General features: G+C 42.7%; 4 protein-coding genes across 16 annotated transcripts; 3 read left to right on the top strand and 1 right to left on the bottom strand.

The window, feature by feature from the left end:
• The first annotated feature begins 10723 nt into the window (after positions 1–10723).
• Positions 10724–68485, top strand: COL23A1 (collagen type XXIII alpha 1 chain). Its single transcript, XM_084829808.1, has 35 exons — positions 10724–10792; positions 14286–14402; positions 15303–15338; positions 18484–18510; positions 23280–23324; positions 24512–24583; positions 24675–24737; positions 24829–24891; positions 24983–25045; positions 25511–25576; positions 25667–25729; positions 25821–25883; positions 25942–26037; positions 26129–26191; positions 26285–26347; positions 26439–26501; positions 26593–26655; positions 29590–29634; positions 32614–32691; positions 35941–35964; positions 38931–38984; positions 40342–40386; positions 42349–42438; positions 43695–43784; positions 45698–45748; positions 47689–47745; positions 49128–49154; positions 51641–51667; positions 54649–54720; positions 54831–54884; positions 56429–56455; positions 57757–57810; positions 62144–62230; positions 65200–65262; positions 68438–68485. Exons 1-35 carry the CDS (start codon positions 10724–10726, stop codon positions 68483–68485), a joined length of 2088 nt encoding a protein of 695 aa, XP_084685934.1.
• Positions 68486–82433: 13948 nt separating this feature from the next.
• On the top strand, positions 82434–98933 carry PHYKPL (5-phosphohydroxy-L-lysine phospho-lyase). Of its 6 annotated transcripts, none has more exons than XM_084839041.1 (13): positions 82434–82512; positions 85727–85845; positions 86670–86829; positions 87450–87524; positions 88145–88232; positions 88324–88440; positions 89160–89242; positions 90045–90270; positions 92130–92284; positions 92489–92578; positions 93791–93921; positions 94758–94819; positions 94998–96800. In XM_084839041.1, exons 1-12 carry the CDS (start codon positions 82454–82456, stop codon positions 94778–94780), a joined length of 1326 nt encoding a protein of 441 aa, XP_084695167.1. In that variant the 5' UTR covers positions 82434–82453; the 3' UTR covers positions 94781–94819; positions 94998–96800. The 6 variants fall into 6 exon arrangements, with proteins under 6 accessions (XP_084695167.1, XP_084695168.1, XP_084695165.1 ...); XM_084839044.1 differs by having other exon boundaries at positions 82445–82992; XM_084839042.1 differs by having other exon boundaries at positions 94758–98933.
• On the bottom strand, positions 90127–106072 carry HNRNPAB (heterogeneous nuclear ribonucleoprotein A/B). Of its 3 annotated transcripts, none has more exons than XM_084839048.1 (8): positions 105892–106072; positions 105394–105722; positions 103485–103653; positions 103238–103396; positions 102583–102714; positions 99554–99641; positions 99148–99229; positions 90127–90717 (listed from the first exon to the last, which is right to left on the bottom strand). In XM_084839048.1, the coding sequence occupies exons 2-7, from the start codon at positions 105684–105686 to the stop codon at positions 99162–99164; spliced, it is 909 nt and encodes a 302-aa protein (XP_084695174.1). In that variant the 5' UTR covers positions 105687–105722; positions 105892–106072; the 3' UTR covers positions 90127–90717; positions 99148–99161. The 3 variants fall into 3 exon arrangements, with proteins under 3 accessions (XP_084695174.1, XP_084695175.1, XP_084695173.1); XM_084839049.1 differs by lacking the exon at positions 90127–90717 and adding an exon at positions 99308–99460 and having other exon boundaries at positions 97023–99229; XM_084839047.1 differs by lacking the exon at positions 90127–90717 and having other exon boundaries at positions 97023–99229.
• Positions 106073–121398: 15326 nt separating this feature from the next.
• NME5 (NME/NM23 family member 5) lies at positions 121399–131777 on the top strand. 6 transcript variants are annotated; one of them, XM_084832417.1, is made up of 7 exons: positions 121399–121678; positions 122853–123014; positions 124892–125097; positions 126294–126394; positions 129699–129817; positions 130049–130119; positions 130346–131699. In XM_084832417.1, the coding sequence occupies exons 2-7, from the start codon at positions 122886–122888 to the stop codon at positions 130365–130367; spliced, it is 648 nt and encodes a 215-aa protein (XP_084688543.1). In that variant the 5' UTR covers positions 121399–121678; positions 122853–122885; the 3' UTR covers positions 130368–131699. The 6 variants fall into 6 exon arrangements, with proteins under 6 accessions (XP_084688543.1, XP_084688547.1, XP_084688546.1 ...); XM_084832420.1 differs by having other exon boundaries at positions 121403–121474; positions 130346–131733; XM_084832419.1 differs by having other exon boundaries at positions 121495–121641.
• Positions 131778–144179: the final 12402 nt, after the last annotated feature.

The raw sequence follows: 144179 nt of genomic DNA, 5'->3' as shown, positions 1-144179 counted from the left end.
CCCCTCGCTGCTGAGCAACAGCCACCTCCCCTTTCTCCACATATTTATCAAGGATCAAGGCTTACTGAGTAATGGCATATCTCTTCCACCAGGGGCAGGCAACCTTTTGGGTCATGGGCACATTTGGCAATTTGAGAAACTGTAGTGGGCACTACCACAAAATGGCTGCCATGGGAGGTATGGCAAAGGACAAGTAACTTACCCAAAAGAATGAGTTCAAGGCAGAGATGAGGTCTGAGTCCCAACACACTAAAGAACTCCCTTGAACCCACAGTTTTCAGCACCAACAAAAATCTATTTCACAGCAATCCCAGTTTCCACTAAGAAAGGGCCTGTTCAGACATCATACTAAGCCATGGTGGTTAGCATTTTTGAGCTAACCATGATGGCTTCGCATGATGTCTGAATGGTGTTTTTCCCAACCATGGTGGTTTATTAACCATGGAATAACCATGCTCACTAATCACTTGCTGCAAGATGGTTAGTGGTTTCTACTATTGCTTAGCATGACGTCTAAACAACCTCTGTGGTTAATTGACAATTGCCATAGAGCTCCACAACAAGAGCGGCCAAAGAAGGATCAGCCGCTCATGTCTAAGCGGCAGCTCTCTATGGACAAGATCTGCCTAGCAGCAAATGATGCACCTGCCGCAAGCCTGCTAATATACCGCCCCCACTGCATGCCTGCAGAGAAGCAAGCATAGAGCTGTGGCTCGCGGCTGCTTGTGCCTGGTGCACTGCTTTGGGCACGGCCAGGCGCCACCATGTGTGATGGCGCCTGTTGCAATGCAACTGCAGAGGCAGATGGACTCCAGCACTGCACCTGCAGTGGCATGAACGGTTGGCGGGAGCAACAGAAGCTGATTCCTGATGGCCGCCCATGTTCGTTTGCACTGCAGGGGACACTTGAATGCACTGTGCATCAGGGGGGCGGGTGGATTACAGTGGTGAGAAGTGATTATAGGCCTCCAGAACGGGAAAGATGGATCTCGGACCATGTGAGTCCATGCTGCGGGATGTGCCCAGGGGACAGCAGGCTACTGAACCGCTGAACACCAAAATGGCCAGCAATGCTGAGCACCAAAATGGCTGACAGCGCAAAGACCACTGGGATGCATGGCCACCCATCCGGAGAGCTGCAGGTTTCTGTGGGAGGGAGGGTGGTTAGAGAATGGTTAGTCTAACCATGTTGTGGAACATGGTTACCTACATCTGTAGCAGCACTCGCAGTGGTTAGCGGTAACCACCATGCACCACGGTTAGCCTAACCGCTCTTCCCCAGTGTGTGTCTGAACAGGGCCAGTATGTGATACTATTTTTTTTTTTAAGTGGGAGGGATAGGGGACTTTGGTAGGTACCAAGAAAGGTGTCCACAGGCGCACTGATACGCACGGGCACCATGATGTACACACACTAAAGCCTCAATACCTCTCTTTAGGAATTAAAACATCTGTCACAAGTAAACTACAATTAGAGTACACATACATTCTTTTCCCCTCCACACAACAATCCGTTGTATTTCCTCCTCCTTGCAGCAGCTCTTCAGCAAAACAGATTATTCCCCCCTGCTGACCCATAAAACTCCTCCTGCTTTCTTGTTAAAAGCAAGTTCTACTTTCCTGATCTCCCCACACTTAATTTGTACCACCCCCTCTGCAGGGGTCAGCCCAAGTATTATTAATGCCAGGGCTAAGTCCTAGAATTAAAGTACCTCTGAGCATGTAAAAAGTGCATTTTCCTCACTACTGAATAACTGCAGTCTCCTGCCTCCTCACACATTTAGAATTCAGGAGAATGTTGCCTCTGAGCACATGCTTAAGCAGAATTTCAGCCATGTGTTCAAATTGCTGGGGACCAAGTAGATTACCTAGGATCTGGCAGGTTCCTGGATTTCTCAGCCATATGACAACCCTCCCAGTAGGTGAAACTGAAGGAACTGGACTCAGATTACTTATGATTAACAGAAAAGGACTATTACATAGCACTGCTGTGATTGGATTCCAGAACCTTCTGGTTTTATTATTCAAAACGTTATAGAGGCCCTTTATTAAAGGAATTATGCCCTCTCTATGGTCTCTTTAAATTAATATAACTTTAAGGAAAATGAGGAACTAATTTTCCAAATTACACAATAATTTCACTATGAAACAATCTACTGTGAAATATATTCTGTAAGGAAAATGTTTCCTCTGCCTTATCAGAAGAGTAGGACAGCTCACTTTCTGTAATGCTGCTGCTCCGTTTCACTGTCCAAATTATATCTGGAAGCACCTCATAAAAGAGGATTAAGAGGCTTTCATCAGATTTGCATTATACTCCACAAGCTTCCCCCATAGAAACCTTGCTCTAACTTACAAAAAAAACCCCACATATCAATATAAGATCACAAGACAAAATCATACCTGGAAGAATCATAGCAAAAAGGTGTTTTGTGAGTGATGGTGCCTGATTGGTTCCCAAAGGAGCATTGTCATCATGCATTAAACATAAATCATAAAATGGAGATTATTCAGAAAGTGTATTTATGTTCTTAAAAAGGGAAGGAATTCATCACAACCAGTTCCCAGATGTTATCAGTTACATACAAAAGCAATCTGCATTTAGAAGTGTTCATGTTATGAAATATGTTCTTGCCCCAGTTTCTCAAATGTGTTGTACCTCTTGGGAAAACCGAGCCCTATTCTCAGCAGGACTGTTAAGTAATAAGATTAAGGTGCTAACAGTTTGTGAGTCTCTCCCCCCCCTCCCCCTCTCTGTCTCTCTCTCTCACATACACACACACACACACAATTAAATGCTTCTGGGTTTTTAAGACATTTATTTGGCTCCTCAGTCCTCCTCTCTTCTAATCCCAGGACATTCTTTCCTGTGACACCATCTTGCCTGTATTATTTTTACTTCCTTAAATTGGGAGGTATCTTTTCTTTAGCATCAGCAGTGGACTTTATTTCCTAAAATTGTTTCCTGGTTTACATGGAAGAATGCATTATTTCAGATTACATGCTCTGTGGTTGACAGTAAAGAAACAGCCATTAGCAGCTGCTAATGCCTCTGAAAGAACCAGTATTCTAATGAACTCGTTTTTCAAAGAGGGGTAATAATTTAATTAAAATAGAAATTGCATAATCTTCTCTGAACACATTGTGATCTGAAAAACTATACTAACTTGGGCAGAACTTAGTACTAGACTGGTAGATCTGTTCTGTTTGACCAAACATTTGTCGTGGGAAAACATTGTGCCAATAATTTTTTTCTCTCCTGTTCAATATTTCAGGTGTAAATTTTCCAGTTCAAACTTTCCTAAGCTTTCATTCTTTTAATTTAAAACTGAAGCAACTGTGTTTGCATCAGGTTCGTCACCGTGCAGTTTGGGTGACCTGCTTACATGTAATTCCCCAAGCATAATAATTGCTCTTAAATAAACCAAAAATATTTTCCTTTATTTCCAAGAGGACCATGGTGAAGTATGTTTTAACCAAGGACTGAGAATGTTCATCAAGGGCCCATGTAATCCAGCATCCTGATTCCCACAGTGACCAGCCAGACAGTTCCTGGAAGCCCACAAGCAGAATGCAAGGGCAACAACTTTCTCCTCTGTTCATATCTCCGTAACTGGTATGCAGAGGAATATGGCCTCAGAACAGGAAACTCAAAGTTTTCTGCTGACATTGGATCGGGCTTTCTCTAGGACACAGTTCTGGTTAAAACTGTCAGCATTTGCATCAAAAGGGATTATTTTCTGGAGAAAAGTGTTACCGTTACTTACCTGCCAGACTGCATCTCGCTGCAGACTGTAGGAAAATAGGAAAATAGAAATAGGATGTGGAAAGATACCAGGTTCTGTGCATTAAGTCATCCAACTTCATTACTTAAGACCATGACTGTTTATTTTCTAAGTGGGTTGTGGATTGTTCTGACTAAGCCCTGAGCATATGGGTTGTTTTCTACTTTCTCTCTCTCTCTCTCCCCCTCTCTCTCTCTCTCTCTCTATATATATATATATATACACACACACACACACAGACATATATACACATACATACACTGGAGAGCCAGTGTAGTGTAGTGGTGAGAGTGACGGACTGGGAGCTGGGAGATCTGGGTTCTAGTCCCCACTTGGCCATGGAAGCTCACTGGGTGACTTTGGGCCAGTCACAGACTCTCAGCCCAACCTACCTCACAGGGTTGTTGTTGTGAGGATACAACGGTGAGGAGGAGGATAATGTAAGCCCCCTTGAGTTCCTTGCGAGAGGGAGAAAGGCGGGGTATAAATGCAATAAATAAATAAATAAAAATACACAGTACTGTGCAAAAGTCTTAGGCCACCATTAGATTTGTTGTTTTAGCAATGGTATAATGACCATATATAATTATTTCTCAGTCTCTTCATTAGAATACAACCAGAAAACACAGGAAATTTGTATGCAGTATTCAACAACAGAAAAAAAGAAAAGAAAAAACAGCTCCCATAGGCTAAAGTGGCAAGAATTTAGTGTGACCTCCCCTTACACTAGAGTAACAGCAGGTGCCTGGCCAGAAATGGTCTTCATGGAAGGGTGGCAGCCAAGAAACCACTTTTGCGGAAGGGGAACAGGGTGAAAAGGCTAAGATATGCTAAAGCTCACAAAGATTGGAATGAGGATCAGTGGAAAAGAGTATTATGGAGTGATAAATCCAAGTTTGAAATTTTGGGGTCCAATCATTGACAACATGTGAGAAGAAGAGTTGGAGAGAGATGGACGAATGAGTGCTTGCAGCCTTCAGTGAAACATGGTGGAGGGTCTGTCCTGGTTTGGGGCTACATTTCTGCCAGTGGTGTTGGCGATCTTGTCCGTATTGATGGGATCATGAATGCTGAAAAGTACAGACAGATTTTAATTCATCATGCCATTCCTTCTGGAAAGCACCTGATTGGGAATGGCTTCATTTTTCACCATGATAACGATCCCAAGCACACTGCTAATGAAGTGAAATCATATTTAGCGAGGAAAACAGCAGATAAAACACTGACAGTCATGGAGTGGCCTCCACAGAGTCCAGACCTGAATATTACAGAGGCAGTATGGGATCACCTGGACAGAGAAAGAAATAAAAGACAACCTACATCTAAAGAAGAACTCTGGGAAGTGCTGAAAGAAGCCTGGTATAATATACCAGAAGATTACTTCAGAAAACTTCAGGACAGTCTCCCCAAAAGAGTTCAAGATGTGCTTAGAGCCAAGGGAGGTCACACTAAATACTGACTTTTGCCTGTACATATTTCCTGTATTTTCTGTTTGTATCTTAATACAGAGACCAAAAAATAATTATGGATGGTCATTAAAACTTTGCTAAAACAACAAAGCTGGTGGTGGCCTAAGACTTTTGCACAGTACTGTGTGTGTATGTATGTATGTGTATGTATATGTATATGTATATGTATATATGTATGTGTGTATGTATGTATATGTGTGTGTGTGTGTGTGTATATATATCTCCATCCATCCATCCATCCATCCATCCATCGAATGTGGTGCTGCTGCTTCGGTGTTGCTAGCAGGTATACCAACACAAATCTGTGGGATTGAGATATGAATCTGTCCATCAGCTAAGATTTGAATCATTTATGCATTCAGCTAACCAATGAAGCTCACTTCAGAATAGCATTTAGAGGATGAGGCTGTAAAAATACATCATCTGTGTTGCAGCTGCTACATGCAACTTGTGACTTGACAGATATCATTCACCAAATCCGTGGTAGCAACTGGCAGTTTTTCCATGGCAGTAGACAAAATTATTCCATCCTTGTATCAAAGCAGGATAGCAGCGCTTCTGATACTAAGTGCTGTGCTTCTGTCCACATTCTACATCCATCTTGCTCAGTGTGCTAAATTATTTGACTCCAAGCAGTGCAATCCTATACATGTCTACTCAGAAGTAAATCACATTGAGTTAAATGGGACTTACCCCCAGGTAATTTGGTATAGGTTTGCACCCAGGTTGTGCATGTAGTTTGAAGAAACCCTTAATGTTCGATGCATATAACAATGCAATATGAATTAAATAGTTTTTCATCCCATTCATTTTTACTTTCATTTTATGAGGAAGATGAGCTTTCTGGGAAACACCCATGACCATATACAGAAATTATTTCCTTTCCAATATGTCAGGCAGATGAATTAGGTTCACTTGGCTGTCAGATGTTAGCCTTATCCGAAAGGGTAGACTGGCAAAGAAATCAAGCTCATGTTTGCTATATTTAAACCACTTATAAGTAAGTACAGTAACTCAGGTTACACTTTATTTTAGGGCTTAACGTAGTTGGATATAAATGAGATTTATTGTGGTTGACAGGCTGGCATGCAGCCCCGAGAATGGTTTTACAATTTAGTTCACATCTCCAATACTAAGGTCATGCAGTGTAATTCTGTGCGTGTTTACTCCCAAGTGAGTCCCACTGTATTCAGCTTCCTAGCAAGTGTGTTTAGGGCTGTAGTTTCAGGTAGTTAAACATTTAAATTGGGCCAGACTCACAGGTCACTTTCAAAATCCTAATATGAGATTTGTGTTGAACCTAAATTGAATTTCTTGTAGATTATCTTTTGTAGGTTTGTTTTATATTTGTGTTGTTGTTTATTCGTTCAGTCGCTTCCGACTCTTCGTGACTTCATGGACCAGCCCACGCCAGAGCTTCCTGTCAGCCGTCGCCATCCCCACCTCCCCCAAGGTCGAGTCCATCACCTCCAGAATATCATCCATCCATCTGGCCCTTGGTCGGCCCCTCTTCCTTCCACTTAGCCTAGCATTAGCATCTTCTCCAGGGTATCCTGTCTTCTCATTATGTGGCCAAAGTACTTCAGTTTTGCCTTTAAGAACATTCCCTCAAGTGAGCAGTCTGGCTTTATTTCCTGGAGTATGGACTGGTTTGATCTTCTTGCAGTCCAAGGCACTCTCAGAATTTTCCTCCAGCACCACAGTTCAAAAGTATCTATCTTCCTTCGCTCAGCCTTCCTTATGGTCCAGCTCTCGCAGCCATAGGTTACTACAGGGAATACCATTGCTTTAACTATGCGGACCTTTGTTGTCAGTGTGATGTCTCTGCTCCTCACTATTTTATCAAGATTTGTCATTGCTCTCCTCCCAAGAAGTAAACGTCTTCTGATTTCCTGGCTGCAGTCAGTGTCTGCAGTAATCTTTGCGCCTAGAAAGACAAAGTCTGTCACTGCCTCCACGTTTTCTCCCTCTATTTGCCAGTTATCAATCAAGCTGGTTGCCATAATCTTAGTTTTTTTGAGGTTTAACTGCAACCCAGCTTTTGCACTTTCTTCTTTCACCTTCGTCATGAGGTTCCTCAGCTCCTCCTCGCTTTCAGCCATCAAAGTGGTATCATCTGCATATCGGAGATTGTTTATGTTTCTTCCAGCAATTTTAACTCCAGCCTTGGCTTCATCAAGCCCAGCACGTCGCATGATGTGTTCTGCGTACAGGTTGAATAGGTAGGGTGAGAGTATACAACCCTGCCGTACTCCTTTCCCAATCTTAAACCAGTCCGTTGTTCCGTGGTCTGTTCTTACCGTTGCTACTTGGTCGTTATACAGATTCCTCAGGAGGCAGACAAGATGACTTGGTATCCCAATACCCACAAGAACTTGCTACAATTTGTGATGATCCACACAGTCAAAGGCTTTAGAATAGCCTGAAACTCCCTGGCTTTCTCCATTATCCAGCGGATATTGGCAATTTGGTCTCTAGTTCCTCTGCCTTTTCTAAACCCAGCTTGTACATCTGGCAGTTCTCATTCCATGAATTGCTGGAATCTACCTTGCAAGATTTATTTTTATTTATTTTTTTATTTTATTGCATTTATACCCCGCCTTTTTTCCTCTTGCAAGGAACCCAAGGCGGCTTACATCATCCACCTCCTCTCCATTTTATCCTCACAACACGATACCATCATCTCCTGCTGCCTTGTTATTAGCAATGCTTCTTAAGGCCCATTCAACCTCACTCTTCAGGATGTCTGGCTCTAGCTCACTGACCACACCATCAACTCTATCCCCGATATTATTATCCTTCCTATACAGATCTTCCATATATTCTTGCCACCTTTTCTTGATCTCTTCTGCTTCTGTTAGGTCCTTGCCATCTTTGTTTTTGATCATACCCATTTTTGCCTGGAATTTACTTCCCATGTTTCTAATTTTCTGGAAGAGGTCTCTTGTCCTTCCTATTCTATTATCTTCTTCCGCTTCCGCGCATTGCTGGTTTAAAAATAATTCCTTATCTCTTCTGGCTAACCTCTGGAATTTTGCATTTAATTGGGCATATCTCCCCCTAGCACTGTTGCCTTTTGCTTTCCTTCTTTCTTGAGCTGCTTCTAGTGTCTCAGCAGACAGCCATCTTGCCTTCTTGGTTTTCTTTTTCTTTGGGATGTTTTTTGTTGCCGCCTCCTGAACAATGTTGCGAACTTCTGTCCATAGTTCTTCCAGAACCCTATCTACTAAATCTAGTCCCTTAAATCTATTCTTCACCTCCACTGCATATTCATGAGGAATATTAGTGAGTTCATATCTAACTGATCTGTGGGTCTTCCCTATTCTCTTTAGTCTGATTCTAAATTGTGCAATAAGAAGTTTGTGATCTGAACTACAATCAGCTCCAGGTCTTGTTTTCACCAACTGCATAGATGTCCGCCACCTTTGGCTACAAAGGATGTAGTCAGTCTGATTTCAGTGTCGACCGTCTGGTGAAGTCCATGTATAGAGTCGTCTCTTAGGTTGTTGGAAGAGAGTGTTTGTTATGCACAGTGAGTTGTCTTGGCAAAATTCTATCAGCCTATGTCCTGCTTCATTTTGTTCTCCCAGACCATGCTTGCCTGTAATTCCAGGTGTCGTTTGACTACCCACCTTAGCATTCCAGTCTCCTGTAATGAAAATAACATCTTTTTTTGGTGTACTATCCAGTAGGTGGTGCAGATCCTCATAGAACTGATCTACTTCTGCTTTTTCAGCATCTGTGGTTAGGGCGTATATTTGGATCACTGTGATGTTAAATGGCTTACCCTGAATTCGAATTGAGATAATTCTGTCATTTTTTGGATTGTATCCAAGCACTGCTTGGATACCACTTTATTATTAATTATGAAGGCTACTTCATTAATAGCCACTTTATTATTAATTATGAAGGCTACTCCATTTCTCCTGTGGTCCTCTTGTCCACAGCAGTAGATCTAGTGGTCATTTGATGTGAAGTGGCCCATTCCAGTCCATTTCAGTTCACTGACACCCAAAATGTCTATATTTAATCTTGACATCTCCCCAATAACCACATCCAATTTGCCCTGGCTCGTAGATCTTACATTCCAGGTTCCTATGGTGTCTTGATCTTTAGAACATCGGATTCGTCATTCACCACCAGCACCGTCAGCCGCTAGCCGCCCTTTCGGCTTTGAGCTAGCTGCATCCTCATATCTGGGGCTAGTTGAACTTATCCGCTGTTCCTCCCCAGTAGCATTTTGACCATCTTCCCACCTGGGAGTCCCATCTTCCGATGGTATACCGACATATCTCTGGTTGTATTGATCCATTTAGTTTTCATGGCAAGAATACTGGGGTTGGCTGCCGCTTCCTTCCCCGGGGGTCGTATTTAGTCTGACCTCTCTGCCATGACCTTCCCGTCTTGGGTGTCCCTTCACGGTTTAGCTCATGACGTCATTGAGGTGCTCAAGCTCCAGCACCACGACAAGGTAACGATCTCCTTTGCTGAAGTTTATATTTGTGTGTAGATCATATATCATAACATACAAAGCTGCCTTATACGGAGTCAGACCATTGGTCCATCTAGCTCAGTATTGTCTACACATTGACTGGCAGCAACCCCCCGGGGTTTCAGACAAGGGTCTTTCTTAGCCCTACTTGGAGGTGCCAGGGATTGAACCTGGGACATTCTGCATGCAAAACATGTGTTCTCCCTACTGAGTGATGGCCCTTCCCCATATGATACACATACAAATACATCTAAAAGTGTTTGGGGTTTGCTTGTTCACATGAATAATCAACTCTTAGGTACTTCCACATGACTTAGAAAGCTAATATTTTATATATATACATAGCCCAAGTCATGGTGATTACAAGAAATCTAGTAATTGTACTTACCCAAGCCCAAGACAGTGTGATTGCTAGAATGCTAATATTTGATACTAGATTTACTAAACTTGCTAGAAAAGTTTGAAAATGGAACATTTTAACATCTCTACCCAAAATGGAGAATTTGAAATGTACCCCCAAATGGTTAAGGTATTCCAACATTAGAAAGCTGAAATTTGGTTGGATTGCCCCTCATTGGAGGTATACCAGTTGCCAAGGAACAAATAATTATTTTCACATCACAATTGCTGAAGTAATATGTGTGTTGTCCCTTAAGAAATGTTGTAATATATCTTAAGCTATGACCTATGAAGATGTGGCATCAGTAAGATGCCCTCATTTTATTTTTGTAGTGTTGAAGTCTCGGCTGTGTTGAACGAATGGAAAACTGTTCATTCTGATGCCACCCATGAGTCTATTGAATAAGGGTCCTGAAAGCTATTGTTGCTATTTCTTGATTATTTCGTCTTGTAATACCAATTGTTTGTTCCATGCTGGAGTTCCTCTCTTATATAATGCTGAATGAACCTTTACCATTTTTCTCTGTCTTTATAACATTTGTCTTGACCTCTTTGTCTTTCCTGCCACACATTGACTAGATGGCTTTTCCTCGCCTCAGTCATGGATTTCTCTCTGACCAGCATATTTTTAGCCGACGTATCCTTAAGGTAGAATCGCTTGTAATCTTCTGGCTTGCTGTGTTTTCTTGTGAGGTTGCTTTAAAAAAAATCTAATTTAAGATCTGATAATGCTTCCTTCACTTCTACTCTTTTATTCTTCTGTTCTGTTCTTTTACTTTCTATGAATGCCTCTTACTGTTTCACATCATAAACAAAATGGATCAAATGTCATTACAGCCAGAATCACAGTAACAGTACCAAAATAATAATAAAAACATTCACAGGTAATCATTAATCAACAGAACAGTTTTAAACATTCAGTTAACATATCACTTTGCCTCATCATATTGACAAAATACAGCATTTGCTTTAATGAAAGCAAATCTAACATTCATTTCCATATGCACAAAGTCATGGTGAATGCCACAAACAGTACATTTTCCCACAGATAAAATGTTAAGTGTAATTTCCCACTGGCTAGAATGCACTCTGTCAGTAACAATAGTGAGCCATTCTGCCTGGTACAAAGGATGTGTTAATAGAAAATGGTTCAGTGTTTCTACTGTCTTTGAATTGCAAGAACATAACACTAATTCTTACAAACAGCAGATGGGATGATAAACTGTACTATTTCAGACTGCAAGTGGTGATTCCCTGGACATGGAAAACTGGCATATCAGGGTCAAGACTAGGCCAGACACCTTCTCCCTGACATCTATTTTTTTGTGGGCAAAGAATTTTTGTACAGAGTCAGAGGATCATTCTATCATACATGTCACCACTTGCAGTCTGCAGCAGGACCGTCCTGACAAGCTTGCCACTTCAACTGCTGTCTGTGAGAACTAGGCCCTAGCTTTTCCTCCTACATATCCTGGGGTAGCTCTCCTCTAGAACTGCTATACACATTGTCTCAGTCATTTTAAGCGTTGCAAATAACAGCTCCAAAATATATTTTTACAATCCATATTTGTAATGAAATGCAAATACTTTTGAAATTTTGAGCTAAGACTGATTACATTTTTTACAACCTGAATCCTGTTTCTAATCTGTGATTCTGGCATTATTGGAGCATAGTTGTTCCACATAAACCTCAGAAAAATCATTAGTTTAATGTTCCAGTCATATTTTCCAATCACATAGAGCTATTTACATTCACAGCTGTTATATGGCATATACTGAATGCCATGCACAGTACAGAATGTTGACACAGTCCCTACACAAAAGATTTTCAGCCTACAAATTATCCATAAGCCTTTGTGACATTTTTGTCTGAGCATTAGAAGCATGACAAATTTGTCAGGGGCCATGCTTTCTGGTTCACCGGGTGAGCAGGGGCTGAAGATTGACACTGATTTTGAAACATTCTATTTCCAAGACTAGTATACCTGCCGCTTTCAAGAATAACATGGGTGGGATACACATAACATAATAAATTAAGAAAAATATGCTGCGGAATTTAATAGAGCTGGATCCATTTATTTTTATCTTGCACTCATATTATTATTCAGTAAGGAAATTTTCTGAACTTTGAAAAGATGTCATATGGCTTTCACACTTAGGTTTCAGATTTATAGCAGGATGACATTAAGTACAAGTCTGTCACTGGGGGCATCCTGCCCAGATGTTTTAACGAGTTTTATAATCGACCCTTTTCAGGGGGAGTTTCAGTGCCATTTCCACATGTTGAAGCAGACTAACCCTAGATGGGTTCTTGTTGTTTCCACAGTAGATCATAATTCAGGTGACAATAATGGTAGCTGACAGCCATGGTCATCCAAATAATAGAACTCTTGGAGACCTGGTTTCAGTTCTCTGCTTAGCCAGGAACTCACTGAAGCAAGCCATCTTTTAAACGTCCTAAACTGTAAAATAGAAATAATAGTGTACCGCATTAGAGAGAGCCTGTGAGTATAATTGCAATAAAACCATTACAACAAACTTAAATACAGAATTCATTTTCAGAGATGGAGTGTTTGCTTATGCTATCTTGCAAACTGTTTTGGAAACTAGCTTAAATTTCAAAAGCAGCTTGCCATTTAAGGATACAAGGCTGCTACCTGAAGAAAGAAAATAAAAAGTTCCGCCGGGTACACCCAGCTAGTTGCATAGTTGTGGCCACATTACCAGTGCGCTTATTACATTATCAGTGCATTTTTATAATTATACCTGTTTTCAGTCTTCTTTTGTGTTCACTTACTTGGGCTCACAGTAAACCAACATGCCCCTTGAGCATGATGTGTGATGTATGCTGGCATTATAGTTCTGTGTGTATTCTTGCTGTGACATCCAACCCTTTTCCCTCTAAAGGCAATGTTTTATGTTTTCTACAAAGATTGCATTATTTTTTGGTAAATGTTTTAGCAGGTCACTAGATGTTGTTTCCAAGATAGCCATAAAACAGGTACAGTCTAAAGCAGGGATGGGGAATATGAGGCCCTTCAGAGACTCCAACTCCCAGCTGGTCCTCCCATTGGCTGTGTTGCTAGGGCTGATGGGAGATGCAGTCTAACAGTAAATATCTGGAGGACCACACATTCCCCAACCCTGATCTAAAGGCAACTTTGCTGAAGCTAAGGAGGCCTGGATTGGGTCAGTGCCTGGATGGGAACCCTGAGTACATAACATTGATGTCCATGAAAGAAAGGCAGGATATGAATGTAATAGATACATATCTGGATCTTCCAGATGCTAGAACTTATTGAAATATGGATGTAAAAATGAACAAGGGTGCTATTTGAGGCCTAGCATTTTTGGATATTTGTGATTCAAAAGTTGGTAGCCAGTGTGGCGTAGTGGCTAGGGTGTTGGACTGGGAGCCCAGAGATCCGGGTTCTAGTCCCCACTCAGCCATGGAAGCTCACTGGGTGACTTTGGGCCAGTCACAGACTCTCAGCCCAACCTACCTCACAGGGTTGTTGTTGTGAGGATAAAAGGGAGAGGAGGATCATGTAAGCTGCCTTGGGTTCCTTGCAAGAGGAAAAAAGGTGGGATATAAATGCAACAAATAAATAAATATTGGTCCTACGAACATAATTTGGGCAGTAGTTTTGTTCCATGCTTTCTCATAATAGTGCTGCAGAATTCTAAAGAATCGGAGTCCATTCTGCAGTGGTTTAAGCTGTTTCTCATTAAAAGAGGCAAGACTTTCCACTAATCTATGGTCACTTCACAATACTAGGTATTACCAGAGTCCAGCATTTGCAGACAGAAACAGCAGAATACACCACTTCCAAACATGTTGTATCATGCATACACACATGTGGGTTAAAAATGCCAGTCCCTAATATTTGTTGTTAAGATAAAATAAGTCTGGAATAATTAAAAAAATACTTGTTTCTTTAGTTTCAGTAAGATTTCATTCCATGGAAAGGTTGGTCGGTGTGTAGCCTAACATTTTACTGTGGAACTCAAAACATAACCAGTTCCGTTACCATGTCTCCTGTTGTCTTTCTCATTTTGCTGTACAGTTCATTTGCAGATGCAATCGATCCATTGGGGGATTATTTTTCACATTGTGACGTTTTGTCTAAACTTCTTATAGGGAGATCCAGGTAAAGATGGCACTGCTGGACCACCAGGTCCTCCTGGACAGCCAGGTTCAAGAGGGCCCCCTGGAGACACAGGAAAAGATGGCCCAAGGGGACCGCAAGGCTTCACTGTAAGGCGTAGTTAATAGCAAAGATACGTTTATAAACTGAAATGCATGGGGAGGTTGTGGGGGGGGGGACATCCTCTTCAAGATGCATTTAAGCTAGAAGATCCTCAGCCTAGATCTCAAATTTGATATCTAATATATGAAAGAGCTAGTGGGAACCAAGGGTAAGAGTGAAGGGACATCACTCTTCAATATCTTGAAACTAGAACTCACCATCAGATCAAACTGGATGGATTTTAAATAAAGTATTCAGTCAACTACCACTTTATGGTAGCCTGTCCTAAAATGGTATCTTGCATTTTGCAGTGAGCGAGCCTTAACTCTGACTTTGTCAGTGCTTTCCACTTGCAGATTCTAGAAATATACCAGGCATCAGGGTTCATCAAGACTTGAGTTTCCCTTGCTACAGCAGCAATCACCAGGGCCAACCTAAAAGCTATTTCCATGGGACTGTTCTGAATGGCAAGTGGTAGTTGTGTTAGAAAAATTATTTTCACAATGGCTTTTTAATTAACTAACCATTCCTATTCTGCCCTTTGGAACTACGTATTAGTGCCATATTGTTGAATTCAAAGAATGGCAGTAATTATCTTCCAGAGATAATTGAGGTGAGGTTTTAGTACTCATTATTACGTCCAATTATCCATGATATATAGATCCATACTATTTCTTTATGTATCTTTGGTGAATTAGTGAATAACACTACTCCAAATTCACAACATTTTTATGCTTCCCAAGTCAATAGAATAACTGAAAACATGTGAAAAAATATTATATGGTTTAAACATGTATCAAGCATCTCTTCTTCACTCTTGTGCTTTTAAGGAGACTTTTGGAAAATGGATTTTAGAAAGACATTCATTGTTTGTCTCATTTTAATAATTTAAATCTGTGTTTCTTTAGGGTGAGAAAGGAGAACTTGGAGAAGCTGGTATCATGGTTAGTATACAATCTATAGTATTAAAATAATCCCTAATGAATTGATTTTCACTTATTAAGCATGAAATGCTTGCCTAGTCTAGCTCAGATGTGTGCCATTTCTTCTTCCTCTCTGTGTCCTGCTCTCCTGCTTGCCTATAATAACCTTAAGCAGTTGCTTTCTTTGACTCTAATTTTGCTTCCTAATCACTATCACAAAACACATTACCACTGTATATATGAAGTTGAGTGTAGGACAACAATTATCAGGCTTAAAACATTGTCCAGGACTCTAAAACAACCAGGACTCTGCTTTGAGTCCGCTTTCTACACTGTGTCATCAGATCCTCTGTCATCACAAGAGAAAAGGTGAGTCTCTTTTGTTAAAGCATTTCTGTGTTTTCCTCTGTGTTTGTCGTCGTACATGTCATGCATTTTTATTTTACTGTGTTGTCAGGACCTATTTAGACTATTTCTTTTTATCAAGATAATATTTTTAAAAAATATATGTCTATTGCTGTTTAGCAAAGCTTATTACAAAAAAATCTTTCATCTCCCAAGTACAGGCCAAATCAGTCACTGTCAGAAAGATGAGAATTCTTGAGGCAAGGAAAAAGGGCAGGCCTAGAGGCCTGGAGTTTTTTGTTGGGAGGGGTTATCCCTAAGAGGAGTCGTTTCATTCCCCTGGTTAGGTTTCAGTTTCATTTCCCCAGTTAAGTTTAAATTCTTCAGGTTTGAAACAGTGCTTTCAGTTTTGAGAGAAGAGAGTATAAAGAGAGAGAGCGAGAGCAAGTAAGAGTAGAGTCAGGAGACCAGAGCCTGAAGAAGGAACAGGAAGAAGCAGCCTAGAAGAGTCAATAAGTATAGCTAGGGCAAAGGAACTGTCAGGAATGAATCTGAGCATGTGGAGATGTCTGACAGCTCAGATTCAGAATGGGAACAGCCAGAACAGGGGGAGGCAACCTCCCCAGTGAGCCCACATACAGAGAGACTTTCTTCCCAAGACCGTGACACACAGTTGGCACAGGCTGAACTGCTCCCCCATTCCTCCACCATGAGAACGCAAATTGGGGAGTGGGGGCAAGGGCATGACTGGAGGGACACGAGAGTTCGTCACAGAGCAAAGTGGGAAAAGTTAGGGGCAGAGCTAAGACGCTCCGCCAGGTTGGCCACTCATGATAGCCAATGTAGGAGGGAGCCACCCTAACGGACTGGCATCCCTGCGAAGCTAGTATGGCCATGAAGTTTCTTGCCCAGACTGCTGGCAACTTTCCTAACTTCCACTTCATATCCCCTATTGATATTTGTCGATGTGTAGATTAGCTACTTCATTGCAGTCTGAGAGTTCCCTAGAATTTGCATTTGTAATGAAGCTAGTCAGTTAACCAATAAAGTAGTGTTAGCCTGGAGCTTTGTTTCCTGGAGTGTGTTGATTGCGAAGGAAGAGGATGGAGGAACCTGATAGGAACTTGCGTTTTGCAACCCTTATTTTCTTTTAATGCCTTTTGTATCACTCAGCTCTATTGTATAAATACTTGTAGTTGTGATTTGCTTGCTTTAATTTATCAGTAAACTGTTGTGCTTAACCCCTGTATCTAGCATGTCAGTCATCCCACATCTACAGCCTAAACCCCATATTATTGGAAAAGGGAAAGTTTACAAGAAGGAAGGTGGGACTCTTAAGGAGGCAAGAGATCCTTAAGGAGTTACTCAGGGGATCCAGGTCATAAGGGGAACTCTGACACCCCCCATGCAGTAATTTGCTCTTTTTTTGGCCAGGGAAAACTGGTTCTTCTTTGAGGGTGACTGTTCAGTGATGGGGTGACTCTCAGCTTTCTGGGAGCACAGACTAAAAAGGTACTCTTCAGCTGCAGGTGCCTGATTGGCTGCTGAAACTGGAGGCTAGTACAGGTGCAAAAAAGCCTCTGCACATGAGATCCCTTCATTAAGACAGTAACATATGATACAGCTAAAGTGAGTGATGGTTAGAGGCATATTCACACAAATAACTGTGTGCTCTGAAAGGGGAGTGGTTTTGTGCCCCATGTCCCCTCACCAATGTGCACAAGCCAGTCAGGATCCTCACCTTGCATGGAGGAAAAAGTTCCTCCACATGTACATTTGTATGCATGTAGAGCTCTTTTGTACATACACTGAGCACATGCATGATGGAAGGGTGATCGCTAGATCAGGCAGCAGCAGGAGGGCCAGCACAGTCCTGGAGCCCCTACATGCATTCTTTGGATGCATGAGTAGGTTCATCTGAACACAAACACACGCATACCAGTCTCATTAAAAACAATGGTACTTGAGTTAGTCACATCTAACTTGTTCTGTTGGTTTCAGTAGGACTTTTTCACAGCTGCTTTAGCTGGATTGGGGCCATTTTTATTTATTAGAGCCTTCTTAATTATTGATGTTGCTGCTTTTTGTTTTTGTACTTTTAGCTGGAATAGTATTGTCTTGAATAAGATTGTTTTATCTTGGTTATTTTAGTTTAACTCTGTCATCAACTTTCATAAGTTTTGCTTTGTACATTTCTTCTAACAGAAAAGTAGCACTTGAATAAAAACCTCTCTCCAGTGTCCTCTTGATATTGTCAAACTACTCACTTTGTCATTTGCTCGGTTATCTTCTTTTTCCCATTTCCTTCAACGGAATGTGTACATGCCCATGAAGGTTTTAGATTCTAGAAGAATTGTATCATATTCTTGACCTGCAATCCTTAGTTGCACTGACAAAGTTGCTCCGATGTGATGACGATCAATAATTTATAGTGCAGACAGACAGCTGGTACTTCGTCTTAGCATGAGAATTTTTGTCCTGGCTTGCCCCAGGAAGACTCATGTAGTATTTTAACACTGTTTCAGTATGCTTCCGACATGAGATCACTTCACCTCCATGGAATGGATAATGAAAGATCAGTTTCTCCCTGTTGTGTCAAGAGTGGGGCGGGGGGAGCTGTGGGAGGGCAACAGACTATTGCAGTGGTGTAGCCACTCTGCAGCTGAGAACCTGGGCCAGTGACATTCGGCTGAGGCACTTTGCCTCCTGCACACAGCGCCTAGGAGGGGCCTGGAGGAAGAACCTCTCACATAATTCTAAAGATGATCATTCCTGCTATTAACATATCTCATATAACATGATTCATTTATTTATTTTGAAGGGTGAGCCTGGTATTCCAGGGAAAAAAGTAAGTGGCTGATTTTTCTTTCTCTAAAATGCTGTCTATATTTGGATGTTGTGATCCCAATCCTCCAAACAGGGCCAGCCCTACCATTAGGCAGGGTGAGGTGGTTGCCTTGGCAGTGGTGAAGGGGAGGGGCAGGAGCACATGCCCCTCTGGCCATTCCCCCTGAGTTTTTCCACACACAAACCTTCCCGGCTGTTCCCATCCTATGGCACTGGTGCCCCAGCAGCAGTAATGCTTGCTTGTTAGTGGCCTGGCTGACCTAGTTACCCTCTCCCAGTGCTTCACAAACAGTGCCATTGGGCATGGCCCTGGACCAAGGGAGCAGGCAGAGGGGCAGCCAGCCCCAGCCATACCCTCCAGCAACCATTCTGCATGTTCCTGTTTTGCGATGCTCACACGATGCATTTGAGCAGGCAGCAAGCCAGTGCCAGGAGCAGTGGTGAGTGAACAGCAGCAAAGCATTGGATAGAGCTGGGTCTGTTTCTGCATCCACTAAGCTAGCCTGCAGCCCTTCAGATCACTTGAGGACCTGTCGCCAGTGTTGACAGTGTTCAAGTGCCATTTCAGTCCACTTCTCTGTGTGGAGTGGGGCGGGGGAGATCATCTTATCCTTCCCCGCAGGAAGCAAAATTTCTTGAGCCAGCCCTGTTGCCAAAGCATAGTTTGGAAGATCAGGATCAAGCTCTGTTCTCATGTGTTCCTTCCCCCCACTTCCTTTCCTTCCTCTCTTTGCATACTCATCTTAACAGAATGCTTCCTGGTTTGATTGAACCAGTTTGCCATTGTGCCTGAACTGGCAAACTGTGATTTGAATGAGCGCTACAAACCAGGTAGTGCTCACAAGCACTACAGTCTTGTGAACCAAGGTTTGATCCTTGTTTGGAGAGTATGCTCAGTTTGCTGGTTTATGACAGCAAACGGTAGTTTGATCTAACCAGAAAATGTTTTTCACACAAGGGGAAGAAGGACTGTGTGACTGTCTTGGTTTAGAGTGGGTATCCCCAGCCTTCTTGGACTGGTGGACACATTTAGAATTTTTTAGGAAAGTGTCATGGGTACCATCACAAACTGGCTACCATGGACAAAATGGCTGCCATGCAGCCAGTCACAAAGCACCCATTTCACGGAATGGCAAACAGTTGAGGCTAAAAGACAAGTAATTCACCTAAGATCCTCAATATGTGAGGAAGCAAGGAGATCGGAAGCAAGGAGATCCTCAATATGTGAGGACTGTGCCCCCAAATACAAACCCACTCCTTTGAGATCACAGTTCTCTCTCATTCAGGATCACACATGCCCAAACTCGTGCTCTCTCTCACCTGACACTCCCATCATAGAAGATCACTAATTTCTCTCTCTCTTTCAGCCCCAGTCTCCTTGCTTCCTCCTCCCACTACCTTGGGTCACCTCTAGCCTTTCCCTGGTTGTCCTGCTGCCATCCCGAAACCTTTCCCCTTACTAGGCAGTGGCAGTGGAGTCTGTCCCTTCCTTCCTTTTTTTCAGGAAACTGGGAGTGCTCCAAAGTGAATCAGTAGCCTCCAATCATCCACCATCTTTACTTCCAGAGTGTCTCTGGGGGAAAAAGAGGACAGGCGGCTGGAAGTCAGCTTCACTTTAAAGTGCTCCTGGCCACCTGGAAAAAACAAATTAAATTTAAAAAGGAAATAAATGAGAGATATCAGCAGGGCGCTCCTCGGGCAAAGGGGGAGGTGTCTGCAGGTGCAGTGTAGACCTGCAGGCCCTACTTTGCCTCGTCTGGGGGATTGAAAATGTGACATCTGAATGCAGCCATTTGGTACGAAGAGTGTTTAACCCTTACTGCTTTATTACTGTGGAATATGCTCCTAAAAATATACTTATTGATTGACCGAACTGTTTAGAAAGTGAAATACTTCTTGGAGCAAAGGTACATGCAGTCAGTGAGCAGACTGAAGAAACTTGAACTAATTTAGCACATATTTGGCGAGCATGTCCTAACCAGGAAAGAGTTCTTGGGGTTGTGGTGGACAGCTCTATGAAAATCTCAACCCAGTGTGCAGCCACTGTAAAAAAAGGCAACTCCATGTTAGGCATAATTAGAAAAAGTATTGAGAATAAAACTGTCAATATCATACTGCCCTTATATAAATCTATGGTGCGACCACACTTGGAATACTGTGTACAGTTCTGGTCACCAGACCTAAAAAAAGATATTGTAGAGCTGGGAAAAGTGCAGAAAAGGGCAACTAAAATGATCAAAGGGCAGGAGCATCTCTCCTATGAGAGAAGGTTACAACGGCTGGGATTGTTTAGCTTGGAGAAAAGGAGGGCAAGGGGAGACATGATAGAGGTCTACAAAATTATGCATGGTGTGGAGAATGTGGAGAGGGAGACATTTGTCTCCGTCTGTCAAAACACTAGAACCCGTGGTCATCCTATGAAGCTGATTGGTGGGAGATTCAGGACAGATAAAAGGAAGGACTTGTTCACACAGTGCAGAGTTAATCTATGGAATTCGCTACCACAGGATATAGTGATGGCCACCAATTTGGATGGCTTTAAAAGGGGGTTGGACAAATTCCTGGAGGAAAAGGCTATCAATGGCTACTAGCCTTGATAGCTATGTGCCAGCTCCAGTACCAGAAGCAGTGAGCCTATGTACACCAGTTGCTGGGGAACATGGGTGGGAGGGTGCTGTTCCACTCATGCCCTGCTTGTGGGTCCCTGGTCGACAGCTGGTTGACCATTGTGTGAACAGAATGCTGGACTAGACGGACCCTTGGTCTGCTCCACCATGAATCTTCTTATGTTCTTATATCAAAAACAAAGGTATACTGGGTGGACTTCTTCAAATGTGTAAGATGTACAACAATTAAGACCAGAGGCAGTGATACTGAATTACCATAAGGACTTAGTTAATAATCTTAATAATCAGAATTACCAATTATTAGAAAATATGTTGATAGCAGCAGCAATAATTGTTACTACTATTTAGAAATTTGTGAATGTGCCATACATCAGAGAATATCTTACTAAATTATGGCATACCATCAGATTGGTAAAGCTAACAAACTATGTACAAAATAGCAAAAATGTATTAAAGAAATGTATGCTGTATTCAGTTTGAGGGCTGTCTTTGAGATACTGGATGGGTTAGTATAAATTAAGCACTACCTTTTCAATTCTGAAATTGATTTTGAGGGGAATATGTATATCTGGAACATATTCTCTGTTCCTTGGAATGTTACAGTGGCCATTGGCCAGGAGCAATGACAACTTTCTGAAGTAATATAGAGGCTCATGGGCTGTGATTTGTACGATGTTCCATATTATAACTTATCTTGTTATGATAATTCTATTTGTATTCTGTTTTGGTTTTATGATTAGTGGATATTCAGAATTGCCTCATTTCTTGTTAAACTAGTTGCTTGTTCTGCTCGGTTTGATTATGCCAATTTTTATTCATAAAGCATGTGTGGTTCATAATATAATGCCCACATGGTAATACTTGCTGTTTTATCTCTAAACCAAAAATTATGAAATATTTATGCAACCCCCCACCCCCAAATACAGACGCTTTTATCACACACCACCAACAATGTAAGAGCCAATTCCCTGTGATGTGAACCCAGATTACTGGGGAATTGTGTGAATATTACAATGTGAGCACGGCTGAACACATGGGTCTTACACATTACTGACTCCATGCTATTGTGTCCCTAAGACATATCCATATTCTGCCACCTGACGTCACTCAAATAGAAGTGCATCTTTGTGCATTATTTTTCCAAGCAGCCGAGTTGGGGATGGGGGTTGAAGGGGGAGATGTATGTTTACTTTGGACTGTGTTAGCTAGTGTCAGGGTTGGATCTGAGCCCATAGAGTCCCAAAGCAGTTCTGATTCTGAGGAAGAGATACAATCTGTGGGAGAGGAACCCGCTCGTTTTTCAGAGGCTCAGCTGGAGGGAGAGCCCCCACTGCTCACATTCCTGAGAGCAACAGTGACCCCGGCAGGGAGAGGGAGGAACAACTTGAGCTTCTAGACGCGAGGCGCAGGTGCAGAGACAAGCAGGAGGTTGCGGGCGCCGAGAGGAGGCGCTCAGTCCGCTTGGCGCGACAACAACAGCTGCACCCCGATGCCCAACAGGAAAGGGGTGGACTCTCCCCTCCTACTCCTTAAATTCAGAGGCTTGCTGCACTTTTCCTCCAAACAGACCAACTGACTCTCTAAGGCTAGAATCCCCTGGTAGGCAGCTCCTTTGAGTTTTCCACTTAGGCTCAGACAATTAGCATCTGTAAGTGTCATTAGGTTGAATGGAAATAAAAAGAGCCCTTTTGTCTGCGTGTTGATTCTAGCTACTTGAGGATTACAGAAGGCAGCAAGGGCATTCCTGACAGCTGGTTCCTTATCCATATTATGGAGCTTATAAGGGCCACCAAGTTGTTGTGACCAAGATGGAAGACCCTTTATAATTAATGCATACTTCTCAGAACTGCACACAATATATGGCTACAAGATTTCAGAAACACATTTAAGGATTGTATTTCATTGGGTTCAACAGACAATGAGCAGTGTCTTCTTGACTTAAATACACTACAAACAAAGCAATTCTGAAATTGTAAATGAAATTTGTCATTTAGAAACTGGGTAGGATGTGCCCCCAAATTCTGAATTAAGGCCATTTGAGAGTGATTTTTATGGGTAGGCTTCACCTCTGCCAGCAATGACCTTGGCAAACATAATGCACTTTTGTATTTCAGTGTCACCTATGTGTGTTCTGTTTCATCAGGGTGATGCTGGAATCCCAGGAGAGCCAGGGATTCAAGGGCCAAAGGTAAACGCCACTTCTTGGTCTGACCATTTCCGTTGTATCTCTTTTTGCTGATATTTCTCTTATTGGTAATGGAGTAGAACCAATACGGTTTGTTCCTTTTTTGTTGAAGAGAGATAAAGGAGCATTTAATTTTAAACAAAAGCAGGAAGATCCTTAGGAAACTCTTAAATTCTGTTAAAGGCTAATCCTGTTAAATTCTGATCCTGAATATATTGGGTGATTGACAGAGCACTCCTATAATCCTTGGGAGGGCATTCCAGGGGCCCTACTATTCTGCTTCCCCAAAGCCTTGGCCCCGGGAGGGGGATCCGAGCAGGGATTTCCACCTCCCACCCCCTTCAGAAAGTTGTTGTGACCTTGAAACAGGGTTGGGGAGGGAGGAGATAGGGTGTGATGGTGGGCAGGGAGGGAAGGGGAAAGACCTAGATCCACAAGCCTCTCCTTTGACATCCCCACCCAATGCTGGGTAAGTCAGCTAGATGGGTTCAGAGGCCCATCTTGCTTTAAAAAATGGTTATTAAGGAGGAATGGGAGGCAAAAACTCCTCTGGCAGGACTTCAGATAGACAGAGGGCTCTGATCTCTGAGCCCTCGTGTTTATCTAGCATCAATCCAATAATCAATACTCTGAAAGTCATAAAGCAAGATCAGCTGCAATGTTCAACATATATTTTCATGAATCAAGAACATAAGATACTTTGGGTGGAATCCAATTACTTTTTTCACTGACAGAACTGCTTCCATCACCAGAATCAGGAGGGGGCAATTCCCGCTCCCCCTACAGTCCCCTGAGCATCCTCAAAATCTTCTCCAAAGGGTTGGGGGCCCTGTTGAGCAGATATCCATGGGGCTATCCATGGGGCTGCAGTGAGGAGGAGAGAGGGGGAAACTCCCACTTGTACAACGTTGGCTTCCAACCTTATACTTTTCACTGGTCTTATGAGGAATGTCCTTTCTTAAAAAATGGCTTGACTAACTAAGACAACAAGCTTGTTGGTGTTTGAACATCATTTAGAGTTTGTATTCTATTTTAAGGATGCTCAGTATTTGAATTTTGAAATGAAAGGAAGAAACCATTTAGATCAATTAAAATGAATTAATTATGGTTACTTAAGAATGTTACTAAAACACTGCTTCTTTAAGTTACAAATTCATGCTGAGTTCATTTTAAATCTGCATAAAATTCAGGGTGAACAAGGAAATGCCGGACCCATAGGAGACAAAGGCAGTGATGGGCCACCTGGACTACAAGGGCCAAAGGTAAGCATCTTACTGAATAGCATACTAAGAATGGTGAATGCTGTGGTTAGGAATTGAGCATTTTGTCTTGCACCTCTTTCAAACACTGCAGGGAAATCAAGGAAGTATTGGCATAGTAGGAGACAGAGGCATAGATGGGCTACCAGGGCCAAAGGTAAGCAGTGCATGTGAATGGATCATATGGTTAGCACATGCCCTGCTTGGAAAGTGATAGTTCTCCATTGTGCCTCTTTCAAACATTGCAGGGGGAGCCAGGAAGCACTGGCCCAATGGGGGAGAGAGGCATAGATGGGATACCAGGGACGAAGGTAAGCAGCACATGTGAATGGATCCTACGGGTAGCACATGCCCTGCTTGGAAAGTGATAGTTTTCTATTGTACCTCTTCTAAATGTTGCAGGGAGAACCAGGAAGCATTGGCCCAATGGGAGAAAAAGGCATAGATGGATTACCAGGGCCAAAGGTAAGCAGAGCTTGGGGAAGGATAGGAGGACTAGCCTGCTGGTGTCTTAAGATCTTCTACTGAAGCACTGCTTCACGTCACTTCCTCATTGGAAACATGCTATGTAATTAGCATTACATAGTGAAGGAGAATGTTTTCCAGTGATGGCACCCCGGTTTTGGAATACCATCTGTAAGAAACTGCACCACATGCCTACTTTACATTTGTTAGACTCAAGTTAAGACATAATTTATCCAGGCATTTTACTATCTACAGTACATAATGCCTCAATACTGTCTTTAAATGTTCTTGTATTTTAAGATGTTCAGGTTATCATTTTAGTGTGTTATGATTTGCATATGTTGTACACCACCTGATGGGAGGCAGTATGAAAATGTTTTAAATAAAATGTGGGTGGGGGGAGACTAGTAAATGTCCTGCTTAGAAACTAAGAGTTTTCCATTGCACCTCTTCTAAACACTGCAGGGTAAACAGGGTAAACAAGGAAGCATTGGCCCTTGTTTAGGCATAGATGGGCTACCCTGGGCACCAGTAAGCAGCGCATGTGAATGGATCATATGGTTAGCACATGCTCTGCTTAAAGGTTGGAGTTTTCCATTGCGTCTCTTTCAAACATTGCAGGGAGAGCCAGGAAGCACTGGCCCAATGGGAGAGAGAAGCATAGATGGGATACCAGGGCCAAAGGTAAGCAGTGCATGTGAATAGATCATAAGGTTAGCACATGCCCTGCTTGGAAAGTGCTCGTTTTCCATTGCACCTCTTCCAAATACTGCAGGGAAAGCCAAGAAACATTGGCTCAATGGGGGAAAAAGGCATAGATGGGCTACCAGGGCCAAAGGTAAGCAGCACATGGTAAAGAATAGTAAGACTAGCACATGACCTGCTTAGAAACTGAGGGTTATCCACTGCACCTATTTCAAACATTGCAGGGAGAACCAGGAAGCATTGGCGCAATGGGAGAAAAGGGGATAGATGGGATACCAGGGACAAAGGTAAGCAGTGCATGTGAGTGGATCATAAGGTTAGCACATGCCCTGCTTGGAAATTGATATTTATCCACCGCACCTCTTTCAAACACTGCAGGGAGAACCAGGAAGCGTTGGCGCAGTGGGAGAAAAGGGGATAGATGGGATACCAGGGACAAAGGTAAGCAGTGCATGTGAATGGTTCCTACAGATAGCACATGCTCTGCTTAAAAAAAAATGGAGTTTTCCATTACACGCTTTTCAAACCTTGCAGGGAGAACCAGGAAGCATTGGCCAAATGGGGGAGAGAGGCATAGATGGGCTACCAGAGCCAAAAGTAAGCAGTGCATGTGAATGGATCATAAGATTAGCACATGCCTTGCTTGGAAAGTGATTGTTTTCCATTGCACCTCTTCCAAATACTGCAGGGAGAGCCAGGAAACATTGGCCCAATGGGAGAAAAAGGCATAGATGGGCTACCAGGGCCAAAGGTAAGCAGTGCATGTGAATGGATCATAAGGTTAGCACATGCCCTGCTTGGAAATTGATATTTATCCACCGCACCTCTTTCAAACACTGCAGGGAGAACCAGGAAGCGTTGGCTCAATGGGAGAAAAGGGGATAGATGGGTTACCTGGGCCAAAGGTAAGCAAAGCATGGGAAAGGATAGTAAGATTTAAATTTGCCCTGCTTAGAAAGTAAGCTTTTCATTGCACCCCTTTGCACAGGGGAAGAAGGAAGTAGTGGCCCAGTGGGAGACAAAGGCATAGACGGGCCAAGAGGGCCAAAGCTTAGCAGTGTATGGGAAAGGATACTAAGGTCAGGATACAGACAGAATCCCAAGGCCCCACGAAAATTGCTTCAATAAATGCACAAGGACATTTTGATTTCCTTTTAGCAGCACCTCACACCTTATGGAATACCACTCTGTTGGGTTCTCCAACTTTCAGGAGCAGCTTGTCTGTGGTTTGCAGAGTTCTTTTGTAGCTGAAAAATCAGATGGCTACTTTTGTTACAAAAAAAATTGAGTGGGCCAGTTTTAGAGCAGAGAATTGGTCGGGGCCAGGGAGTGCTTAACCCGCTCCACACTTGCCACTTTTCTGCTGCAGCTCTCTCCCCTAAGCCACTGCTCTATGAAATTCAAGATGTGTGTTTGCCCTTGGAACACACACAACAGGTAAAGGGGGCAAGGCAGGAGCTTTGCATGGCTCCTAGGCAATGATCAGCCATGGTTCATATGAAATGCAGTTTCATATTGAACTGGTGAGGCAGCTTGTCCCTTTTTGTCTATGTGATGCCAAATGCTAAAGTGCAGACCAGCTAGTGTGGTTTTCGGAGCTGTACACACTAGGAATTCCACTTGGAAACAAGAATGGGCTTTGGCTGGAATTGGCAAATGGCTACCAGAAATTGCTAATCTGGTTACAGCGCTTTCTCTGCTGTAGCTTCTAGTGCTGCACATCCAACAGTGCCTGGCACTTTGAATGCTTTGTCCTTCATACATGGATAGCATGACAGGGTAGATAGGATAGGAGAGCCTCGCAAAAGAAGACAAGTGTAAGCATAAGGTAGAATATTCCTTTCCTTTGCCAGGTCTCACCTCGAATTTTGAAGTTCAGTTTAAAAGTGTACTGTTTAATATCATAGCTCATCACAAGTAAAGCTGTTCTATAGGTGACATATGTATCTTGTTCAGATACCAGGAAGCAAGCCAAAATCCAAATCTGAAAATTGAATAAAAGGCTTGACCAGCTTCATCAGAAATCTACCTCTTGGATCATCATATAATGGGCAGTAAAATAAATAATGTACAACATCCTCTACCCTCCCATAAACATACATATTACTCAAGGATTTTTGGTTAGTTTGCTTATGTTTTGAGAATTTGCCATTAAAAAGCATAGCTTAGAAATAGAGTGTCTTCAAAGCTACACCTGGAAAATGAAACATAAGCTCTTGTTAATCTTCGTTTGGCATGATTGACCTTAATGTAACAATCCGAAGGTAAACTGGGGATTGAAATAATTTCAGTATCAAATTGTGAGTTCTTTTCAAAAACTTTATCCTTAATTAACCTCTTCTGGGTCATCATATTGTATGTGCTGCAAACTTCCAAGGACAAACCATAATATGAGTAAGGAGCTTCCCCTTGATTATCTGCAGATGTTCTGTTGAATGTCAGACTCAAAGCAAACTCTGAAAATGAACTGATGACCTATCACTACCTCTTTGACTCCTGAATCCCATGACCAGTGACTATTTATGAAAGAAATACTGAGGGCCAAAGTAGATGTGACATTAGATGTATCTTAAATGGTGCCAATGGGGGGATTTTCCCCAAAATCAAATACCAGCTTCAGAAAAAAGGATTTTCTTCAGGACCACAGCAGTGGAGGAAAAGGTTGAACTTCCTCTCTCTCCATGCCAGCTCTGATCCTGTTGATTATCAGCCCTCTCTCCCCCTGCCAGCTGATTTTTTTTATATATATATATATATATATACACACGCGCGCGCAAGCACGCACACACATTAGATGCAGACATATTAAATGCCAAGTGTAGTTTGGGCCTGAGGACTCTTACTGTAGGAAGACCAGGAGCTTCACCGTGCCAGGCTTTTTATCCCGCAATTTACCGGGACTTCTGCTTCCAGTTCCTTTGCGGGATAGATTGGCTCCATTGCACAGATGGACACGTGGCCAATCATGAGCATGCAATAAATCACTAGTGTAGAAATGCTCCAGGTCTCTTTTTTATTTCCTACCTTTTCAGTCTGCTAAGAATGAAGCTAGACATAATATAAAAGGAGGACTCAACAGTGCATTTCCCAGCCACATCGTGAGCCCAGCTTCGCAACTAAACTGACCATTGAGTGAAGACTGATGGCTTGAACTAGTGAAATATTGACTGGTATGCCTGTCTTGTCAGTTCATTTGTGAAGAAACCACTGTGAGTGCACTCTTTTTAACCATCTGACTTTATTCTAAGATGTGACATTTTAGAACTGATTTTGCATGAGTCTTCACCTAGAAGCAAGAGAATTAGAGCAAAAAGGAAACATGCTTTGTGTAGGCAAGGTCAGTTTAGCCAATCTGCTATTCCTTTTGAGCTTCTCTGTTTCATGAAGTCTGCATCAAACGTATATTGTACTATAAAGAGTTATGGCTCTCTTTGTGCTTGAAAATGGAAGAAAGCCGTGCTTCGGAATGTCCTAAGCTTACTCTCCTTTCAAATGTGGCAACAACTCAATTTGTAACACTGAGATGCCTGGCTGTCATCTTGTCTTTTACTTTTGCCAGGTTAATTTCATAGATGATTAAAACTTGCTTGGCTTTGCAGCCTTGTGGTGTGTATAATGTTACATGATGACGGGTTCCAATGCCTGTAGGAGGTTTTGGTGTCTTGTATCTGATGTGGCTGGTTTATTTTGCAGCTAGATTATTTTTAAAGCCTTTAAAAGCTGCTACCGGTTATGTGTCTTGCTCCTCAAGACACATTACATATTGATGTACCTTGTTTAATTAATATTTTAATTTAATAAATTAATATTTTAGAATAACAAACATTGTTTATTTTCAGGGTGAACCTGGTGAGAGAGGTGCAGATGGACACATGGGGCCAAGGGTATGAATTTTACTCCTTTTCTTTCACCCCCTAAAATAGGCACTGAGACCTTAATCATATTTATCCATTTTTGCATTCATTAAGCGGGAGCTAAGAGAAACGTACACTGTGATTTATCAGAGATAAATTAACCATAAGAAAAAAACATTTTTCTGCCTCATCTGTGGCACCCAGCTCAACGGCAAATTATAACTATGCTGAGGTAGTTTTTTTATTTCATGGAAATCTCAAATTCTGACATTTCTTTGGGGACATATAAATAGGAATGGATGCTGCTAGTATTTGCGTGTTGAACATCCCCAAAGACAGGTTCCAGTTTGTATGACTAATCTTTGCCTTTCATGCTGAGGTGCTTTCAAATGTTTACACACTGACGGTGGTACCTGATGTTGTACTTCTCTTCACAGAAGGTTCTTTGAACTGACAGAGGCTTCTGTGAATGGGAGTAGGGCAATTTTTGCAAATTCCTCCTTTCTCCTACAGCTCTCTGGACCATCTCCCACACTGTTCCAGAGGGCCCCACATCACTCTGGAGCAGTTTCAGGCAGGTGCAGAAGGAAGAAGGAATCAGAAAAAATCCCCTCTCTCCCATTCCACTCATGGAAGCCTCTGCTGGATGAAAGAGTCTTCTGTGAATGGAAGGATACTATTAGATATACAACCCTAGGACTCGTATCATGGATCACATAACATGAGTGTAGTTTGTTCATATTTCTTTTATTTATTTATGCCCTGTCTTTCAAAATGAACTCTTTCCAAGTGAGCTTATAACATAAGCAATGAAAATAACAATAGAAACAATGAAAAAGGAACATCATAAAGTACATCAGCATGAAAAGCTTTAAAACAGAATCTAAGGCCGTGTTTCCATGACAACGGAAGGAGAAGCTAATGGAGGAGTACCAGATTTTTTAAAAGGAATTGGCTTTGCTGTGAGCAGGGCTCCACGAGCAGATTCTCCAGACCAATAAAAATCGCTTCACAGAACATACTTCCAGGTGGGCGTGGGGGGTGAACATCACCTGATTGGCAGGGGCTGCTCAACCAATAAGAGAGGCTTCCCTCTCCCTCTACTCCTTTCTCCTTTCCCCTGAAAGTCCAGATGCAGCTGCATTTCAGGAGCAAGCCTCATTAACACAATGGAAGTTACTTCTGAGTAGACAGACATATCTACTCAGTGCTTGGAAAGAGGGGGGGGGGGACACAAAGACGGAAACCAGCCCCCATTTTAATCCGCAGGACCTCATTGACCACAGTGGGAGTTACTTCTGAGACACTAATGGGTTTGTTGTGGGAAAGAGAGCAGTAAATATAAAGACAGAAACCAGCCCCCATTGTAACCCGCAGGATATCTATAAGGAAGCTGTGAAGTACTTACTTCCTAAGACAATGAATCAGAGCCTCGAGATCACGCTTAATCGCACTTAAGGAATTAGGCTTTAAAATGTGCCATTTCAATTGAAGGGGAATCTCTGTAAGTTCTGATGTGGGCATTCAAAGACAAGCCTCGTTCAGCACAATGGGAGTTACTTCTGAGGAGACACTAATGGGTTTGTTGTGGGAAAGAGAAGGAAACCAGCCCCCATTTTAACACACAGGATCTCTATAAGGAAGCTGTGAAGTAGTTACTTCTGTAAGGCAATGAATCGGAGCCTTGAGATAGCGCTTAATCCCACTTAAGGAATTGGGCTTCAAAATGTGCCGTGTCAGTTGAGGGGATTCTCTGTTATTTCTGTGGGCATTCACAGGGCAAGCCTCATTCAGCACAGTGGGAGGAAACACACCTTCACTGGGGTCACAGTGAAAGGCACACCCTTGGGCAGGGCTAGCATGCCCAAGGTCAGTGCGGGGGTTGGGGCGCACAGCAACTATGCCGGGGAGAACCCGACTCTCGGAAAAGAATCGGACTTTAAGCAGTCTCAGGAAATCTGGGTTTTCCCAGATAAGCTCTGAGGCGGCTGCTGGATGGCCATGATGTCTTTTATCCCTAACGACCTCAACATACAGCCGGCTTGGAGTAAATTGCTGGTAGAAACACCCCCTAAGAGCCAGTGGAAAGACAGTGAGAGGTTGCAATTCCCCACACCAGGGGTGCAGAACTTCTTTCAGCCTGACAGCGGAATTCCATTTCAAAGAAACTCTCAGCCGCATTCCAGTAGTGGGTGGAGCCAAAGACAAAAGGGGCTGGACCAAATGCAAAAGAGTCAGGGCCATACTACCAACATATTTTAGCTTAAAACTCTTACTGCCAGTAACTCAGCATTAGGAAAGACATTTCAACCTTTTAGAATGGGGAAACAATTCTAGAAAAGCAGGGAAAACACCAAATGATAGGTGGTTAGGGGGAAAGGGGTGGCCAAGGGAAGGGGGTGGGGCCATCTGGGGAACTTTGGAGGGCTGGATTTGGCTCCCACGCCTGAGGTTTTGCACCCCTGCCCTACACACTTACCTGGGTGTAAGACCCAACTCGATAAGATATACTTCTGAGTAAACATACATAGGACTGCACTATTAGGCTACAATCCTATAGCCACTTTCCTGGAGTAAGCCCCATTGAACGCAATGACACTAAGTTATGGTAGACATGCATAGGATTGTGCTGCAATCATAAAAAGGAACAAAAATATTTTCATAGCACATCTAAAGATAGTGAGAGAGGGGCTTGGAGGATTTCCCTGGGGAAGGACTTCCACAGCTGTATTGCCACCACTGAAAAGGCCCTATGCTTGGTACCCACAGATCTGATCTTAACTAATGATGGTCCAGCAAGCAAAGTCTCCCCCACCCAGTGGGCCTTATTGGGACTGTACCAGTGTAGGTTATAAGATGCTCTCCTCCAATAGTTAGTAATTCTCTATACTGTAGTCATCAAGGCAAGGAAGTACTTCATTACTACATTAAAATATACTGTGATTTCTTAATAGTATGTGAATAGCAGGATATTATGCCTTTTACCATAATTTTTCTTTTTCTCTTCAGGGTCCTCCAGGCCTGAAAGGAGAACAGGGTGATACGGTAGTAATTGACTATGATGGTAGAATCTTGGAAGCTCTGAAGGTAACCTTCATGATATAATGCGGTTGTGCCATTTTCGGCCAAAATGAATTGCTCAACTAGGCTATAAGAACAGAAGAAGAGCCATACTGGATCAGACCAAAGTCCTATCTAGTCCAAGATCCTGTTTCCCACAGTGGCCAACCAGATGCCTATGGGAAGCTGTCATGGGCCTGATCCTTCAGGCACACACACTGGCATTCTGACACAGGACACCCCAAATCAGTGAGACTTTTTATTGTAGCAAATCCCACAGTAAAAGCTTAATGGTTACACTCCTCGAAAATAATATAGTTAATAGCAATTAGCTATAGGCCCCATAGGCTTCAAAGAACAGTCAAACATTAATAAAATTGTAACCAAGTCATAGATCCATAAAACTTGGGTTCCCCTTTGCAATCTCTACAGTTCGGAATGCACGGCAAGGGGCTCAAATGATTCCTGGCATAAACCCTCCCAGGCAATCAAAAAAGACCTAAATAAATCCACACATGCAGAGATGTAGTCCAACCTTGAAATCATCATTGGAATCCCTGCCCCACATAGGTCAAGGCCTATCAAATCCATGAGTCAAAATATAGGTTCAAGAGTAAATCTAGAGTAATCCCACACATGCAGAGATTTCGATGACCATAGCTTTCGCTTTGGTATCTCCACACTACAGGGGGTCAAGCACAGAAAAGTCCAAAAGTCAGGATCAGTCCAAGCCAGCAAGTGCTCTGGGCTAATCAACACTGAAGAGATATAATTCATAGCGAACAAGAATTCATGATCTATGAAAATTATAGCAATACCTTCCATGGCAGGTTCTTAACAATACAAAGTGCAAAGAGACAAGGGTCCAAGTTAGATGGAAAGTCCACGTGCAGAGTGCTTTGAGTGGCTCAGATGGTAGTAAGTCCCAAACAGAGAGGATTTGGGGCAATAAAGAGGAGAATGTTCCTAGCCAAGGCTCCCTGCCTGGGCATCAACTTAAAAACAAGGGTGGGGCTGCAGTAACATACCTCCTAGCAATCTAATCGACAGGTGATCTTAGCCCATAAACAAAACCTATGCCAAACTGGGTGTTTCTATTCCACCCTCTTGAGGTGACTTATCAACCTGCGTGACACCTCTGAAAAACCCTGCCCCTTCTGCTAGCTTCTCATGGAAGGGCTGTTAGCTGTGATATTCATGGTCGACCACTAGCATCTGGACAGAAGAGACTCACTCCCCTCTGCTTTCCTCTGAGAAAACTGACAGAGATAAGCTCACATCTGTTCTGACATTCCATGGGCTGATTAGGCCCAAACTAGCACCCCCCTTCTTCTTGCCATTACAGGAATAACTCAGCACAGCCAAACTCTTAGGCCCCAGTAGGGCCTCACTACTGAACTGGGCTCCAAACCCTTCTGGACCTCTTCTGATCAGATTCTGACCATAAACTCTAGGGCTCACTGCAGCACTGGAGCTGGGCCCCAACAGAAGCCCATGAGTGGGACAAGAGGGCAAGATTGATGCTCACTGTTAGAATTCAGCAAGTCTTGCATACAAGTCAATTTAAGTTTTAGGCTATGGTCCAAAGAAGCCATTAGAATGCATGTAAGGCAAAAGGGACAACATTTTTGCCCTTGAGAGCCACATGCAATAGTGTGTGTGGGGGGGGGAATGCCAGTGAATGGGGCCAGGCTGGCATCTTCCTCACCCCTTTCACACTTAAAACACACACCTTCATTCACTCACACATTCACACTCTCAGACACCTATTCTTCTCAGCCACATCCTTTTTCTGTTCATAGCCACACATCCTTTCCCACACTCTCTCTCATACTCAGATACACAACCTTCACACACACACACGCGCACACACCCTTCCCCCCTTTCTCTCTCACACACATGCATACAAACTTCCTCCCACTCTCTTTCACACAGAGATACACAGCCTCCCGACCCCCTCTTCCACACACACTCTCTCAGTGGGGATAGCATCACTGGTGGGGGGTGGGGAGAGGTTTTAAGCTCTCCCCACCCCAGCGACTCCAAACCAGCCAAGATTGCGGTCCCTGTGAAAGGTTTCCTCTCCCGGTGATCTTAATGAAGATTGCTGTCCCTGCGCTGTTAATAGCAGTGTGGGAATAGTGTTCTTTTCCCTGCTCCCCAGCTGATGACTGATCAGCTGGGGAAAATGGGTGGGGCTCCCCAGGCCACATGGAGAGAGGCCACAGGCTGCATGTCTGTATAACAGAGCTGCCCGTGTAGCAAGAGCTCCACCACCAATTCTCTTGTCAAAAACAAGAGGATAGAACCTCGAAAGAGAAATGTGATGACAGAACTACAATATTATTTATTTATATATTTATTTACAACGTTTGTGTACTGCTCCACATCTAAACAGATTCTGGAGTGGTGAACAACAAGAGATAAAATTAACAAAAGATAAAAAGAGGAAACATGATATTAAGATTATTCTTTAAAAAAAACAACAGAGTGCCAATAAAATTGAGGCTGGTTAACCAAGGAAGGCTTCCTGGGAAAGAGCTGTTTTCAGGAGGTGCCGAAAACAAGTGTTGGTGCCTGCCTGACCTCCAGAGGCAGGGAGTTCCATAGGATGGGAGCCACCACACTGAAAGCTCTTCTCTAGGTGGACTCCAGTCGGGCCATGGGGAACCACCAAGAGCATGCCTTCTGATGACCTCAGTGATCGGGTAGGTTGGTAAGGGAGAAGGCCCTCTCTCAGGTATCCTGGTCCCAAGTTGTTTAGGGCTTTGTGCACTAGTAACAAAACCTTAAACTAGGGATGTTGGAGAATTCCGCCATGGACTCCAGCGAGCAATCCCTCCCGCCACCCTGCGGAATCCCCCCGAGACAGAGCCTACCTGTCTCTGACAGCGGCTCCGGCTCCAGGTTGTCTTCCAGCTGCTGCCGGGCCGCAGCCGCATATGGCAGCCGCTACGCCGGCCACCATTTGCATCCCCGCCAAGCCATGGTAGGCTACATAAGTATCTATGTAGCCTATCACGGCAAAAGGCAGGGATGCAAATGGCGGCTGCTACACCATTTGCGTCCCTGTCTTTTGCCGTGATAGGCTACGTAGATACTCACGTAGCCAATCATGGTTTGGCAGGGACGCAAATGGTGGCCGGCGTAGCAGAAGTCCGGCTGCAGCTGGTCCTGGCCTTGAAACTACTGTTTCAGCTAATGTCGAACTATTTGAGTAGCATAAATATTTAATTCCAAATACTTTTGAAAACCTTCCTAATTGTTTTATAACAGGCTGCAGGGAAACTCAAATTGACGGTAATTGCTGTGTGCCAGATGCCTGCTTGGATTGGTTTGTTGGAATGGCCCAGCATGTGGCTCTTGTGTTGTAGATGTCTGGATCATGATTGTTAGAAAGATTCTGCCAAACATTTGGTTTCTATGAATGAAATAACATCTGATGATCCCTGAGTTGATATCATTTGCAGCATGATCGATGTATATCAAACATACTGATGATCAAGTCATGAATGTGTTATTTGCTCTGTTTTATAGTTTTCTCACCTATTGAAGTTTAGTCGTTGGTGCTACAATCATTTTGCTTCTTAGAAAACTTATTGGGCATTGATTTGAGAACATACTTAACTCTCCCATTGAAACCAATGGGATTTAAGAGTACTTACGTTTGGTTGACCATGCCAATCATTGCTATGCTAAGATAGTGGAGAGATGTCGAACCTCTTTCAGCCTGAAGGCCGAATTCCATTTTGGATTAGCTCTCAGGGACCGAATTCCAGTGATGGGTGGGGCTAAAGGCAAAGGGACGGGGCCTAAACACTAGCATATTTTTGTTTAAAGTTCTTACTGGCAGTAGCTAAGCCTTAGGTGAGGCATTTCAGCATTTTAGAACAGGGAAATTAAACAGGCAAAAGCCAGTAAATGGTCCGGAGAAAGCAGGTGGGGCCATCTTGGGAACCCCAGATAGCTGGATTGGGAAACCCTAGAGGGCCAGATTTGGTCCATGGGCCTGAGGTTCAACACCCCTGGAACAGTGAAACTTCCAATGGGGATTGATGCCTAGATTCATTTGTCATTGGGAGACAGTGGATCTATCAGGCTAGGGGCTCCCACTTTGCGTCTCAGCTAACGGTCTAGAATCCAGCTAATTCTGCCAGCCTCACTCATTGCTTGCAGTGCTTTATTTCACAGATAAAATCCCAACTACGTGTTATCCTCATCATGTGAAAAGCAGGCATGTGTAGCCAAGCTGTGGCTTCCACTATGCCCCTGAATGACCTCACAAAACATTCCTCCTCAAGAATCTCTTATGGCAGCTACTCAGGGCCAATGGGGGTTGTGATCCAGGCATTGTGCAGGGTCTGCACTTTACAGGGTGACAGAAAGTTATCAGACATTCATCAGTTCACTCAACCATAGCCTGCTTCATGTGCATAATGTGATTGCCAAGAGTGGTCCTGCCCCCAGACATCCATGCATTGCCATGGACTGTCTCCAGTGAAGACGCCTACACATGAGCAGCTATGCACCCTTAGGCTTCCACAGGAGTGGGGCGCCAGCACAATTCGGAGTCGCGCTCATTTGAGCAGCTGCCTGTGTGCCAGCCTCTCCCCTGCAGCCAGCCCGTGCCAATGTATGGATGTCTGGGGGACAAAGCTACACTGCAGTCCTGCTCCTGGTAATGTGTGATGCCCCTTTTAAGGGGGGAACCTCAGGCCCAGGAGCAAAGTCTGGCTCCCCTGGGGTCTCAGTCTGGCTCTCCAGATTTCCCTGGATGTCCGTGCCCCCTTCCCCTGGCCACATCCCTTTCTCCCAACCACTTTTTTTTGTGCTTTCCCAGCTTCTGTGCAGTTTTTCCCCCATTCTGAAGGGTTGAAATGCTTCTCCTAAGGCTTCCTTACTAGCAGTGAGAGCTTTGAGCTACAATAGACTGGCATTTTTTGTATTTTTGACCGTACCTCCTTTTGCTTCTGGCCCCACCCACCACTGGAAGTCTGGCTGAACCTCTCTGGCCGAAAGAGGTTCCCCACCACTGATCTATACCCTGGGCTAAGTAGGGTTCTAGTACATGTGTACAAATTATGTATGAACGCATGTAAACAGTGTCTTACAACCACCTGAATGTACGCTCAGTGTTCCATGTGAACAGTTCTATTTTAAAAGGGGGAGAGGGAAGGCTCAAAATACCTATCAAATGGTGTTTAAATGGTTTGAGTTAGATGCAGAGGTTTCCTTTTCCATTGAAGGAGTCTTCCTCAGCAGAGGAAGGGAACCTTTGGATCCATCCCTTTGTCTTGAAAGCTAAGTAAGAAAAACTTTTGATAATGGGGATACAGGCTTTTGTCAAATGCATGCAGTTTCTTAATTGCTAGTACTTCCACACAGTGCTTTCCATCCATTCAGTTGTTCCACACATAGCATATATTTGACATTTAACTTGCCAGTAAGATGAGACTGGTTTTCAAAACTCCTGCAAGTCATGTTATCAATTAAAATTATGGAATTTTGTATGTATCACTTTCAAAGAGACAGTACCTTTTCTCTTAAAATATATAATTGCCTTAATTGCCTGTTGTTGAGCTCATACAGATTACTATTTTACTCACATTCTATCACATATTTTAACATACATTAGCAGTAGTTGTGTAGTAAAAAGCTTCCTCACCACTTGGTGGGCTGATGCTGATGCCAGTGTCAACGTTCCTCCACAAAATAAGAGAATCACACCAAGGTAGTTTGGGAAACGATATGGGCTCACTGTTGGGTAATGGAAGAGGTCAAGAAAGAGAGAAAGCAAAGCTTCCATGCAGTAACACGCTGGAGGCTTGTTGTTTTTATATCGTTATAAGACAAGAAGCTTTTGTCATCTGAAAATATCTGTGATGCAGAATTAACAAAGCAGTACTTGCTTAAGTGGAAATGTTATTAATGATCTTTCGTGCATTGTGGGGGATGCTTTATGTAACAGATGGACAGAAAATGGATCTCCAGATTTTTTAGACTTCAACTGCCAGCATTCCTGACTATTGCCCATTCTGGCAGGGTTCCTGGATCTTGAAGTCCAAAACCTCTGGAGATCTACCTTCTGCCCATCCCTGCTATATGTTGTTGGAAATTAGATGGCCCCCATCATAGATCACATAAGATAGCATTTTTTTAAAAGGACTACACTGTTAGATCTCCAGAAGATATGAAATATATTATTATCTCAAAATGTGTATATTATAAACATAAATTAACAAACAGCTTGCTGTCCTTTGTTCCAGGGCCCACCAGGTCCTCAAGGGCCACCTGGCCCTCAAGGAGCTTCAGGACCGAAGGTTGGATTCCACTCCCTTTTACACAAAATGTATTTTGTTCTATACTGTACACAGTGCTGAACTGGCAATACTGCTATTGGTTAATGTGTGAAGTTTCTGTTAATGACATGTTTCCACTTTGGGGAGGCTAGGGATGGGTTGCAAGTTCAAGATTTCAAAGGTTATCAAGATGTAGAAGAATGATAATATGTGTCCAAATCATTAGATTCTGGGATACTGGAACCATTTATTTATATTCTTTTGTCACTATAAATTCTTCAGTGGTATGGACTGGGTTACATAAGAAGAGCCATGCTGGATCAGACCAAGTGCTTATCTAGTCACACAGTAGCCAGCCAGCTGCCTGTGGGAAGCCCACAAGTAGGACATGAATGCAATAGCACTGTCCCACTTGTGTTCCCCCGGAACAGGTATACATAGGCATACTGCCTCCAATACTGGAGGTAATACATAACCATCACGACTAGTAGCCATTGATATCTTTATTCTTAATGAATCTTGTTCTTTATCAATTTACTTTTATTTTGCCAGCAGCAGTTTGCTGCTAGAAGTCCTTTGTAGCTATTTATGAAGGAATCATATTCTGTCTGAAGACAGAAGAAGCCAAATATTCACCTGTAACAAATTTCATCTTTTCGTGTATGAAAACACACACAGACACACACTTATTTATTTATTTATTTATTACATTTATATCCCGCCTTTTTTCCTCCTTAAGGAACCCAAGGCGGCGTACATAATCCTCCTCCTTCTCCATTTTATCCTCGCAACAACAACCCTGTGAGGTAGGTTGGGCTGAGAGTCTGTGACTGGCCCAAAGTCACCCAGTGAGCTTCCATGGCTGAGTGGGGACTAGAACCCGGATCTCCCAGCTCCCAGTCCAGCACTCTAGCCACTACACCATGCTGGCTCTCATGCACACATGCACACGGAATCCTTTTTTTTATTATTCCCTTCCACCTTCAAAGGTCAACTGAAAATATGTAGTTTCAGTTATTTTCAATTATGAATGAAAGTTCTGAATATTTTAATAAGGTGATCTATTTGTACTAGTTAAGTAAGCATAGTGCATATCCCTCCTGTGGTCCAGTCTAGTTATAACTAACAGTACAATCCTGTCCATATCTACACAGAAGTAAGTCCCACTGAATTCAATGGGACTTACTCCCAGCTAAGTGTACATAGGAATGGATAAATCTAGTACTTCACTTGAAATATCCAAGGCTATTCATGTATCTTAACATGTTGATGATCACTGCAGTACCCAATATACAGTTCTTTTGTGGAATTTTATTTAGTTGGCTGGATTTGGAATTTAATCATTGTTCTGATTTATTCCTTTTTTATCCTACTTTAGGGGGAGCTTGGATTGCCTGGCCCACCTGGAGTTGATGGAGAGAAGGTGTGTATGGGGGTATTAATATGGTAGTATTAAATATTAAATGCTATGGTTGAAAATTCTTAATGGGCTGGAACTATGAGTAAGCTCCATTGAACTCAGTGGGATTTTTGTCTGAGTAAAGACGCATAGGCTTGCACTGTAAGTGAGTTTAGCAGTTATTAACGTGGCTGGAATGCATGCAGTCTTCAGAAACAAATATGGGTAAATGAATTATGTTATACATGTTCCCCTACGCAGTTCTTCAATCTGTTCTATTGCCTTTCTAACCTATATGGCATTTTGAGTACATATATTTCTGAGAGAAGTAGAAAAAGTGCAACATTTGTACCTTTTTAAATGTTGCTAATTTTCAAGGTTTGAATCTAGGCATGAACTCTCCCTCATTTTGTGAGATTCACAAAACAGAGTGCTCAAGCAATCAGAACTAATTCATAGGGAATTAAATTAAGCAAGCAAGATAAAAGAAATTAAGGGCTCAGTCCTATCAGGATGCCCATCAGCCTCCAAACTTGGAGACTGACAGGTATCCTATGCAGAGCAGGAGGCTCGCAGAGGTGATCTTCATCTCTGCGCTCCTCCCAATCTGTATTTTTGCTAGACAAGCTTTTTCGCCCCTCTAGCTGAGGCTCTGCAGAAGGAGGGAAGGCGGCTGGGGAGACTGGAGGATTCTTCGTGAGCCTGCCTCCCTAGTCCCCCCCTTCCCACCTGCATGACCCTTTCCCTCTTCTTCAAGGTTGCTTCTGTGACCTTGGAGAGGCAGTCGGCATGGTTCTCTCCATGCTGGCTGCGAGGGAGAGAGGTGGGGAGCTCAGACTCCTGGGTCTGAGGTCCAAACACTGATTCCAACTTCAGATCCAGGAATCCGAAAAATGCTATGCCCCCCCCCCCATTCTGTCTAGGGGCCATAGGACTGCTCCCTCCAACACTCAGGGGATAAAGTTAGAAATCTGAAGTTAAGACAGAATATTCTAGTATGAAAACAATTCACTGCTGTCCAAAAGAAACGTATGCTTGAGTTCATGGCGAGTTTTGTTTGCAACAGTTCACCTTGCCACACCTCCAAAACGCTTTTTAAACTCACCTAGTTAAAAAGCAGTACAGGTGTTCAGCACAGGAGCTGCTCAAAAGGAAGATGACCACAAAACCTGGTTGTGTTGCTGTCTCATTAGATAACCATGAGGAAATATCACCAGCCCTACACAAAAACAATGGCAAACCCTGGATCTTCCATCCTCTCTGCTAATGGAAACTCTCAAGGGGAGGAGTCTTGGAGCAATTGCAGAAAGGGGCTTGCACTGGAGTGAGACAGGAGTCCTATGCAGGCATTCAGCCTGTACACTCAAGTGTTAAAAGTGTGGGAGCAAGGGTGTGCACACAAGCCCTGCCTCCAGCATCCCCGCCCACCTGGCTTTTCTGCCAGTCTTTGTGCACTGAGCATGAAGCAGTTTGTAAGGTTCCACTGAACGTGCTGACAAGCTCCCTGCAGACTTTAGTAACAAATCCATATCTGGAACACTGCAGAGAAGTGCATATTGTCTTTTCTTACATTAGTTGATGCATTGCAAGTTACTTTTCCCCCATCATCCATCAGTGCAAAGAGAGAATGCACTGACAATGTGACATGATCAGCCTGCATGTCTGAGCCTTTATTAAACATCCTTCCAAACATACATAATCAAATTATTGTTGTCAAATTCAAAATACATATTTAACGCTATTGCATGCAGGATGGGTGTGTGCATGTCAGAATGTTCATTAAACATTCCTGTGCCCTAAAGATTACAATACTGCATTCACCTGATCTATTAAATTCTATTCTGCTTCATAATTGGCATTCATTAATATGCAGTTCCTCTTTCTTATACAAGAAAAATGTAATATATTGTCAGAGAGCAGTGCTGAAAAATGAATGCTATTAATCAAAAACCTATCATCTTAAGAAACTCTTTTTTTCATTTGCAGGGTCCTAAAGGATCAAAAGGAGACCAAGGAAGTTCTGGGCTAGCAGGTCAGAAAGGAGAAATAGGAGAAGTTGGCATGACTGGTCTACCGGTATGTCTGTTTTTTGTGTCTTTCATTAAATACTGATTTCAACAGATACATGTTTAGGTGAAAAAAGGCATGGAGAGAGTTAGGGGAAGGTAGCATCTCCTGTATCTGCTGTAGCCTCTGTTAAAATTGCCAGATCCTGCCCCAGCACCTTCTGATAACCTGAGGAGTAGGGAGATTCCTAAAAGTATTCATAAAGCTGCTTGGCAAATAAAGAGAGTTTCTGAGCTTCCTAAATGCAGCCTCTCCATTGAAGCTGTTTGAGAGAGAGAGTCATGCAGTTTAAATAGAACAATGGACACTGATGAGAAGCTGATTGGCTGGAACTTGGAGTGGCCATTCCTCCTTCAGCCTCTTTGCCTTGCCTGTTGCCACCAGTCAGTGGCATCAGCTGCTGCTGTTCTGTGCTTCTGCTCACAAGCAGAGATTCGTGTCCAGCCTGTGACTTTTTTTTCCTGCTGTCTTTAGGTCACTCCACATTTTTGCACAGCAGTTACTCAGCTAATCACTGGACAGACATCACCTTAAGTTTTTCCTTTTTGTTTCAAGTACTTGAGACTCCTGTTGGCAAAGTGGCAACACAACGTTTGTTGTTGCAAGTCTACATCTCCAGTGTTTTAACACCACATTTGTATTTCTGTGATCCTTGTAAGTGTCCTAAAATGGCATCCTCACACCAAGGGAGATGCTGATTGGGGCGGGGGAGCAGGGGGTTGATAGATTCAGGTTGTTAGTTGAGCAGCTACATCTTAATGTACCAGTTACTGAAACTCTTATCTGTTTCCCTATGATGAATATGAATTATTTTTATGAAAGAGCTTTCTAGTACCCCAACCAGTATATTTTGTGGACTGGTGATGTTTTGTACTAGGCTGCATTAGCAAATCGTTACTTCCAGTTTATAGAAACCTTTAAAAGGGAAACTTCTACCAGTATGTGTGTATGATATTGCCTTGATTCCCCCCTTCCAATAGCTCTTACACGAATCCCTCTAACAATCTACCTCCATATCAAAGAGAAGTTTGACAGACTTTTGGAGAGTGTCTTAATATTAACCTTCGTAAGCTACTCCGGGAGCCTTTTTCACCTGAAGAGTGGGGTAAAAATGTGCTAAATAAATAAATAATGCATAGCTTCTTGGGCATGTGTGCACTCATGCAGGAATGGGCACGTGTGCACTTGTGCTTCTGGATCTGATTGTGAGATAAAACAATCCTGGTAATTAAAAGTGCTTCTCCTTTTCTGTTGTTAAATTGTAGGGTCCTAAAGGATTGAAAGGAGACCAAGGAAGCCCTGGAATAATGGGGCTGAAAGGCGAGATAGGAGAAATGGGCTTGTCTGGTCCACCGGTATGTCTGTCTTCAAGATAGTTTTGTGATTAGAAAGTTGGTTATGCCATGGCTGCTACTCATTACTCCATGCTACAAAACATTGATTCTCTCAGGTTAATTTGTTGGAAGCTTTTGAACTTGGCTGAGGGAGCCACTCTAAGAGGTGATTACAAGAGCTTCCCTTATGGCAGGGGCAAGCAGCCAGGGTGCCCCGCAGATGTTGAGGCCACCAAGCTGCCTACCCCTGCTTTACGGTAACTAACACCAGAAAAAAGTCACATGGATGTGGGAGAAATAAATCAAAAAGGAGGGAGAAGAGTCATATGAGCCCTTAGTATGATTAAGGTGCATAGGGAAGAGACCTATGGAAGAAAAAGAAAAAAAACCTTGCTCAAAAGGTAGCGGGATGCTATATTTTATTCCACAGCACTGGCAATCAGCACAAGGCATGTTGAGGCAAGGTGACTGTGGACTGACATTCTTCTAGTCCAACAAGACTAATGCAGGAAGCAGCCCAGGGCTCTCATGGCAATTATCCATGTCTCCTTAAAAAGCCCCATCTCTCGTTTGGGAAACACCATTGATAGGTATTTAAGAACACCATGTGACATTATTGTTAAAAGAGAGAACTATTTTAATAGACTCAACCATGAAGCTCACTGGGTGACTTCAGGCCAGTCACTGACTCTCAGCCTAACCTACCTCACAGCGTTGTTGTGAGGATCAAGTGGAGAGGAGGAGGGCTATGTAAGCCACCTTATGTTCCTTGCAAGAAGAAAAAGGTGGAATATAAATGAAATACTAAAACAAATACAACATTTGTAGAACAATGAATGCCTTATCTCATAGGTAGTAATTGGGTACATTCATGGCTGCATGTATGAAATGGTTCAACTCATAAGAAAACAAGAACAGGCTGTGTCTTCAGCTTTATTCATGCATATTGCTAGCAGGCTGGGAACCACTTTCCTGTAGGGAGATTCTACACAGCTGTGGTACATATCTGAATATTGGAGTCAAATGTGAAAAGCTAATTGTATGAAACCGTCCTGTGAGTGAGAGCGATGATTGGATGACTGGCCCCACTCTCACATGGTTTTCAGAAAAATACACCTCAGCATGAGAACTCACTATGGAGAAGTGGCTCTCATACTGACAGCAATATATTTAAACAGGACTTTCTACAAGAAAGTACCCAGTAATACACACATAATATGCAGCCATTAAGGGGCAATTCTATGGAGATAGTCATCAGCCTCAAACTTGGAGGCTGACTATCCAAGGAAGGGCAGATGGAGCATGGAGGTGATCCTCGACTCTGTTCTCCACCCACTGCATTTTTGGCTAGACAGGGGACTTCGCCTGTCAAGCTGGGGAGCTTTGGAGTGAGACGGGGGGAGGCCACATAGTGCATAGGAAGCTGCATAATGCAGCTTCTGCATCATCTCCCTGCCCCCGGGACTGTCCTCTTTTCCCTGTCTCTGCGCTCCATTTCCGAACACAGAGACGTAGCCAGTGCGGAGAGAACCTCGCTGGCTATGAGGGGGCAGGGAGTGTGGTTTCTGGGAACTGAGGCTGGAGCTCTGGCTCCGCCCTCAGTTCCCAGAAACCAAAAAACCCTATGGCCCTCTAGACAGTGTCAAGTAGCCATAGGCTTGCTCCCTAAGAGTGCTGGAAGACATCACACTACTGTATTTCCCAGCACAGCTCAGCTGCAAACCCCCAGTCATGGGAAAAATAATTTGTTTTCCATATCCCTGCAGCTCGCACAAGCCAAGAGGAGCTCAGTCTTGCAAGGAGAATTCCCACTGAAAATTAGAGCAGAGTCAGCTTAAATAAAACATCCAGAATAACCAGAGGGAATGTATTTTTCTATATGTAGAAATGCATCCTTCAGACACCCGACTCTTTTCTTTCTTTTTACTATTTAGGGGATTGATGGACCAAAAGGAGAACCTGGTACACCCTGTGAGCAGGATCTTGTAAGTTGTCAATAACTGAATATATCCTTGTCAAATGTCAAGTTTACTACCAATATGTGTCAGGGCATGCAGAGAGTGAAGTTACATAGTCACCTTTTTGTATTAATTGGGACTTTTGCTTTCGCTAAAGGCATCCACACTACAGATTGCTGAATTTTGCAACAGAATAAATACATGATGTGACTTTGTAAACTTTGTGAAGTCTTTGTTTTTCAGAACATATTCACATCCCAAGCCAAAACACATGTACTTACAAATTAGTCAAGGGAGCTTACTTGTAAATTAGTTTAAGATCGCAGGCTAAGGGCTGTTACGATTTTTTTTTCAGGGAAGGGAATTTTTCCAATATAACATGTATGAAATCCCTATGTACTGCAATCCCTATGTACTTTTTCACATGTTGCGATCCTTCACATCTGCTGTTTCTTGCATGCACAGTCTGGGGACCCATACCAATCACAGTGTTCCCGTACATGTGCACAAAACTATATGTGGCAGGATTGTTATATGTGATGGTCAAATCCAGGTTTTGTTTGTGTTCCTGCATCTAGTTTTTTCCAAGTGAAGGAGAAGCCAACTTCAAATTAGTGCCTGATGGAGAATTTATTCATGAGAATACATTCTCTGATGCATTTTTATAAAATATCTTCCTCAAGGGCAATCATTAAATGTTCTTGTATTTCAAAAATGTTATTTCCTGTGAACTGTAGTTAACACAGATGTTTCTTCTTTACCAAGAGACTAGACATTTTATTTTATCCCTTTTATCAGAAAATTATATACTTCTTTACTTTATTGAACTTCCTTGTGATCAAAATTTATACCTTGCTGCACCAAAAATGGGTTTAGGACAGAACCTAGTAACTGTCAGCTTAGTACCACAAATCATGACATTATGTCAATGTCATATAGGTGGCAGGTTGTTTCAAGCCTCAGAGAGATTTCTTTTAAACCATCACAGCCAGACTCCCAGCATACAGTGAAACTGGCTTTAAGTCCCTTGGAAATTGCTGACTCTTCAGGATGCTTTTTGTGCTTTGAATCCTGGCTTGTCTTCATAGGGATGGTTTGGAATGCATTTTTTAACTGGGTAGGACAGTAGGATTTTTTAGTCCCTAGTAAGACTTTCTTTAAAAAAAAGTCAGACATGCCATTTTTACAAATGGTGACTATAAAGTATAAATCATGTCATCAGTTTTTATCAGATCTGACTCTAATACAGCAGTATTCATCAAGCATATTGGGCATGATCCAATCCACCAGGGGCACAGCACCCACATTTCCATAGACTCAGTAGAGCTCTATTTACTCCTCCCACATCCATACACCTATGGGTGCTGCATGCAGGTAGCTTGGCAAGCCGTTATGGAGAATGGAATGCCTGTGCACACCTCTCATATTCTCATCCAGCTCTTCCTGTTCACTTGCTTATATTTATGGGCGGTTGGATATAGGAGGCACACCATGCACAGACTTTTCATTCCCTGAATTGCCTGCCATGCCACCTGTGTATATATTCAGGAGCAGGGCAGGGCAGAGAACAAGACAACAAGACAAGAACAAGTCTGTGAGAATTTACTGCATGTGCGAGCTGAACTCAGAGTTCACAACCCAGAATTCATAACCTAACATCAAACCATGGGTCCTCTTCCTGGGTTGTTTGTGGTTAACAACCCGTAGTTAAACCATAGTGTAGGGTTCACACGTAACAACAACCCATGATTCAACAACAACCCATACTCAACCCAACTCTAGGTTGTCTTTACATGAGAACCAGGCCTATGTGCTATTTCAACTCTTTAAAAAAATCCTTAAATATCCATGAATTGCCATGTTCTCCTTTTTCTTACAAGCATTTTCATTCACCAATAATTACAGTCTACTTTTCATTTTGAAGTTGTTCTTTTTCAAGTCACTTTGCTATGTACTGAAATCCATAGGTGCAGATTATACCTGAACCAGGACCTCCTGGTTTACCAGGCCCACCAGGCCCCGTGGTAAGTGTTATGGGAACTATTTTCATAGTCCAGACAAGCTGTAATATTTATTGAGCTACTGTCCATGTGGTTCTGTCCACTAAGTTCAGACCATTAACCTTTGATGATCATTGCACAAATTTAAATTTCTTAAAGAACTCACTGAGTTGGTACAATATATCCAAGTCAAGTAGTTCCATAATTGAGAGAATTTTATCTCTTGTACTGTTGGAGCAAAATGGAATAACACCGTAAAGCAGGGGTGGGCAGAAGGTAGATCTCCAGATGTTTTGGATTTCAGTTCCCAGAAGACCCTGCCAGCATGGCAAGTGGTCAGGAATGCTGGGAGTTGAAGTCCAAAACATCTGGTGATCTAATCTCTGCCCACGTCTGGACTAAAGAATTGACAGCCAAAACGCTGTAACATGAGTTTCTATGTAGCTATGAAAACAACTCCTTGAATGAGGAAGAATGTTGATAGAATGTACTAAAGGCCAAAAATAGATATTTGCACTGGGAAAATTGTATGGCCAGAACCGCTAAGCTACAAGCACTTCAGTAAATTTGATTCTCAATATGCTAGCTGACTAGTTGTTTGACAGGAAGATTGACCCTACTGAATATATTTAGGACAGATCCAGATAGCCAAATATTTCCATCGATATAATTACCATTAGATCAGATGGCAAACCCATGCCAAAGTACTGGCTTGAGGAACTTAATTTGACTGTAACAGCAAGCTGTAATTTTTTCAACACATATCTGGGAAGAGAACATTTTGGGATCCATTTTTTAATACTACATGCATAATATACAAGGTTTGACTAAGATAACAAATGTTAAGATTGAAAAAATTGTTAACTGTTTGAATATGGCAGGGTTGGGCAACTTGTGGCCCTCCATATGTTTGGCCTGCAACTCCCATCATCCCTCACCGTCATTGGCTATCCTGGCTAGGGATCTTGGGAATTGTAGGTCCAAACATTTGGAGGGCCACAAGTTGCCCAGCCCTAGAAGATGGGCTTGTTTGTAGTAATATAATATATAAAATATATAGTCACATTGGCACAGGAAATATAATTATGGATATGTGGCAGAGGGAGGTAAAAGCAGTGTTGTCTGTCTTCCACAATGTTAGAATCCTTACCAGCTTCATTATACATTATTTGATCAATCAGAAGCTCTTTTTTGTTTTTGTTGTGTTTGTTCTTTCGTAACCTTTGTGGTTAGGGAGATACAAACATATGTAATTCTGCCTTGAGAGGAAATTTTTGAAATCTGATGGTTGTATATGCCACTTCAACTTATGAAACAGTTGGAGTTTATGAGATTCATAAAGGTCTTGGATTATGCATTATGATACTTGAAACCTCCTTTTACAAATGAACTATTGCTGTCTTTAGGGTCCTCAAGGAATACAGGGACATAAGGTGAGTCCCTCACGTGTACATGCCATTTCAAACCTAGTCTACTAAATATGCATGTTTCTGGCAAGGCATAGTAATATGTGGCCTCACTTGAAATGGTGCTATCTTACTGTAAATGAGATTTGATACCATGTTCTCTTGTAATTATGAATCCTTTTAAAATATCTTTTTATGGGTCAATATATTATTTGATCAGATGTTTTTATATGTTGTACAAAATGCTACTTCAAATACTGTGATAGGAAGGCAACCTAAGAGTTATCAAAGAAAGAAATTAAATGAGGAGTAACACTAGGAACTTGCTGAGATATTTTTCCCTTCACTCTACCCCAGCCCTTCCATGGTTCTATGCCTTTGCCATATCAGTCACACTCCATTCTCACTGGCCGCGTCCACATGAGCACTGGGGCAAACTACGCGGTATGGGTTGTTTCCCCCATCCCCATGCATGCCACTTGCATGCCCAGCATTTCCTTAATTACCCACACCATGTTGCATGTTGCCATGTCATCCAAACCCGGCGCATTGTGGGGGAGGCTTCTAACCTACCCTATAGCCCCTACTACAACCCATGAGTTATTGGGCACATTAGAAGCCACTGCACTGCATGCTGTGTTCGGATGACATGGCACCCCACAATTATTTATTTATTGCATTGCATTGCATTGCATTGCATTGCATTGCATTGCATTGCATTGCATTTCTATACCACCCAATAGCCGAAGCTCTCTGGGCAGTTCACAAAAATTAAAACCAAAGAGCACACAATAAAACAATAAAAAATATAAAACATTAAAACAACAGTATAACAATACAACCAGTCTAAAACCAGAATAAAACATAGCAGCAGTGCAGTGATTTAAAATACAGATTTAAAACAGCAAAGCTAAAAGTCTAGAAAGCTGAAATGCTAAAATGCCTGGGAAAATAAAAAGGTCTTTACCTGGCACCAGAAAGAATACAGTGTAGGTGCCAGGCGAACCTCTCTAGGGAGCTCATTCCACAGCCGGGGTGCCGCAACAGAAAACGCCCTCCTCCTAATAGCCACCCGCCTCACTTCCTTTGGCAGGGGCTCACGGAGAAGGGCCGCTGAGGATGATCTTAAGGTCCGGGCAGGCACATATGGGAGGAGGCGATCCTTCAGGTAACCTGGCCCCAAGCCAATGTAGTGTGGGTAATTAAGCACATGCTGGGCTCGTGAGCAGTACTCAGGGTGGGGTGGGGACAACCCATACTGAGTAATTTCCCCACTGATTGTCGGAACCTGGCCACTGTCTGCCATGAACCCTCCTTTAGAGTTGCCATTTATGTATGCTGTGTTTCCATCATGACCAGTTCATAGTGCTGAACTCTATGGGCCAAAGCAGACACGATGGGAACCATCCTGTTTGTTCTTCATGTGCCTGCCCTTTTCCCATTTGAAGCAGGGGATGGTGTGGGGTGGGGTCAGTTTTTATGACAGATGATGCACATGAGTGAGAGGAGCTGAATGATCCCCTCTCCCCCCGCCCCCCGCCGCCTTACCTCCCATTGTTTCAAGTGACAGAGTGCAACAATATAGTTTGTGAGGTGTTCAGTTCTCCTCACCCACATACTGTTTTTTAGACACCCCCACCCCCCATACACACACACTTTAGACATGAACAAGCAGATACACGAACAAACGTAGCTGCCCCAGCATGTCTAGCTTGATCCCTGAGAATTCACATCCCCCCTTCTGTCTGAATGGAATGTTGCCACACTTACAGCCCCCTTCCTTACTGAGATGTAATGTAGATTTCTGAGGGAGGAAATGCAGTTAAGGTGGAAAGGATTCATATAGTTCAAATAACTTTTTTTTTGGTAATAATGAAAAATCAGGACTTTAAAATGTGGACCATTCACTTCAGCTACGTTGAGCATAACAGCCTCTTGAAGTCCTAGCTCTCTGCTGTCTCATGTTCAGGTTGCTGGCTGGTCTGTAAGATATTAAGATGAGAGAATTCTAAAAAGTCAACAACGTCCAATCTGGCCAGTCCAAAGGATTTTTCTATAGCCACTACCTCTCTTTTATGCAGATCTACCTATGCTTCTACTTTTCTCTGCATTGAAAGGAAATGTTTGAAAGATACATATAATAGTACAAGCATTGAAGTGTTGTATCCTGTTGTATCCCTCCATTCTTCACTCTAGTGGAGGCTTCCATGAATGGAAAGGGGAGGGAGGTGATTTTCGCAAATTCCCCCCTTCTTCCTGCAGCCCCCACACCATCTTCTATGTTATTCCAAAGGATCCCCCAACTCTCTGGAGCAGATTTGTGGGGCACACGGGGAAGGGGGAACCAGCAAAAATAGTTTTTCCCCACCTTCCATTCACAGAAGCTTCTGCTGGACCAAAGAGCCTTCCATGAGGGGAAGGACACATCTCTAAAGATCTGGGGATGAAGGGTTGAATTATATACTAACTTCGTTCAAACCATGTTTTTCAAATGCACTGTGCATATCTTGCAGGGTCCTCAAGGAATTCAAGGACAAAAGGTGAGTCACTAAGATTACAATCATGATTTATGAACTGCAAACGGTACAAGGACAAACCACTGACCACTCCGGACAAATGTTAACTTAGATTAGAATTTTGACTTCCCAGCCACTAGGGAAAAATAGGTCACACTAATACAAATGTTTGCTTCAGATGGAGATGCAGTGCTGAGCCCTGATGACAGAATCTTAGGGTGGAACCATGTAACAGTTAGTTTCCTTTCTGAGATGACATTTTGCAGCAATTTTACAGATGAGGTCCGGATTGGAAGAATTCAGTATATGTTAAGATTTCCATATCATTGCCCAATCTAACATTAGTGAAATTCCTGTCTGATTTAGAACTTCCAAGTTTCAGAATCTAAGCAAGAATGCAGAAATTAAAATATAGTATTCATAACTCATGCATTCAATTTTCAACTTCCTGTCACAAATATTGGTGTACTCATTGCATCATGTGTCATTTTTCCTTCTGTCTCCTTTCTTCCACACCTTGTTATCAGGTACCAAGACTGGTACTGTGCAATCTTGCTAAGTGCAAGATTGGTCAGCACTTCAGTTGTCCAAGGAGTTATTTCTCCTCTTCCCCTACCCTTGTCCTGACCTCTGCTCCTATCTTTTTCACTAGGAATCGAAACATGTTGGCTTGGCTTATAGCCAAGTCATTATTTGTTGTCGCCACTGACAACCCCCTTTCCCCATATCCTGTGGCACATACAGCACCATTGAGGAAAGGAGCAGTCCTTGTCCTTGCGCTGGGCTTTTGCAAAAGCCACATGTGGGGACCTGGTTTCTGCCACCTCCTACAAAAAGCCTGGAGGGCAGGAAGAGAAAGCATCCCTCTTTTCTTCTTCTGAGTTCCCTGTGGAGAAATGCAGGGGTGGTTACTATCCTGCATAGTAGAAGGAGAAGATGCAGTAGCAGAAGGTGCTACTTGCTACTTCCACCTTCTCCAAAGCCCAGCAGGAAGGGAAAGGACACCTCCTTTTCCCTCCACAAAGAACTTGGGGCAGGAAATTAGGAGTGGTCTGTCTCTCTTCTCTTCCTATAAAACCTCAGCCCACAGGGGAGAAGCCACTTGTCCTTTCCTGTCCTACAATCCCCATGAGAAAAGGAGAGGTGGGTTACTACCAGTCTGTGCTGGAACTGCAGGGGCACACGCAGGACAATGGGAGCCTACTCACTACTGGCAAGTAAATTTATGGAACCTTGATTTTTTGCAGCTTCTTTCTTCCATAAAAAGGGTTGCAATCCTAAGTATACTTCAGGAAGTAAGCCCTAGTACAGCGGTGCGCAGACCTCAGGCTTCTGGGATCTTGTACTAGAACTTAAAGGTCTGCCAAGTGGAGTCAGGTGCAGAATATTGTCTCAGGGCAGACATACACCGAGTAGAATTAAGGAACAGGGTGGCTCTGAGCACAGGGCCAAGAATTTGTCTTCAGCATGAGCTTGCAGTCTTTTCAGACAATACTCTATTCCTGATTCCCCCCCACCCCAAGCTTCATTTCAGCATCCTAATGTAGGTTGAAAAAGACATGTTGTTGTTGCCATTGTTAAACAGTTGAGAGCCAGAAACCCTTGACAGTTTACTGTAAATCACCCAGAGATCTACAATAGATTCCAATGTACCTACGTGCTGTCCACCTCTGCCCTAGTTCTCAGTTTGCCCTTCTTCCAAGTGAAGTGTATTGAAGTGTTTTTAAGAGACCAGTAAAGTTTGCAAAGTTTTTTTTATTCTTTGTGGCTTCAGTTCCACCATACCCAAAAGTTAACTGAACCATACAGTGACTGAGGGGGTGTTTCCACGACAATGGAAGGAGAAGAAAATGGAGGAATACTGGATTTTTTAAAAGGAATCAGCACTTTGGTCTGTGCAGGGCTCCATGAGCAGTGTTCCTCACCAATAAAAATCACTTCACAGAACATACTTCCTGGTGGGGGTGGGGGTGAGGGTTGGAGTGAACGTCATCTGACTGGCAGGGGCTGTTCAACCAATAAGAGAGGCTTCCCCCTCCCCCCCCATTTCTCCTTTCTCCTGAATCTCCAGATGCACCTGCATTTCAGGAGCAAGCCTCATTGGGTGCAATGGGAGTTACTTCTGAATAGACACACACATGCTTGTGGCTGGGAAAGACAGTGGGGAAGAGAACAAAGGGATGGGAAACCAGCCCCCTTTCTAACCAAACTGATACTGTGCAGAATGTCTATAACAAAGCTGTGAAGTAGTTACTTCTTAAGGCAATAAACCAAACAACAGAGAATCAGAGCCTCACGATCACTCTTTAGAGCACTTAGGGAATTGGGCTTTAAACTGTGCCATTTCAATTGAGGGGGATCTCTGTAAATTCTAATGTGGACATTCAGGGGACAAGCCTCATTGAGCACAATGGGAGTTGCTTCTGAGTAGACACTAATTGGTTTGTGCAGGGGTGGGAAACACACAGGAAACGCCCCTTGACTGGGGTCACAGTGAAGGGCACACCCCTGGGCAGGACTGGCACACCCGAGATCAACGCAGGGGTTGGGGCACACAGCAACTATACTGGAGAGAACCTGACTTGAGGAAAAGAATCGGACTTTAAGCAGTCTCAGGAAATTTGGGTTTTCCCTGACAAGCTCCGCTGGATGGCCACAACATCATGTATCCCTAACGACCTCCAAACGCAGCCAGCTTGGAGCGAATTGCTGGTGGAGACAACCCCCAAGCTGTATGTGTAGACTGTTTCTGTGATCTCTTTTGTACGGAAATCTTTAGTTGATTTTAATTGGCAAATTTTAATTGGTGGGATTATGAGTTAAAGGGCACATGTGTTTATTTTTAATGATATTTTTGTTCTGGTGCACTGTTATAATAGGGAATTTTATTTAAATTTAATGCAACTTTATTTAAATTTAATTGATTTATGAATCAGATATAAAGCAGGAAATTACAAATCATTTAATTGTCTGAAAGCCTAATAAATATATTTCTTTTTATGTAGGGCTCAGATGGTGCAAAGGGTTCAAAAGGTGAAAGTGGTCATAAAGGTGAAAAAGGTGCCCCTGGGCCACATGTAAGTAGCGGAGTCTTAGAAAAATGGCTACATCCAAAGGTCCTATGTTTCATCAGAAGAGATGCTTTAAGAACAGTATTTCAAATCTAATAATTTGTTTTTCTCTCTAGGGTCCTGCTGGTACACCTGGACTTATTGGCTTACCAGGCACTAAAGGGGACAAGGTAAGAACGAGATGAAAGAGAAAGGATCTAAAAAATGTGTACATATATTATTACATTTATGTCCCACCTTTCCTCCAAGAAGCTTGAGGAGGCTTATGTGGTCCTCCTCCTCTCCATTTGATCCTCACAGCAACCCTGTGAGGTAGGTTAGGCTGAGAGTTAGTGACTCCCCAGAGTCACCCAATGAGCTTCATAGCAGAGTGGGGACTAGAACCTGGATCACCCAAGTCCCAGTCCAACACTCTAACCACAACACCACACTGGCACTCCCAAGATATATATTGGACCAGTTCACATGATTGAACAGGCCACCATGGCTTATTTAAGCCACATGCAGGTGGCCATTTTGAATATTCATTGCCCAGCCACAGCTTGTCATGTCACGCAAAGCTGGATGGCGGGGCTGTGCAAGGGTTAAACAACTCTCACATAACCCAACAACAGACGATGGATTATGCAAGGCTTGTTTCATCCTCATACAACCCCCACCACCCAGGTTCACATGACGCAACAAGCTGCAGCTGGGTGTTGAATATGCAAATCCCGCCCAGCATGCTCCACAATGAGCTGTTTTGATCATACCCACCTGGTCATTATAAGAAATGGTTAATATGTTCTTTCCCCACAACCCTCAAAAAGGATATAAAGTGGCTCATTTTATACAAACCTTTGGGTTGTATCCAGTGGTGACTTTACCTTAGCAGAAAGTGCTTCCTCTCTTGCAAGTTGGAGCACCCAGCTTTCACCGATCTCCTTTGCCTACTACAGCCCTCTGTACCATAATATCCCATTCTGTTCCAGAGGGGATGATAGGCTTAAGTGGGATGGGAAGGATCAGTGAAAATTAGGTACCATGGCTTGCGCGAAAGGAAACTCTTCCCACTCAGGCAAAGCCACCACTAGATAGAACTGTTCTGTTTGAAAGTACTATATTTAATGAGGTTGCTCCTTCTGAGTTGTGTAGAAGTCCTCCTCAGGTAGACTAAATTGTAACTGGAGAGAATCTGTTCATCTCTGACCCCAAAACAGACAGTAAAATACCTTTGGAACACCTTTTCCGTAACACGGTTGTTATGTGTCTGTTTCTCAGCCACTTCCTGTCAATGTTACAGAGTTGTTGCAGCCGCGAGCCTTCTGATTGTCCGCTCACAATAAAAGTGTGTGTGATCCACTTTAGCTTATCGGATATATATCTGGGTCACAGGTGAAACTGTGCAGAGTTTATTTGTAATTATTGTCACAGTAAAATAACTAGAGCGTCGTGGGGTTCTACTAAAAAAAAAATGTGTGTATTGTCCAAATGCAGTGCACGGTGGTCACAGCCCAGTCAGTCAAACACTTTAATATCCGTTGATTTCAACGAGAGAGAGTTCAGTGTGTGCTTAACTCCCCCTGTGAACTTAAATTAACATAAGCTTGTTTGGATTCCTATCCAGTATATTTAACCAAAACATTACAAGTTTACATTAATGTTACTCACTTAACATGGTTCTCCACTCTCACTTCTTCTCTTTTCTCTACTTTTCCCTCTTAAATAAATCCAGGGGAAGCCAGGGGAACCAGGATTAGATGTAAGTAATAGGTATGCTATCTACATTGTGTCATCAATATGATGACATCAAGAAACAATTCAGGAATTAATTCAACAGAGGTGGTTTGTGGTTTGTAAATGACTGTCATAAGGATCATAGCCAAGCGTGGCAGAGCATATGGTTTGGTCCCAGGTTCACTCCTTGGCATTTCCAGTTGAAGGGTCTCAGGTAGAAGGACCAGAAAAGACCTCTGCCTACAACCCCAGGGAGTCACTTGCAGTCAGAATAGTAGTACCACTGAGACGGACTAGTAGTGTGATTTGGTATATACGGTAGTTCTTTCCATTCCTATTCAACAATTAGCAATCTACCTGTAAAATTAAGATCTTCAGTGGAAGGCCTCCTGCAGTCGCCCGCATGTGAGGTGAGGGGGCAGGTGGCTACCAGAGAGAGGGCCTTCTTGGTTGTGGCACACAAGCTGTAGAATGCTTACCCCAGAGAGGTTCACCTGGGACCTACTTTATTGTACTTTCGGTGCCAGGCAAAGCCCCAAGCTGTTTAGACACAAGCTTAAGCTTCCTGTTTTGTGATGCTTTTATAATTCTATGTCTTTTAGCTTACTTTATTTTTTGTATTTGCATTTTAATTGTTTTACTCTTTTTGTAAACCACCCTGGGAATATGATTAAAGGGTGGCATAAAATACTTACGTTGCATAAATAAATGATAATAGTGCTTACCGTTTACTTTGCCCTTTAACAGAGCGAGGGGTGTTTTTTCAAACATTTTTATGATATTGGCCCTCATAGCAATCCTACAAAATAGGTCACTATCAGTTCTGTTTTTCAGACGGGGAACGGAGACTGAAAGGTAGTGTGGTGCTCGAGGCTGGGTCTCCCAGAAACAATTCCAGCTTATTTATCCACTAGGCTACAATGACAATCAGCCACTGTTACTGAGTTGAATAAAAAAGGAAACTGAAATTAGCACATACTTTTGAAGTTGAGTGATTAGACTTATTAAGACAGTCCCTATGATAAGGTCGTAAGAATGGAGCTCCTTGCTCTGTGCACTTTCACATTCCATGAATCTGAGATGCGTGCCACCTAGTGGTTCATTAACAAATTTCAGATATTCTTCAAGATTCATACTAAGATTTAACAATGCTCCAATCAAAATTATATCAAATGCACATGATTTTTCCTGAGAATGTTTCATTATCTCAGTTAATGATAGTTACTTAAAAAAAGCACATGTGCTTTCTTTTTCATTCTTACCAGAACTATTTGGCATTAAATGTGCACTTTTGGGCACTAAACATTTCCAGTATTTCTTTTACAGGGTTTTCCAGGCCTAAGAGGAGAAAAAGGAGAAAAAAGTGAAAGAGGAGAGAAGGTTGGTGCCCCTTCTAATTCACTGATTTGAATGCTTGTCTTTAATTCAGCTATTCATTTTATTTAAAAAATGCCTATACACCTTGACAACCTCCCCTAAAATAAATGGTTACCCTAATCTCATGGTACTAGATACCATCAGATAGTTTATCATTGTATTTTCTCATATAATGGCTGGAAATCTGTTGGAATTTCTTTACAAGAACTGAATCCTTCACCCCTAGTCTGTAAGAACAAAGGAGTGCAATCTAGTCTTCAATTGGAGCAAATTCAAATGTGCAAAAATAGTATGTGCTGCTACTTCACATTTTGTAGGTGGAAAAATTTCATATTTGAATGCATATCCTGCCCGCCTCTCCCCCCTCCCCCATTTAAAACCTCTGTACTCAGGAAAAGCTAGCTTGTCAGAAAGATTATAAGAGAGCAATCCTGTGTCCCCTAGACAGCATCTGAGGGAAAAAGGACTTTTCAGTTTCCTAGCTCCGAGGCTATAGACAGTGCTATGAGCTCATAGCTGGGAATCCATGCTCCCTGCCCCTTCCTCCCCAGCCAGGGTGGAGAGAACAATGGCAGCTGCCCCTCCATGCTTGTAACAGAGCACGGACAAAGCAAAAGGGGGGCTTTCTGGGCGGGGGGAAAGAAGAGACCATGGAAACTGTTTTAGACAGCTTCCTATGCGGTCTCCAGCCCCATTCTCAACCCCTCCCTGAAGCCGCATTTAGATACCCAAAATCAGGCATTTACACATTCAAGGCAAACTGCAGGGAAGCCAGAGCACGGAGGGAATCCTCTCCTCTGTGCTTCAGCCGCTCTACATTGGATAGGCGGTCGCCTCCAACTTCAGAGGAGGTCGGAGGCAACCATCTATCTCAATAGGACTGCACCCTAAGTTAAGCTTCTTCCTGATATGCTAGTTTACTACATGCAGGGAGATATTTACATTGGAGAGCATCCAAATACAGCAATCCCCCACATGCTTTCTGAAGTAGTGGAATCTAGGCAGGCTGGATACAACCTGTCTTTGTATTTTTAATCTTAGGCTGCTTCGCAGCTGGAAACTGTTTCAGTCTAAATCTGGCTCAAGTCAGAACCCATTAAAAGCATAAGCCATTATACATATAGTACCAGTTCACACAATTATCCAAACGTGCCCTTCATTTGTGTAGTGGGAATGCATGAATTCCCAGGATACCTGAGAGAGCGCCTTCTCCCTTACCAACCTGCCTCGCCACTAAGGACATTGGAGGGCATGTTCCTGGTGGTTCCACATGGACCTATGGCCTGTTTGGAGTCCACCAGGAGAAGGGCCTTCCGTGTGGCGGCCCCCTTTCTTTGGAATTTCCTTCCCCTGGAGGTCAGGCAGGCATCAACACTGTGCTGGTTCCAGGAGACATTCCTTAATTGACCACTCACAGATTTTATTGGTATTGTTTTTTAAAATAGCATACTTTTAATCTGGTGTTTTAATCTTTGTATTCTTTTACTGTTTTATCTTTTATGTTCACTGCTCCGAAATCTGTTCTAGATATGGAGCTGTATATAAATATTGTAAATAAAAAAAATAAAAATAAAAATAAAAATGAATGCTTGTGCATCTCCCACGATAAATATAACATAATGTGTGACTCCAGGTGTATGTACATACATTCGTGCAAACAAGCAAACTTGGTTTGGTTTAGATTGACAAATTCTGAAAATTGTATGTGCACATGGCCCACCTTGCACATAACACCTTGCACATAACATAGCATGGGAGTGTTAGCATTCTCCCACAACCAAGAAGTCTTAAGCACTGTTTTACACATCATGCAGGCAGGAGGTTGGAATGTTCTGCCACTTTTAAACACTCTATGTAACAAATTAGCACATCAGGGAGAAAGGTTTCACATAACCCTCTTCCTGATGCACTATTTTTCAATGTATGGGGAGGGTTTTTTATATGTGGAAAATTGTTAAAAAATAGGGCTTTCCCACCCTGTAATCTGAAGTGGTACAATTGAGAATGTTACCATCTCAGACTTGAACGTACACAGAATATATAAGAAGAGCTCACAGCCCTGTGAATGTGCTGGGAAATATTTTGTGTTTAGTAATGTCTGAATTGAATTCAGATGTGATGTCAGTCTTGGCCTTTATGCAAGTACTCATCTGCCTGACTGCGGCTGCTATTGCTTCCTCCTCCTCTGACTGAGAAATAAAGCGCCCCACTGCCTATTGCTTCAGAGAAAAGTGGTGCATCCCCCCTTGCATCTCAGGCACCTGGCACTGGGCCACTTGGGCTGCTCTGCACATGCAGCAGAAAGAGGTGGTCGCAACCTGAAACAATGAAAGGACTGTGTCATTTCAGACTGCAGGTGTGGGATCACATTTTTTAATGCTGCTTGACACACAAAGCAGAACGTCCTTGCAAGAAGAAAACTAACATGTCAGGGAGTTGGTTGGGATAGACCCCTTTCTCCTTGGCATACCACCTTTTTTCCCAGGCAATTTTTACATGGAGGAGCATTCATAATGGCATCCTCCACCTAAAGGTCTGGTACAGCCCATTCTACCTTCTTAGCATTCTACCACCTTGTTCTGCTGCAAGTGGCTATTTCCCAGCCAGAGGAGGAAGACAGAGCTCAGTGAGTGGGTAGGAACAAGACTGACCATGCCGACATTCAAGTCTCTGCTATGCTAGAGATAGACATTAATATAAAACAGACTTCCCAGCACCGTTACACACAGTGAGCTTTGTAGGATGTGTCGCCAGCCTTGGTCTACCACCACATTCTACATTATCTGCACAATGCCTCCAACTGACATTGGTGGTCTTACATGCAAGTAATTGGGCAACAGGACTCCAGGATTAATTAAGTGCGATTACATTTAAAGCCCTTCAGTGTTATTATTTATGTTTCTTGGAAGCCAGCCTTAGAAATTATTTTTGAGAAGTTACCGATGTAGTCCTTCATTCTATACACAGAAAGTATCATCTATAAGCAAGCCTTCTATGACCATGGAAAACATTCTTATTTACTGAATTTTTACCCTGCCTTTCCACTACAAATAGTGTTCAAGGCAGCTAACAATAAAATACAAGATAAAACACAAAATTATAATTAAAACATAACAGCAAACCTGTTCACATACATCAATAGAAAAGGATCCCCCATTTAAAACCTACTTCGACACACAAGTCATCTGAAAAGCCAAATGCCTGCCTGAATAAAGGCATCTTTGCCTGCCAGTGGAAAGGCAACAAACATGAAGCTATTCTAGCCTCCCTTGGCAGGGAGTTCCTGAGCCTGGAAGCTGCCACTGAGAAGGCCCTCCCTCTCCTGTGTTCCCACCAAATGTGGCTCTGATGGTGGCAGGGCAGGACAGAGAGAACAGCGCTCCTCAGGCTCTTAAAACCCAGGCAGACTCATGTGGGAGAATGGACCAGTAACCAGTGAAGCTGTTGTAACAAGGAAGTCACACGCCCTCTAGAAACAGACCCAGCCAATACTCTGGCTGCAGCATTCTGGACCAGCTGGAGCTTCCAAACACTTTTCAAAGGCAGCCCCATGTAGAGTCCATTACGGTAGCCCAAACAGGATGTAGCTACAGCATGTGTCACCACAGCCAGGCCTGACATCTCCAGGAACAGGCACAGTTTGTGCACTAGCCTTGGCTGTGCAAATCCACTCCTAACCACTGCTGTATCCAAGTTGAAGGCTGAATCCAGGAGCACACTGTCAACCCGAGTCTTCAAGGGGAGTAACCTCATCCAAATTGAATCCTTATTCCCTGATCTGCCTGTTGACTGAACAGGACCACCTCTGTCTTTTCTGGATTAAGCTACAATTGGTTTGTTCTCATCCGGTCCGTTACTGATATCAGACACCGATTTAGAACTTGAACACCTTCTTTGGATTCCGATGGAAAGTGGTGGATGCCATCAGCATACTGATACACTGGCTGATAAGACAGGGTCTGTGATCACACGGAGTTCTACTGGCATTCAAGCAAACGCCAGAACGCCCTTTCAGATCTTGCTGGTTCATCATGCCCAGAAACAGTGAGGGCGAGGCCAGTGTGCACAACCCCATCTCAGTACCCACCTTGAGCCCTCACAAGTTCTCTTGAATGCCTGAACAGGGCCTGAGTATGCAGTGCTGACATCAACTTAGTATTTTTACATGCGGGGTTTGTAGCAGATCAATTATTTTATTCAAATGCACAGAATCTCTAATGCAGACACAATCTAACACAATGAAACTGGGTGGTGGCCGAAGTTTAGGGCTTAACAAGTGATACTCTTCTCAGATCTTTCAGGGCATAAAAGCTTCATTTTTCTGTTGTGTCAACAGGGAGAAAGAGGACTGCCAGGCAGAAAAGGAGCAAAGGGGCAAAAAGGAGAACCGGGGCCCCCTGGATTGGATCAGCCTTGTCCAGTGGTATGGTTTGATACTGCATGGAATATATGTCACCTTTAAATATTTTAACTGCTTTGACAACTGCAGCAAAAGTACAGAACAATTTCTGGAGGAAGGCTATTTTGAACTTAGATCACACTTGGATGCTAACTGTTTCATCTTATTGGCCTTTCTTGTGTGAAACTAGAGTGTAACTTGGTTGAGATTCATGTTTAAGGGTAGACACAAACACGACAAGAGGCGAAAGCTGCTTCACATAAAAACCACCAGTCATAGAAGGGAAGCCACAAAAATGAACATGACCACTCACTGACACAGTTTAGACGATCCCTTGGTTTGTTCTTGGGTTAAAACTCTGGAACAACCCAGAGTTCCGGGTTCACACATCACAGAGAAAAACCCAGGAACGAGGGCCAAAGCAGAAGCAGGTGAGCAGTCAGAAGCCAGCACATGCTGAAACAATCCACAGTTAATGAACTGCGGTTGTTTAATCATCCAAACCAGCTCACAGTGTAACAATTGGAAAATATATTGATGATAAATCAAGACAGAAACTGTAACCAAATATGTGATAGGCACACAGAGATGGTTAATTCTTCAAGCCTCTTGAATACTACTTTCGCTTCGAAAGAACTGGATAACTTTGGAAAGGAGCAGATTTGGTAGGTGATCAAATACAATTCAACAAAAATTACTTCAGTTTTAGTGAAGCTGAACAGTAAATTAATTCAGCACCTTGTCTCTACTTTCTTGTGAGAAATGTATAAGGCAGATGGACCTATTATCCTATGTTGCTTGTGAATTAGTTTATCTATCATTGCTAGCAAGCAAGAGATGCTGTGATTAGGATCAGTTACACCAATATGTGGGACAGTGAGAATTGTTAGACCTTGCAACACGGGATGTAATGAGGAAGCCATCCAAGTTTTCCGCTTTTATCACCTACTGTTTTGCTACTTGGTGAACGTACAATAAGGAGGCATATTTAACAAACCTTTTTAACCCGGTCAATTGCTGGATTTAAAGTTTTTCAGATGTATTATAAAAGCCACAGCCATGTTATATAGCTTTTCGCAAGTGCATTTTCAAAATCTGCTTGGTTCATTTAATTTTGACTTACATTTTTTAATCACCATTAAAATCATGAGTCCTATATAGTGGGTTGAGAATATTATTCCAGTAGGCACCATCACAATCTGCAAACAGAGGGTTGGATCCAGAATTAGTCATATCTAGAGTGACCCACTGAAATCAATAGGATTTAAATTCATCATAAGTAAATCTTGATCCAACCCAGAAAACAAATTTTTTCTGATACAGATTTTGTACTTACATTATTTTGGTTCCACATTTTGGTTTGGAAGGTGGTTTTTTAGTGTCCTAGGCAGAAGAATAAATGTCACAGTATTTAGCAGAAAATATCTACACGTTGCCATATTTTTTCACTGTTGTCATATTTATTCACTGCAACCACTGTTAGATGATCACTCTCAAATCCTAACCCAACAATATGAATTTGCCATTAATGAGAACAAGCCTCTCAGCTGGTTGTGACTTCAGACGTTTGGGCTCGCAGCAGCATCTGCTGTACTGTGACTGTATGTTTGTCAGTGAGAAGAATTAATATGCAAGGAAAGAGGCTTGGCACACTCAAGCAATTCTTTTCCAAGGATACCGAAAAGCACGTAAAGGGCAGGAAGCAGAATGACAGGAGAAAGTACAGATTGTACCCCTTCTCGTGGAAAGTGTGGTACAGGGCCACTGATGCCGCTCCTGACACCATGCAGATGCTGACCCAGCAAGCATCTAGTGTGCAACTTACATGGATCAATTGCCCATCTTTGCTCTGCTGTTAAACCCACAGTCTGGTTTGTGCTAACACAGAGACAATCTAGACCTTGTAGCTTTAAAATGGCATCCCAGAACATGAGATAGTCAAGTGTCCTGCAAGCTGCAGTAGAGACCCTTCTGGACTAGTTGAATGGCACTTCAGAAATAAAGGGAATGTTTGTTTTTTAGACCTGTGCAACTTGTGACACACCAGGCAAAACATAACCCATCAATGATAGCCTACTAATAAACTTTATCCTTTTGGACAGTGCTTGGTTGATGTCAACAAAAAAGGGGGTAGCGTTGTCAAAACATTTAGCAATGACATTTGGCTGGCAGAGTGCTTTTGTGTTTGTGGGTCACAAGTTATGCAGAACTAATACTGAACAGATGGCTAAGAACATCACACAGGCCATCCTGAAATCCTCACTCCTTATGGGGCAGTTTAAGACCTCATCATTTGAGACATATAATTTTTTTGTTTTTGCTTTTCTTCATTACAGCTGTTACAGAAAAGACAAACCTCTGTTGATTTCCCCCTATTAGGTTTACCAGTTACTTGCTAGAAAAGTGTTAACAATGTAATAGGACATTTGAGCTTTTGATCTGGCAGTATACATAACCTGAATTCTAACCCAGGAGGCAGCAGAAGGTAGATCCCCAGGTGTTTTGGACTCCAACTCCCAGAAGTCCCTAGCAGCATGGCCAGTGGTAAGGAATGCTGGAAGTTGACATCCAAAACATCTGGAGCTCTGCTGTCTACCCACCCCTCTACTCAGTAGATTGGATCCACTGGTTCGCCATTGCACCCACGGAACAGGACTTCCACATCGTTTCCTCCTCACTGCAGCCCCTACACACCCTCCAAAATAGCTCTGGGTATTTGTCAGATGCACGGGGAGCTGCAGAGAGGAAGAGAGGATGTGGAAGACCGATTCCACCAGCAGCATCTGTTCCATGGGTACAACCTATAATGTTTTGATTTATCAAAGAACAGCCAGTTGGTGAAAGGAGTAGGAAAAAATGTGCTTCTAGGTTGTGGTGCACAAAACATCCCCAAATCTATAAGGTTTTTGTGAGAGATTACTTTCTTTCTGTTTCTTCTTTTCCATTTCTTTCCTATTAACTTTTCTGTATATTTCTCCATTTTCAATTAACAGTTCATTTTTAAAGGGGAGCCAGGTTTACCAGAACTGAATGGTGTGGATATGCTCTGCCCTTTGGTATAGTATCTCCCTCTTTCTCTCTTCTCTTGCATGGCTTCTTCTGCTTAGCCTTTCTCTATGCTCTTCCTTCCTCTTGCTCCAGAAACTGCAAATCCCTTTCATAATAATATGAAAGACAGCACAATAGACTGTCAATATACAATACAATATACTTTCAATATATACAATATACAATACAATACACAAGATACTTTCACAATAATATGAAAGACAGTACATATACTTTTATATAAAGCTGTGGGGGGTAGGAGTATACAGAGTGTTAAAAGAGCTTTTGTGTGACTTGCTTGTCAGAACGTATCAGGTGCCTGTGGAAACCAAAAACTGTCAAGAAGTGCAGATCCTAAGCAACATTTCACAAGCCAGGACATGCTTCAATCCATTCTAGACAGATTCATGCTAAGTAATGAAAGAGAGAGAGAGAGAGTACTGACATTTGAGATACCCTGAAGAACCACATCACCACTCAGAATATTGTTAAGACTTGAGAGAACACATAGCTCAGTGGTAGAATACATGCTGTGCTTGCGTAAGGACCCAGCTAGGTCCCAGGTATCTCCAGTTAAAAATATTTCAAGTAGTGGGTGCTGGGAAATGGAACTTCAGCCTAAAGCCCTGAGAGCCACTGCTAGTAAGAATTTGCAGTTCTGGCCTAGATGGACCACTCATGATCTGGGTGCCAGATGTCTCTCAACTGTCTTGCATTTGGGCTATTTATGTCTCCATTCCACTATCATTCTTGCCAGGCAGAAGCAGCCTCTTGCCAGTTGGAGCCCAGGAAGGCAAGCAACGCTGAGATGCTATATATGGGTACAAATTCACTGATTTGTGTTTTATAAATATCATTCAGCCACACATAAACGTTCATAAGTTAGGATGATTTTTTCTCTTGGTAATAGTGGTTCCCTGAACGACTTAGGCCTGGTTCATTTGTACTCATGTCCCACTTTTGCTTTGGCCCTGAAAAGATATGCTTGATTAGACTGGCTTGGTATGATTTTTGCATGGCCAGCTGAAGCGTAGCCATTATGGCAACTTGAGAGGATAAGCAGCGGGAGATAGGGGAGATGGCAGTGATTTTGAGACACCACGCTGGGCCCCAGTACCAGTCTTTGGGCTGTTTCAAGCCATCCTCTTAGATCTGATGTTTTCACATTTTCTTCCTTGGAAGAAAAATTTCTGCATCATCTGGTGAGGAATTCCTGCATATCTTCTATGGAATACCTGTGTACTGCAGAGAATTCTTGGGAATGTGCTACAGTGGATGGTCTGGGGATTAACTATACATTAAATGCTAACTCATGTAATAGTACCTTAATTACTTGTTTAAAAAAAGAAAATATTGCTGGGAGGAGAATCTAGAGTGGGGAAGGAAGGGGGCACTTAGCTCTATTGCCTCATATTGTTTCCCTCCTTACTGCCCCCTGATGTAGGATTTAAAAATGCATGTAAGAATTAGTTTCAAACATATATTTGGAATCTCATGGTGAGAAAACCGGGGGGGGGGGGGATCTACAGTGGGGAAAGAATGAAGCATCCTCTCCCTCCCATATTATTTCGCCACTCTAAATTACCCGTTCCAGTGTGGCTTTAGCGCTTTTTTTTTTTTAAGAAATGGTATTCTACTTTTTGTTGTTGTTTTAAGATTACACCCATTAGTATGTTGTTTGTTCTTAAGGTGTTGACCACACCTGTTGGGTCTCACTCTGGCACTGTAAGAACAGAATGCATATCCTTGATCATAGGATAATTAAAGTTCTAGCAGTTAAAATATACAGAACACCTAATAATCAGCATTGATTCTGTATGCTCAGCCATTACAAAGTAGCAAAAATGTCATCAGAACAATGGGCGATGAGAGTATTCAATCCAATGCAGGAATCTGACTTGGATTCCTGCATTGAGCAGGGGGTTGGACTCGATGGCCTTGTAGACCCCTTCCAACCCTACTATTCTTTTATTCTATTCAAACTACTCTCCTTTAGACAGTCCTGCCTCTGAACTCTACTCTCAGGCCTCCTTCGTTTTGCAGTATCATTGTTGACCACTCACTGTTCTGCCTGCCCTGCCTTGCCCTTTTTTAACACTCATAACTGATCTGTTCTAATGCCTCAGGCTGATTTGATTAGCTAGTCAAATGCTGGGGCCAGGCAGCTGAGTGCTTAGGGGGAAATGGGAAACTTTAAAATCTGATGGCAAGTTCCATAAACGTTTTGTTTTGTTTTGTTTTTAACTCAACCATATTTTCCTCGATGCCATGGAGTTTTGAAACAACACCTTGTTTGTGCAAATCAGTTAAGTGGTTTCAGAGTGCACAGACTGAAACAGGAAGGCAACTCTACCTGTTTGTGTGTCTACTGCCACAAACCATCTTCATGTTTCACATATCAAAAGCAGTCTTATCTGTCTTATAACTTTTGTATGAACAACAAATTTGGATATGTAGTCACATTAGTCGATTCCTTACACAGGAGTACTCTGACATCATGAACCTTTTTTTCTTCCCCAAGGGCAAGAAAGAAAATGGTACTCCCTGCAGGAAGGGCATTCCCCCCCCCTTTCCATAGTTGTAAACTGGAGCTAGAGACACTATGGATAACAGAGAAAGAGTGCTACATTGAGGATGGTTAGGAAGATGTTAATGCCTCTCCTAGTCATTGCACCTGTACTTCTCCTTTTTGAGAGACTTATAGTCATTCACCGAGTAGACCTCCTGTGTCACTTATGGAGTTAAGCTCGGAGACACTATCTTAGAGATTGCCTAAGATGATTTTGACGTAAATTGTTATCAAAATTGAGTATATATTTATGTAGCTGTTTCCCTGCTCCCTCGGTGAAACTCTTATTACTTCCTCCAAGAAACTCATATTACCGCATAAACCAAAACATTTGAAGTTAAACAGATAAGTGTACTAAAATCCAGAAAGCTTTTTGTCTGGGGGCGGGTGGTGGTGGTGTTTAAGCAGTTCTTGGTATATACTGGCAATTATATGATTTGTGAAATTAAATCATGGAATTTTATTTGGTTTTTGCATGGAAATTCCTTACATAGGCTGGTGTCATATTTGTAGGTCTTGCAGATTTATCATGAGTGAAATGTTGTGTTTTCTTTTTTTCTTATGACACATTTAAGCGCTTTCCAAAAGTACAAAATTGTTCCTACTTTTTGCAGGGTCCAGATGGATTACCAGTACCAGGATGTTGGCACAAGGTATTGTAGATTATCTTGGATTTTCTCTTTGGCCTGAATATGGATTGTTGTTTAGCAAAAGTAATAGCCATGTTTAAACAAGCCATGTTTAAAACAACCCTAGTGTGGCAATCCCTGCTCTAAAGCAAGAGACATACCACAAGAAGCTTCAGGCAATATTAACCTATTACAGTTAACATGTTTAAACCGTGCAGCATATGACCAGAAAAGCTCTGTTAAAAGTCAAACGGGTGTTTCCAGACAGACAGCTCCTAGCGTTACCAATCAGAAGACATTGTGCAACTATTCCATCTTTCTCTCCTTAATGGATTTTCTGTAGCAAGCAAAAAGAGGGAAGAAGTGATGGGAAAACACAGGAGGGATCCAAATAGAAGCTGCCAGTGATTGGGCCTCCTATAAAATTCTGTGTTTGAGGCAGAGTAATTGCACAATAAAAGCCCCATTAGGAAGCACCATCTGTCACCAAATAGTTAAAAGATTCTTTTAAAATATAATATGGACAGGATCTAGAAGCAGCAGCTTTCTTTTATTGTTCACAGTTGGGTAATACCTTTGTTAGGACCAACCAAAATTACTGTACAAATTTCCCGGGTGGTTCCAGTAACTAACATAATAACAAATTACAACGGTTTGCCCATGGACGAGAGTCGGATGCATGCTATGCTTGTGTTTTAAAACATATTTGTGTTCTTTTTCAGTGATCCTACAGGCTTGGACTGTGTAAATAATAGTGTGATATATTTTGATCTTTTCTAATTTTTATACAAAAAGAGGGGAAAAGTCGCAAAAACATTGTCTTCCAACAGTAATATATTGATCTTTTTATACTGGATGCTGTCATGTATGGATTTTTTTAGATATAAACATTCCCATGGCCCATAAGACAAACATACAAAACATCAGGAGTTTATAACTGGACCCTCTGAATTAGTTGGGAATGAATGATACTCGCTGCTAATGCTACTGTGTGGAGTGGACTAACAGCACTGAGTAAATTTGCCTAGTGTGCCCTATTGCATGGAGAAGGAACTACTCTATTCTAAACTTTGGCTGTCAACTCTGCAATTCTGTTGCACATAGACACAGATGCAAAAGGGGGAGAAAACAAAGAAGAAGAAAAAGATACAGCCCTAGAAATGAGACGAGCTACGGCTTGTGGATGAATGTAGGAGGAACTTCCAATCTGGAAAGATAATACAAGTGTAACCACACATGCTGCTACTTGCCTCCCCCTTGAAGAAAATAGTTACAGTCTGGGTCATTATGATCAACTCTACCATCTGTGGCTGCTTCTCCTCATGAAGAAAACTTTATTTCTGGAAAAATCTCTACTTCGCATTCTGCAATCTGTGGCTAAAGTTTGAAAGATTATCTTGCAGAACTTTATTACTGCAGAGTTGGAAACTTGGAACACTTCAGCGCCAAACAGATTTTTTTTAAACGAAACAAAGGAAATAGTCCAATATTCATCTTTTCGAGCATAACACACATTCTTCTTAACACCTGTTCTATAGCATTAGGTCATGAGTGCCAGCTTGTGTTTTGCAAACCTGGAAAGAATTCCTACATGAAATACAGTACTTACTTCCCTGGATTTGCCAGGGCTTGCTATATCAACACTGACAAACTGGATCTTAATTATTTTTTGTTATGTTGCTCCTCCACTCCCATAGAGACAACCAAGTACATACCAAGTAGTATTTTCACTGGTGTGTAACACTTCCCAAATACAACTACTTATAATCAGCTGTTCAGACATTTAAGGATAGCATCAGTAATCTATATAGTGATTTGATCATGGAATCGGGTCTTTTGGCTTTGGTTCACCAAAGTAAAGGTAAATAGGGAAAGCTCCACAACTGCATTTGTCACTGGTTCACCTATCTTACATCAGTGATTCTTGCAGCAAAACCTAATGTATGAACAAGGGCATCTTTCTGAAATGCACATGGGATTTCTGCTCTAGTCCAAACATGATTACTACATAAAGCATGAAGCTACTCTAGCAGCTAGTCCTAATAGATTGTGGATATGAGCATAAGAAAGATGAGAAAATACTAGTGTAGGAAAAAATTGTCCCATATAGGGCAATATTTATCATTGCTATAACTGAGTTACAATTTACTAATTCCAGTAACTTAAGATTGTTCACACTTAGCCTATGTTGAACCTGTTCGTAACAAGAACTGAGTTCATTTGAAATGGCAATACCCACAATTTCCACCAATTTATACAACAGCATAATGCTCTATGGCCCCAGAAACAAGTGGCTGTGCTTTTTATGAGATCACTCATTGGTTATGACTTCTGGCAGACAGAGGGCTGGATCCAGCTGTTATTCCACTACCGGGAGGAACCCCTGTGCAGAGTTCCACACAGAACACTCCTACTGGTGGAAGGGAGGGAACATGATCTTTGCTGATGCCCTCCATCCTGTGCAGCCCCCAACACCAGCTCCCCCAATGCTCTGGAGGGTTTCCAACCTTATGGAGCAGAATTTCCAAGGGCATAAGGGACTGCAGGGGAAGAAGGGAATCCACTAAAATCACCTCTCCCCTTTCATCAGTGGGCTTTCCCCACGGAATCAGAAGCCTCCCAGAGATGAAAGGTGCCCTTCTGTCTGCGGTAGGCTTATGCTGGATCCAACCCAATAACACTACGCTGGCAAAGCTGTTTTCAAACTCCTGGTTTTGATTATTCAGTATTTTATTTAAAAATGCTGAAGAGCCACAATCTTAAAAGGTGTTCACTTCTCAAGAGCATGTTAACCAATAATTTCCTGAGGTCCACAATGAGTACAGAAAGGTTTTAGAAATGATGTTTTAACACAGGACTGAAAGATGTGTCAACAGGGATTGTTGAATCTCAGCAGAGATTTAGCATCCAGGAATTATGCTGCCTATAAAGTAATGGCTAACATAGCAGTGAGGTAAATTAGGACAGCATTGGAAGTAGAGTTGCCAACACCTAGCCCTGCTTGTCTCATACTGTAATAGCAGGAGCTACATATACTGATCTTCTCCCCCTCCGAGAGGTTAAAAAGAATAGCTGTTGAAAGTGTAACAGCCCTCTGTGACTTAAGAGTTGGCAACCATAGCTGGAAGAAGCTGCAGAACTGACTGAGTAAAGTTGATTTACAGGGAGAAGTTACTGCTTATTGGGAATATGTGAACCCTTGACCTCTGAAGTTTTAGCTAAGGCCTTATGGCAATTTTCTTATCACTTATTATCAGAATATTGTTTGAACACCAGTAAGCAGTGGCAGTGATCAATCAACAAATCACAAAGTTACGATGAACACACACATGTTTACAAATGAACAAAACAAGGAAGTTGGGATTTCCCTCCCTCTTTCATGTTGGTGCTAATTGGCTTCATCCTAAATAAGAGTTTAAACCCTCATTCCCAGAGATGGATTTAAGCATATTCCGAAGCAGTGGTTTGCATTACTGGTCAAAATTCATTTCTATAAGGATGGCATGGAGCCCTCGATCAATGTAAGTAGAAGAGGGTACTCGACTGTTGTCCTGTGAATCTTTAACAATAATGTCTATTATTTGTTTTACTGCTTGTATTCTAGACAAACTGCAATCAAACTGCAATTAATGCAGTTAATTAAACTGCAATTAAAACAGTGTACAATTCTTCATGGTAGAAGATGCATACTATACATAAAAAGATTTGAGACTATAAAGTTAACATTGCTTCACTTGTTAACTACTTGGGTTATATATATGTTAGCTTTATTTTATGACTTTTTAGGCATATATATGACAATGACATTATTTTGTTCTGTAATTATAGTAAACTGTTGTGTAAATGAAGATAAACGACACTGAGTTAAGAAAGAGAAGTTTAATACCTAAATTGTCAATTAAAATACTCTTTATGTCCATACAACTAGTTTTCAAGGCTTCCTTGAGAGTTAAAGAGTTCTATGCATATCTCTGTTTTCTGCATCTAATATCTTTTACAGGTGGCAAAACTATGCAAATTGCATCAACCCATGGGCAGCAAAATCAGCTCTTTATTTTCCTCTACAGCATATATTTCCTCCAGTTTTATCTTCTAGAAAAATGCCTCACTCCAGTTTGTAGTATAAAGTTTGTTTTTTATATGGTATATCTATTGCAGCTCTTTTTATTGGGATCCTTAGCAGAGAGAAAGAAAAGACTCGAGCATACAGTAGTGTGGAAATGCACTAAGGATGCATGGGGCACACTGTAGGGTTCACAACTGCTGCATGAAATGGAGAGGTTTCAGCAAATGGATTTTGTTCACAACTATAGTCCCAACCAGAGTTAAGCAGGTAGATTCTGTCTTTTTGTGAAACCTCTCAAACGCTATCCCCATAAAACCCTCATGCTGCTTTTAAATCCACTTTCAAAGAGCAGTGTGAGGATCTGTCGCAAAAAAATTTAATTTGGAGAAGTTTAAAAAGCATTTTTTCAGTTTTGTTGGGAAGGGGGCAGTTTCTGTGCAGGAAAACTCTCAGAAAAAGTCAGATGGATGCATGCGTGCCCTTACTGATCACTGCTTATGGAATTTAGTTCCATTTACACTCATATGGATAATATAATCTAAACTATTTTCTAAGAGCCAAACAACCTGTCAATTAGGGATTATATGTTTTCTGTTATTAATAGTCATCAATGGCCATAGTGGAAAAACTAATCCAGATGAAATATTTAGAAGTACTTTTGTTTACTAAAATCACTTTTGTGAAACATTCTTCTGAAACTTACTGCAGGCACAAGAAAATATATTCATGCAAGAAGGGTTCACGTACATGTGGGCAAAGAGAGGTCTTGCTTATAAGTGCATTAAACCCCTTTTCATTGCAAGTTCTTGGCAAACTATGTTCAGTGAAACATTTTTGTAAAGAGAAGATTACCTGCTACAACAATAATTACCTCATCTGTAGACACCACCAATGTGACAGTATTAAATGTGTTACTCCACATCATGTATTGCTAAAAACTACATTTTTATCTTTTCCTTCCTCCAAGGAGCTCAACAGGATTTAGAAATAACAATAATACCTAATAAAATAATACACAGTGTTATCTTATTTAATCCTCACAACAATCCTTTGAGGTAAGTTAAGGTGAAGGTTAGTGACTTACCCAAAGCCCCCCACTAAGCTGAACAAGGATTTGAACCTGATCTAATATCTAAACCCAAGACTATACCACATGGAATGCATATCAGTTCATATTCATTCTTAACATACCTCAGCAGTAGGGGCCCTATATAGGTTGCTATAGAACTCCATCACTGGGCTATCTATAGTCCTTTTCTTGTTGTGGACTGAAAGTATTGCCTACAGCTATTTATTCCAGCACACACACACACACACACACACACCCCTTTTGCATTAAATAGTCACATTGTTACCCACTCACTGTTAAGGGCTGGTACATGCACAACGACCTCCACATGGCAACCATTTTTAAATCAATCCCTGTAGTGGCTGTCGCCACATGACGCCACATACACAATGATTTTTTACATGACAGCAAGGCTTTAAAAAAGGAGGGATTGCTATAGAGTGAAAAAGTTTCATCTGTACGGCAGCCACTGCATATAAACAGCTTACTGTGTGGAGGGGAGGCAGCTGCCACAGTGAGAGTAGTCTTAAAATGGGCCCCACCTGGGGGTATTTCCTGTGCATTGGCACAAAGTCCTCTTGTAATGAAAAGTCTCTAGCAGAGCAATCCTAAGGTGTGGGTGGTGGGGAGATCCTACCAGTTCACTCCAGCCAGGGCAGAAAGTAGGGGGTTGCTTTTCCCTCCCACCCTTCCCATTGCCTCTAAAGGAAGGGAATTTATTATGCCAGTCCTTGGGTTGGTATAATTTCTGGCGCTTTGGCAAAGGAACACAGCATCTAGGATCCTACAGATCCTCAGCCACCCCCGACACACACCCAAACAGGCCCATTTCTGGCCCCACCACCAACACACACCATCAACAGAAAGCTCTGCCACCTTCCAGGGTGAACCAATATCTCTGCCCATAGAGGGGGCACAGTATCCTATGCCTCTGGGATGCCCTCCCAGGAATCACATATTATTAATCATATAATGTATGATAAATAATCATATATCATGTGCTGCAGTATCCGTGTAGTGTACAAATATTGCAATGATCAGGAAACCCATGCAGCATTATCTAAAGTATTTTTCCTTCTGAAAAACTATGAATTTAATTTGGTAACTTTCTCTCCAGTTAATGAGGTGCTTTATATATAAGCTTTTTCAAAAGTATCAGGGTCACATATTGTGGGGTGGGGGAATTGTGAGAAAGAAACTGGCTTTTAAGCAATGAAAACAACGCAATGAAAATAATTAACACATTAATAGAAATGCCCTATTCATTGTGCATAAGGGCAGTTAAGCTACCAAATCACCACTAGATGTCAGCATAATTCGCGACTATAATGAAGTGGCTGCTTTATAGATGGGAATGCTGACCTTTCAAAACCACAAATCTGTTTAGTATGTGAATTATATGAAGACAATTTTGTTTTTCCACACTTTAAGTTGCTCTTAATTTGATACAAAATATTAAAACTAGGCAACATTCAAGATACCCATCTTTTTCACTACTCCATTTTATGGTTTTATTTTTTGAGAATTTTGTAATTTATCACCTTGAATTGATTTACTGTGCCTATAGCACCTGCTCTAAATGGTACTAATACTTACCTATAATTTGCTTTCAAAGTATTAATTTTTATTCTCTAGGAGGTTTCCATTTCCAGTTTAATATCCAGCAACAGTGATTGATCAATATCTGGATATAGCAATTTAACATTTATTTACTGCAGTTTCCTCAGTAATGTATTCTTCCATGCTGAATAAACTCCACTCATATGGTATGTTAATTTGGAAAAGGATTCCCAATATTGAACTGCTGACCTGACTTACTGTACATTTTCGATGGGTTGTAAAGCACACAGTTCTGAAGGAGTGAAATTATAAGATAAATACATGTATTTATCTAGGCATAACCCAGCCAAATTAAGCACCATTAAATCCCACTGATTTAAATAGTAGAGCTATGAATAATGCACATGCTTAAATCCCTCTCATTGAAAAGTATGGGACTTGAAAGCATTTAATTGTGGCTGAATCATGTCTGAAGTGTTTATCTCAATAAAATGTAAAGCCACCCCGAATTTAAAATATATTCCTGATTTTTAAATTTAAAAACTAGACAATACTGTAAATATTTTCAGGCGACTGCTAAATTCGGAGTTCATTATGAATACGTATTGCTGCAACAAGGAATACAGTTTGGCTCTGCCTCTTATCTAATTTGAGGGTTTTTTTGTAATTAAGACTTCAATCTCACATTATGCATTTGTTCTTTACTTTTGTAAGGAAATCCCAGTATTTAAATATGTGCAGTACTGGTAGATTAAACCCACAGGTGCCCAAGTTACTAATGTTTTAATGATTACTACTACTCTTTGCACAGCGAGAGTAAATAAACATTAAACAGCATATTTCTCTTCAAAATATATAGTAATATTTTGCTGATTTGACTGGCTACCTTGTAGACAATTAGGCAAGATTCTACAGGCCTGATTAGCAACCAGTTTTCCTAGAGGCCACTCTGATTAGGGAATGAAGAGTGGTGGACCACCACCTCAAAGTGATCTCCTATCAAGTTCTGTTGCCACAGATGCCACTTTCTCTATCCCCTTTTCACTTCTAGGTTGGCAACTGGGTGGCCAAACAGCAGCTTTGAATTGGTCCCAGGGGCTCCAGTTGCTAACCCCTATTCTACCGTATGCTAAGCAGTTAGAATATCAGCATCTCAGCATGAGACCTAGTAACTCAATTGTCCTATATTACAACTGAAATTTCAGGTCAATCAAAAAGAAAAATAAAGGAGCAGGACTATATATGTTCTACTCTTAAGTGCAGTTATTAGTAAAGATCATCATAATACAACTTGTATTTTTTGTTCAGTAAATATCTTATTCAGGAAATATATAGAAGATGCATGAAGAAATGAATGAAGGGGTTGACAGATTTATATTTGGCTATGGTACAGTCTGATCTTACAAACTGCCCATACACGTCTCCTTTTCATACAAGTTATCCCATTCACTAGTAATAAGAACAGATATAAGGGCTTTGAGGATTATGCTTCTTATGAAGAATTTTGTGGAACGTATTTACATGCTTCAGATTGAAAAACTTTTCTGAGCTTTAGTAGAATGCATATGTTTGCTTTAAAACAAAGTTACAGGGGAATATTTTATGCAACAGACATGTTGTTAATGGCTACAACTTACTGTAAAATTTCTAACATATACATGCCAGATACAAGTGTTATATTTAGTTGTAATATGGGGGAACAACTATTTTTACAGTCAAGGCATTAATACAGTATTATGCATTATTGAATAAAAATATAAACTTGTACTGATCAATTCTGTTTTGTAAATTTTACAACAGACACTGCACTATTTGGCAGTGTTCCCACTGTTTTGTGCTTTAATCTGTAGTAAGAGTTGATATTTGAACAATTTTAAAATAAACTGCTTCTTGTACACATTGTTTTTATTATGATTTTTAAAAGAAACATCTCAATCTGCAGGAGCTATAACTGGAGCAAAAAATTCATGAAGTCATCTAAATTAAGATAAGCAATTTTATACATTTTTACAACTGAAGTTGTTGTTGTTCAGTCGTTCAGTCGTGTCCGACTCTTCGTGACCCCATGGACCATAGCACACCAGGCCTTCCTACAACTGAAGTAGGCTATTGCATTAACCAGACCTATAATTTCCAAACCAGTTATTTGGAAATATCCCCATTACAAACACTGGATGTATTCAAAAATATATATTAATAATAACTAGAGACTTGCTTTCTGAGCAATAACTAAATTTTGACTGGGTTACTTTTAACTGTGTCTCTTAATCCCTTCATGATTTGTTTACAGGCCATATTTTACTGGCATATCATTGTACTTTGGCCTGCACCTCTGTTTATAAAAGTGTACAGAGACTTTTTTGTGTGTTCGTGTTTCATTTTGCTCCAATTTGCAATTAATTATATTTTTTTAATTATACTGGACTTTTTACTATTTAAAATAAAGCTTTATAGTATGTTGTTATAGAAGATAGCCTAACTTTTTTTTAATTGTTATTCATGGAATCTGTCTGTCAAGAGTTTTCCATTGAAGTGTGTTTCATGAGAATCGGTCAACAGGGAAATCAAAAAGGGATGACCAACTAACTCCTGACTTTGAATTATATATATAAGATTCAAGTTTTCCTATGCTCACACCTGTACAGCCAAAACCACTCCACCGTCTCACAAAATACGGGTATCGGCAGGCTGAGATTTGTAGAATACCCCAAAAATGGCAGAAAACCCTCCAGTGGGGGGAACCTAGTGCAGCCCCATAATAACTTGTGGTACAGACTGTTGGGTGACAGGAAAAAACCTGGTGATCAGGTTGGGATACAACAGAGTGGCTGCAACAGGACCACAGAGACATAAAGGGTAGAAAGAACCACTGTCTGGATAGGTCACTTTCTGGTCCATACTGAGAAGCTATTTTTAAACATCCCCAAGGACGGAAGTGAGAGCTGCCCATAGAAATCTATGGAGATATCCAAGAATTTAATGTTGCTCAGATTGGGCACCAGTGTGTCTACATACCCATAAAAAAATAACACAAAAAAGGTAGCAAAACAAAGAGAAGAGCTCTTTCCAACTCTGTTCTTATTTAGTGTGAAACTTTTTTAAAAATGACCCTGCTAATGCAAATCCCGGAACAACTGCAATTCACTGCCCCCATATTGCAGGTCAGAAGTTGTGGCTCGGAGAGGGTGGCTTATGACAGCCCTGCAGTGAATTGCACACTGAGTACAGTAGGTCATTCTCTGAGTGGTGTACATCAACCCTGCACCGTTGTCTATAGGTATTAAATTCCTGTCGCAGGTTGGGGCTGAAGCTCTGAGTAGCTTACAACAACCATGCATTGTTATCCATTGCTTTTATCCCCTAACTGCAGGTTGTGCTGTAGGAGTAATATAAAAGAGCCCTGCAGTGTAGTTCACTGTTAGGATCCTATTGCCAGTTGGAGGACTGTGCTGAGAATATCTTACAGCAAACCCACAATGTAGTCCGCTATTAGATTTCAGGCCAGCGGTGGGGCTACTTAAATTGCTCCCTCAGACTTAAGTCCTAGACCGTACCAAACATTGCAGAGGCCTCATGCTTTAACTGCCTGCACACTGGTTGCACCTTAAAATGCTCCCCACCCCCATAAATAAATGAATTTGCACATGAAGCAAGATCCTTGTTAGAGAGCAAGGACTTCTGTCTTTGATATTAATGTTCATTTTCCAACTCTCTCAGCCACAGGCTCAGGTAACACACACACCAGGGATACACTACAACATTTTGTCATGGGCCCCTGCTTGTATTTTCTTGCTATAAACCAGCCTCATCCTCTGAATGTGTATTTGGAAGTAATTCCCACTGTATTCAATTGGGCTTAATCCAAAATAGATTTGCATAGGGTCTTCTTAAGAAAATTAAAATATCAATAAATTGGAAAGCTTTACAGAAAATATATTTGATAAGGAAAGGAAAGGTTCCTCCTGTGCAAGCACCGAGTCATTGCTGACTCCTACAGGGACGCGGCTTGCGCTGGTGTTTTCTTGGCAGACTGTAGCGGGGTGGTTTGCCATTGCCTTCCCCAGTCGTGACTACCTTACCCCGGCAAGCTGGGTACTCATTTTACTGACCTCAGAAGGATGGAGGGCTGAGTCGACCTGAGCTGGCTACCTGGGACCTAGCTTCCACCGGGATCGAACTCAGGTCATGGGGAGAGTTTCGGTTGCAATACTGCTGCCTACCACTCTGCACCACACACTGCACTCAGGAACAACTAAAGTTAAATAAGAAGATGAATAATCAGATACACAGCAGTATTACTAAAAAGTGGATTGAATCTGAGAAACCAATTATTTATACAAATCCATATACATCTTATCTCAACCATTTCAGAGGAAAAAACCTCTCATGAAATGTAGATGCCTGGATGCTGGAGTAGTGACCTGAAAATTAATCCACAAGTTGTTAATTGTTTGGTATCGTGCACTCATATTGACTGCTGTACAGATTCTATCCACTACAGATGATCGTTCTGGCAATGGCTATTGGTCATAACAGGTAAGGATGAAATTTCCACACTCAGACTGGGACATATGTCTCTGGCTATCAAACACGGGACAAACAACAGCGGCTATCACATGCCCTGTTTGAGAGCTTCTCAGTGGGCTGAATGTGGACATTATGGGAGGCTAGATGGCCCTTGCAGCTGATCTAATTATGAATTGCATTTCTACCCCATTCTTGCAGCCTTATTCTTATCCATACTGGTTTCCCACCAGCTATGCGCATTTGGGTACTTTCCATTTTGCATAGGTCGCTTACTGATTAAGAGAATGATAGTGCAATTCTGTTCATGTCTACTCAGAAGCATGTCCTACTGAGTTCAGTGGGACTTATTCCCAGGTAAGTGGGCACAGGATTACAGCCCGCGTTCTGATATTGCAAGTAGCCTGCCTTGCCCTGGACTCACCTAGAGGCCTGAGGCAAGAGCCACAATCAACTCCACTCCCCCATCTGCAATATGGCAGATAATACTAGCAGGAGAAGACAATGCGGTGCCCATGGGCACCAGTGCACTCCCCGGACACCTTTCTTGGCACCCAACCAGGTGTTCTACCCCTGCCACTTTTTAAAACAAAAAACAAATTTTCTTAGCAGCAATTAGGACTTCAAAGGAAACTCAGAGCCTCCAGCTGGTACCATCTTCATCTCCCATGAGTTCCTCTGGGCCACATGTGGGGAATGTCAAGAGACATTCCTAGGAAATGAAGATAGTGGGCTGCTGCAAGCCAGTGCTTTCCTCTGCAAGTGCCCAGTCACCAAGAAAAAGGAAGGAAAAAAAGACAAAGGGACTCCTGTCACTTCTGTTTGGTAATTGGGAAGAGGGGTTTCTAAAGAAAGCAGCAGGGTAAGCCAGTTGGGGGGGTCAGGGAAGGGAGTGGGGAGAGTGCGAGTAGCAGGAAGCCAGCAAGGAGAAAACTGGAGGATTGGGTGCTTGTGTGCCTAAATGGATGGGGGCCGCATGTGTGAGAGAAAAACGGTTTGGGGGAGGTTTTGAAGGGAACCTGAAAAAAGTGCGAGTGGTTTTATGTGTGCTTGCAGTGAGAAGGAAGGGATACGTGTATGCTGCATGTATGGGGTGAGGGAATGGATGGCAAGAGGTGGGGCGGGGGCAAGAGAGTCATGGGTGGCAGAGTGAGAGAGAAAGAGATAGGCAGAATGAGTTAAATGGCAAAGCGTGGGGAGAGAAAGAGTTTGCCTTCAGCTCAGACTCCACCTCTGCCTTATAGTCAGTTTTTGGGACACGATACTTGTCTAGTGATTAGTCTCGCCTCCTACGGTAGCCATTTTGTGGTGGTGCCCAAGAGAGTTAGTCAAATTGCCAACTGGGCCCCGAAAGGTTGGTTGCTTAGCCCTGACTTACGGCATCGCGACCAGAATTACAATGACACATTGCACGTGAAGGGCGTTTAACATTTAAAAGTACTATACAACTGCCGAGTCTGGTTTACTTGTGAGGAAATGAGCAACTTTGCAGGGACAGAGAAGGTCGCTCGTACACTTGTCGACAGTTTTTGTCTTTGCCTTGCAGACGCCCTGCGCCTTTAAAGCAGGCATTCAACAGGTGAAACTGTTCCGGCAAGCAAATGTTGCGCTGAGGAGAACCTTCGCGATACCGTGAATGGCACCCTACGGGCGCAAGGGCCCCTGCCAGGGACAGCGCCGGCGCCCCGCGCAGCACGCTCCAGTCGCCTTCTTAGCCCGCGAACCCGAACTCGCGTCAAGCACGTCACCGCGCGAAACTGGCCTCGCCGAGGGGCCGCGAGGCGGGAAACGCGCCGCCCCGCGTCCTGCGGGAAGCCTGCAAAAGTGCCGGAGAGCTCCGGCGCCCCGCGCAGGAACAGGAGCCGATAAACTTGGAGCGCAATCCTGTGCCTCGTTAGACAGAAAAATGCCCCACAACTCCCAGTATTCCCCAGCCGGCCATAGAGACGGAGGAATGCTGGGAGGCGTAGGGCTCTTCTGTCGAAACAGGCACAGGATTGCGCCCTTGCTCGGCGAGACTCGCTCGGCTGAAGGCTTCAGACCTGACGCGGGGGAGGGGCGCAGATGACTGCTGCCCACAGAAAGCAAGGGGATGCGCAGGGTTCCGCGTGCCTATGCCCCCCCAATCCCAGACTGAGCGCAACAGCGAAGGTCGCGCGCCTCCCTATTCGTCTCGTGTTTTTCAACATGTAAAAGTGCATCATGGCTGAATGCGATTCGATAGAGCACAAGGTTTCTTCGTGCAACCGAGCGCCGGGTTTCGGCTGGGGCGGGGCGACTTAAATGTATTCACAGCATTTGTATACCGCTCCGCCTCTGCGATTCCGGAGCGGCGCGCTTAAATAGACTGACCTTTGCTGCAACTTGAAAGGCATTTTTAATTTTTAAAAAATGAAAGGCACCTAGCATAGAGGATTTGGGGCTGCAAATTCAAACCAGTCTTGTCCTCATCTGTACCCTGTAGCCTTAACAATCGACTATACTTCACAGCAGGGCAGTCGAAAGCTGCTCTCTCGCACAGTTCCCCAACGTCAAATATGGGGATAATACACTGTCCAGTGCGTTGGTAGGGCAATTAAAAAAAAAAAAAAACCTCAAACAGATCCCTTTTTCCCGCCAAAGTCCTCGGGGTCTCGATTTTTTTTCTATAGGTAGCAGTCACTTCCGCCCCGGGAGAGAAAAAATATCATCCACAGGAACCAGGAAGGTCTGCCTCCACGGAATTGGATCCCCGCTCTAGCCTTGTATCTCTACGGCTCGCCTTCCATATGCTGGAGCAGCCATGAGTGGCGAGCCGCGCAACCGCCGGGAGACTCTGGCTTTGCGGATGCAGCTCATCGGGTAGGTGCAGTTGCTGCAGGACAAGGCGGTCGGGAAGGCTGCTGGGGGCTCAGTCAAGGCTCGGAAAGGGCTGCTCTCCTCCCTGGTGTCGGGAGGCCCGTCTCTAGCCTGCCCACGTGTTCGCTCTCACGTGCCTGCCTCCGAGCTCGGCCTCGGTACGTCGGGAAAAGCGGACTCCGCGGAAACATCCACCACCACCCGGGAGACGCCAGTCCTGCGTTGCGAACGCGCCACGTGCCCGCCGCGCGCTCCCGCTCGTCCGGTGGAAGAGCTCCCGTGCTTAGGCTCGGGTGGCGTCACGTTGTGTTTCTCATTCGCGAGGATTACCATAGCAAGTCAACGGTGGAGGCAGTGACTGCTGCAAAATGTTCACGGTTCTTCTCCACACAGCCCTGTCAGATATTTGCTGCAGTCTTTAATGAGTACTCAAGTCATAGTTATCATTTGATGTTCCTTTCTAATCTAAAGTCTCACGGGCAAGTAAGTTTTACGCATGCACACACATTCTGGTCAAGTTAATTTAGGGCACAAGCCTAATTTAGGGTGCAATCCATGCTGGCTGGGGAAAGCTGGGGGCTATAGGACGTTTTTCTGTCTACACATGCATAGGATTGCACCTTTAATCATTAAAGACCTATTTGAGAATAGGCCTTACACAGAATCAGGCCTCTGTTGAAAGACAGTTCTGCCCTGCCTTTCAGGACACAGTCCTCACAGCTAGCCCACTGCTGTCTCCTACCAGCTTCTGGGCTCAGTTCAAGGTGTTGGCTTTAACCTTTACAGGCACAAGCTTATGCATGTTTAGACTGAAAAAAGCCCTACAACTCCTAGCATGACTGGCTGAGGAATGCTGGGAGTTATAGGCCTCTTTTTCTGTCTAAATAGGCATAGGATTGTGGTCTAGATGGCTTTCTACCTGAGTGACTGCCTTCGCTATCTGTGCCATCATCAGATGTCTTACTCTACATGCTTCCACCAAATAAAGCATAATGGATATTTACTAGGAGCAGACCCTTTTTGGTACTGGCAGTTACATTATCCCCCTTCACACAGACTAAATAGATAAGAAGACTGTGTTGCTGGTCTTGCCCCTGAGGTCACACAGTTCCGCAGCTCAGCCCCGCTTCAGCACATTGAGCGTATCAGTCTGCATAGGGGGAGCCTATGTGTGTACCCTCTACACAATCAGGAACCTTTAGTGAAGAATGTTTACTGGGGGCAGGGCCAGCAGTGCTGCCCCACTGCCTCTTCAAACACATGGACTCCCATCACAAGATTATGGGAAAGGGACTCCTGTGGGATGCTCTCCCCAGGGAGGCCTGCTGGGCCCAGACACTATATAGCTCTAGATGGCAGGCAAAAACTTAGCTGGAGTGTTTGAGCTCACCTGTTTGCTGAGGTGTTGCAGTTACTGCTTGGCACTTTTAGTTTTTGTCTTTACCCTGCTGATCCCTGGATTCTTATCAGTGTTTTATTTTGGTGACTTATATGTTAATGTGGCTTGAATGTTGTTTGTTAGTTGCCATCTTAACATAGATTATAAGGTGCTGTGAACTGTCCACCAGAATGGTGGGATACATATTTCTGTAATAAATATATAGTGGTGTCTATCTGGAGTCTTGTCCATCCTGCCCCCCGCCTTGTCAACTGGCACCTTCTGCATGCAGAGCATGCACTCTACCACTGTTTTTAAAAGGACATTTATGCCTACTAGTGTTCTCTGGTATCAGCATTTCACTATTACTGAGGTAGCACATTCTGTTGTTACACACACTTGTGCCTGGAACCTGAAACATCCCTGAAGCTCAGCTACAACTAGCATAATACATACATGTTAATAACTAGTGTTAAAAGTACAGTTGGGATTTACTACCAATCTCTGCTGAAAATTAATGAGGCTAGGAAAAGACATTCAACCAGACTTGAAAAGTCTAGGCCCACAACCATGGGGCTTCAGAGCAAATGTTTTACTGCTTCATTATGGCACATTGTATTTTAATGGGCAGGTAATTGCCATACCTCTGAATCACTGAGAACTCACAAGCCCAAACGTACCTTTCTCGAGTGGTCCTAGGATGGGGCAACCTTTAATTGTTTAGGGCCAGCTATTTCTGGACTTATGGCTCTATCCCCCTCATATCTATCTGGATTTGTTCCAGTCCAGCTTCTGGACTAGCTATGGAGTTGAAACTGTCTTGATAGATCACCTTAGTGGATGACCTTTGCCAGGAGGAGGACAGCAGAAGTGCAATCCTGTTGATTCTCCTGGACCTCTCAGCTGCTTTTGATACTATCAGCAGTGGTATCATTTGGGACTGCCTTGCTAGAGTGGGTCTTGGAGGCACAGTGTTAGGGGGCTCCAGCCCTTTCTGAGGAGTGGGTCCAGAAGGTGGTGTTGGGGACAACTGTTACACACCATGGGTATTGGACTTCAGGCTGCCTCAGGGCTCTGGCCTGTCCCTAATGCTTTTTTAACATCTGCATGAAACCGTTGGGAGAGTCATCTGAAGGTCTGGGATGAGGTGTTGCAGTATGCAGATGACAGGGTAAGAGAGAAGAAAAGGGGAAGTTTCACCACTGGTGTTAAAATGCTTGATTTTGAGTTCTGCCTGAACTCTGTTTACTGCTAGTCTGGGAGATAACTTTGATGTCATTTTCCAAAAAGACTGTTTCTGTTAAACAAGAGGAAGTGCTGTCCCACATCTAAAGACTGAGACACCCCAGAACCACTGGAGAAACATCCCTAATCCTGCTTACCAACTCAATGCCTTGCTTAAAAAAAATGCTTTTAAGTCCTGCACCATTTCCAAAAAAATGCCCATACATGGGCCTTATTGGACCTTTGGAAGCAGGGCTGCAGGAATGGAGCAATTTCTGAGAATGTCTCATGTGCCTTCCAATTTGCACCATTAGGAGGCCACTCTCAGAAAACCATAAGAGGGAATTTCAAAGATAAGTTTGGGTCTTTAAATAAGAGACTTTAAACTAGTGTTCGCATTCCTTGTGACTGGGCATCATAAAGGGTTAGATTGATCTCGCAGACAGATCAATTAGAAGAGGACTGATTAGAAAGGAGGCCAATAATAAGTTCATTTAAATCATCACTTTGTGATCCAGATTTGAAAAGGGTAAAAAAAGAAATAAAATTAGTGATTTGGGGGGATGTTCCATTAGATTCTTGTTTCAGCTGTTCAACTTTTGTTCTTGTTGTTAGATCCTCCTGCAAGCTTTTTTTCCCAGAAGACCCAGTGAAAATTATCCAGGCAAAGGGCCAGTATATGTATGATGAAAATGGAAATAAGTACCTTGACTGTATCAATAATGTTGCTCATGGTAAGTGTGAAATCACATTCTCATTAATAAGCTCTCTCAGGCCCAAACTGTATGTTACATGTAATGGTAACCTGACAGCCCATTTTGAGGTGGAAAAAGCCGCTTCTTGTAGGTGCGGTCTGAACTAGAAAAATAGTAGGGGCTTATATATGTGTGCTTAACCCTTTCCCTGTTCGCTCTCTATATGCTCCGTATAATCCCCACTACCAGCTTGACCCCATGTGGCAAATGTGTTCCCTCACAAACATCTGTGCCTATCCACTCTATCTGCAAATCCACTGGACCTCAGCAATGCAACACCATAGCTAGCAGTATCAGAATAATGGCTTTAGGACAGAGTGGGAGACCCATGAGCTGCCTTCTCCAAGTTGGTGCCCTCCAGATGTGGACTGCAACTCCCATCATTCCCAGCCACTCATGGTTTTGTGCCAGTCTGGCACAAAATGGTGGGAAGTGGTTATTGTGCCTTTGTTCAGCTTTTGTGGAAGTTATTTTGTGGAAGATTGAGTACATAGACCAGTGATGGGGAAGATATGGCATTCCAGATGTTGGACTCCAGATCCCATCAGGCCCCACCAGCATGGCCAATGATCAGGGATGGGAGTTCTAGTCCAACAGCTGGAGAACCATAGGTTCTTCACCCCTGACATAAACCAAGCCACGTATATCTAAAACTGACACAAGAAAATCCTGCTCCTGTAATTTTTCAGGACTGGACTGTATATAAAGTAAGAGGTTAGCGACAATGTATATTGTCTTAATAAAACTTATGAATGGACACTGAAATGGGCATTCTCTCACCATCCACCGTCCTTATTTTTCAGTGGGACACTGCCACCCTGAGGTGATCAGAGCAGCACATCAACAAAATCTAATGCTAAATACAAACTCTCGGTATCTGCATGACAATTTGGTGGATTATGCACAAAGACTTTCTAATACATTGCCTGAGAAGTTGTGCGTTTTCTATTTCGTGAATTCAGGGTAAGTTTGTGATACATCAGTAGTACAGCAACTTTTCCATTATTCTGTTGTCTCAAGTTGCATCTACCCTAAGGCTGCAATCCTGTGCACACTTGGGAGTAAGCACCAAGTAAACTCAGAAGGCTTTACCTCAGAGTAAACATATGTAGGATCAAGCCATTAACCTACTTGCTTTAAATAATCAAACCAGAAATTCAGTACTGGAAATAAATTCTATGGATTCTGCAGACATCATATTTCATAGCATGTTTGCAAAACATGTAGATTGTAATTTGCCTCCCCCCCTCCGTTTATTGGGGAAATCACATTATGTCTCCCCCTTGACTTTGATTAAATCAAATGCCTGACATTTAATTGTACTTCAGTATCTGTTCCTCTAGCCATAATGAATATTTTTCTGTAATGGTGGGAAACAGTTCACAAAACATATAGGTCAGCTGGGTCAAAACTGTAATGCTCACTGTGTATTTCTTTTTTGTATGCCCTCATTTTGTTGTGATTTTCTACATCTGAAGTGTGATTGCTTAGTTCTGGAGACTAGATGCAAAACAGTAAATTCAGAGTGGTCACCACTTGACTGCATATGCACAATGAGAGAGCTGCAGAACTTTCAATTGTAGATCAGAAGCCAACGATCTTGCCCTGAGACTGGCACGGCAGTATACGAAGCATGAAGATGTTATTGTTATTGACCAGTAAGTATATGAAGCATTTTGAATATGTCATATTGTGAAGTAAAGCCATTTAAAATGCCCAATATGTTTTGTACTAAAAAGAAGGTTGAGTGATTAGCATTGGGAGTTTACGGCCTATCACTAAATATTACACTTGAATGCTACTTTTCTTCCGAGAAGCTAAGAGCAGGAGGGTACATGAGGTTCCCGGGCAAGTCCTCATCCAGGTACTGGCAAAGCCTAGACCTGTTTTGTTTTAGAGACAGAAATACATCAGGCTCCTTAAGACCATTTTCTGGACCCCAGGTTGCATGCTGACATCACCAAGGTATAGTACATACAACTTGGTAGGAAATTGCACAACACTGCGCTACTGGAACTGCCTGTGTTTCTTTGCTTCTTGACTAAACCATGATTTACATTGGCGTGAAACTAAAGAGACAGAAGATTTATCCTTATGGCAACAGCTTATTTTCCCAAATAATCGGACAGCAGTTGAAAGAACGCGTAAAGTGCCTATAGCAGAGCAGCTGCTTCAATTTGGCAATCTGAATGTTGCCAACTCCTGCACTAGTCAGTGTTAACCATAGACAGTGTGGAATTGACTGTATAGTTCTTATGATTATTATTTTTATTTTAAGTGCTTATCATGGACATCTGACATCCCTGATCGACATAAGTCCGTATAAATTCAGAAATCTAAGAGGCCAAAAGGAATGGGTCCATGTGGTATGCAAAAGAAACATTAACCTTTTCAGTTGATTTCTAATCCACCTAAAACCCAGCTTGCCTAAACAGCAATTACGCTTTCTGTGGACAGGCTCCTCTCCCTGACACATACCGAGGATTATATAGAGAAGACCATAAGGATCCAGCCACAGCATACGCAAATGAAGTGAAAAAAATAATTGACCAAGCACACCAGAAAAGCAGAAAGGTAAAATAGTTACATGGAATGTAACCTTTTAATCATATCGGCTGGAGTTGTCTCCTTTTTGTTATAGTGGCAGTGTTTGGACGATTATCCAGGCCTTCATAATCCATAGTTTATGAAGCCGTGGACAAGCACCGTTGCCATGTGCTCCTGTCCCCATCATTTGTTGGCTTCAGCATAAAGATCCTAGCTTCGATTAAGCCAGAGTTCCCTGTTACATCCAAACTAGGGAGCCCTGGCTAGCACTGCAATCCTATGCACATTTACTTGTGAGTAGACATATTAGGATTGTGCTGTATATGTCAGTTAACAAACCAGAAAATTCTGGAGGAGTGTGTGGCCGTAGCACTCATCCAGTTTTATAAACCACATTTATGAAGCCTTGGGACAATCCCATCAACCACAGTTGAATGTGGTGTTGAAAACCTTTCTTGCATATAACCACCGAGAGAACTTTGGCTATTGGGTGGTATAGAATTCTAATATATAAGTATATTTCATTCCAATACAGTGTGTGCCCAGAAAAATTTCTGGGCCTACATGTTTTTGTCTGGTCAGTTGGCAGAAATTCTTGTGTGCAGCAGCAACTGGACAAGGAAGCTGCTACTGCGTGAAAACATTTCTGGATCGGGAGCACCAACCACAGCCTTTTTCCAGAATGCTGATTCACAGTGATTCAAACACTGCTAGCTTCACTGTTGTTATATACCTTATCTTTTCAGTTTGCTGCATTTTTTGTGGAATCTTTACCAAGTGTTGCTGGACAAATCATTCCACCACCTGGTTATTTCCAGAAGGCAGCAGAGTAAGTATTTATACTTAACTGTCATTACACCTTTTCCAATTTAATTTAAACTGCTTTTAGTTCTGCCAGCTGTATCCCAAAAGGCTAAGAACTTACAAAGTACACCATTTTGCAAGATCCAGGCAGTTAAGCAATTTTAAACCCCACTGATTTCAAAGTGGGCTTACAAATTTATTTGTGACATTTGTATACCGCTGAATAGAATAAAATCCCTCAGCAGTTCACAATTAAAAAGATTAAAATCCTTTAGCAGTTCACAACAAATGCTTCACTTTCTTGGGTAGGATTATGTCCTTGGTTGCTACTGCTTGACTTTGTGCAGTTTAATTGTTCTGGGATTTGTTTTTAGCTAAGTCTAGTTTTATTTTATTTATTTATTTATTTATTGCATTTATACCCCGCCTTTCTCCCTCTTGCAAGGAACTCAAGGCGGCTTACATTATCCTCCTCCTCACCATTGTATCCTCACAACAACAACCCTGTGAGGTAGGTTGGGCTGAGAGTCTGTGACTGGCCCAAAGTCACCCAGTAAGCTTCCATGGCCAAGTGGGGACTAGAACCCGGATCTCCCGGCTCCCAGTCCGTCACTCTCACCACTACACTACACTGGCTCCTTATTGTTTCTCCTTTTAATTTTAAATAAACTAACATTTAGAAATATGTAATCAAAACATCCTACATTAGTGGCTGATTTTTAAAAAATGATTTCTAAACAAGTTATTCAGGTTATGGATTTGTTTTGTTTGACCTGCCTGCATTTCTGTGTAAATAAATACAGCTCTGATTCTGACTCTCTTAATAGGTACATACACAAAGCAGGAGGCGTATTCATTGCTGATGAAATTCAAGTTGGCTTTGGCAGGGTCGGCAAACATTTTTGGGCATTTCAACTTCAGGGAGATGATTTTATTCCCGATATTGTTACTATGGGAAAGCCAATTGGCAATGGGCATCCTGTCTCTTGTGTAGCCACAACAAAGGAAATTGCAGAGGAATTTTCAGCAACAGGAGTAGAATATTTTAATACAGTAAGTAGTTATCCAAATTCTTATGCTGTGATAGCAAACTACAGTCAGGGCCAGAAATGTTGGAACACGGATAACTATTTTGGCAGTTGGCCTCTGTGCACCACCACATTGAAGTTGAAAGGAAACACACCCAGATGGGAGCCAAGTCAGGACTTTCAGCTGTAATTCAAGGGGTGTGACAAAAGTGGGGCACTAACCATTCAGGAAGTACAGCCAGTGGCATACACACACCCATCGTTGGTGGCTCATAAGTAATGGAACGAATGGCTGACAAGCAGCTGCATGGTCAGGTGTGGGCTGTTTCCTGGGTACCCCATGACCAATCAAGCAGATAAAAGGCCTAGAGGTGGTTCTGAGTGTGACATTTGCATTTGGTAGCTGTTCACTGGAACTCCCAACATGAGGTCCAAAGAGGTGTCCATGCGAGTGAGGGAGGCCATCATTAGGCTGAGGAAACAAAATAAACCCATCAGAGAGATAGCAAAAACAGTCGGAGTGGCCAACACAACAGTTTGGAACATCCTGAAAAAGAAGGAATTAACTAGCAAGCTCAGCAACAGCAAAAGGCCTGGAAGACCACGGAAGACAACTAAAGTGGATGACCACAGTACACTGCTCATGGTGAACAGGAACCCTTTCACAACATCTAGCCAGGTCTAGATCGCTCTTGCGGAGGTAGGCATGTCATTGTCAACATCTACAGTCAAGAGGCGGCTTTATGAATGTAAATACAGAGGCTTCACAACAAGGTGCAAACCACTGGTAACGCTCAAGAACCGAAAGGCCAGATTAGCCTTTGCCAGCAAACACCTAAAAAAGCCTGCCCAGTTCTGGAATAAGATTATTTGGACTGATGAAACCAAGATTAACTTGTAGCAGAATGATGGGAAGAGAAAAGTATGGAGAAGGAAAGGAACAGCTCATAATCCAAAGCATGCCACATCATCTGTCAAACATGGTGGAGGCAGTGTTATGGCATGGGCATGTATGGCTGCCAATGGAACCGGGTCACTGGTGTTTATTGATGTCCTGATTGCTGATAAAAGCAGCAGGATGAATTCTGAAGTGTATAGGGCTATACTTTCTGCTCAGATTCAGCTGAATGCTGCCAAACGGATAGGACGCTGCTTCATATTGCAGATGGATAATGACCCAAAACATACAGCAGAAGCTACCCAAGAGGTTCTCAAGGCAGAGAAGTGGGATGTTCTTCAATGGCCAAGTCAGTCACCTGATCTCAACCCAATAGAGAATGCTTTTCACTTACTGAAGACAAGACCGAAGGCAGAAAGGCCCACAAACAAGTAGCAGCTGAAGGCAGCTGCAGTAAAGGCCTGGCAAAGCATCTCGAGGGAGGAAACTCAGTATTTGGTCATGTCCATGGGTTCCAGACTTCAGGCAGTCATTGACTGCAAAGGATTTTCATCCAGGTATTAAAGGCGATCCTGAAGTTTGAAATTATGTTGGTTTGTTCCATTATTTATGAGCCACCAACGATGGGTGTGTGTGTGTGTGTGCCACTGGCTGAACTTCCTGAATGGTTAGTGCCCCACTTTTGTCAAACCCCTTGAATTACAGCTGAAAGTCCTGACTTGGCTCCCATCTGGGTGTGTTTCCTTTCAACTTCAATGTGGTGGTGTAGAGAGGCCAACTGCCAAAACAGTTATCCTTGTTCCAATATTTCTGGCCCTGACTGTATATGTGGACATCAGCTTTACTGTTAATTTTAATATACATTATATAAAGCTTGTTTATTACAACTACATTAAATTCAGATTGAAAAATTGTACCTACTTCTAACAATTACATGTAGAAAACTTATATGCCCGATTTGTGTTTTTTTTTCCCCCTGGGCTCAGTTTGGAGGAAATCCTGTGTCCTGTGCAATTGGTATAACAGTCTTGGATGTTATTGAGAAAGAACAGCTTCAAGCCCATGCTCTTCAAGTGGGCAGCTTCCTCATGGAATTACTCAATCAGCAAAAAATGAAGCATCCTCTAATTGGCGATGTCAGGTATCAATTTCTTTAAAATCTAGTCTTATTTGACCTAACTAGTATAACCTCTCTATAAAGATATAGCATAGCACCTTCCTTACTGTCACTTGCTAGGTTGGGTGTGGGGTGTGGTGGGTTAATAGGACCTAAGAAATGAAAGAGCCAGTTTACAAAAAGTATTACAGTTTATTGCCTTCTTGCTAATTTCCCTTTCTTTTAAAGGGGTGTTGGATTGTTCATTGGAGTAGATTTGGTACAAGATCGAGAGAAGAGATCACCTGCTACTAAAGAAGCAGAGTTCATCATAACAAGGTATATGGCTGCAGCAGCATCTGTCCATCTATCCTTCCCACCATCTACACTGTAAATTTCACAGTCCAAAACAAAAATGCTCAGGTACCTTAGAACATACAAGAACTAGTCATTTGACTTACAAAAATGAAACACGGAGATATGATACTTGGTAGGTAATGGCAGATGGAAGGAGACTTCCATTCCTCCCTTTGCCCTTACCTTCTATCCCCTACAGGTGTCTGCAAGCAGTGCCTGTGGAGAACTCTCTTCTGTAGGCAAAAAAACCTACAGAATGCAGGAAGGCAGACAGATTTCTCCAATCCCTATAAGTACACACAGAATTACACAAGCATTTTGAATTCAGGAGCACTGAAAGGCCAGCAACTGGCTCCAGTCATTTACTAACTCCCAAGCAACCTACGACAAGTCAAAAGGGCTCTTGCATCTTTCTTCCCAGTGTGAACAGCAGCAGTTGTTTTGTAGAGCCTCCCACTCACTGTAGACATCAGTAATGCACTCTGACAGCCAAAGGAAAGTTCTTAGAAATGCCAGAGGTGCATAATAAAGAGATAGCCACAGAGTCAGGGCATGTACCAAGGAACACATTGAGTTGAATCCAGTTGTGGCATTCCACAGTTCCCCCTCTCCCTGCAGGCCCACCCCACCAAAATCTGCTTGAGAGGGCTGAAAACCTCTGGAGATTTTCGGGTAGTGCGGAGGGCAGAAGCCCTGTTACGCTAGCAGATTTCTGCTAGACTGACATTGGATTTAAGCCAATAAGGGTCTGGCCTACCAGTTTTCCATCTTTATATATTTATCAAAGGAGTTTCTCCTTCCTCCCCTCCACTACCTCTGTGAGTCAGAGGGACCTTGTGGTTTTTCTGTTATGAGCGTATGAGTTTTCTGGAACAGATGTGCTCCCTGGTTATGCAGGGAACCACTTGTGCTGTTAGGCTATCTAGTGCACTTAACTAGGCACACCTTGGAACCTGCATTTTAAAACAGAATTGCCAGATTATGCCAAAATTGAGACACAGCTATGCTGAAAACCACTAGATCTGGGCAATAGTGTTGCCATTATGGGGCCAGTCTTATTCCTCTTGCTAGGGCAGTGGTGATTCTGTACGGTGACAATGATGAAATAGCTGAACAGAGACTTTAGATCCAGTTGTAGTGACCAAGTTACTTCAACTAGTCATTTTGTTCATTTGTTTGTTTTTCAAAATCTAGATTAAAGCAAGAATTCATTATGTTGAGCACAGATGGTCCAGGCAGAAATGTGCTTAAATTCAAGCCGCCACTGTGTTTCAGTGCTAGAGATGCAAAGCTTGTTGTGGACAAACTTGATACAGTATTAACAGGTAAGAAAGCAAGGGTAGCATGCTTAGGATTGACTGGTGTGTATCTCAAACTGAAGCTCAAGGGTAGGGTGACTGGCTGACAGGCTATGCATTGATATTTAGGCCCATTTAAGAAAGAAATCAGTTTAGATTACCTCTGCACACTAAGGGCCTAAGACTTGCTCACACCAAGGGCTACTTCAAGCATGCTATTCCTGACATGCAAGTTCTCTCAAAGCTACCTCTCTCAAAAGGGAGGGGGTGGGATATGAGATAGTTGTATGAAAACACTGCCAGCCATGTCTCATGTGTAAAACAAATTTCAGGAAGTGGGGTAGGCTGACATACAGCTGCTTTCACACATGCTAAATACTTTTCTCCCCCCACCCACCCCCCATGTAAACGCTGAGGGTGATGGTTTCTTCACTTCAGTTGTGAGAAGGAAGTGCACCACATCAGCAACAATTCATTTGATTTATTCCCATGGGAGACAAGTAACTGACAACAGCAGCATAGGATTGGACACCTCAAGCAAGGGGCAGGAACATGCTATTCTGAGTGCAGTTAGCAGGAAAACAATAAAGGTCTAAGTGAGGAGCAGGTCTAGAGTTTTTAGTTCTAACATTAGTCACTCTTGGTACAGCAGAACAAAATGTGCTTTTGGTGTTTTTAAGGTGTGGGGGGGCAGGAGAGAGAAGAGTTTAACATGGCAGGAATGGGTGTGTGCGTACAAAGAATCCACTTTAGTGCCTTTAGAAATGGAAATAAAATTTTCAGTGTTGCTTGTATCCTGATTGCCTCTTGCTATAGGCAGATGAAGAATCTTAATCTAATTAGTACTGTTGAATATTCTGCAGAGTTAGAGAAAGGAGACATCTAGAGAAGTTCATTTCCAGTACTTCGCTGGATAAGCATTCAGGTAAAATGAAGACAAAACAACTGTCCATGAAGGAATCCATCAATCCATTAACCTGAATAGCTGCAATGTATCCCAGCACCACAATCTACAATAACATGCCATTACAAATTATTAAGAAAACTATCATTCACTGGCTTTAAAATGTGGATATTTAATTATTTCATTCCATTTCTTACAGGTTACAGACATGGTGCTGAATTCTACCATGTTCCTAATATATTTCACTTAAGCTACAGTGGTAAAATACTACCTTTTCCAGACTAAAATTATTCAGTCTATTGTATTTTTGTTGCAATCTTGATGATACAGAAGTTCAAAGCTCTGTTCTACAACTGTTATCTGCTAGTCCAACTTTTCATATGTATTATGGTAGAAAACAAGTGATTTATCCAGAAAACTTAAGTTGTCATTCTTGTGCTGTACTAATTACAAAATCCAAACCATCATTATACTCATTTCTGCCTATATTATAAAATTAGCACCTTTCAGTCATATGGGCATGTTTTCTTCCTAAAAATAATTCCATTAGCAAGGTAAGCAACAGCTATTTAACAAAGCATGTACCTAAATATTTCAGCATCTGAATTACTCAGTAGTGCATGAAGTCATTTAGTAAGTTTCATAGTTATACCTCACAGAGTATCATTTCCCAAACAAAAGTAATGTTTTTACTAACATTAACAAGAGATTTTACATGGAAAGCATGCAGCTGCCATCAAAGCCAGCTTTTATTTTTCAACCAGGATCAAAGGGAGGTAACTAATGTCTACATTTAAGCAGCTGGCAAGTTTAACTATGCTGGTATTTATCAAATTTAATATAGCATCAGCTTACCAAAAAAAAGGTTCCCCCACTCCAAGGTGCCCTGGCTAGACAGCTGAAATCTGTCATCTAGCCACAAATGCAGGGTGGATGAAATGTGGAGATCTCCTCCGCGCTCCGCCCGCCCTGTATTGGATAGTCCGCTGCCTCCGAGTTCAGAAGCAGCTACCTATCCCCATAGGAATATGCCCCAAGTGTACGAACTACCCATCCACAGAGGAGCTACCACACCCAGTATTCCTGCAGTTATTTTACTTGGTATTCCTTCAGTAAAGGCAGGTAATTTTGCTTTGTCTCTGCATCACCCAGCAATGACAATGGTATCTTCAGACTGGTGCCTCCTAGTGTTACTCAGGCATTGCTTTCCCACTGTAAGCTTCATGCAGAGTTACAACTGACTTTCTGTAAAGTCAGTTTACAGAGTCGGGCAAAGCACTCTGTGTGTACAGCCCCCATATATTCCATGCTCATGATATAGACACGGGTGTGGGGAGCTCAAAATTTCAGAGCATTCTTTTTTCAAATTTTTCAATTTGCACTAAAATGCTTTGTTTAGTTATTATTACACAACTATTTTTACCACCCCACTGGTGCTTAACGGGAAGGAAATAAGATCAGAGAAGTGAATCATGATATGTTGTAGTAGACAGCTCCTTTGTGGGTGGGTATGGTGTGCTTGTAGCAGCCTTTCATTTCTCACAGCACAGGACACAGTTTAGAAATCTGTGGGCTGTACGTTTAACTTGTCAAAGAAAAGCTAAATTGTGGTCTTAATTTACAAGCCCTGTTTATTGCAAACTTTCACACTGATAAGCAAACCATGGAATCTATGAAAATGTCAAAAGGTAAGTAGCTGTAGCCTCTCTGCACCCACTAGCTATATGCTTAAATAGTTAACTCTAATTTGAGTCTTCTAGGAAATTTATTACTACACAACAAAAACAAAAAATAGAGCATAACATGGCCTGCCACCTATCCCATGTATGAGATTGGGATAGCATGTGGCCTCTTCCCTCTTGAGTGCAAATGGCTCTCCCATGGACATAACAAAATATGGCTAGCACATACTTTTAGCCATAGTTGATGTTAACCAGAATTTAGAATTATTAGGGATGACCATGAGATTCAGCCAAAGACAGAGCTAAATTAGGCCCCTTCAGACCATTTCTGATAAGTCCTGAGGCAAAGCAGGCTTCCCTCTGAAGCAACCAGAACCAAAGCTGGAGCCTGCACAAGGCTTCGTTCTAGATACGGGCTTCAGAAAGGTAGACAGTGTGTCTCCAAAAAGTGTCTTTTGCTTTCTTTTCTCTAAATGGTGGGATGGGATGGTTGAGCAACTGACACATAGGGCACATTTTACAAGAGGTTCTCCAATCACTGCTTTTTGGGGGGGGGGGGGGGGATGGGAACATGAAATGGCCCTTCTTCCAATGCCACCAGACATCACTATGAAAAATGGCTTGAACTGCTTTTTAGTCATAACTCCCCAGCCCTTGCACCTTCTGAAACTTTGCCGGTTTCTTACTAGCGGGCACTTCTAGGCTGACTGTGTAATTTTCAAAAGAATGGTCCACAAGGAACACAGGAGGGATAAGTGCATCTTTTCATGCAAGGCTGCTCTTGCACAAAAACCCCTGCACCTATTCTTCTGAAATTTGGCAGGCATAATCCCTCCTACAGGGCTATTATACCTGCAAATCCCATCCACTTCTAACAAACAGAAAAAACAAGTTATAGCCGTTTTTTATTTCCTATAATAATTAATAGAAGGCACAAAGCCTCAGATTTCCAAATCTCCACTTGAGTTTGGTACCTAAGTTGAAGCAGACAGCCTATCAATCAATCTGAGCAAATTCAGGCTGTTTCCCAAAGCACCGAATTGGAGTTCGAGTCAAATCTTGTACACTCCTCTATTATGGTTAAGAGTGGCAGGGCAAGAATTTGCACTCCTAAGGGAAATGCACAACACAATAAGGCCTGTTTCTGTTGTCTTAACAATAATTACAGGGCAAGCTACATTACAATGTGCAGCAGTCCCATCTTATGTATACCTTTATTTGCACTGAATACTGCAGACTGTAAATACTACAAGTCTTGAGGCACCTTACCATAGTAGCGTACTATAAAATAATTCCCCCCTCTTTGAAGTAGGGCTCTGAAGTTACTTACTTTCTGCTGAAAAAAAATAGTAGCATGACTACAAAACAGCTCAGAATGGTTAATAGTTTGAAAGAACTTTTCACCAAGAAAGAAACAAAAGAAATACTGAAAAACCAACTTTTTAGGCAGCTTTAATATTACTTTAAGCATTTAATGCTAAAAATACTAAGTTCTAAACAATAGTTAATAAAATGCATAAGAGCACAAAGCCAGTCAGGTTGACAAAGTGTGGTCAGTGAACTATTGACTTAAGCCTAAGGGTGGCTTCAGACATAATGCATGTACTACATAGAGTCTGGGAGTTTTGTATATATGTACTGAGCATGTTTCCAAATTCCTAGTAGCAGTTAAACTGAACTCACATATACAAAAATAGCAGACTTTAATGTGGTAAACATGTCTAACATTGCCTTGTGTGTGTAAATACAGCCTTGAGCCCTACTCTAGTTTAAGTGTCCAATTTTACAAGTAGTCTCCTCCTATATTCCTGTGACCCCAGTTCCTACACAAGCCAATCAGAAGCAATTATCAGAGAAGTCCATGCATTAGCCTGAAAGCCTCAACGTCCGTTGTGCTTACCAGTTTTTTCTTAGTTTTGCAAGACAGACTAGTTTGAACCTTTAACGGTTTAACCAATCTTTGCTGGTCAGTCATCAATGTGAGGGTTAGAACATGCTCCAAATCTAACCTCTGAAATTTATGCACCAGCCACTAACATTTATACTGAAAATCTAGGACTTCTTTCCCCTGAGCTATAACAGGATGGCTGGAATAATGGCACAGGATACTGGATTATGCTTTTTTTATTCAAAAGCTAGAATAGCATCAATATCCATGTCATGGTGAATCAGAACACATGTAAAATACCTTACAATACATTAGATTCCAAAAAGGTACCAAAAAGTACAGTAAAATTAACACTTCCATTAGAGGAAATGTATGACACAAAACCAATACAAAATAAAAAGGTGGAAAGTGACACTGGTTCCCTAAGATGCATCTCATTCTGTACAAATGGAATAACATAGTTCATAGTTCACTCCAAGAGGCAGTCCCTAAATGCAGAGCTGCAGCTTTAAGCAGACCCTCAAAATCAATTTCAATTTAACCTATCAATAAAATCATTAATCTTCAGCAAGGCTGAAATTTACACACCACACTGTCTAGACAACTATTATCTGTAAATATTAAACAAAGACATTTCCAGGGAGCTCTTCAGATACACATAACAGGCCATAGAAATGTATTGTAAAGTTAATTTTGGTACATAATTGTAATGTCCATCTACAGCATTGAGTACAAAACCTATGCAGTAGTTTTCTGCATGAGAGCATGCCACTGCATACCTGAATACCTTTGATCAATATGGCTTGTAGTTATTCTGATGACCACGTCTTGGAGCTTTCCCATAGTTTGAACTGCCTTGACCTATGAACAAGAGATCAAATGCATTAAACTGCTATTTAGTTATGTCTGCATATACCCAATACAGTTCTCTTTACTTACTGTAATCATAGCCCGGTCCATATCCAAAATACCCATATCCTGAATAATCATAGCCTCCATAGCCACCATAACCTTGCTGATAGCCGTATCCTTGACTCCCATAACCCTGGTTCCAGTAATTGCCATAACCTTGATTCCAATTTTGACTTTGAGCTATAGAAAGGAAAACCATCCACAAAATCCCATTTTAGTATAGAAGTTTGTTTTAGAATGTGTCCATACTAAAGTAGCGTGTGCAATACGTACCTCTTCTTCCACCTCTTCCTCGGCCGCCCCCAGAACCAAACTGCTGTTGCTGATATACTTCTTTCGGCTGAGCTACCTTTATCTCACACTGGAAAGAGCAAAATGTATCTTAAGACAACTTATATTTCTAACTTTTAAAACATTTACAGTATTGTAACCATATAATTTGATGAGTTCAGATCCCCAGATGTGTGTTCATAACCTGAGAGTAGTTAGAATCTAGTGAAAACGTCTATGGCATAGGACTTGGCAAGATATGAGGACTCTTTTAAACACTAGTTATCTTCAATGTGTGTACTAAAAAGAATCCAGTTACTACAGTTAATCATGATTTAAATTAAATCATGATTTAAATTTAAATTGGCAACCTCTCTACTTTGGCTCCTTTTATAATTAGTTAATAGCTTTAACTAAAACTTCAGTACAGACAATCTTAAGTACAACTGCATCTGTAGCATGCCACTCGGACCACTACATATAAAAATAGCCATGTTCCCTTTTAAATACAGAGCAGCAATGATGAGAGTATAGAGCACCCATTTGTACAAATTTTGTTATGTTGCCACACATATATCAACTAACAATGCTATATATATCGACTAACTATCCTGGAGTTCTAAGCCACCATTTATTGGCTGCAACTTCCCCTTTTAAATAACGACAGTTCTACAATGCTTTCCCAGTTACTGCAGCCTCTGCTCATGTGCCTGCCCCAGGTCTCAACCTTCCATTGCTATCTTGTGTTTTCTGTCATAGCTTTCTATTTAGAATAATCTGTACCCCAATTAGGCAACTTCCTTCAAGCTCTTTGCAGCAAAGCATACTCTAAATCACTGAACTTTGCCTTCCATATTCTTCTCACCACATTCTCCTGGCAAGGGATTACTTTTGCTATTCAGGGTGGATAAAAAAATCAATTAAAAAAGTTAAGCCAGTATCCAAGCCAACTAGTTTTAAGTGAACCAATCACTTAACAGGAGTTTTCTTCTCCTCCCCTGTGCCCCCCAAATCTTCTCTTGAGGGTCAGAGCCAACCCTAAATAATGTAAGATGGGGTACAGGGGCTTGCCCTAATCAGGCAGACACACCTTAGACTGACTGAACTCTGTTCAAAGAAGGTACCTCCACTGGATTTTGACTGATTCCCCCTTCCCTCAAATGCCCCATCTCCACATTGTTCAAAAAGGTTCACCCAAAGTCTCTGCATATACTTCTTGAGGGTGCTGCCAGCTGAAGAGAGGACGACTGAACAGGAAGCCTTCTTTTGTGAATTTCCACCCATTTACTTATCTGAGGATCCAAGCCAATGGCCCTGTTTGCAAGTAACGATGGAAAATCATGGGTCAATTAATTAACCCATGATTTGCCATGGCGTGTGCCTGATGCTTACCACTGCCATTTTGAATATGCAAAATTAGTTCTTAGGCCAGAAATGGTTTGTTTAATCCACAATTAACCTATAGTGTCTGAGTTCGCATGTCACAGAATAACCTCTACCTGGGCCAATCGGAGGTTGAATATTCAAAATGGTGGTAGCACACAACCCCAGAAAATCATGGCTTAATTAATTAACTCCGTATCTGCAGCCATTACATCTGAACCAGGTCAATGTCTTTAAAAATAAGCTGGTATAGAAGGAAATCTGAAAAACAACAAATTAAAGCCTACACTCATAACTGAATCATGACCTATATATAGATAGGTCCAACTTAGAAGGTTAAGAATTTTAAGTCAAATATATTTGATTTTTGTTGGCTTCCTACTATACCCAGGAACTACCAAGTTAGGATTTCCTAGATATAAGAAGTACTATCCTAGAGGTCAGTTCACATGTTAACAGCAAACAAGTATTACATAAACTAGTTCTGCATTCTTGCATATTCCATCCTTCCACCCCACAAACACAGCTTTAAAGTTATTTCTAATTTCACAGGAACCATAATTAGCTATTATAGTGAAACCAGCAAACTGTGGTCTGCATTAGGCCTGCAAACCAGTATCAGTCATTCATATTCCTGCTTGGAGGGCTCACACAAGCCAAAAAACGTAGTTTGCCAGTTTGGATGTAATGGCCAACTGCTGTTTCCACGAATGGAGATGTAAATCATTAAAGGTGAGCATACAGGGAGGGAGTACTCACAAGGACAAGGCCCATTCACGTAACATCAAACTGTAATCTGATGTTGCCTACAAAATGACTCCCCCTCACCAAACATGTTCATGTTCACCAAGCATGGATAATCTAGTACTATTTTTACCTTCCAACTGCTCAAGCCTTGCAATGTATACATTTCTTGAATTATGAATATTCTGACACTACAAACTAAAAACAGTGTTAATATTTACTTTGCATATTTTGGAGAAATTATTTTTCCCAATAACTACCAGCCCCTTTTTCTGGAAACTGGGCATTTACAATCCAATGGCATATAGGTTTATAGAATGCAGCCTTAGCCACGCATGAGTGATCTTCGTTCAAATCCTTGACTGTGCAGAGAGCAAAAAAGATCTCCATCCTGTCTCTAATTCTGCAGTGCAGATGGCAAGTGGGCTGCATGACCAAAAGGTTGTAAAAGGAACTATTTTGTTGCAAATGTATCAGCTCTGTTTTTATGGGGATCCCCCTCCACATGCAGGTGGACTGGAATAACCCAAATATGTTTTCATTGCTACGGGCAGCCAGTTAATATGCATGTTTGTCCAGGAAATATGAATTTCAACATGGGTTAATTGACTTAAAATGTTATTTTCCTGATTATTTATATCAGCTATTTAAATTACCTAATTTCACTCAATCCACCTTGCTGCTACAGTAATGCAAGGAACTGTCAAACACCACTGACAGTTCTGTGAAGTCTTACACAGTATTTTAGTCAGGATGTCTTCAGCTCTAAGCAAATGAACTAAAAATAATATAAAAGGCTATATTTTTCCCAACTGTATTTTCATCTAAAAAATCAGAAGTGAACCACTAGGTCAAATCCTCCTAAAGATTTAAATCTCAAAGTTAGCCAACTCCTCAATTCTTACCTTGCTACCACTGACATTGTGGAATTTTTTCTCCAAGATCTTCTTCACTGGGTCTTCTTCCTTAAACGTGATGAACACAAAACCCCTTCTTTTATTGGTCTTTGGATCCATTGGAAGTTCAATCGCCTCAATCTGATGGAACACAGTAATTTATGTTCAAAGCTTCATCAGATTAATCCACTACATGACATTACCTGGTAATTCAAACCAACAAGTGTAAGGTTCAGTGTAAAATGAGATTCAGCTTCATTTTAAAAGAAGTTGAATTCAAGTTTTGGGATCTTCTTGGAGGAAAGTAATAATTGACAGAGCAACTATATCACATATGCAAGTGGCCATTACTCTATGCAACTATAATGCAGAGTTTGTATACTGACTTGTCAAGTTATTTATTCCAAGGTTTTTCCCTCTGAGTGAAGAGAGCTTATTGGGAAAACTGTTTATAAAAATGCAATGGTTGGAGGGCCATACGTTTGTACAAATTATATGACCATACCAGTTCAAGCTAACAAAAATCTAGATACTGTAAGCACAGTGGCATATGGGCCTATGTAACATGTCAGGTGCATGGCCAATTCCCACACTCTCATTGGATTCTATCCTACCTAATTAAAATTAGTTCCTGAAGTATCTAAACTCTGCTCAGTTTACACACCTCTCCAAACTCTCCAAAATATTCCCTGATTTTGTCTTCTGCTGCTTCTGGGTTAAGTCCACCAACAAATATTTTCTTCACAGGATCCTTTTTCATTGCCATTGCCTTTTTAGGATCAATCACTCGTCCATCCAACTTGTGTTCTTTCTGCTCCAAAACCTACAAAGCAGATTAATAGATTAGGATTAATCTGGCAGTAGATTTACAAGAATATTAAAATTTTAGGATTTTAATCCTTCAAACTCACTTTGTCAACACTTGCTGCCTCTTTGAAGAGAATGAATCCAAAGCCTCTTGATCTGCCTGTATTGGGATCCATCTTTATTGTGCAGTCGGTCACTTCACCAAATTTTGTGAAGTAGTCTTTCAAGTCTTTTTTGCTTGTATCCCAACTGAGGCCACCAACAAACATTTTCCTGGAACAATTTTAAAATGTTAACATTAGTACACCAACAACACAAGGATGCACCTAAGAATAGTGATCACAGTTGTGACGGCCAATATCTCTTCCTCATATATTAATTTCCTTTCAATTAAGTGACCTATAACTGCATTTCCCTAATATTAGTTTGCATTTAAGTACCTGAAAACTAGTAGGTACACCTTTATATGTGGTATTATATTAGCTGTACAGTTGTTTCCCCAAATCATTCAATTTCAGTTTGCATCTATCTGCATTTAAAAAAAAAACTAAACAGTCACAGCTAAAATATTACACCTTGGAACCAGACTCAGTCATGATTAGAGTAGATCCATTAAAACCAATGGGATTTAAGTTCATTGTGATTAATTTATCCAATTCCAATGGGTCTACTCTAACCATGACTTAAGTCCAGACCCAACCCTATGCATGCTACAAATGGATATTTTAATTAAGTACATTTAAAAAAACACTAATTTTGCAACTCATCTTGATATTTTTGTAGGTAAGAAAGGCTCATCAAAACATGCTCATCAGATAAATGGATAGTAGTTTCTATGACACTATTCTCTCTTGTTCAGGATTTTTAGATACATATAACCAAAGCATTATTATGAAGAACACACTACGTACTGAGATTTCAGAAGATACACATGAAAAATCTGAAAGCCTACCAAACTTGTACAGCATAAACCTTTGACCTAATATTTTACTGTCAGAAGAGAACCATTTCACCGAAAAAGAGGAGCCCATTTAGGTATGACTCCTTTGAGACTTCGAAAAACATCTCACTTCCAGTAAAGGCAACAAAATAATCCAGAACAATGTGGTTTTAGTACGTCCAATTGCATTTTGGGGAAAGTTTTGTATTCCCCAAGGCAGGCATTTTCTGAAGGCAACGTGAGGGTTCAGTTAAAAAAACATTTTAAAAAGAACTGTCCAAGGCTCAAGTGTGTTCACAGAACAGAAGCTTCGCTTCTCCTCGGCTTCGCTTCAAGGAGAATACACTTAAGTTATCCAATACTCTTCTGAAGAAACCCAATACCAGCTGAAATTCTATTAACGTTAATGCATCTGTAGAAGTCAGATATACACACATCCACTTAAATAATGCTGCTACCTAATAACTTGCAGAAGACAATACACAGGCTCCTGCTCTTCATCCAACAACGTTTAAGGAGGTACCGCTAACCTCAGTCAAGAGGTAAGAGGAAGAACCTCCTCAGTGTATTTGAGGAAAGCACCCAAGCACGCGGCAGGGGGAGGGGAAGAGATTACACATATTTTCAACTTTACCTGCACATGCAACCTCACTAAGCTGTCACTGTACAGCGCCAACAGGACACGCCACGGAAGTGTGGGGAGGGGGGGTGCAAACCCACTGCCATTTCAGGAAACAAGAAGCCTCACCGCCCCTCCCCCCACCACATGGCGCCAACAAAAGGCAGCTTCAGAACAAAGGAGGAGGTCCCACTGCCGCAGCCCCGGCTTGCCTTATTGTCTGCTTCGGCCCTGAAACCGGGCCAGAAGAGGAAGGAGGTCTCCCGCACAACGGCGTGACAGCCACTCTCTGCAAAAGGCCGGGCAAGGCAAGAGAAGAGCGCCTCGGGCTGAGCCGAGGCAGCGGCCTCGCCTCGGGCCTATAACTCTGACCAGGTTTCCAGTTGGGCGGCCCAGAAAGAAAGCGAAAGAAGAGGGAGGGAAGGAGGGAAGTGGGGTAGGTCGCTATGCTCACCCCGCATCCTCTTCGTTCTTGCTGGCATTGATCTGGTCGCCTTCGGCTCCGTTCTGGCTTCCAGTCGCCTCGGCTGAAGCCGCCGATTGTCCCGCCTCTTCTCCGTCCCCATCTCCGTCCCCTGCCTCGGCCACCACGGCTGCGGCCACCACTTCTTCCTCCTCTTCCTCCTCCAGCTGCTGCTCCTGCTGCTGCTCCTCGTCGCCGCCACCCGCTGAGCCTTCGGCCGCCGCGGCGGCCGCCGCTTCGTGTCCGTTTTGGGTGGCGCCGATCTGCTGTTCCACCTCGGCCATGGTTGCCCGCCCAGAGAGTGCGCCGCTGCCTTGAACCTGCGTACGAGGCAACAACGGAAGTCGCCCCCGTCAGCGGGGCCTGCGAAGGGGAGGGGAAGGAAGGCGCCGCTCGACACGCAGAGCCTCTCGGCCTCGCCGCGCGACGCGGCCTCCCGAGCCCGCCCCCCCGCCCGCCCGCGCCCCCCCCCCGGCTCCCGAAACTCACGTTAAACGCCGCTCCTGTCACGACCCCGGGCCACCCGGAATCCGGTTCCAACGCCCCGTCCGCCCTGCCCGCACCCGGCCTCTGCAGATGTCGTCAGCAGCAGCAGCTGCTCCTCCTCTCCCGCGCAGTTTCTGACAGACAAACAGACAGACGGGGCCGCTCAGCGCTACCCGGAGGGGGAGAGCACGCTCCCGCGCGGCCTCCTTTTATAGACTTCGCGGGGTCGCGCGGCCGCCCTGCAACAACCCTGCTGCTTATTGGCCGAGCGTGCCAGGCACGCCTATAGAAGGCCATTTCTCGTTGGGTGGGAGGAGGCCCATGCGCGCGCTCCCCCCCCCCCGCTGCTGGCTGTGCGGCCTACGGCTGCCCACGGAAGCGCAGAAATAGAAACCCGGAGGCCGCGCAGTGAAAGGCAGCCGGAGAGCAACAGTTCCCCGGAGAAACTCCTCTGTGGGAGAAAACACTACTAGTCGCGCAACATAATAAATGTCCCATATTGCCGAGCTAGTTCCGGGCACTGGAGGACCGTGGGCACCATGCCCGTAGTGGTGCTCCCTCCCTCCTCGCCCGCTCCGCTGCAGCCTAATCCCAGGCGCCAGTGAGCGAGTGGAGGCCTCGGCTGCTCGACCTCTGCCTTACCTAAGCGAAGGCTGCAAAGGGCAGCCACGGCTGCTTCTGCCGTGCTCCCTCTGGGGAGAGTGGGGGCTGGGATTGGTCCCGTGCGCCACCCAGGCGGAGGTGCTGCTGTCTCCGTGTGGCTTGGAGGGACCGGGGGGAGGGCAAGCCAGCAGAGGCCGCAGCCTGCGCTCCTTTCAGCCACTCGCTCGCCCAAGCAGTGGAGGAAGCTGCAAAGAGCAGCTGCTGCTATCTCTACAGTTGGTGATGTGACAGATCGGTTTGTGCCCGCTGCCCCGGAGCTGAGCCATAGCAGGACCTTGCCCCACGGGAAGCAGCCACCTCCATTGGCTTAAACACCCCTTGGGTGGCAGTGCGGGATGCAGTCCCCGCTGCCAGCCAGAGCAAGAGGACAAGGAAGCAGAAGCAGGTGAGGGAGCAGCATGATGCCCCACCATGCTGTTTTCCCAAGGAAAATCACACACCCTCAAGCAGTTATTTGCACACCATATGTCAAGGTCTCAATCTGCATCAGGGGCCCGCAGAAGGTATTTAAAAAACCCCATAAAGATACACAAATGAAACCCCCCATTTACTATATCATCTAGTTTGGCCCAAAAGCTGCAATCCTATGCACATTTACCTAGCAACAATTAAACTTAACTTCTGCGTAGAATCAGGCTGCATAGTTACAATCTTACACATACTTGGAAGAAGTCTCACCAGTGTCAATAGGACTTGTTTCCATAAAAGTATGCTGAAGATTGCTGCCACAAGGCTTTCAAGACAACAATCCTTTTCAGGCACATGGAAGCATGTCCCATTATACTCAATAGGGTGTATACAGATTTATATATGTGTGTGCAACTGGGCTTGGAAAACAAACTTCCCTGCCTCCTCCTCCCCACAACAGCCCTTCCAGCTTCCCCCACCCCCACAAATGTTACATGAGTTGGGGGACCCTGCTGAATGGAGCAGGCTGCAGTGCGAGGAGAACAGAGATCGCCCCAAATGGGATGGAAGTACCTTCCATGAGTGTTAGCACTCTTCGGCGAAGAGGGGATGCAGAAGTGTGCTTCCACCAGCTCAGTTGCACACACCTAAATCTGGGTCCAACCCAATAGGATTTTGGAGTAAGTGTGCCTGTATAGCACATTTATCAGTACGTATTTCACCTCTGTCTGCTTTTCAAGTATCCCCTCACAGGACATAAACTAAAAGACCACAAAAGCAAATGATTGTGTATGTTAATAGACTTTTCAAACTATGAAGCTTCAGCTATATACTAATGTCCTGAGCAGGTACTCAGTGGAATAGTGGTGTTTCAATTGGTTAGTAAATGAAATTATGGTGGCCCAATCGAATAACAGCATTCCTAAATGGGAGAACAGCAAGTCATGAATGAGAGATCATAGAGAAACTGATTCCATACAACTCCTCTCTTCTCTTCTTCATAACACTGTTGAGTAGGTTGAGAAGAATCAAGATTACCATATGATATTCCTGCCTTTTTCCTTATTAACATCCTTTGGCATACCTTCATGGAACTAGGGGTCCATAGCTATATTTACAGTTCTGTTTGGTTTACTGCAGGTAACAGACTCCAAAATGTTCCTACGACTTTAATGCGTAACTCTACAATCCCAGTTATTCTTCAAGTCTTTCAAGTAATCAGTTTCAGTTGTCCCAATTCTAAATGTCATATATTAATTACATATTTTCAGTGGCCATTTCTATTATTTATTAAATGGCTACACCACATTCTCTGCCACTAAAAGGGTAGAATACCACCATTAAAGGCCACACACAAACGTGTTAAACCAACCTTAAAAATATCCAAAGAATCAGCAGAAAATCCAAATCCAGTCTCCCTCAGCTAGCACAGTTGCTGCTCTCCAGAACAGAATTTCTAACTGCCAGAAGATTCAAATCCAAATGTAAATTGTGTCTCTTCATTCTGGTACTTCCTCCTTGCCAGCATTATCTGATATCAGTTACGCCACTCACAACTGTTAAAATATTTTTCTGTATCTATGTAACTTTAGTAAGTGTTCACCCCTCACTTTTTCAGTGTCAAATGAGTTCCTACAGTTTGGTGGTGGTGGTGGTGATTTTTAAGTGCGTCTTTGAAACTGGAGTAAAGGAACATTTAGTCTTGTACCCTGCTATTCATTGGAAGGTGTGGTTATTTCCCAACAGCCACACACCAAGTGTTGTTCCTTACATAATCTTGAACTGTAGATGTAAAGAGTTATGTTTTCAAAGCACATGGAATAATAATAATAATAATAATGATGATGATGTTGATAGTATACTTGTTGAAGTGGGAGGAAGGAGGAAGAGACTGTATAATAACCAGGTGGAGAAGAAAAAAGTTTTGCTCTCATCTCAACCCTTCCACCACACAAGTATTGCCTTCACCTGTTAAGAAAAGGAAGGACAGATGGACACCACAAAAATGCACAGAGAATAATTTATTACCCATAGCTCAGTGACAGAGCAGATGCTTTGCATTCAAAAGATCCCAGTTCCACCTCTGGCATCTCCATGTAGAGCTAGGAAAAGATTCCTGTCTGAAACCCTGGACAGCCACTGTCAGTGCAGAAAATACTGAGCTAGATGGACCAAAGTTCAGACTCAGTATAAGACAGTTGCCTATGTTCCTAAGATTTTCTTGAAAATATTTATAAAAGCAAGCTTTACGAACAATGCCTTGTCCTTGGTCTTCACCAGAACCCCTCTCCGGGAGACCAAGGTTGCTGAGTGCATGTACTGGAGGTTGGGCCTGAAGAGCAGTCTGGGGATCCTGCTCGTGTACCGTCCACCACAACTGACTCCTTGGCTGAGGTGGTTGAGGTGGTCTCTGATGTGCGTGTGCAGTCCCCTAACTTATTGGTGTTGGGGGACTTCAACGTACATTCAGAGGCCGTCCTCACAGGGGCATCTCGGGACTTCATGGAGACCATGGCTTCCTGGGAGCTGCACCATATTCCAACTGGGCCCACTCATGTAGCCGGTCATGCACTAGACCTTGTGTTTGTTTCTGGAGAAGCGGGGAGTGATCTGGAAGTCAGGGGTATATCCACCACCTCCTTGTCATGGTCAGATCACTATCTGGTGACGTTGGACTTCTCAGTTCCACAACCCCTCTGCAGGGGTGGAGGACCCATTAAAATGGTCCGCCCCAGGCGTCTTATGGATCCAAATGGATTCCTGAACGCGCTTGGGGATTCTCTGGAGCACGCCAATGGCCACTCGGTCGAGACCCTGGTGGGTGGCTGGAATGCTGCAATCACTGCAGCATTAGATTGGGTGGCTCCGAAACGCCCTCTCCCCCTGAACAGGGCTTGGTCTGGACCATGGTTCAATCCGCAGTTACGAGCTCTGAAACAGGAGGTGAGACGGCTAAAGTGCCGGTGGTGGAAGTCTCGCTCCAAAGACAATCAGACACAGGCTAGAGCTGTATCTTCAGCCTATCACATGGCAGTGAAGGCAGCAAAAAAGGAATATTATGCTGCCTCTATTGCATCCACAGAGTGCTGTCCCAGGAGGCTGTTCCAAGTGGTCTGGAGCCTGGTCGGTCCAGTGGCTCTGGAACTGCTGGAGCATTCTAAGGCCTCCTGTGAGGCCTTCGTAAGGCACTTTGCGGATAAAATTGATCGGATTAGGAGTGTTATTCCGTGCGCTGTGGATACAGTTAGTTAGCAAGAGGCGGTCTGTGGCAAACCAGTTTTGTGGGATCGGTTCCAGCTTCTTCCTTCTGTTGAAGCGGACAAGGTGCTTTCATCTGTAAGGCCGACCACCTGTTTACTTGATCCTCACCCTTCTTGGCTTATTATCGGCTGCAGAGAAAGATTGGGTGAGGGGATCAGGGCAGTGATGAACGCCTCCCTCAAGGAGGGAGTGATGCCATCAGCCCTCAGGGAGGCAGTGATAAGACCACTCTTAAAGAAGCCCTCCTTGGATGCCCAAGTTCTGAACAACTTTCGCCCAGTCTCGAATCTGCCATTTTTGGGCAAGGTGGTTGAGCAAGGTGGTTGAGTGGCGATGCAGTTGAAGGCACATTTGGAAGAAACCAATTATCTAGATCCATTTTAGTCAGGCTTCAGGCCTGGGTATGGGACAGAAATGGCCTTGGTCGCCTTGGTGGATGATATGAGGAGGGCTCTGGATAGGGGCAAATGCTCCTTCCTTGTTCTCCTTGACCTCTCAGCGGCTTTTGATACCGTTGACCACGATATCCACCTGGACCGCCTAGAGGGGTTGGGCATTGGAGACACTGTATTACAGTGGTTCTGGTCCTTCCTCTACGGTAGGTACCAGAGGGTAGCACTGGGAGAGGAGGTTTCGGACCTGTGGCCGCTCACTTGTGGGGTGCCACAGGGTTCCATCCTCTCCCCAATGCTATTTAACATCTTTGGGAAGCCGCTGAGGGCTATCATCAGGAGGTTTGGGGTGCGGCGTCATCAAGATGCGGATGACACGCAGCTCTACCTCTCGTTCAAATCTTCACCAAGGTTGGCCGTAGAATCCCTGTCCAAATGTCTGGAGACCGTGAGTGGCTGGATGGGGAGGAATAAGCTGAAGCTGAACCCTGACAAGACCGAGGTACTTTTGGTGGGAGTCAGGAGGAGGTTGGGGGATGTTGACCTGGTGCTGAATGGGGTACAGCTACCCATGAAAGACCAGGTATGCAGCCTGGGGGTCATTTTGGACTCCCAGCTGTCTATGGAGGCTCAGGTGTCAGCTGTCAGCCGGACAGCGCTGTATCAACTCCATCTGATACGGCAGCTGCACCCCTACCTTCCTGACCATCTGCTCCCATCGGTAGTACATGCCCTGGTCTCCTCTCGTTTAGACTACTGTAATACACTCTACATGGGGTTACCCTTGAAGACGGTTCAGAAGCTGCTGCTGGTACAGAATGCAGCGGCTCGCCTGATTAAAGGCAGCCGCCGGCGAGATCACATCACTCCAGTGCTGAAGGAGTTGCACTGGTTACCAGTTGTTTTCTAGGCCAAATTCAAGGTGTTGGTTTTGACCTTTCAAACCCTATATGGTTCTGGCCCAGCCTATCTTAAGGAGCGCCTCCAGCAACACCAGACAGGCCGCTTAACAAGATCAGCCTTGGATGGCCTTCTCTCTGTCCCATCAGCCAGGACAGCTAGACTGGTGGGGACGAGGGAGAGGGCTTCTCTGTGGTGGCCCCACTCTGTGGAACTTCCTCCCTAGGGAACTCCACAACGCCCCCTCTTTAGTGAGCTTCTGCCGCGCATTAAAAACGTGGTTGTTCAGGCAGGCATTTGGGGTGGGCTAGGTTATTTTTAGAAATATGGTGTTTTTACTGCAGAATTTTATTGTTTAAAATTGTTTTATTATACACTTTGTTCATCGCCCAGAGTGGCTGGGTGACCGGCCAGATGGGCCATTAATAAATTTAATAAATAAATAAATGCATTAATTCAACAGTGGGAATTGTAAAAATACAGTTTAGATGCATCATGAGAATGAATTAATTAAATAAAATGCCCAATTATTAAATTAAATAATTAACAAACACAACTTAGGGCACAATCCTATGATCCCTGGGACGGTATCCCAGGGGCCATAGGATATCATGGACTTCCCTCTTCGTAGATGGAGAGGTCAGCCTGCCCTCAGAGGCCCTCCCTGGATGGCAGCAGAAAGCTCTGCCTCCATGTCATCAGAGCAATAATGGTGGTAAGAGCAAGAAGAGAGCATACCAGCCAGGGGTAGATCATGGGAGGCTTTGGATCTGCTAGATTATTTATTTAATTTGTATCCCGCCTTTCTACCACAGATAGTTCTCATGGCTGCTAACAACAATAAATATATAATAAAACACAAAATTATGATTAAAATATAAAAACAAATTAATTTTTAAAAATCCATTAAAAAGAAATAAACAGCACCCTCCAGTAAAAAGCTAGTTTGTAAGCCAGTCAGCTTAAAAGTCAACAGCCTGTCTGAATAAAAATGCCTTTGCCTGTTGGCGGAAGGACAACAAAGATGGAGATAACAGGGGGTTCCAGAGCCTGGGAGCAGGCGCCCAGAAGGTCCTCTCACGCATTCTTGCCGAATGAGCCTCTGATGGTGGCAGGACAGAGAAAAGGGCATCTCCAGAGGATCTACATACTTGAGCTGGCTCACCCAGGAGAACGCAGTCCTTAAGATAGCTTAGTCCCAAGTCATATAAGGCTTTATTGGTCATGACTAGCACTTTGAATTGTGTCCAGACCAGTAGCTACGAAGCTGTTGCAACAAGGTCTCACTAGCTCTCTACAACTGGCCCCAGTCAATAGTCTGGCTGCAGGATTCTGGACCAGCTGAAGTTTCTACACAAATTTCAAAGGCAGCCCCATGTAGAGTGCATTGCAGTAGTCCAAACAGGATGTCAATATGGCATGTGTCACCATGGCTAGATCTGAAATCTTCTATAATAGATGTGGTTGGCACATTAGCCTTGGCTATGCAAACATACTACTGGCCAGTGCTGTAACCTCAGCACTGAAGTTCAGTGCTGAATCCAGGTACATACCCGAAAACAGTTTCAAGGACTGCATAACAATATCCAACACAGGTTGAATCCCTATTTCCTGATCTGCCTTTCAACCAACCAAGAGCACCTCTATATGGTCAGGATTAAGCTTCAATTTGTTCATCCTAATCCAGTGCATTGCCAAAATCAGACACTGATTTTTAACTAGATCAGCTTCTCTGGATTTAGATGGAGAGATGGAGCTGGGTGTCATCAGCATACAAGGGCACTGAACCCCAGAACTCTGGACCAACTTTCACAGTAGTTTCATGTATGTGTTAAATAGCATGGGGGACAAGATGGAAGCCTGAGGTCATGAGCTTCATATGCCAATGGCCACAGTGTCAAATAGTAGTCTCCCAACAACACCTTCTGAAATCACCCCTCCAAGAAGGACGGGAACAGCCATAAAATATTGCTTCCAAGTCCTATCCCGGCCAGTCCCATCCCAGCCAGAAGGATGCCATGTGCAATGGAATCAAAAGCTGTCAACCAAGAGATCTAGTAGAACCAACAGGGGCACACTCCAGTTCCCTGTGTAGATCATCCACCAAGGTGACCAAAGCCATTTCCATCCCATAACCAGGCCTGTAGCCAGACTGAAGTCGATCTAGATAACCTTCCTCATCCAGGAATGCCTGAAGCTGGGAAAGTACCACATGATCCAACACCTTGCCCAAGAATGGAATATTGGGGACTGGCAGGAAGCTATCCAACACAGTGGGGTTCAGGGAGGGGCTTTTTCAAACAAAGATCTCACCTTTGCCTCTTTTAGACATGATGGAATCACACCCAGTTGTAAAGAGGCATTCACCACTATCCTTGCCCAATTGGCAAGTCCCCACCCCCATCCCCCCACCCGCTGTCAGGATCAAACACATACATGGCACGTATCACCTCTCCAAGGATCCTGTCTACATCCTTTGGCTCTACAAATTGAGAAGTATCCACGATAACTGGACAAGCAAAGGTCAAAGTTACATCAACTGGTACTTGTGCCAACTATGGCATCTAAGCCAGTGCAGATACAAACAATTTTATCTGCAAAGTGTTGTGCAAATTGGTCACAATGGGCTATCGATGGATCTACGCTTTCTTTTTGTGGACCAAAAAGCCTTTGTGGGCCTTTGAGCACCCAAAAACATTGTTAGATGACTCTGTGCAGACACAATGAGGCAGAGATGAATAATTTCTTTACTAGCATCACCACCACAGAGTAGTCCTTCAAATGGGTTCTAGCCCATGTTCAGTCAGACCTGTTCCAATTTTCTGCCAATATCGCTCTAGCTGTCATTCCACTCATTTAATCATCCCCAGTTTTCTAGAAAACCAGGGAGCTTCTTTGGCTCTACTCAGTAAGAGAGGACTCTCAGGAGCAATCGTATCAACCACCCCTGCAAAAGCTCTAAGTCCCAGCAAGTATGTCAAACCTGGAACAGGTATATGTAGTTTTGCTCCCATTTAGACTGATGGAAGGAAAAATAAAAGAAATGACAAACCAGCAGCCAAAAAGGTGAATGGAAAGGAGAGAAGCCACCCCTCCCCCCCACACACACACACACCTTCCACTCTGGCTCACCTAAGCCCAGCAGGGCTTTGGATTTGATGATTCTTTGGCCATGGAGTTTCTCTCCCTCATCACTATAGGATTGCTGTGCTCAAAATGACAATGTAAGACCGCATTAATGAACCTTAATTCTATTTGCGCTGGCTGCCAATTTGTTTCCAAGACCAATTGCTCTCCCCAAGGAAGCTTGCCTGATGCAAAGCTTGTCATCTTTTAGGTGGCAGGTGAAGGAATTTTTCTTTTCCCAGGGATTGGATAGTTTAATGGCCCGGCTTTGGTGGCTATTTTTATTGTTCACTCTTTGTGCTGGATAGGGGATGGTTTGTGTCCTTTAGGCTACAATCCTATGCACACTTACCTGGGAGTACGCCTCATCGAACTCAGTGGGGTTTATTTCTGTGTAGACATGCACAGGATTGTGCAGTGCATTGATCATTTAGATTGATACTTTTGTAAATTTGCATGGTTTTGATGAATTTGTTCTTGTATACTGTATTTGGTGTATTTACTATTTGTTTGTAAATTGCTCTGGGACTCCTTTTGTTTGTGTGAAGGGATACATAAATGTAATAAATTAACTGTTTCTCTGAACGAAGACCATATCATAAACACTGGATTCATAATAAAACAGCACTTTTCATCAAACAAACATATGTATGTATAATAGCTTTCATAAGCCACACACACAACTTCAGAAAAAAATACTGAATTAACGCAAAGCTAGAATGATTTAAGAACTCTTTAATAACAACAGTTTACAGTTTCACAGAACCCAGTCCACACCACCTCCTTCCATACACAATGCATAAGCATGCTACCAAGAAAAGCCCACGCTGACTCCCTTGACAGAGGCATCCCTGGGCCAGTGGTTCGACAGGCAGCAAATGAAACTCGCAGCCTTGAGCTCCAGGTTTTTCCTCAGAGAGATTCAAATCCTCTTGCAGCCCAAGCAGAGCGAGCAGCACAATGCATCTAACAAAATGTAGTGTTTTGGAAAGATACTTATGGAGATACATGTGCACATGGTGTATATAGTGGTAGGAGGGGGTAAGAGCCCCAGCTCACTTGTAGAACACATGCTTTGCATAAATCATGTCCCAGATTCCATCCCTGGCATCCAGCTAAAGGATATCTGGTAGTATGGTGGGGAAAGACCTCTGCAGGAGCCCTGGAGACTGAGGCTGTTTCTACGTGAAGCATTTATCATGCACTCGTGATTGGCCACTCATGGAAGTTTGTGGGTCATTTACACAACAACATCAACCTCCAGGATGTCTTCAGTGGCTTTTCCCAGTTATCCCTCCTTTAAAAAGATTGGAGATAAGCTAGAATATTTTTTTTAAACCCACCATTCCCTCAGTATGTAGAGCCAGCTTACTGTGATAATGCCACCACTAGATGGCACAGTTTCACTGAGAAATATAGAAAGCCCCCTTAAGGCTGCTGAGAGAGGGCATTTTCAGTTCCACATCATATTCCTTGTCTAAAGGAGCCAATCCTAAATGGAAGCAAAATACTCCAGTAGGGATGTGGGATTTTCCATTAATGTAGAGACACCCTGAGCAACTTCATATGGTCTGGATACTGGAACAGCTTCCCTAATTGATTGTGTTATATTAGCTATCATCAAACATTTGGGAAGTGACAGGAACATTTGCTCACATGTGGCTGCAGCTATATTTACATTGTCATTCACACATCTCTGCCATAACACTCCAATCAGTAGTATCAGTAGCTTTTCCTGACAGTCTCCTTTAGAGGTTGCTGCTCCCGTTGCAAGGAAAACATGTTTATATATATGTTCCTTTTAGTTTTACATTTTCATTGTTTTGTATGAACATGTGGCTTCTGTTTCCCCCAACTCCACCCCCATCATCAATGCTATGTCTGTCTAATGCTTTTCTTGGTAACTTTACGCAGCACGAATATTTATTTTTTATTTTATTTATTTTATTTACAATATTTGTATACTGCTCCATTTCAAAGATTTCGGAGCAATGAACAACAAGATTTTTTTTTAAACCCATAATTAAACAATTAAAACATTTTTTTTAAAAAACAGATAGTGAACATAATAAACCGCGGCTGGTCACTCAGGGAAAGCCTCTTGAAATAACAATGTCTTCAGGAGGTGCCAAGAGCAACACAATGTTGGCGCTTGCCTGACCTCCAAAGGCAGGGAATTCCACAGGAAGGGGGCCACTACACTGAAGGCTCTCTTCCTGTTGGACTCCAACCAGGCCACAGGTCCATGTGTAACCACCAGGAGCATGCCCTCTGATGACCTCAGTGACTAGTTGTTGTTGTTCAGTCGTTCAGTCGTGTCCGACTCTTCGTGACCCCATAGACCATAGCACGCCAGGCCTTCCTGTCCTGCGCACTCTCCCGGAGTGTGCTCAGGTTCATATTCATTGCATCGGTGATGCTATCTAGCCATCTCATCTTCTGCTGTCCCCTTCTCCTTTTGCCTTCAGTCTTTCCCAGCATCAGGGTCTTTTCCAGAGAGTTTTCTCTTCGCATTAGGTGGCCAAAATATTGGAGCTTCAGCTTCAGTATCTATCCTTCCAATGAGCATTCAGGGTTGATTTGCTTTAGGATGGACTGATTTGACCTCCTTGCAGTCCAGGGGACTCGTAAGAGTCTTCTCCAGCACCACAGTTCGAAAGCATCCATTCTTCGGCGCTCAGCCTTCCTTATAGTCCAGCTCTCACAGCCATACATTACTACTGGGAAAACCATAGCTTTGATTAGACGGACCTTTGTTGGCAAGGTGATGTCTCTGCTTCTTACTATGCTGTCTAGGTTTGCCATAGCTTTCCTCCCAAGGAGCAAGCGTCTTTTAATTTCATGGCTACAGTCACCATCTGCGGTGATCTTGGAGCCCAAGAAAGTAAAATCTGTCACTGCTTCCATTTCTTCCCCTTCTATATGCCAGGAAGTGATAGGGCCAGATGCCATGATCTTAGTTTTTTTAATGTTGAGTTTCAAACCAGCTTTTGCACTCTCCTCTTTCACCCTCAACAAGAGGCTCTTGAGATCCTCTTCACTTTCTGCCATTACGGTGGTATCGTCTGCATATCGGAGGTTGTTGATAATTCTCCCAGCAATCTTAATTCCGACCTCTGATTCATCCAACCCAGCATTTCTCATGATGTACTCTGCATATAAGTTAAATAAGCAGGGTGACAATATGCAGCCTTGTCGTACTCCTTTCCCAATTTTGAACCACTCGGTTGTTCCATGTCCGGTTCTTACTGTTGCTTCTTGACCCTCGTACAGGTTTCTCAGGTGACAGGTAAGGTGGTCTGGTACTCCCATCACTTTAAGAATTTGCCACAGTTTGTTGTGATCCACACAATCAAAGGCTTTAGCATAGTCAATGAAGCAGAAATAGACGTTTTTCTGGAATTCTCTTGCTTTCTCCATGATGCAGCGAATGTTGGCGATTTGATCTCTAGTTCCTCTGCCTCTTCGAAACCCAGCTTGTACTTCCGGTAGTTCTCAGTTCGCATACTGCTGAAGCCTAGCTTGTAGGATTTTGAGCATCACCTTGCTGGCATGTGAAATGAGCGCAATTGTGCGGTAGTTTGAACACTCTTTGGCGTTGCCCTTCTTTGGAATTGGAATGTAAACTGACCTTTTCCAGTCTTGCGGCCATTGCTGAGTGTTCCAAATTTGTTGGCATATTGAATGCAGCACTTTAACAGCATCATCTTTTAGGATTTTAAATAGCTCAGCTGGAATACTGTCATCTCCGCTAGCTTTGTTGTTACTAATGCTTCCTAAGGCCCACTTGACTTCACTCTCGAGGATGTCCGGCTCAAGTTCAGTGACCGCACTATCATGGCTATCAAGGAAATTACTATGATAGCTATCAAGAACATTAAGATCTTTCCTGTATAGTTCTTCTGTGTATTCTTTCCACCTCTTCTTAATCTCATCTGCTTCTGTGAGGTCCCTGCCTTCTTTGTCCTTTATCATGCCCGTTTTTGCACAAAACGTTCCCTTGAGATCTCCAGTTTTCTTGAAGAGATCTCTAGTCTTTCCCATTCTGTTGTTTTCCTCGATTTCTTTGCACTGTTCATTTAAGAAGGCCTTCTTGTCTCTCCTTGCTATTCTCCTGAACTCTGCATTCAGTTGGATATATCTTCCCCTTTCTCCCTTGCTTTTTGCTTCCCTTCTTTCCTCAGCTACTTGTAAAGTCTCATCAGACAGCCACTTGGCTTTCTTGCATTTCTTTTTCTTTGGGATGGATGTCGTTGCTGCCTCCTGAACAATGTTACGGACCTCCGTCCATAGTTCCTCAGGCACTCTGTCTATCAGGTCTAATCCCTGAAATCTATTCCTCACCTCCACTGTATATTCATAAGGGATATGATTTAGGTCATACCTGAATGCTTTAGTGGTTTTCCCTACGTTCTTCAATTTCAGCCGAAATTTTGCAAGAAGCAGCTCATGATCTGAGCCACAGTCAGCTCCAGGTCTTGTTTTTACTGACTGTATGGAGCTTCTCCATCTTTGGCTGCAAAGGACATCATCAATCTGATTTCGATATTGACCATCTGGTGATGTCCATGTGTAGAGTCGTCTCTTGTGCTGTTGGAAAAGAGTGTTTGCTATGATCAGCGTGTTCTCTTGGCAAAACTCTATTAGCTTTTGTCCTGCTTCATTTTGTACACCAAGGCCATGCCTGCCTGTTATCCCGGTGATTTCTTGACTTCCTACTTTAGCATTCCAGTCCCCTATGATGAAGAGGACATCTTTTTTTGGTGTTAGTTCTAGAAGGTGTTGGAGGTCTTCATAGAACCCATCAACCTCAGCTTCTTCAGCATCAGTGCATAGGCATAGACTTGAATGACTGTGATGTTGAATGGTTTGCCTTGGATTCGTACTGAGATCATTCTATCATTTTTAAGATTGTACCCCAGTACTGCTTTTCCCACCCTTTTGTTGACTATGAGTGCTACTCCATTTCTTCTAAGGGATTCTTGCCCACAATAGTAGATATGATGGTCACCTGAATTAAATTCGCCCATGCCTGTCCATTTTAGTTCGCTGATTCCCAAGATGTCGATGTTCAATCTTGCCATCTCATGTTTGACCACCTCCAGCTTACCTTGATTCATTGATCTAACATTCCAGGTTCCTAAACAATATTGTTCTTTACAGCATCGGATTTTCTTTTCACCACCAGACACATCCACAGCTGAGTGTCCTTTCGGGTTTGGCCCAGCCGCTTCACTCTTTCGGGCGCTACTTGGAAATACCCTCTGCTCTTCCCCAGTAGTATATTGGACACCTTCCGACCTGAGGGGCTCATCTTCCGGCGTCATAACTTTTAGCCTTGTGATATGTTCCATGGGGTTTTCTTGGCAAGAATACTGGAGTGGGTTGCCATTGTTAAAGAAGAAGGCGCTCTCTCAGGTATCCTGGTCCCAAGTTGTTTTGCACACTAGTCCTAATACCTGGCTCAGTAGCAAATAGGCAGCCAGTGCAGTTCCCTCAGCAAAAGAGCTACATGCTGAAAAGGGGCAGCTCTTTTGGGGGTGGGGGGTAAGACCATTAAGCTCAGAGTCTAAAATTACCTAAGTGTATCTATCACTGGCTGTGAGTGGGGAGATGCTGGAATGTTCCCCAATGAAAAAGGAAACTTTGCCACACATTGAGGAAGAAGCCTTGTTTGAACTGTTCTCCCTGACTACTACTTGGGTTTGGGGGGGGTTTTACACTGTTGGCATTACTTTGGTAGCCTCAAATAGTTCGGACTGATTCAATGAGGTCCATGAAAACAATGTGACTAACTTTAAAACTGCTACATCCCAATGTCATCGTTTTCTTCTTTTTTTGTTCAGTATCTTAAAGTCCCTGCACCTCAACTGACAATTCCTTGGCAGTGGAGCGGGAAAGGCAAGAAGGAAATGAAATGTTGCAGGAACAGGCAGCAATCCTATACCCACTTACCTTGGAGTAATTCCACTGAATTCAAATGGGCTTAGTTCTGGGTAGACATGTAGGATTGTGAGGTATAAATACAGATTTCTGAGTAATAGCAGAGGCATCTTGTGGCCACCTTCCATACATATAAATGGAAGTCTTGAGGTAAATTATGTTGGAGTTGTTCAGATATTGTGCTCCAGCTTATTATTAAATATAATTATGAATTTTGGCCACATGTAACAAAAGTAGTATTTCCCCCTGTATTTTGTGGTTTTAACCATGAATGGAGTGAGACATTGGATTACTAGTCACACTGCCTACTAGAGCAAATGTGTTCTTCTACTGCAAGGGTGGGCAACTTGTAACCTTCCAGATGCTTTGGCCTACGACTCCCATCAGTCCTGTAGCCAATGGGGAGGGATGTTGGGAGTTGTATGGCAAAACAACTGGAGGGCCACAAGGTACCCACCCCTGCTCTACTGCAGGCTCCAACAGAAATGCAAAGAAAGAAAATCAACAGCCGCAAAAAGTTGAATGGAAGTGCCTTGCCTTCATCTGTTGTCCCCCTTGTGTCTAGTTTGCAGATTGTAAGCCTCTCGGGTTAGAGACCTATCCTAGTCTTGTCTGTAAAGCGCCAAATACATGGATGGGATAATAAATAATAAGGTCCCGGGGACACACGCCCAAACACACACAGCCTGCGCATTCACTGTGGCTGCAAGAACAACAGGAAATATCGGCGGCTCTCTCTCACCCATCGACGTTCGCTGTTGTTAACACGAACGCAAAGCCCGACGAGCGCTTCAAAACTGACCTTGCCGGCTGCCGTAGGCGCGGTCTTCGGGCTCTCCGTTTCTCTGGTTGCCTGGCAACCGCACCTGCGGGCTGGACGGCCCAATTAGCGGGTGTGTCGAGCGGGCTTCTCGCGGGTCTGTGGGGCGGGAAAGAGAAGTCCGGGGCCTCATAACCGGGGTGGGGACGTCAGGCTGCCCGCCCAGCACGACGCCCCGGGGCAAGATAATGTGAACAGGGGCAGCTTGCTGCTGAACGGCAAGCAACATATCTCATTCTCGTAAGAGACGGAAGCGAGCAGCTGGAAGAAAGAATAGGCAAGACGCGGGTGGGGGATTAGGGTGGGAAGCCTATGCGCGCTTACCTGGGAGTAAGCCCTACTGCGTAAAACACGCACGGGATTCAGTGGAGGCTGGTGGCTCCCATGTCAGTGGGGCAGTAAATCCACTCTGGGTTCCGGTCAGAACGCTAACGGCGCTCTCCAAGGTGCTGCACCCATTTGGTGGATTGGGTTCAGCGCCTTGGATAGCTCCTTTAGAGTTCTGACTGAAACCCAGAGCGGATGCACTGCCCCGCTGACATCGGAGCCACCAGCCTCCACTGCGTCCTACTGAGTAAAACGCCTAGGATTGCACCGCAAGGCTGTAAACCTATGGAGGCCAACTGAGGAGGGGCACCGCAGTGAATATACTGGGGCTTACTGCCGAGCAAATGTGCATAGGGTTTGGGGCTGCGTGATGATCACCTTTTAATGGGCAGAAGCTCTTTGCCAGCAACAGTTAAGCAGCACGGATCAGCAGGTGATGCTTTTTCTTGCACAATAGCTCTGTGACTCAGTAAGGATCACTCCTTGATTTTTGCCTGTTATGCATCTGTTAAAGACAGAACCGTAAAAGTATGTGGCAGCATTAATGCAGCAGTCCTAAACATGCTTATCTGGAAGTTGCTCACATTTGATTCAACTTACTTCTGAATAAATATATTTGTAGGTTCCCAGAGTGGCTTACAAAGATAAATAATAAGACACCTCCTCCCTTCAAGCTTACAGTCTCAAAGACAAAACACAGAAGAAAAGGAGGAGAGGAAAAAGCAAACTTGGGGATTAGTGCTTAGTTCTTAGGGGTGTTCTTTCTGGCAGGGAAGAGTGAAGCAAAGTCTCTTCAGCTGTTCCTCCTCTGGCTGAAAGATGGGGCTAGTTTGGCCTCCCCCTTGCTGTGATGTTCTTCCTGGGAGGCAGAGACAGTGCAGCCTCCCAGTAGGCCTTGGTACTCTGGCCAGTGCCTTTCAGCGCTGCTCTCCCAGGGCAACTGTCAATTGGATGCATATTTTTATTTATTTCATTTCTAATGCATAAGATCGGGTTCAAACAGACTGGCCCAGGCTCCAGACAATGTAATCTTGGTGCAATTACTCAGAAAGGGCCAGATTAATATTCCTCTATTTCCTAACCAAAGAGTTAATGTAATGGACATAACAAATGTATCATTTCAGTGAGAGAAGAGGACTTGAATTTTAACAGCAAAAATGCAGATGCTAATGCCCGAACCTCAGATTTATGTTGAAAGAACCTTGGCAATCATTAAACCAGACATCGTCAACAAAGAAGTAGAAATAGAAGATATAATTCTCAGATCAGGGTTCACCATTGTTCAGGTAACCTGAAAATAAAAAAAATTCTGCCTAAGCAACTGTATGTTTAAAACTAGAAAATCATATGGTTAAAATAAGAGGCTTGCCTGATTCAGAATAATAGTTATATCCTTTCAAACTCCCGACTCAACTGAGCAGCCTTTATAACCTCTTCAGGTAGAATCACAGTGAATAAATTTTACTTCTTTGTTGCAGGGTAAATGTTGTGTGTACACTGAAGAGTGCAAGTTCATGGAGGAGGGTATTTTTTGAAATTGAAATGCAAATTTATGTGCTGAATTTGCATGCAGGTTGGGGAACATGTGTTGCTTTACTTTAATGTTGTGTTAGGTAAGCCCGCTAAGACGGAATGCTGCTTCCATATGGGTGCTTTCAAATAGAGGGCTCCTAGTGCTAGCAGTCAGACGGCATTATGTAGCTGTTCCATCTTTTCAAATTAAATTAAGGAAAGAAATGAAAGAAACAGTAAAAAAACACACACACACAGGAGGGTCACAAATAGAAGACTAGAACAACATCTGGACCTCCTATAAAATTATGTGAATGAGTCAGGGTGATGGCACCATAACAGTCTCCTCTGAAAGCATCCATGTCACTTCAGCAGTTCTGAAGGAAGTATTGTAACAATGTTTGAAAGTAACCACTAGATGCTGCTCTTGCCCAGCTGTGACCTCTCTTTTCTTTAAAACACAAAAAACCGTTTCAGTTTTACAAACAAGTAGTACATCTTATTCTTCCCAAGATACGCTTTTCAGCATAATTCTTCCCAATTGCTAAAGAATTAGTTCTGAATTTGAATGACAAGGGTGCTATATTATAAACTGGAGTATTTTCCTTTTAAGCAGCAAAGATCCTAGAAAGAAAATGTACCATGAGTGGAAAGACCTGATATGACAGAATATTTTAAATTTGTATGGATTTGTGTGAACATTGAGGATGTTTAGATTCCTACAAAGTCCAACCATAACTGCTGTTACAGACTTCCCTATGATGCCAGATAAAGAAAAGAGAGATCAATAGAGATATCTAGGTACCATCAACTTCTTGGTGGCATCAGACTTCATATTTCCAAACAATCTTACCCAGTTGTCTCATAGAGGCCTGATTCACACAAACATCATGTGCTATAGTATTTTATTTATCTGTAGTATTTATATGCCACCTTTCCAAAGTGGTATACAAGAACAGAAATAAAAATAATGGATAAAAACTAAAAATAATGAAACATTAAAATTCACCATTCACAATTTAAAAGGACAAATGATTGAGATGTGTCTTAACTCCTTTCAAAAAAGCTGAAAGAGTGGGGGCCAGTCTTCACTGTAAAGGGAGAGCATCCCACCATTTGGGAGCAATAAGAAAAAGCCCATTATTAAGTGTCCGACAAGCGGGCCTCTGCAAGCAGGAATGTCCTCAAAAGGCCCTCTCCTGCATATCTTAATGCCTGAACAGGTTCATCACAAGACATGCAGTTCCTCATGCAGCTGTATGAAGTCTGTCCCCATGTGGTTAAGTTGTCTGTGCAAAGTAGCTCCTCTTTTGGCTTTCACTGACTAGAATGAGAATGACTCTAAGTCACAAGTGGCCTTAGCCACATCCACATCCCCACATGAGAGAAAGATTAACAGTATAAGACTCAGCCTTTAACACCCCAAATTTTAACTCTAGAAGGTTCCAAACAGGAATCCCAGTGTTTTGTTAGTTAAGGTCTTTTTAAGAAGACGCAGTGGCTAATACTGTAGCAAGTGGTTTTGTTTTATAAACATTGGAAAGAGCTTGGTGAAAAATAAAATCCAATGCTTCTGTAATGCAGAATGGTAATGTGAACTGTAACATCTGACAATCTTTGTTTTAGGAGATTCTTCTCTTGTTTCTTGTAGAAACGAAAACTCCAACTAAGCCCAGAGCAGTGTAGCAACTTCTATGTAGAACAGTATGGGAAAATGTTCTTTCCTAACTTGACAGCTTATATGAGTTCTGGACCTCTAATTGCAATGGTTCTTGCTCGGCATCAAGCTATCTCATACTGGAAGGACCTGCTTGGGCCCTCAAGTAGCATAATAGCTAAGGAAACATATCCTGACAGGTAACTTACTCAGTTCAGAGTAATTAAAAACCACTTGCCTCAAAATAGTCCTGGTGAAATTAATGGAAGAAATGATTTCAATGTTGTAATCTTTATTTTACAAAATGGGTATCGGATTGGGATGGTAAAGTTTGAAATAATTCATGAGAGGCTGCTGAGTATCCAATGCAGGGTGGCCAGAGCATGGAGGCAATCCTTGCCTTCATGCTGCCCCTGCCCTGCATTTTTGGCTAGACGGACGATTTCGGATGTCTGGCAGCAGCTTTGAGGAGGGGGAGCGAAGGAGTCAGCACAGCACATAGAAAGCTGCATAAAGCACCTTCCACAATCTGCTCCCTTCCCCACCCATAGGACCGCCCCCTTTCCCCCATCTCCATGCTTTGTTTCTGAGCATGGAGACATAGCCAGCGTGGAGAGAATGGCACCAGCTACAAGGGGGCAGGGGAGGGGGCAGGGAATATGGTTTCTGGGAACCACATTTGGAGCCCTGGGATTGCTCCCTCCCTTAATTAATGCATTCAGGTCAAAATAATGTAGACCTACGTGCTGCATCATGCTCACCAGAGAGTTTCTTTAGCAAGGGTGGAGAACCTGTGGCCCTCCAGATGTTGTTGGACTACACATCCCATCAGTGTCAGCCAGCATGCCCAATGGTCAGAGATGATAGGAGCTGTAATCCAACAGCATTTGGAGGGCCACAGTATTCCCCTCCACCACCAGTCTACAGCCATATAGAACTCCCCTATGGATTGGTTGGTCTTGGAGAGAGATAAGGAGTTATCTGGAGGGAAAGTGAGGGACAACAGAGCCATAGGCTTTATATTGCCCACATGGCCTAACCTTTTAGATACACTTTTCAATTTAGTAGACAAAGTTTACTAACGTTTCCAAAAAAAACTACACCAAAATACAGGCCAGCTTTTTGAAAGATTATTATTATATCAATGACTAAGAGCACAATCCTATGCATGTTTAGACAGAAAAAAAGTCCTACAGCTCCCAGCGTTCCTCAGCCAGGAATGCTGGGAGTTGTTGGACTTTTTCTGTATAAACACTGTGCCCTAAGGCTGCTATCCTATATCCCTTTACTTGGAAGTAATCTCCATTGAACTAGTGGGAATTACTTCTGAATAGACATGTAGGATTCCACTGTAGATTGCAGTGTAAATGTGATATAATGTCTCCATTGTTTTTAGTTTAAGAGCAATCTATGGTACGGATGATCTGAGGAATGGACTTCATGGCAGTGTCAGCTTCGCCTCAGCTGAAAGGGAAATCCGATTCATGTTTCCCGAAGGTACATTACTATCTAGAATCTGCAGCACTATGAGAAAAACTGTCCCCTCCCCACCCACCCCATTCAGATATAGTCTAGTGTTTAAATCTAGCTTAACAAAATGATTTACAACATGTTGACCCTGTGTGAAGCAGCATGGTTCAGAATCTGTTTAAAGAACAGTTGGATTTTTGCTAAGATATTGTTTCCTTCTTGTCTGCCAAATATTCTTACTATTCACAGTCCCAAATATTAGAAACTCACTGATCTCAGACTGCAATCCTATGCCCACTTGTCTGTAAGCAAGCCCCAATAAACAATGAGGCTTACCTCTGAATTGATATGCATACAATTGTACTGTCAGTGGCTTAAGAAGTAGGGTGCTAACCAGTTATAATTAAGGAGCCACTTAATTCCAGAACACAAAGCTTTCTGTCTTTTTTCCCCCTGCAGATTTACTGAGGCATGATCTTTCACTGGTAAATGAAATATATTTGTTCGTTTAATCATTTGAACACTTATACTCTGCTTAAACTAGCCCCAATTGGCTCTCAAAGCAGCTGACCAGAAGAATCACTAAGGCTGCAATCCTATTCCCACTTTTCCGGGAGGAAGCATTCTTGAATTCAGTGGGATGTCTGAGTAGACATGCATAGGATTGTGCTATATGACTGCAATCCTATACACCAAGACTGGAGAACCTGTGGCCCTCCAGTTGTTGATGAATTACTACTCCCATCATCCCTCACCATTGGCCAGGCTGCTAGGGCTGACAGGAATTGGAGTCCAACAACAACTGGAGGGCCACAGATTCTCCGGCTTTGCTGTATACGCTTACCTGGGAGTAAGTTTCATTGAATTTGGTGGGACGTGCTTCTGAATAGACATGCATAGCATTCCACCCTGATACCATAAAACCATGTGTAGGTGATTGTTCTGTTAAGTTCTTTCACCAGGGATGGCATGGGATAGTCATACTCATTTGCAGATGGAAACATAATGAAAATTATATGTGTGAAGGTGCTATCAATTTAGGAATAGTGTGACTGCCTGTTTTCTATAAGTAACTGTAGGTTTACATCCAACCCTTTACATTTTCATTTGGGAGCGTCTATGCAATTTCCTAGCTTCAGTATTTATTTACATAGCTTTGGTATTTATAATTCAAGCCATTTTCAACCATATGCCAAATAATAGCACATGGTCTTTAATGTGGCCGACACTAGCCACTCCCCTGAAGATAATATATGTTCTCTTTCTTATATGCTAATCCTTCCCTTTGATATGGGTCCCCATGTGATAACCTCAAATCAGCTTTGCTCTGTATCAGTAGTGTGCTGAAGAATTAGCCCTATGTCTCCTTTTAACATTAAGACAAACATATCTAGGTTTTATCCATGGACTCTGTGTGTTCATGCTACCTGGGTACCACAGTCAATGCTGTAATAATCTCATTTCCACATACTGGATTCCGGGAGGGGAAGTTTGTTTCAGGAGGGATAGCTGAGGTTTGCATTTTTGTTTTGTTTGGAAACAGAGCTAGATGAGTATTAACCACTAGATTTATAGTATAGGGGAATGGACATTCAACAAGAAAGCTTTATGAAAAATTAAAGCTGATGGTTCCTGAATGTTTATGCTTTCAGAAAAAGTAATGCCAATTGCACAGTTTAGAACTGTCTTGGCACAGTGCAGGATCCCAAAGTTACTATTTTAGTAACTTTTTATTTTAGTCACAAAAGGCATGGTATATATGTGTGTATGTGGAGGCAGGGAGGTATTATGTCATTGGTCACTAGTAATGTCATGGACACTATTCAGTAGGTGCCCACAACAATTTGCGTAACCAAATTGTATTAATCAACATTGATTGCTGGAGAAAGAATCGGTTTTCTTCAAAACATTGTGCTTTTAAATGCAAAAAAAAGAAAGAAAAAAGTAATATCCCTACAACAAAAGTGCTCTAGTCTATCTAGGCCAAATGTCTGGAGGGCTAGAATTCCCATCAGTCCTAGCCAACATAGCCAATGGTGAGGGATGATGGGAGTCATAGCCCAAAATATTTGGAGGGCCACATTTCTTCACATGGTGACGCTGGAAATGGGCAGTGAGTTCATGCATAAGCATACTTTCTCTGCAATCACTTGTAGAGCATAATACCTGAACAATAATAATGAACACATTTACTTGTGGATCCCTGAACCGCAATCCAGTCTCCACTTGAAAGCAGGTTTTAGTTTGTAGAGTCAGGCAGATTTCCCATTTAAATAAACATTGTCTCTTCCCATTCATACATTACATTCTATAGAAACAGTGTGGGGTAAGGGGAAGAATATGTGCAAGCAAGCTGGAAATCCACTTGTTGCCTGAAGAGGGTCTTGGGGTGGTGGGCAGGGGGATATCATTTGAACCCTTTCAGAGGAGATACCTGAATCTCATATAACCAGGGAGTAGCAGCAACACATTTATCTTGTTATAAGTTGATCATTTGAAAAGCCTTTTATTTGTTCATTATCCAGCGAATTGGGTGCAACTGAGGGAACTGCACTGGCTGCCTATTCGCTACTGGGCCAGGTTTAAGGTTTTATTACTAGTGTACAAAGCCCTAACCAACTTAGGACCAGGATACATGAGAGAGTGCCTTCTCCTTTTACCAACCTGCCCAGTCACTGAGGTCATAGGAGGACTTGCTCCTGGTGGTTCCACATGGACCTATGGCCTGATTGGAGTCTACCAGGAGAAGAGCCTTCAGTGTGGTGGCCCCCTTTCTTTGGAACTCCCTGCCCCAAGAGATCAGGCAGGCACCAACACTGTGTTGTTTCCAGTGCCTCCTGAAAACAGCACTGTTCCAGAAGGCATTTCTTAATTGACCAGTCACAGTTTCTATTGGCATCCTGTTTTTTAAAAAGCATAATTTTAAGGTGGTGTTTTAATCTTTTTATTCTTTTACTGTTTTATCTTTTGTGTTCACCGTTCTGATATCTGTTTTAGATATAGAGTGATATACAAATATTGTAAAAAACAAACAGAACTTCAAATAGTTTTATTTTTCATTACTCCAAAGTCAGTTTTTATGGTTTGTCTATGAAATAACTTCACTATGTAATAATTCTAGAGACAATAAATGCCATAAAGTTTAATGCTGAATGACATAGTATTGTTATTCTTTACAATGCTTTGTATCCTGAGGGGAAAAATAATAGTTTCAACTTTAAGTGCTACTGACTGTAAGAAAACAAGAACTGAATATGTTCAGCCTTATAAGGCAAAGGATTAACTTTAACTCTATACTTTTACATTAAACGTCTTTAATTCCTTTTTCCAGTGATCATTGAACCAATCCCAGTTGGGCAAGGTGCTAAGGATTACCTGAACCTTTATGTTACTCCTACCCTGCTGAAAGGACTTACAGCACTCTGTAAAAAGAAGCCAGCAGATCCTTTTGTATGTATCACAGTATGTATGACTGCCAGTATCAAGTGGTAGGGTCCTAGTGCTAATGTAAGTTAAAAACTGGCAGCCTGGTTCTGGTTTCAGGACCCGATTCCAGCTCCAATGCCTGTGAAGGAATGGCCCTTATTGTATGAAGAATGGAAGGACAATACTTGTTTATTTGCATACTTAGTTTCTTCATCAAGCCAGAATGTCTATAATCAATTATCCTTTGTATGCCAGGAGCAGTCTAGACTGACTACCTCCTTCCCCATGAACCATCCAGACAAACAGATAGATTTTCAAAAGCATAGGTAAGAATAGTTGAAAGGGAGGTTTAGGGGTTTTAAGGAGCTTTCCCTTTTAAAACCAGCTGTGGAAACTGGAATTACTAAGGGAAGTTTGGTAAATTGGGTTCATTCTGAGTGAGTTTCTGTATGCACAGGTGCAAAGTTTGAATGTCTGCTATTAGCAAATGTGTTCATATGGAAATGAAATTAGAAGTAACTTGTTTCTATCTTTTTTGGTTTTGTTCTATAGACTTGGCTGGCTGATTGGCTAATTGAACATAATCCCAACACACCTAGGCTGCAGCATAATGTGATTGTGGAGGAGCCTTAAAGAGGAAAATGCTAACACTCATGAACAACTGACAGTTAAAGATCTGTTTTCACTAACTACCGTCTCCTGATTTTCTTACTAATATAAACATGAAATAAATAGTAGTTTTAAAATCATCTGTAAATTGAGAAATACTTCCTTGTAAAGTGCACAGAATGGAATAGTGGTTCCCATATTTGGAACTTAAATGAAGAAAGAACCACTAGTTGCAAATAATGGATGATAAATAGAGATTTAAACTACATTGTCCTCAACTGCTTTTGGGTTTGATCGCAGCTGGGAGGTGACTTCTTCTGTAATGTAAAACTACTTAGTTCAATTAATTTGCACAGCTCTTCCAAATTTCCCATAAAGTTTTGAGTTACAGCATTTACTCAAATTTACTCAAATGTCATAAAACTATAAAAATGTGCTGTTTCATGGATATGTTCAAGATACTGTTTATTGTTTGGGCCATGTGGCATAATACAAAAGCAAAAAATTAAAAGATTTACTAACAGGAAGCTTTCAGCAAAAGTAGTTCCACTATTAGGAACTTCTTACAGTAATGTATTTATATACATCAGTTAGACTGCACACTACATTACCATCAACAGTTTTGTCAAGTGAGTTCTTCCTCCTTCCTGGATATATTTCATTGACACTATGTAATATAAAATACGTGTTCTGTGCTATTGCCCCAAACTGAGTTCCAGCAAGAACTAGGAGTAACAAACTTCCCCACATTCATTTCCTCTAAATCAACAAGTGCTTTTCACAAGTATGATATTTAGTCCATTTTCGGGCCCGATTCAAAGTGCTGGTGTTAACATTCAAAGCCGTTAACAGCTTGGGGCCAGGTTACCTGAAGGATTGCCTCCTCCCATATGTGCCTGCCCGGACCTTAAGGTCATCATCAGAGGCCCTTCTCCGTGAGCCCCTGCCAAAGGAAGTGAGGCGGGTGGCTACTAGGAGGAGGGCTTTTTCTGTTGTGGCACCCCAGCTCTGGAATGAGCTCCCTAGTGAGGTCCGCCTGGCGCCTACATTGTACTCCTTTCGGCGCCAGGTGAAGACCATTTTGTTTTCCCAGGCATTTTAGCTTTCTAAATTTTTATCTTTGCTGTTTTAAATCTGTATTTTAAACTCCTGTACTGCTGCTAGGTTTTATTGTGGTTGTATTGTTATATTGTGGTTTTAATGTTCTATATATTTTAAATTGTTTTATTGTGTGTTGTTTGGTTTTAGTTTTTGGGAACCGCCCAGAGAGCTTCGGCTATTGGGCGGTATAGAAATGAAATAAATAAATAAAATAAACAGATTTAGCCATGGTGCATGCCTAGCAGCTCTTATGGCTGCAATATCATTTGAATTTCAAAGACGTGTAACTGAGTTTTGCTTGTGATTTGGTAGCTATAAAATTAGTAGCAGATGAGACCAGAGTGCACAATTAGGATTCTAAACTTGGCCCACTAGGCATCCATGTGCAGGAAAATTTTAGGTTTTTTGTACAATGGAACAGAGTTTGAATAATGGCTGAGAGATGATTCCCCAGATTTTAAGTAATTGTTAACAGCTGGAAAGTGTGCCTTTTGTAGTATGGAGTCAGCCCCTACTTCAGCCATTAGAAGGGGCCTCTGCACATCGGGAGAAATTCCCAGCAAGGCTCTCAAAAACTTGTTCTGAGCTACTTCCAAACCGCTAGACTACAAGATAGTTTCAGAAACTGGTAAGTTGTCCTTGGCTAGCATAGAACTGGGACTAATGAGGATTATGCTAGCTTGACTCCAGCGTCTAGCTCAATACTGTCAAGAGTTCAAAGGAGTGTTATGTGAAGACCAACTCCTGCTTCTGTTCCTGCTTCCCTTTCAGTCAGCTGCTTAGTGACAAATACTATCCTCACTGAACAGATTGCTGGTGAGTGAAAAGAATGTAGGAAATGGCCTTATACCAGAGGTAATTTATTTGTCCATCTAACCTAATATTTTCTACTCTGACTGGCAGCAGCTCCCCAGGGTCACAGGCCAGAGGGTCCCGTCTTAAAGAACTGAAATGTGAAATTGCTGGTTTAACAAAAATATGCAACTTGTGTGTAAATCCGGCTTCTTGCCTGAGGATTGGAAAGTTTCCAGAGTAATATTAATTTTTTTAAAATTAAAATTTTTAATTAATTGATCCCTGATCCTACGTTGTGATGAGGATCAAGGAGACCATGGACCAGTTAGCATAATGGCTGTTATAGGTAAATTCATGGAAAACATTATTAAAGATAGGATAATTATTAAGCATAGAAGGACAAGCCTTGCTGAAAGAATCATAATGACTTCCGCAAAAGGAAGCCCTGTTTCAACAGCCTTTTGGAGTTCATGACAGTGTAATGTACATAGGAGTGAACTGATAGATAATGGGCAGTATCCAATGGGGGCACTCCACCCCCACAGATTCAGTTCCACAAGCAGCTCCTTCCACAGATTCCATTGCACAAGCGGGACTCACCACCTGCACAACAGAATCATAGAATAGTAGGGTTGGAAGGGGCCTACAAGGCCATCGAGTCCAACCCCCTGCTCAATGCAGGAATCCAAGTCAGAGCATCCCTGATAAATGGCTGTGCAGCCTCGTCTTGAAGGCCTCCAGTGTGGGAGAGCCCACCACCTCCCCAGGTAATTGGTTCCATTGTCGTATTGCTCTTACAGTCAGGAGGTTTTTCCTGATGTTCAGCCGGAATCTGGCTTCCTGTAACTTGAGCCCATTATTCTGTGTCCTGCACTCTGGGATGATCAAGAAGAGATCCTGGCCTTCTTCTCTGTGACAACCTTTCAAGTACTTGAAGAGTGCTATCATCTCTCCCCTCAGTCTTCTCTTCTCAAGGCTGAACATGCCCAGTTCTTTCAGTCTCTCTTCATAGGGCTTTGTTTCCAGTCCCCTGATCATCTTTGTTGCCCTCCTCTGAACCCTCTCCAGTTTGTCTGCATCCTTCTTAAAGTGTGGTGCCCAGAACTGGACACAGTTCAGTGCTTCCTAAAGGAAGCCCTGAAACAAGTGGAATGCTCATTTCTGGATCGGGACAGGTCGGCGGAGCTCCTTTATGTGAGCTCCACTGACTTGCCCTGTTCCAGAAACAAGCATTCCACTTGTTTCTCATTGTTCCTGGAAGCAGTCCATTACACAAGCAGTGGATGCTGTTTGCGGAACATACTGTCAGGACCAGAAATATTGGAACAAGGATAACTGTTTTGGCAGTTGGCCTCTGTACACCACCACACTGAAGTTGAAAGGAAACACACCCAGATGGGAGCCAAGTCAGGACTTTCAGCTGTAATTCAAGGGGTGTGACAAAAGTGGGGCACTAACCAGGAAGGACAGCCAGTGGCATGCACACACACCCATCCTTGGTGGCTCATAAGTAATGGAACGAATGGCTGACAAGCAGCTGCATGGCCAGGTGTGGCCTGTTTCCTGGGTACCCCGTGACCAATCAAACAGATAAAAGGCCTGAAGGTGGTTCTGAGTGTTACATTTGCATTTGGTAGCTGTTCGCTGGAACTCAACATGAGGTCCAAAGAGGTGTCCATGCGAGTGAAGGAGGCCATCATTAGGCTGAGGAAACAACATAAACCCATCAGAGAGGTAGCAAAAACAGTGGGAGTGGACGACAACAGTTTGGAACATCCTGAAAAAGAAGGAATTAACTAGCAAGCTCAGCAACAGCAAAAGGCCTGGAAGACCACGGAAGACAACTAAAGTGGATGACTGCAGAATTCTGCTCACGGTGAAGAGGAACCTTTTCACAACATCTAGCCAGATCAAGAATGCTCTTGCAGAGGTAGGCATGTCATTGTCAACATCTACAGTCAAGAGACAGCTTTATGAATGTAAATACAGAGGCATCACAACAAGGTGCAAACCACTGGTAATGCTCAAGAACCGAAAGGCCAGATTAGCCTTTGCCAGCAAACACCTAAAAAAGCCTGCCCAGTTCTGGAATAAGATTCTTTGGACTGATGAAACCAAGATTAACTTGTAGCAGAATGATGGGTAGAGAAAAGTATGGAGAAGGAAAGGAACAGCTCATGATCCAAAGCATACCACATCATCTGTCAAACATGGTGGAGGCAGTGTTATGGCATAGGCATGTATGGCTGCCAAAGGAACTGGGTCACTGGTGTTTCTTGATGACCTGACTGCTGATCAAAGCAGCAGGATGAATTCTGAAGTGTATAGGGCTATACTTTCTGCTCAACTAAATATACTAAATATTTACTAAAAATGTACTAAAGCAGCCTGTCTTAATACCACGAAGAATCTGGAAGAAGAAGCCTCAGTAAAGTAGCGGTTAAAAGCTTCATGTAGAAAAGTCCATACTGTCCCAGTTCACACATCATGGTGGCAATTCCTGGGTTGTTTAACCCAGGAACCGTGGTGATGAGCAGAATGCATGTGCTGCACACAAGCCATTTCCAATTTCGATGAACCCATGGTCCTAAATCCAGAACTCTTGCTTAACCCCTAAACAACCCAGAGTTAACCCATAAATCAACTATGGTTTCTTTTGGGGTTAACTCTGGGTTGTTGTTTAACCTATAAACAGCCCAGAGTTTCTAGGTTCAGATGTCATGAAAACCCAGGAAATGTGTGATCCTGGGTTGTTAACTGAAATGAGAAATGGCTTGCATGCAGCATGTACACTCCACTCATCACTGCAATTCCTGGGTTAAACAATCCAGGAACTGCTGCCATGACATGCAAACCGCACCACTTAGTTTTCATTGGGCTGTTTGGGGTGTGTGTTTTTCTAAAGATCTTTTGTACTTCTTCCCCCAAGCCTGCTGCTACCTTCTAACTCTCATGTGTGGATGCTGCTATTTTGTCTACATAACCAATGGTGCTCATGTGTCATTGCTCATGTTCTCCCTATCTCATAATACTAAAATGCAGAGTCCCCATCTCATAATACTCACATGCAGAATCACCTAATGAAACTGAACGGCATTAGATTCAGGACAGATGAAAGTATTTCTTCAAGTAATGTAAAATTAATTTATTTTCAACTACCACAAGATATGATGGCTACTATATTTAAAAGGGAATTTGATATAGTCACAGAGGATAAGTCTATTGACGGCTGTTAGCTGTGATAACTAAACTGAAGATCCATGTTCAGACACAGTAGCATCATGCTGATACCAGTTGCTTGGAGGAAATAAGTGGGTACGGCCTTCTTGTCCTGTTTATGGATTTCCTGGAGGATCTAGTTGGTCATTGGAAAACAGGATGATGGACTTTTGATTTTGATCCAGCAGGGATCTTCTTGTGTTCTTGTTCTCTTTTCATTCAAATTTCCTGTTTAATTTTAGTCTCTGATCACTTACAGAAAGGCTATGTTTATAAAACAAGAAGTTTATCTTTATACTTTTCAGAACTGTTCCTCTTAGAATGGGAGTGCATAGTTGCTTTTTAGGCACTTGTCTAATAAGAAATTTCTTGTATATTGAAATATAGTTTACTTAATATGCATTAAACATACCCTCTAACTGGATTATTTCCAATAAAAGCTCCTTCCTCATTTACCACAATCAAATATATAACACTAATAAAATAATAAAACACTAAATATTACAAGCAAAACAGGTCACAATTACAGTTTACAAGAAATGTCCATCTGAGCCTAGAATAATAAGATTGCTAAATCATGTCCCTGATAGGAATGCTGTACGTTTAAGTGATGTAACCCTTTTTAAGTGATGTAACTGTACCTTTAAGTGATGTAACCCCAGGTGTGACTTCTGTCGCTATTGTACCACGATGGCAAAAACTACACCTGATTAATTTCTGTCTTCTATGCAACTCCTAAAGGTCAAGGTCTGGACCTGATTACCATATCTGTTAATTAGACCATTCATTTTATCTGTGGTCTTGAGTTCAAAATGCTATACAATGGGTTCCTAGGTGGTCCCTGTACACCCTACCTGTGAGCAAGCCAAGCCAAACTCAAGAAATTTCATTCCTAGACTTTGATTATCAGCAATGCTCTCTGGAGAAAGATTTAGGTCTATTGGCACCTTTAACAGTACCTACCTCCTGAGTCTCAGTAAAGTAGTCATTAATCTTGACCACCCCTTAGAGATTAGAATCCTAATCCTAAACTGGCCATTGCATTGATGATGATAAATGGATTCAAGGGGCTGACATGAAAGGATGAGATTAAGGACATCAGTTTACTTGCTTTTCAAGCTAAGACTTGAACAGCTGATCCTATCAAGAGACAGACCCAGAAGAGTTAGGTTTTATTGAACTTGTTGTTCCAGAGCAATAAAGATGAACCACTCCGTTCTAATGATGGGAGGAAAGGCCAGAAGTGAGGGGAATAAGCTCTAGAAGAGGATCACTTGGGCTACACCCAGTCAGGATGCTCATTAGTCTCAGGCCTTGATTCTGTTCTTTCTGAACATCCTTGAAAATTTCAGAAGTTAAATGCCCAAAAGAAGAATAAATAAATGACTGGTATTGTGTGCATGGGAATAGTTTAGAAAATGTCCTTGCAGCTCATCAAGGGGTTAAAAAAGGATGACACCTCATTTAATGTTATTTATTTGTGAGTGACACATCCAAAGACACAGAACATGGCAGACCTGACTTCACTGATAAAATGTAACTGAAAAGGGACCAGAGAGGAGGAGACACTCCCCCCCCCCACACACACACACACACATACACAAGGGATGTCTTCTTTACTATCCAGTTACTGAAAAGAAAAACTCTCTCTTCCCTTGAATCAAGGTCACGGTACTACATATTGAGCCCATAATGTGCATATGTTTCATCTGAAGTTGTACACTCCTCACTGTTACCTCTCACCCAGAAAAGCCTTAGCCTTCAAGGACCCAGCCCCCCTGGCGACCCAAACATGTCAGCAGCATGATTGATAAGGATTATGTCCTAGAGAATGGCTGCTGACCAAATTGCTGGGGTCCCACCCCCTGTTAGCTCATGATGGAATGACACTACCATCAACCCAGAGGGGAGTCTCTTGTTGCTCTTCTCAGCATTGTGGCAGCAGTTAATGGCAAGTGGGTGGAAACAACAGCTTACAGACAAATGGGGGAATAATACTGCTCATCATTAGAACATTACAGGGCTAAGAAGCTCTGCAGTGTTACTGCATGAATTTTCCCTTTGACAATGTATAGTATAACATATTTTCAAATATCTACTGGAGAAGGAATTTCATAGAGGCTGCTGCATTGGAATCAAAGAAAAATAGGCTTAGGCTGCAGTCTATATATGTCTACTCAGAACCCATTAGTTTATTGGGACTTACTTCCAGGCACGTGGGTATAGGATTGCAGCTAAGGAATCAATCCTGTCCCCTCAGGCCTGGGAGTAAGACCCAATAAACTCAGTGGGACTCACTTCTGAGTAGGCATGGCTATGACTGAGCTGCTTATGGTTAAGTGTATTTTGGATGATATAAATAATGTTTGTCTTGGTACCTTCTGCTATAAATGTATCAAATCAAAGACATCACATTACTCATTTGGAATTATATCTGCCACTGGAAGAATGCCAACACATACAAATGTTTGTCATCCCATCTGCCCCCATGTTAATTTCTCCATTTCAGGTTACCTCACTGAGCATTATCTAGTGACACTAGATAATATCTAGTCACGTTTAGCCTAGTGACACCGCTTTGAAAAGCCATTGTTAAAAAGGTACTTATGATTTAATTGTCTCCATGATTTCAACCAGTTGTTTGTCATCTATGTTCCAAAAAAACAATATCAACTTTTCTCAAAGTATGGTTCATACAGTGCCAGAAGTAAAACTTTTTGCCAGTTAACTGGGCTTGTCATTTCCTCCCCCATCTCCTTGAACAGTTCCTGAGCTTTTAACAATTAGGTGACAGGCAGAGATTCAGCAGGGGAAGTTTTTCCTGGCATGCAGATGTAGTAATGAGAAGAGCTTCACCTGCTTAAGTTCTTCCTGGTGTGAACCTGTTAAAGGCAAAGGAGCCCGGCCAGAAGAAGGGGTGGGTAGGAAGTTGGCAACCCTAGGAAGAAAACTGGGTTGAGGTTGCAAGTCATTACATAAAGAAGAGGATAATTAGGGAAATAAGGAAGCAATGAAAGAGGAGCAATCTTTCGGCAAAGTATGGGTGCAATCCACAACCCATTGATGTCCGTGGGTAGGCTCACAGTGATCTTAATAGATCTGAGATATATCCACAGTACAATTAATTCATTTGAAAATGGTAGAAAAATGACTAACGTCTTTCTCCTTTTGTTTGAATTCAAATTTTTATGGTCATTGTCTCTTTATGCAGAGGGTTATTTTCTGGAGTATTTCTATTATTTTGCCCTAAATAGTTGGATGGGAGGAGGGATATACATTGTGAAACTACACAGATTAAGAAATCCTTGAAGCTGCATTTATTTGAGCTAGCTGACATCTATTTCCCTTCCTTAGGAGTTGTAAAAAAAGCCCTGTTCTTACTGGGTGGCATTTCTGTTGGGTGTTCCAATGACAGCAACATTTTGGATGTATCTAGTGTCTGTGTTAGGGACTCTTTGCTCTGTTACGTGAGAACATTCCAAGGTGTCTTTAACATATGTATGTGGATAAATCACCTGCTTGAACCATAAAACATTTTTTTTTTTTTTTTACCGTGTAACCAAGATAAAGCAGCCATTACAGGGAAATAGTGAAGCCACTGAGATTAACACATCCTCTCAGTCACACCAACTATTTGTATAATACCTAATTTAACAAATTAACTGAGAAAAGGCATCAGCACAGAAAAGGCTACTTAAGCATGAAGGCTATTTTGGTTTTAGTAGCACCTGTCTGTAATCTAGGTTTGCTACGTCACCTTCGCTGTCGTTGCTGAGAAAATAATCAGCACAATTGTGGAATAGGTCCAGCAGGCATTTTATCAGCACAATCCTATGCTTGTGTACTCAGAAGTAAGTCTCACTGTATTTAATGCAACTTACCCTCAAGTAAGTGTGCATAGGATTGTAGTTTGTGGGTTAAATCCAGATCCTTCGTCCAGCCAGCAGAAAAGCGCCACTTGTGGAACAAGCCTTCCGTGTCCTCTCCTCCCCCTTTCAGTCCCCTGGTGTGAAGCTGTTAAAGCCAAAGGAGCCCAAATGTACTCCAGAAGATCCAACCCTATGTGCTTGGACTGTATTACAGGAATGGTTAAGAGCAGATTACAGTGCTGGACAGCTCTTAAATTATGTAGAATGTCATCAGTTTCCACTGAAATTTGCATGAATTAGGTTTGCAAACACCAGAACTATTCTTATATATGCTTTTTTTACAAGAAGGAACATTTGGGTAGACATCCTTGATCTGTGTAGTTGTGGGCTTGCTTTCTCAAGGACAATGTGGTCCAAATATTGTGTGCCTTTCCCATAAGGGGCCTTTATATCCCATGTTTTATGGGAGAGTGCATCTCCAGATTATTTGGACGAACTCCTAGGAACCCCTGCCAGCATGGCCAATGCTGGGAGTTGAAGTGCAAAACATCTAGAAACCTACTTTCTGTCCACCCCTGTTTTTAAGGACTGCCATGTTCTAGAATTTAACTGGCCCATAAGAATGTAAACCCTTATTCTGAATCAGAATAAACCAAGGCTGGGAGACCATCTTGATCTGGATAGCGTGGGACTTGGCTACCTTGCTCAATTTCGGATGCTTTTATTGGTTTTCTAATTACATTGTAAGTACAACAATATAGTAAAGGTCACAGTAATGTTATAAAGTAATACACACTGTAAATATTTAGGGAAATAAATACATACATAGAGAGCCAGTGTAGTGTAGTGGTGAGAGTGACGGACTGGGAGCCGGGAGATCCGGGTTCTAGTCCCCACTTGGCCATGGAAGCTCACTGGGTGACTTTGGGCCAGTCACAGACTCTCAGCCCAACCTACCTCACAGGGTTGTTGTTGTGAGGATACAACGGTGAGGAGGAGGATAATGTAAGCCGCCTTGAGTTCCTTGCGAGAGGGAGAAAGGCGGGGTATAAATGCAATAAATAAATAAATACATAGTTGGAATAAAGAGAAATCCATTAGGGGAAAGTTCTGAACATTACATTTCTGTTGCTGTGGGTGGTGGCATCTTTCCAGAAAGAAGGGAGTGGGACAATGGAAAGTATACTTCAAAAAATTCAATGTGTATGTATATTGTATAAAGGGAAACCACATTCCTTGATGGAAATAAATCATGCTTCCATTATCTATCTTGTTCAGTGTTCTAGTATGATAGTAGCTATGCTCAAAGTTTAATACTTGCCTATGACTGTCCTTTCCAACCTGGGAAGTGCAGTACCAGTGGTTGCATAATCAGGGAAAGTGCCCAGACCTGGAGAACATGTGGCCCTCCAGATGTTGCTGGACTGCAACTCACACCATCCCTCTCCATTGGCTATGTTGGCTAGGGCTGATGGACAGTTGTGGCCCAGCAACATCTGGAAGGCGTCATGTTACCCACCTCTGATGTAGCCTGATCTCAACCATAGTTACTTGAAAGTAAGTTCCTTTTATTTTGGTGTAACTTACTCACTTGTAAGTAAAAATTACATCTGAGGAAATGGACTCTTAAGAGCGCAATCCTATGTCCGTTTAGACAGAGAAAAGTCCTACAACTCCCAGTATTCCCCAGCCAGCAATGCTGGCTGGGTAATGCTGCCAGTTGTAGGACTTTTTTCTGTCTAAACATGCATAGGATTGCATCCTAAATGTATTAATCTTTAAGGTACTAGGGTAATGTCCAGCATGTTCAAAATGTTCTTCCGCTGATTCCTTGTGTACTGGAATCTTTTCATTTAAAAAAAAAAATCACCTTTCCTCCAAATTGGATTGTCAATACCCTTAACAGATATTTAGCAGGTAAGTGATAGGAAAGGGGACAGGAGCAAAGCCAAACAGGTGGCTATTCTATTCCCCTCTGCTGCTGCTTCTTTTCTGATAGCCCTGCATATCATAGAATAGTCATAGAATAGTAGGGTTGGAAGAGGCCTACAAGGCCATCGGTTAGGTTATTGCTAGCTCACTAATTTCCTAATGAGCTGTGGCTTATTAGGGCATCTCGGGGTATATCTTTCTCCAGGGGTTTCTATGTAAATATGTGAAAATGACCAACAGAGTTTTGACCATGCATGGCTTTGTGTTGCAAACCCTGAACAGGCACCTTGCTGGCAGCCTTGAATAGTGTCATCCTCTCAGCAGTGAAGGAGCACAAAAGGCTGAGGAAATTAAATCTCATTCAGTTCCCCATGCATGTAAATAATAGCTTATCATATTGCTGTTTAGGCACATGCATTTAAAATAAGCCTAGTAGTTTTAAAATCCTTTGTGCTTTTTTTCAATGAACTGCGATAAAACGTATTGCCCAACCTGAGCAGCCTGCTTCTGAGCTCAACCCAGGGGTGCTGGAGATGAACTCAGCATAATGTATTGCAAAGAATGCTAGTGAACTGCTAAGAAAACCCAGGCTCATTCACAGATAACTTGGAAGAAGAGTTGGCTACGAATACCGGACGTTTAATATTGGCTCACTGCAAAAGTTAGTTAACCATGGTTAATGCAAACCATGGTTTGCAAGCCCATTGGAAACCATTGTTTCACATCCTGAATACCATAACCACAGTTTAGGTATTCAGATGTAACACTTTACAAAGATTAACAGTGTAAGTAGGCACAGGATTGCAGTCCAAGGAAAACAAATAAAATATCACCCTGGGCGCAGTGCTTTCCAATGAAGTCACTATGCATATTAATCTGTGTGTAATCAAGTGATGTATGTGCATATGTGAACCATTCCATAATAATCTAGGACTTCAGCAGGAAATCTCTTAACCAAAATGTGGATTAACCACTTTTTTCATCAGAATGTCTGTTTTACTAAGTCAGCTTTCCATTGATACTTCGGCTTTATTCTACCTGTCTGTCCTTCAGAGAGAGGTGGCAAATCTCCTGGCACCATTGAAGCCTTGTTCAGACTCTGAATTAATATGTAGAGAAGGGGATTGGGATTGTGGCAAGGATCTCCTTCCCATCCATGCACCCAACAGCCATATGAGTAAACCTCAAACATGCAATCAGTACACTGGCAAAACTGGATGTACAGATCATGTGGGTGGAGCCTACATGCATAGGGGTCTATGTGTGCAGGTTTATGACAAACTGGTGTGTCTGTACCTCCCCCTAGCGAGGTAGGTCAGGCTGCAAGACATCCTTTTGCCTATATTCCTCAGAGGTAGTGCCAGCACCACCACACCCATGGCTTTTTAATATCCCTTTTCCTGTTTGCAGGAAAAGGGAGGCTTATGGCTTTGATATATGGAGAAGGGTAGCCCCCTTTTTCAGAGCTTCCTTTACATTCCTTGGCAACCTGACTGGCGTGTTTGCCAAGCAGTCCAGTGCATGGGCAGGCCAAAGTCCAGGCTAGGCCAAAGAATCAAATCCACTCCAGTTTCCAATTCAATGTATTTATTAAAGAACCTAGCAGAGAGACGTTGAGAAATAGTCAGCTGCTTTTAAAACAAAAAGGAAAAATCAAACTAACTACACCTTATTATCAAGATCATAAAAGTATCTCACCAAAGCAGTTTACCAGGGGCGGCGGGGGGGGGGAGTTTTGCTTTGACCCTTTGCCACCCACCCAAAAGACAAAAGGAAAATTCAAAAAGCCCAAGTATGTCTATGGCGCTGCACCGTTTCCAGGGAGGGAAATTCAAACTGGCCAATCAATGTCATACTCCCCATACACAAATCTGTGGTGCGACCACCCTTAGAATACTGTGCACAGTTCTGGTCACCACACCTAAAAAAGGACGTTGTAGAGTTGGGAAAAGTGCAGAAAAGGGCACCTAAAATAATCAAGAGGATGGAGCAACTCCCCTATGAGGAAACCAAGGGTTTAGCTTAGAAGGAGGCTAGTAAGGGGAGAATGATAGTGTACAAAATTATGCATGGTGAGGAGAAAGTGGATAGGGAGATATTTTTCTCCCTCTCTCATAATACTAGCACCCAATGGGGTCCTCCCATTAAATTGATTGGTGGGAGATTCAAGATAGATAAAAGGAAGTACTTCTTCACACAGTTCATAGTTGAAATATGGAATTCACTACCCCAAGATATAGTGACAGCTGCCAATTTGGATGGCTTTAAAAGGCTGTTTGACAAATTCATGGAGGAGAAGGCTACTGATGGCTACTAGTCCGGATGGCTATATGCTCCAGTATCAGAGCTAGTATGCCTATGTACACCAGTTGATGGGGAACTTGGAGGTGGGGGAAGGTGCTGTTGCACTCATGTCCTGCTTGTGGGTTTCCCGTGGGCAGCTGGTTGGCCACTATGTGAACAAAATGCTGGACTAGATGGACCCGACGAGAGAGATTTGGGTTCTGGGACCACGGGCTATACTTCCTGGAAGATGGGCAGTTGGCTAGGGATGGGTTGCACCTCACAAAGGCTGGGAAGAATGTGTTTGGCCACAGCATGAAGAACTTCATCAGGAGGGCTTTAAACTGAATCCTACGGGGAAGGGAGATGTAATGTTGGGGGTAACAATGGACATAGGCGCATGCACTGCAATGGAGAGAACAGCTCTGATAGCGCCCAATAATAGTCTTCAGACATATGTAGGAAGAAAGCCAGACTATGAAGCACATGATCTTCGATGTCTATATACTAATGCCCAGAGTATGGGAAACAAACAGAACGAACTTGAACTCTTAATACAAGAGGGAAATTATGACCTG

The sequence above is a fragment of the Heloderma suspectum genome, chromosome 2 (genome assembly GCF_057233095.1).
Source record: "Heloderma suspectum isolate Gila_16-S chromosome 2, 16-S_ref, whole genome shotgun sequence".
Taxonomy (NCBI): Eukaryota; Metazoa; Chordata; class Lepidosauria; order Squamata; family Helodermatidae; genus Heloderma; species Heloderma suspectum.
This window is presented reverse-complemented; position numbering and strand designations above follow the sequence as displayed.

Coding starts and splice junctions, on each gene's coding strand:
- COL23A1 (XM_084829808.1), top strand. CDS start 10,724: ATGGCTTTTCCTCGCCTCAGTCATGGATTTCTCTCTGACCAGCATATT. Junction 38,985..40,341: donor AAGGAGCTTCAGGACCGAAG/GTTGGATTCCAC, acceptor ATCCTACTTTAG/GGGGAGCTTGGATTGCCTGG. Junction 57,811..62,143: donor AAAGTGAAAGAGGAGAGAAG/GTTGGTGCCCCT, acceptor TTGTGTCAACAG/GGAGAAAGAGGACTGCCAGG.
- PHYKPL (XM_084839039.1), top strand. CDS start 82,454: ATGAGTGGCGAGCCGCGCAACCGCCGGGAGACTCTGGCTTTGCGGATG. Junction 86,830..87,449: donor TTCTATTTCGTGAATTCAGG/GTAAGTTTGTGA, acceptor TTTCAATTGTAG/ATCAGAAGCCAACGATCTTG. Junction 88,441..89,159: donor CACACCAGAAAAGCAGAAAG/GTAAAATAGTTA, acceptor TTATCTTTTCAG/TTTGCTGCATTTTTTGTGGA.
- HNRNPAB (XM_084839049.1), bottom strand. CDS start 105,686: ATGGCCGAGGTGGAACAGCAGATCGGCGCCACCCAAAACGGACACGAA. Junction 103,397..103,484: donor AGGCAGCAAGTGTTGACAAA/GTGAGTTTGAAG, acceptor TCTGCTTTGTAG/GTTTTGGAGCAGAAAGAACA. Junction 99,461..99,553: donor AGGAAGAGGTGGAAGAAGAG/GTACGTATTGCA, acceptor TCCTTTCTATAG/CTCAAAGTCAAAATTGGAAT.
- NME5 (XM_084832420.1), top strand. CDS start 122,886: ATGCAGATGCTAATGCCCGAACCTCAGATTTATGTTGAAAGAACCTTG. Junction 126,395..129,698: donor CCGATTCATGTTTCCCGAAG/GTACATTACTAT, acceptor TCCTTTTTCCAG/TGATCATTGAACCAATCCCA. Junction 130,120..130,345: donor ATAGATTTTCAAAAGCATAG/GTAAGAATAGTT, acceptor TTTGTTCTATAG/ACTTGGCTGGCTGATTGGCT.